General features: G+C 51.0%; 7 protein-coding genes and 2 long non-coding RNA genes across 18 annotated transcripts in view; 7 read left to right on the top strand and 2 right to left on the bottom strand.

Annotated features, from left to right (window-relative positions):
• The first annotated feature begins 636 nt into the window (after positions 1–636).
• Positions 637–32,676, top strand: PLEKHM2 (pleckstrin homology and RUN domain containing M2). Of its 2 annotated transcripts, XM_084822395.1 has the most exons (20): positions 637–1,091; positions 13,438–13,544; positions 14,169–14,278; positions 14,740–14,839; positions 16,232–16,319; positions 18,295–18,481; positions 20,295–20,354; positions 21,843–22,071; positions 23,623–24,357; positions 25,526–25,595; positions 25,938–26,028; positions 26,723–26,787; positions 27,333–27,421; positions 27,805–27,937; positions 28,487–28,677; positions 28,917–28,982; positions 29,088–29,247; positions 30,063–30,242; positions 30,513–30,629; positions 31,021–32,676. In XM_084822395.1, exons 1-20 carry the CDS (start codon positions 1,029–1,031, stop codon positions 31,156–31,158), a joined length of 2,979 nt encoding a protein of 992 aa, XP_084678521.1. In that variant the 5' UTR covers positions 637–1,028; the 3' UTR covers positions 31,159–32,676. The 2 variants fall into 2 exon arrangements, with proteins under 2 accessions (XP_084678521.1, XP_084678520.1); XM_084822394.1 differs by lacking the exon at positions 20,295–20,354 and having other exon boundaries at positions 944–1,091.
• Positions 32,677–34,644: 1,968 nt separating this feature from the next.
• Positions 34,645–36,671, top strand: LOC146335152 (solute carrier family 25 member 34-like). The gene is given in 4 exon segments (XM_084822293.1): positions 34,645–34,888; positions 34,891–35,096; positions 35,678–35,712; positions 36,389–36,671. Coding segments are annotated over 4 exon segments (672 nt in total). The 5' UTR covers positions 34,645–34,740.
• Positions 36,672–36,842: 171 nt separating this feature from the next.
• Positions 36,843–43,238, top strand: LOC146335151 (uncharacterized). The gene is given in 5 exon segments (XM_084822292.1): positions 36,843–36,875; positions 37,234–38,603; positions 38,605–38,719; positions 39,463–39,597; positions 41,942–43,238. Coding segments are annotated over 5 exon segments (1,854 nt in total). The 3' UTR covers positions 42,143–43,238.
• Positions 43,239–45,764: 2,526 nt separating this feature from the next.
• Positions 45,765–49,796, top strand: TMEM82 (transmembrane protein 82). The gene is made up of 6 exons (XM_084822319.1): positions 45,765–45,941; positions 46,018–46,090; positions 46,673–46,847; positions 47,558–47,966; positions 49,008–49,195; positions 49,485–49,796. Exons 1-6 carry the CDS (start codon positions 45,848–45,850, stop codon positions 49,587–49,589), a joined length of 1,044 nt encoding a protein of 347 aa, XP_084678445.1. The 5' UTR covers positions 45,765–45,847; the 3' UTR covers positions 49,590–49,796.
• An 8,111-nt stretch (positions 49,797–57,907) lies between these two features.
• LOC146335149 (uncharacterized) lies at positions 57,908–69,025 on the bottom strand. The gene is given in 10 exon segments (XM_084822291.1): positions 57,908–58,147; positions 58,150–60,066; positions 60,489–60,605; positions 61,401–61,527; positions 62,565–62,649; positions 63,470–63,948; positions 64,330–64,526; positions 68,398–68,524; positions 68,653–68,711; positions 69,019–69,025. Coding segments are annotated over 10 exon segments (3,270 nt in total). The 3' UTR covers positions 57,908–57,992.
• Positions 69,026–70,574: 1,549 nt separating this feature from the next.
• On the top strand, positions 70,575–80,458 carry FBLIM1 (filamin binding LIM protein 1). Of its 7 annotated transcripts, none has more exons than XM_084822313.1 (9): positions 70,581–70,834; positions 72,218–72,378; positions 74,130–74,379; positions 75,045–75,223; positions 75,910–76,021; positions 76,174–76,343; positions 76,594–76,772; positions 77,085–77,202; positions 78,383–80,458. In XM_084822313.1, the coding sequence occupies exons 3-9, from the start codon at positions 74,139–74,141 to the stop codon at positions 78,491–78,493; spliced, it is 1,110 nt and encodes a 369-aa protein (XP_084678439.1). In that variant the 5' UTR covers positions 70,581–70,834; positions 72,218–72,378; positions 74,130–74,138; the 3' UTR covers positions 78,494–80,458. The 7 variants fall into 7 exon arrangements, with proteins under 7 accessions (XP_084678440.1, XP_084678439.1, XP_084678442.1 ...); XM_084822316.1 differs by having other exon boundaries at positions 70,606–70,834; positions 75,084–75,223; XM_084822314.1 differs by lacking the exon at positions 72,218–72,378 and having other exon boundaries at positions 70,575–70,834.
• Positions 80,459–91,774: 11,316 nt separating this feature from the next.
• Positions 91,775–94,455, top strand: LOC146335147 (uncharacterized). The gene is made up of 3 exons (XR_014786079.1): positions 91,775–91,975; positions 92,105–92,220; positions 94,031–94,455. It is a non-coding gene; the product is annotated as an uncharacterized LOC146335147 (long non-coding RNA).
• A 10,405-nt stretch (positions 94,456–104,860) lies between these two features.
• The window catches only part of SPEN (spen family transcriptional repressor), a 71,411-nt gene continuing 54,375 nt past the window's right edge, over positions 104,861–121,896 (top strand). For 2 of the 3 annotated variants that reach the window (XM_084822296.1, XM_084822294.1), the window contains exon 1: positions 104,861–105,427. In XM_084822296.1, coding sequence (XP_084678422.1) covers positions 105,345–105,427 — 83 coding nt within the window. In that variant the 5' untranslated portion in view covers positions 104,861–105,344. The remainder of the gene's footprint in view (positions 105,428–121,896) is intronic. The other variant, XM_084822295.1, reaches the window with a different exon arrangement.
• LOC146335146 (uncharacterized) overlaps positions 118,914–121,896 on the bottom strand; it is a 10,871-nt gene continuing 7,888 nt past the window's right edge. The window contains exons 2-4 of the long non-coding RNA XR_014786078.1: positions 120,520–120,638; positions 119,670–119,840; positions 118,914–119,241 (exon numbers count right to left, since the gene is read on the bottom strand). This is a non-coding gene — a long non-coding RNA (uncharacterized LOC146335146). The remainder of the gene's footprint in view (positions 119,242–119,669; positions 119,841–120,519; positions 120,639–121,896) is intronic.

The following is a 121,896-nucleotide window of genomic DNA, read 5'->3' as shown; positions in this document are numbered from 1 at the left end:
ACGTTTAGATTTTTTTCTGTCAGTGCAAGGCCAGCTTGGTTGTATCATCCTGTGAAGTATTAAGGAGGATTATTTTACTGCAACACACCTGACTCGGGCATTGATACGTGGTTAAAAAAAAAAAAAGTGCAAGAACGGGTGTGAGTGTGATTGTTATTTTGTATTATTTCATTGTGGGCGTTTATTCCCAGCTTTCTAATAGAGCAACAGCTGCCCCCCCCTCAGCCTAGCCTACTTCACAGGCTTGTTGTGAGGGGGCTGTGGGTGGGTCCCCGTCCCCCGTCCCCCCGCCCTAGTTTACCTCACAGGCTTGTTCCGAGGAATCCATTTGTTTATCTTTTTATGGGGTGCATGGGGTGCCAGCCCGCGCTCCTTGGGCCAGAAGGGCGGGACCGAATTTGTGTTTTGTGTGTGTGTGTTTTAAAGTCATCCAAATAAATAGTTGTCGTTTTTAAATAGACATCTAAATAAATTAGGGGTCGCCACTCGCTCCCATCCCCTTGCCTCTCCCCGTACCAAACCTCAGGCAGCGCGGACTACAACTCCCGGCCTCCTTCGTGCGCCTGAGGGAGCCGACGCGGCTGAGCACCCGGCCCTGAGGCGGCATCGCGGGGAGCCCTCGCCAGCGGGGGGGCCGGCCGGCGTGTCCCCTCGGCGCCTGCGGGGGAGGGGCCGCGGGGCGCGTGAGGAGGCCCGAGGCGCGGGGCCGGGCCGCCGCCGCCGCCGCCCCTTCCTGGGCGCCGCCTGTCACGAGGAGGAGGCCCGTTCGCGCCCGGCGGACTGAAGGACCGAGCCGGCCGCCGCGCGAGATCGGCCGCGCCGCTTCCGCCTCGCCTCGCCTGAGGGGGGCCCCGAGCGGGGGGGGGGAGGCGGGGCAGGGCAGGTCTGTGGGCCGGTCTCCCTCTGCCCGCCCGCGCCAGACCCTCAGGACGGAGGGCGCGCGGGGCAGGCGGGCGCGGCGGCCCCGGCCCCGGGGCAGGAGGGGCGGCGGCCCCGCGGGGGACGAGGCGGGCGCGGCGGCGGCGGCGATGGAGCCCCCCGGGCAGGTCAAGGACCGCATCCTGGAGAACATCTCGCTCTCCGTCAAGAAGGTCAGCGCCCCGGGGGCGGGCGCCTGGCGGAGGGCCCGCGCGGGGCTTCGCCTCCGGGGCAGGAGCGGGGCGGGGCGGGGCGGGGCGGGGGGGCGGCAGGCGGGCGGACGCGGTGGCGCCCCCCGCCCTCAGGCACACGCAGCGAGACCCCCGGCGGGCTTTCCCGGACCCCCTTCTCCACCCCCTCAGCCCTCTGCCCCCCCGCAGTTCACCCCTCCCCCCTCCCCCCCCACTCAGTTCTCTCCCCCCCCCGCCCGCCCCGTTCTCTTGGGATGCCGAGCGCAGTGCTGAGCATGGCACAAATACGTGTTTCCATTCATGTTGCTGCTGCTGTTTTGACACAGGGCTCATCACGCTGTCAGCCGCCTTGTGTCATCGCCACCCGCCACCCCTCGTGGCTGACAAGGGCAGCACCAGGGTGGGCTGGACCCAGATTTAGAGCAGGCCTCCTGAGATCAGTGGGGCTGAAGTTAGTCATAGGCGTTGATCTCAGAGGGTTTGCTCCAAGCATGACCAAGATTTAGTCCAGCCCCAGATTACGACTAAGGGCGCCGTCCTATGCACGTTTAGACAGAAAAAGGCCTGCAACTCCCAGCATTCAGAATGCTGGGAGTTGTAGGACTTATTTCTGTCTAAATATGCATAGGATTGCACCCTAATACTATTATCCGTGCTGGGCTGCTCTCTTAGGAAGCGAATCCCGTTAAACTTAGCAGGGCTTACTTCTGAGCAGATACGTGTAGGAACCTGTATTACTATTTCCCCACTCCCCACCCCAGTATTGTCTCTAACCATAAAAATATGCAAGACCAGTACCTGTACTCCCACCCCCCCGCTCCCCACAAGTGTGTGAGGTTTGGGGGAGTAGCAAGTAGGAGCACCCAGTCACTCTCCCCACCCCTCAGTTTCCTTTCTCCGGTTTGGGATGCTTCCTAAATAAACAAGAAAATAATAGCTAATTAGCAAATGGGAAAGGTTATTCTCTTCTTCATCCCTGCCAAAATTGTTTCCCTGTCACCCCCAAAATTGCCCCATGGCCTTCCCTAGGTTGTCTTGTCTGCCATTCTCATCCTGTCTCCTCTGTTCCCTCTTCCCTCTTCCCTTTCCACACCCATCTTCATACATTTTCCTTACTGATTTATTTGTGTGTGTGTGTGTGTGTGTGTTTGTCCGTCCTCACCACCACAAGCACAACACAGTAATACAGCTATTATTCCCCTCTTTCACACATGCTTTTTAAGGGTTTCCTTTAGGTTTATTTGTTGCCTTCTAGCATATTGCCCCCGTGCACACCCCAAAATACACCACAAGCGTGCTTCCTCCATCGCATTGGTAATAGGACTTCCCAGTCCCACAAATGTGGATAGCCAGGCCTTCCTTCCCTCCACCTGATTTCTTTCCTCTTAACAGGCACCCAGAGGATCAGACACCCCCTCCTATTGATGTCCTACCATCTACACCAGGGGTGTTGAACCTTTTTCAGCTCGAGGGCCAAATTCAATTTTGGAGAAGCTCTCAGGGGCCACATTCCATAGGTGGGTGGGGCCAAAGGCAAAAGGGGTGGGACGAAAATACTGACAATCACAGCCATATTGTAGCTTAAGGGCACAATCCTATGCATGTTTAGAGAGAAAAAGAGGCCTGGCTGGGGCATGCTGGGAGTTGTAGGCCTTTGTTCTGTCTAAATATGCATAGGATTGTACCTTAAAGTTCTTTGGTACCCAGGTGGGCTAGATTTGGCCCATGGCCCTGAGGTTCAACACCCCTGACCTACAACATCCCCCCATATAACCAGCACAGTATTTGTATGGCTACCACTGAACATCACTGCTCCCCAGTGACACCTCATCAGTGGACCCTCATGATATGACAGCCATATCCTTCCACACTATTTTTTCTCAACACTTCAGTCTTTTTTGTTGTGGCACCGGCAGGCCTCTGGATGAGGCCAGCATCCCTTTAGTGGTTACACACTGCTTCCCCCACCTGGTACCTAGTGGTCACACAGCCTGCCTTTGTCCCCACAACAACCCAGCTGCAATACTCTCTTTCTCATCACAGCTGGGCCAGTTTGCTCTTTGGGAACATAATCTGCAGTAAGTAATTCATAGTGTATCTATTTATTCATGTAGCAATTTTAGTGTGCAAAACACTAATGTCCTTGCCAACTGATGTTTCTCAAGAGGTCACCGTTGTTTCCATTTTACTAACTGCTAACCAAGGCTGAGAGGAGATGTGATTTGTCTGAAGCTACAAAATCACTCTGTAGCAGACCTTTCCCCTGCTTGAACACCTGGACACTTTGTGGAACTAACCCCCCCTCCCCCATACTAGCATTCTTAAACAAGCAGATTACCTCAGTGGGAGGCAGTTTGGTCTGTGCTGCTCATCTAGTGCTTGGGAAGATAGTCCATTGATTGATAAGTAGGAGGGTTGCCAGTGCATAATTCTCATAATTATTCCCAGAACTGCATTGGTCAACTTACCAGTCATTCTTCCCTCAATTACTTTCCTGCTTTGTGTTCTCTAACATCTTCCCTACCCTTGACTTTCTTCCCCCAGGCCCACCATGCCATATCTGCAGCCAGATGACATATTATGAAGTAGGTACCTCTTGGATAATGTATTCTGAATGTAGAACTGGGATTTTCTGCTTTGTAGATCTGTCTGCCACCCTTCGTCATGACTTGTCTCAGATATAGAGAACCTGGGACTGCCCTTGGCTACCTCGTGTTACTGGACTGGGTTGTTATCGTGGCTGCTGTAATCTATGATTCACGGCTTCTTGCTTTGAACAGATCCAGCCGTTTGGTTTGTTTATAGCCCATAGTGCTCAAGCCAGAAATTCTTGCAGCAATTCACATATTATTAACATAAAGTAGCCACAATTCTTTGCTATAATTGTTTTAGTCAAATAACAATGTACAAAGCAGAATCACTCCAAACTACACAAATTAGAAACATTCAGATTGCTGAAGAAAAGTGTGTGGGGTCTAATATTCAGGACAATATTGTCCTGAAACCTATCATTTCAGGATGCCACAGACATCCACCTTTTTTGCTTAAATGTGTTCCGTGTAGTCCTACCTTCCCAGATCTGAGAACAGTATGTTCGTTTTGACATCATCATAATGTCTCAGTTTCTATTAAAAACCAGCCTAACACAGACAGGACAATGGGTTTGTTCCCAAAGTGCACAAAATGGACATCCTAGCCTGCTGAACACCAGTAGATTAGTCATCATTTCTGCATTATCCTTTTTGACCGCTGTATGTAGATATGGGTCAACATAACAGGTAAACACAGTTTAAAAGCAGCAGCAGCAATAATACACCCTTGATAAAAGCAGGCACATTTCTTCAACCTTGCTTTCTTCTTGGCTCTTCTTCCCCCTCTCTTCACCTTCCCCACCTCCCTCTTCCTTAGTGCTTTGCATCCTCCACCCATCCTTCAGATCCTTGCTTTGCATAGGCCCGCCTGTTCCTAGGCTGTGTGTAAAGTTTTGACTCCCAGCCAAACCAGCTTCCACTTCTTGGCTGTGCCAATCATCAGCATTCCATGGCTGACCCTTCCCCCTCAACAAATGAAATATTTCACAAACTCTAGCCTATACAGAGGAAATGCAAAAATCCTGTAAGCTCCCACCCCATTTCTAGAGGAAACAGGCAGAGACCCTTATGTTTTCAGGAATTCTTATCTGACAGTTTTTTCCCATAAAATGGAACTTCCTAGCATTATCACTGTGTGATCTTAAGATGCAGCATGGCTTTGCATTTTGAGATACCAAATGCTACAAGACTCATCCTGAGAGGAAAATGTTACTGCAACTCCTTAATCCTTAATGGGTGCAACTGGATTGCATTATGCAAAAATATGAAATGAAGAAGATGTGCCACACTTGCCGGTGAGAGTTGTGCTTTGCCTTGTTATCTTTACGATCACATGCATACTGTTTATTTGTTTATTTGAAATATTTGTATCCTGCCCTATATCATTAAGATCTCAGGACAGCGTACAGATAAAATCATTTTAAACAATATAAAACAAATAATTGAAACAGCTAAAAACATATTAAACCATTAAACAAACTAATACCTATTAAAATCTGAAACAATAAAACAGGTAAAACAATGTGCTACTTTAGGGAATGCATTTAGCCCTCAAAGGCTTTGGTAAAAAGCCATGTTTTTACTTGGCGCCAAAGTGAGACCAATGTCTGCGCCAGTCAGGCCTCCAAGGGGAGGGCATTCCACAACCGGGCTGCCACAGCAGAGAAGGCCCTCTCCCATATCCCACCATAGTGTATGTCTCGCACTGGTGGGACACAGAGGAGGGCCCTTCCAACAGATCTCAGTCCTCGGGTAGGCATATATAGGGAGAGGCACTCCCTCAAATAGCGAGGTCCAAAACCATTTAGGGCTTTAAATGTCATCACCAAAACCTTGAATTCTGACCAAAAGCGTATTGGCAGCCAGTGCAATCCCTTTAAAACTGGTGTTATATTATTATTATAAGATATTCCAGTCAGCAGTCTAACTGCTGCCTTTTGCACTAGCTGCAACTTCTGAGTCGTCTTCAAGGGCAGCCCCACGTAAAGTGCATTGCAGTGGTCTAATTGGGAAGTTACCAGCATATGTACTACTGTGGCTAGGTTGTCCCTATCCAGGAAAGGCCATAGCTGGTGGATCAGCCGAAGCCGGCCCCAATCCATCTGGAAGCACCTTGACAACAATGCCGTGATTACTCGAAGCCAACATGGATTTGTCAAAAACAAGTCCTGCCAGACAAATCTGATCTCATTTTTTGATCAAGTCACCTCCCTTGTAGACCGTGGGAATGCTGTAGACATCATATACCTCGACTTCAGCAAAGCTTTCGACAAAGTGCCCCATGATATCCTGATGAGCAAACTAGCTTGATGTGGGCTAGATGAAACAACGATCCGGTGGATCCACAGTTGGCTACAGAATCGGACTCAAAGAGTGCTTATCAATGGGACCTTCTCAAGCTGGGGAGAGGAAACAAGTGGGGTACCGCAGGGCTCAGTCCTGGGCCCAGTGCTCTTCAACATTTTTATTAATGACTTGGAGGAGGAGGTGCAGGGAATGCTGATCAAATTTGCAGATGACACAAAATTGGGAGGGATAGCTAATACTTTGGAAGACAGAAACAAAATTCAAAGTGATCTGGATAGACTGGAGTGCTGGGCAGAAAACAACAGAATGGCATTTAATAGGGACAAATGCCAAGTTCTGCACCTAGGAAAAAGAAACCAAATGCACAGTTACAAGATGGGGGATACGTGGCTCAACCACACTACGAGCAAGAAGGATCTTGGAATTGTTGTCGATCACAAGCTGAATATGAGCCAACAATGTGATGTGGCTGCAAAAAAGGCAAATGCTATTTTGGGCTGCATTCATAGAAGCATCGCTTCCAAATCCTGGGAAGTACTAGTTCCCCTCTACTCAGCACTGGTTAGGCCTCATCTGGAGTACTGTGTCCAGTTCTGGGCACCACACTTTAAGAAGGATGCAGACAAACTGGAGAGGGTTCAGAGGAGGGCAACAAAGATGATCAGGGGACTGGAAACAAAGCCCTATGAAGAGAGACTGAAAGAACTGGGCATGTTTAGCCTTGAGAAGAGAAGACTGAGGGGAGATATGATAGCGCTCTTCAAGTACTTGAAAGGTTGTCACAGAGAAGAAGGCCAGGATCTCTTCTTGATCATCCCAGAGTGCAGGACACGGAATAATGGGCTCAAGTTACAGGAAGCCAGATTCCGGCTGAACATCAGGAAAAACTTCCTGAGTGTCAGAGCAATACGACAATGGAACCAATTACCTGAGGAGGTGGTGGGCTCCTCCACACTGGAGGCCTTCAAGACGAGGTTGGACAGCCATCTGTCAGGGATGCTCTGACTTGGATTCCTGCATTGAGCAGGGGGTTGGACTCGATGGCCTTATAGGCCACTTCCAACCCTACTATTCTATGATTCTATGATTCTATAAGTACTCTGGGCCACAGAGTCCACCTGGGGCTCCAGTGACAGGGATGGATCTAGGAGTACTCCCAAGCTATGCACCTGCTCCTTCGTGGGGAGCGCAGCCCTGTCCAGGACAGGTCGCTTACCCACTTCCCAGACTCTGGAACCACCAATCTATAGAGCTTCTATCTTGTCAGGATTTAGCTTCAGTTTACTGGCCCTCATCCAGCACATTATAGCCTCCAGGAACTTGTCTAGCACCTTCACCACCTCAGCCGACTCCAATGACAAGGAGAAATAGAGCTGAGTATCATCACTGTACTGGTGACACCCCACCCCAAAACTCCTAATGACCTCTCCCAATGGCTTCATATAGATATTGAACAGCATGGGGGATAGAATAGAACCCTGTGGCACCCCACAGCTTAATAGCTATGGGGTAGAACAGGAGTCCCCCAATACCACTCTGGAATCTGCCCTGCAGATAGCAGAATCACTGTGGCACAGTGTCCCCAACTAGCATCCTGCAGAGTCGATCCAGTAAGACACCATGATCAATGGTGTCAAAAGCTGCCGAGAGATCCAGGAAGATCAACAGGGTAGCACTTCCCCTGTCTTTCACCCACAGTAGGTTGTCAGTCAGAGCAACTAAGGCTGTTTCAGTGCTATACCATGGCCTGAAACCAGACTGAAATGGGTCCAGTTTCTTCCAGAAACATCTGAAGCTGCCTGGCCACCACACATTCAAGCATCTTGCCTCAAAAGAGAATATTAACAATGGGGTGATAGTTTTCACATACCTCTGAGTCAGGAGATGGATGTTGAAGTCCCCCAGAACCACTGTCCTAGTGTTCTCCAGCACCACCTCCAAGACCATCTCAGCAAGTTCAGGCAGGGAGACTGCTGGGTAGTGGGGTGGGCGGTACACCAGCAGCATATCTGTTCTGTCTCTTTGGCCCAACACAAGGTATAGACCCTCAAAACTGGTGCTAGGATGGATGTGTTTCCTCATGAGGGAGATGGGATCCTTAGGGATGACAGCAACTCCTCCCCCCTGGCCCTCCAATCTAGGTTGATGCTGCACTGAGTACCCAGGTGAACAAAGCTGAGACAGATTCACTCCACCCAGCTCATCCATGCAGGTCTCAGTAATGCACACCAGGTCAGCCCCTTCATCCACAATCAAGTCATGGATAGTAGTTGTTTTATTATGGACTGACCTACGTTCTTGTGGGTTTCCCCAAAGTATCCTGGGAATTGTAGTTTCATAGAAACGGTCTTAGAATTGTGTCACTCGGGGCCATTGCTGCCAGACAGTATAAGACTATCTCACAAATGTGTTCATTTAAGTTTTCAGTCATATTCCCAGGGCGCTTTAAATAAACTGCCTTGAAGCTAGTTTAACAGTTCAGTGTAAGATGTACATTAGTGGGCCAAGGAGCATGATGTGGGGTTCAAAAAGCCTTACAAATTGATAACACATAAATTGCTTATTTACATTTTTGTATATAGTCCATCAACAGTGGTGATGGTGGTTAACAATACAAATGTTAAAACCATAACACATTTAAAACAATTTTTAAAAACTCTAATAACGTAAAAGTAATAAAACCAAGCACAATACAAGACCAAAATAAATAAAACCACCAGCAGCAAACATTGAAGCAGCAGAGCTAAAAGCACAAAAAGATCTGAAAATTAAACTCCCTGGGGGAATGGAGAGGTCTTCCTTCACCTGGCGCTTGAAAAGATGATAATGTGGGCACTGGGTGAGTCTGTCTGTGCAAACCCCCTGTTCTCTGCTCAGATGCCAAATCCATAATTGCAAATGACTCGTGATTACATTGCACTTGCTTATTCTGTTCCCAAAGTCCAGTTTTTATCCACCCGGCACGCACCCCCCAAAAGGGCTCTGTATTGGTTGGATGGGTATGGGGCAGAGGTGAGGAGATGAAAAGGAAAAGGTAGCAAAGTTGATTGACTGATTGATTTGATTTGATTTGTGCCCACCTTTCTACCAAAACTGGCACTCAAAGTGGCTAAAATTAATAAATGAGTCAGAATCCACGGCTGAGGCTGAGTTGAAGATGGCTTAGCTTCCATGCCGTGACCATTCTGCTCAGCCCATGTTGCGGCTTCTAAGCCTTCTTCATTTACCAACTTTTTGCCAACTTGATAAAGCAGATTTTGTACAGGTACCAAATTGCATGGCCTGTACCAGGTGCTGTGTTTAGGCATCAATTAGCAGGTGCATGAAAGGCCCATGATGCAGCCTGCGTATGAATAGCAAGACAGATGCTGAGCACTGTGGGAGCCCTGGGCCTAGAAATCCTCCCCTGTGCAGGAGGGGAGGCCATTGCTGGGGGATCGGGAAGTGGGCTCTGGTCATTCCTTGCTTGCCTCCAGCCTGGCATACTGCCAGAAAAGGAGCATCCAGAGAGCAGGAAGAGGGTTTGATCAGTGAGCCACAGGCCTGTCTACCAGCACAAAAAAGAAAACCAGCAAAATGAAACAGGGAAAAACCCTTTTCCAGCTTCTGTGAGATCATCAGAGTTTTTTTCAGCTGCAACATAGGAAGCCTGCAAACGTCCCTTCTCTCCCTCTCAAGGAGCTTCGTATCTGCACAAAAGCAATTTGCGGAAGACCACCATCACCATCATGCCAGTTGCCAAATGGAGTCGCTTTCCTCGGTGGTGGGCTCAGTGACAAGGCCTCAGGCACCATCAGCCTGCCTGTGTGTCCTGCAGGGGTTTCCAAAGGATCCCTCCCCTGGCGGCTGGGAATATGTGATCTCCATGTCCCCCCCCTTGAGAAGCATTTGTGCCTCTCTTGAAGCAGTCCTAGGCTCAGCCCTGGCCTTGGGCTGCTCTGCTCTTGAGCTGCCTTTCTGGCCTGGCCCATGTTCTGATCCTGCCTAGCAAGCTTACTTGGCGAGTGCCAGCTTGAAGGAGACTGCTGCCCAGCACTGGCCTGGTGTTGAGGAATCCACCGCACAGCTGACTGGATTTTGCCAATAAAGGGGTCAGGTCCACACCATACTGGGCGGGGGCTGCAATAGCCGCTGAAAATGGGCAGCTGCCTTATACAGAGTCAGACCGTTGGTCCCTCTAGCCCAGTAGTTTCCACTTTGACTGTCAGCAGCATGCCAGGGTCTCAGGCAGAGAGAGGTCTTTTGCTCTTACATGATACCCTCTAACCGGAGATGCTGGGGTTAGAACTAGGGCAGCCTTCGTCAACCTGGTGCCCTCCAGATATGTTGGGCTACAACTCCAAGCATGGCTTAGCCAGCAAGCTGGGAGTTGTAATCCAACACATCTGGAGGGCATCAGGTTGGGGAAGGTTGGACGGGGGCCTTCTGCATGCAAAGCATGTGTTCTGCCATTAAGCCACAGTCTCTCTGCACAGGGTCTACCTAACATGAGCCCTGTCCTCCTGGTCTAGGCAGTTGTGTGACCCAGCAGAGACCAGGTAAGTGTCATTAAGAAGACGCCTCCGTGCCCCACACTCCAGGTGCAGTTTTAATAACAAACCCAGGATCTCTGCTAGCCTTGCATGGGAGAATTTTCCACCAGCAATAAGGATCAGTCAGGCTCTGAGATGAATAAAACCTGCCTCAACCAGGAGCCTGTTTACGATGCTGTTGTCCCACAGTTGATGAACTCAGGCGATCACATGGATGCTTCTTGGACATGGGCACTGTATGTTTTGCCCATCAAAAGGTTTTATATATAGCCCCATGACTCAAGCCAGCATTCCCAAAGGTGCAGATTGTGCCCCATCGTCTTCTGCATCTGTTTTTCTTAGGGCGGTGGCAGCACCAGAATCGATCAGTCAGTCAAGGTGCCCCCCACATGGAACAGCTGCCCAGGCAGCATTGAAACAAGTGGACATATTTATCGGGGAGGGAGAACCTTGGCCTTCCTGCTTGTTGGGATTGCTCAGCCCCGCAAGCGCATGCGCGCACCCCGTCAAATGCCCTGGGAAGCTTTTGAATGGATGGTCATGTGACCAGTTCTGCTGATGAGAATGTGGCGTGGTGCCCCACAATGCTGTTGGCCATCCACATCCCTTTGGCAGTTGGACACTTGGTATTCCAGTCTCCCCTCTTCCAGGCAGTAGCATCTCACCTGGGATACTTTGCCATTTCAGGCTCTGAAAATGCAGGATGGGGAAGGAATTCCCGAAGTCAGTTGGGAAAGGTGGCAGACAAATGTAACAACCTTGTTCAGGTTCCTCTCCTGCCATCTCCCAAGGTCTCTGGGGAGATTATGATATGCCTGGCTCTCTTCTTGTCCTCTGAGTCACCCAGCAAGTAGGAGAGATCTGCCCTGCGACCTCCTGAGAGCTTCCTAGCTGAGGAGAGATTTGATCTTGGATCTCCCAGCCTCTGTGCCATGTTGGGAACTAATTGTTGCAGTGCTGTGTGTTGCAGCAACGTCCCAATAATTGTATTGGATTTGTTTATGATCCTGGTGTGGTGATGTTGGTGTCTCCAAATACTCTCCTCCCCGCTGCCCCTGTTGTCACCATCAGAGCTGGTTAGGTCTCGTCCCCCAGCCTTGCTTCTGTTGCACTGGCTGCCTGTAACAAAGAGCAGGGAGCAAAGCATCCAAGACCCCCACCCCCCTTGAAATTCTGCAAGTGGGCATCGGGAGCAGCTTTTCCATGGCACTCCCACAGTACCAGCAGTGGGTGGCTGAAGCCTTGAGTGGGTGCACTTGAGGGCACCTCCCTTGGCTCATGATGCACATGGAGTTGCAAAATGAGCGCTTGGGCTTAGTGTTGTGCCTCTTCTGCCCCAGGAGCCTCATCCAGCTGAGACAGCGCATTGTGCATTGCTTGGGTGCCCCTCCCTCTTTCCCTAGCCAAAACTCTCTGAGGGTGTGGCTGGGAATCCTGCCCTGGCGAGGAGCATTCAAACACAGTGCTGGAGGTGGGGGCAAGTGGCCCATCCCCAGCTGTCACCAAAAGGGTTTCTGAAGAACCACCTTGACCTGAGGTGATGGGAGAAGAAGCAGAGACAGCTTCTTCTGGACTCTGGGTTGGCTTTACTGTTGGTTGTATAATTTTCACTGTTGTCTAGTAGAACTGCCTTCTACCAGGTCAGACTCTTGGTCCATGTAGCCCTGTGTCACCTGCTTTGACTGGCAGCAGCTGTCCAGGCTTTGCATGCAGAAGGTCCCAGGTTCAATCCATGGCTGCATCTCCAGGTAGGGCTAGGAAAGAATCCTGTCTGAAACCTTGGAGAGCTGCTCCTTGTCAGTGCTGACAGTACTGGGGCTATAAATAAGTAAATGCCTTGCCTCTGCTCACTCCATTACTGGACCCCTGGGGTGACTTGGAAAGGCACCTTTCACATGCAGAGAATATCTGAATCACAAACTGAAAATTAAAACAAGGCTGCAGTCTTAAGTTCACTTGCTTCTGTGAAAGCGAACTCCATCAGGATCGATAGGACTTACTTCAGATAGAATACAGTTAGGATGAGAGCATTTATGTGAAACATACTGTTATTTCTCTTTCAGAAAAATAACAAAGCATGTGGGACAGAGCTCCCACTCCTCCTGAAATGTGCTTTGCCCTTTCTGTTCTCTTTTCCCACACACACCTTTCTTCACTGTGGCACTTCTGAATCCAAACTCACCTGCAGGTGCTTGCTGAAACTGGATACCATGATTGCCCACCATATTAGAACATCTGCAGTTGCTTGAGGAAGATAGAAATCGATTTTAAAACAAAAAGAATCAATATCCAAAAGCAGGGTTAAGGCAGGCATGCCATGCCATAGATCAAGGAATCCATCACTGTGACTGCTCTGTTTTCCCAAATCCTAACAAACGGAAACCATCCTCAGGGGTTGCTTTTATCTGATTGGTTGCATTCCAGTATCCTGCTTTTTTTTTTTAACCAGAGTGGTGCTTAGGAGAAGCCACTCAAATCAAGCATTTTTGCAGAAACATCAGTTCCGACAGAAGAAGGATGGGAGATGAGGGGGAAGGGCAGATATTCCAAGTGCCTGAGCAAAACAAACAGGGACTTGACTTGCTCTTGAGCAGTCCCTATAGAAGTGCCACACCTTGTTCAATGTTACCAGAGCCTGCCTTCATCTTTTCAAGCTTGTAGAAATCTGACTGTGTAAAAGAGAGCAGCGAGTCTTAGGAGTTCCATTCTCCATGCCAGTTCCAGAGTGAATGCAGGGCAAATTCTCCTGAATGAGTGCTTAGGAACCCTTCAGAAGTTCCTTAGTGCCTCATTGTTTCTCCCAGAATCTCTCTGGAGTGTGGCTGTGTGAATCTCGTAGGCAGAGGGCTCCCTTGGTGGCTCATTCACAGATGTTCTTTTCTCTCTCTCCCTGCTCAGTTGCAGAGTTATTTTGCTGCCTGCGAGGATGAGACTCCAGCCATCCGCAACCATGACACAGTTTTGCAGCGGCTGTGCGAACACCTCGACCATGCGCTGCTTTACGGGTAAGGGGTGCTCAGCCCTTCAACAGCTCTCCACTTGAGTGCTGAAACTGAAGAAATACTCTACTGCTCAGTGGTCTTCAGAGAATAAGCTACTGCAGAAATCGGGGGGGCTCTTGTGGTCATAGGCAGGTCACACGCTCAACCTCCGCCTCCCATTCCCCTCTCTAAGATGTTGCAGAGGCAAAACACTCTGTGAATTAGGAGGCTGTTCTGTTTGAGTTGCGCTTGGGAAGTGTTAGACTCCCACTTCAAGGGTGGGGAGGGGGCAGGGTAGTTGCAAGGCTTTGTCCAGCAGGGGTGCTGAACCCCGAGGGCCAAATTCCGTTTCAGAGAAGCTCTCGGGGTCTGCATTTGAGTGGTGGGTGGGGCCAAAGGCAAAAGGGGTAGGGCCAAAATACCAGCTAAAAACTCTTCCTGCCAGCAGCTCAGCCTTCAGAGAGAGAGAGGCATTTCAGCCTTTTAGAATGTGGGAAACGCTGCACAAAAGCCAGTTGAAGTCTGGGAAAGGAAGTTCAGATGTTTTCTCTGACTTCTGCAGGAGCGTCATTACTGAACAACTCTGAGGCAAAGGTCTCGATGCCGTCACTATCCTCCATCACCATATTCCTCTTCCTCTTTCCACAGCCTCCAAGATCTCCCCTCGGGCTACTGGGTCTTGGTGGTTCATTTCACCCGCCGAGAAGCCATTGAGCAGATAGAGGTCCTGGAGCACGTGGCCACTAACCTGGGGCGCAGTAAGTGTGGACTGTGGCACAGTGGCCAGCCGTGTTCCAGTTGAGGATTAACTATTTATTTACAACCTGGGAGTCTGTCTTTTACACGGCATGATTTTGGATGTTCTCCAGTTTTGTCTGACTTTGAGACCCTGGAGAGCCAGTCAGAGTAGCCAGTCCTGGGCCAGGTGGACACAAGGTCGGACCTGGTCCGAGGCTGCTTCCTCTGCACCATCCAGTGACCTGGGACTGGGGAGAATGGCTTTGGCAGGTCAGACGGTTTGGCTTCTAAGCAGGCAAGACCCTAAGCACCTCTTGGTAGCAATTGAGCACCGATTCAGGCTGATGTGGGCCCAGAGAAGCCAAGGCTTCTCTTCAGTCAGTCATTCTTGGTGTTTAGCAAGATGATGTTGAGGAACTGGGAGGGGGGTTGGCTTTGGATTTTGCCCCTGTAAAAAACCCTTCCTTGCTGCCCCTTGCAGGCCGAGCATGGCTGTACCTGGCGCTCAATGAGAACTCCCTGGAGAGCTACCTGCGCCTCTTCCAGGAGAACCTGAGTCTGCTGCACAAGTATTATGTCAAGTGAGTCCATCAGGGCCCGGTGGGATTGAATGGACCATGACAGACTGCCATGTGTGGCTTTTCACATGTTTTCTTCCTTTTCTTTAAAGTTCCTAGTCCTGAAGGGTGAGGGAGATGAACTCTTAACAGGTGTCCACAGTGCCTAAACATTCTGAGATTTGGGGGGGGGGGGGGCAGTTTCCTGTCACTAGGGAAACAGTCTGCTTTCCACAGCACTCCCTTCCATTGCAAGGGGCCTATTCATGTCAATCCCACTACTCCTTCTGATGGTCCCATGAGATTCCTGGTTCTTTTCCGTTGTGCTACAGCACGGTTTCACTACGAGGAGAGAGCATCCAGCTGGGCAAAAGCTTCCGTTGTCATCAGTGAGGTGGGGTGGAAAATTTTCCAGTGTTGAAACCTTGGTTTTGTTGCTTTTTTTTTTTCACTGACGTGTTTCCACTTCTAAAAAAAAGACACTGTTTCAACAAATTAATAATATAATGAACGGAAATGACAGCAGTCAAATTGGGACATCTCATAGTTGCATTTATCTTTTTCAAGTGGGCATTTGTAGGATGTGCACATAAAGAATTTGTGCTAAAACGTTTATGTTGACAGTTTGTAGTGCCTTCATTTTTGTTCCTAAAATTTAGACAGTATAAGGGAAGCATATGCTATTGAGTTTTACATTTTAAAAGTATTTACAAATATTCCAGTTAAATGATTTCTTCAGTGAATCATTTGTTTGAACACCCCAATTAAAACTCACAAAGTGTGCCTTATTGGTCTTTTATGCCTTAGTCAAATATTTCAGTTCAACTACTTTTGATTCCTGGAAAAGGATTTTGCAATATTTATATGGCACCATGACATTAGCATGGCTAACTTCTTTAGGATTGTTTATCAATTAAAAGTCACATAAACGTGCTCGTTCAGATCCCAATCGAGTGAGGGCATCAAAATATCTTCTGATTCAAATTTTTCAGCAAACCCCACATCACTGGCTACCGTGGCTGCTTCTGGTGTTGCAGGAAGTTAGAGTCCTGTCAGTCAGATCTGAATTGATTATTTTAGTGCAACCTTCCCCAACCAGGTGCCCTCCAGATGTGTTGGACTACAGCTCCCATAATCCCCCAGCTGGCATAGTATATGAGAGTTGTAGTCCAATACATCTGGAGGGCACCAGGTTGGGGAAGGTTGTTCTAGCATTTCAACTCGAAGCTATTTCCATCCTGTTTGCAGAATGTAGCTTTTTGGACTGCAGAATTTTGCAAAACAAATGTTCCTTCCTGTCATGGCCTTTGGGGTCTGATGCCCTTGAGGGAATCCCCCTGAGGGGCTTTGGGACCCAATCCAGGTCAAAACAGAGTCTCCGAGGTTTTGAGTGACCAGATTCTCCTCTGTCCACAGGAACGCTCTTGTTTGCAGCCATGACCACTTGACTCTCTTCCTCACACTGGTCTCTGGCCTGGAGTTTATCCGTTTTGACTTGGATCTGGTGAGCAAATGTTCTCCTGTTTTGAGAGGGAGAGGGGAGAGAAGCCGTACAACCTTCTGATGCAGCACTGCTCCAGACTTCCCAATCCTCCTCATCCCCTTTCACTGTTGCAGACAACACAAAGCCCATCATGTGCAAAATGCACTTGCAGGTGTGTGTGTGCGTGTGTGCGTGCCCACACAGAGGCACGCAAAGACCAGCCAAGATTTCCGTTATTCCTTTTGGGTTGTAGAGTGTGTCAGTGTCACAAGAGAAGCTTAAATAACCCCCCCCCCCCTTAACTTCCTGCCCTTGTAAATTGAGTGGAGAAGCCACATTGATTTTTAAAAATGGCTCTTGCTTTTTTCCATTGCATTAGCAGCATTTAAGGAGTGATGTGCTTGAGACTAAAAGCAAGAAGACTTTGTGGTGAGAAATGCGCTGGAGTGATGGGCAGGAGACCAAAGAGGACATTGTCATTTTGCTGGCTGTTCAAACCCCTCCTACCGCTGTTTCCACCCACCCAGAACGTTCTTCTGATTTAGACGGGACGTTGGAGCTCTTATTTAAGAAAGAGCAATAAGTAGCATTTTGAAATGGGCTTTTTGGGTGTATTCAGTGCTTTGGTTGCAAGCTCTTTAAAGGGCAGATTCCCATCAGTTTAATTTGCCTTCTTTGGAAGAGGGCAGGCTGTAAATCTAACTGTATCAGTGGGGTGGGGCCCCTGGGTATATTGGTTTACAGAATTATATATGAAACCTTCCATTTATTCAAAGCATTTTTATCCCGCTCTTCAGCCAAAAAGTCTGCCAAAATGGCTTACAAAAATCAGAAGTAAGACAGTCTAACAGTCTAAAAGACAGGCTGATGGTTTAAAAGACATGACACGAAAGGAAAGGGAATTGGGAAGGAGGTGGAACATAGCAACCCTAGGCACTGTTGCAGAGTTCATCAGGTCATGGAGCTGGATCGACACACAGTGGAAGGACGGCGGCTTCCTCTCCCTCTGAGGGCCTCGGTAGTGGCTGTCCGTAGCTGGAGGCAGGGAGTTGGGTCCATGCACAACTGAGGGGTGCCCAGCTGCAACTTCCTGTCCCTCTGTTGGCAGTAGATTCAGGGCAGACAGAAGAAGCCCTTCTTTATACAGTGCCTCATAGATGTAACTTAAGGAATTCGCTGCCACTAGAGGCGGCGATGCTGGTGGCTTAAAAGGGAACTGGACAAAGGTGTGACATCCCCCTTTCCAGTGGGTCTTCAGTGGACCCTTCTGGTTTCCAGGAAGGCAGACATTGGGTCGGGGGATGCTGGGAAGCAGCCCAGCAGCAGAGGGCAGGGGCCTTAAAGCCCTGCCTGCCGCTGGGCTCCCTGGGGCACCTGGTTGGCCACTGTGGCAAGGAAACGGTGCTGGTCTGGAAGGACCCAGCAGGGAGACTCTTCAGCAGTATTTAGGATGGATTGCTGAGAGTCTCAGGAATCCAGATCCTTCTCTTCTCTCCCCCCTCCTCTGCCAAATTTGCAGAGATGTTGTGGTTTTGTTTTTAGTTTATTACATTTCTATACCACCCATTAGCTGAATCTGTCTGGGCGGTTCACAGAACAAAACTTAAAACTGTACAATACAATAGCAGAATAAAACGTAATATAAAACATAAGACGTAGCATCGTCCCTGACGCAGAGTCTGCCAGGGTGGCGGGTGGGGTGGCTCCTTCCTCATCAAGCCACCCACCTGCTGCTGTCCCTTAGTAAGCCTCCTTCCGCGCGGAGGCTGCCAGGACTGCTGCCATCGCTGTGTTCTGTGCAGCGCTCAGGGGCGCTGGCATGCGCAGAGACACCAGGCGAACGTGGCATCTGGCACTCAGGCCCTGGCAGCATCTCAGACAGAAGCAGCTCCCTGCTCCACCCTCATGGGAGGCAAGGCAGGAGGTGGGCTCCAGTCCGTTCCCCACAGCCAGCAGTAATTCTCCATGTTGCCCTGTCTCTGCCTGGCCCTTTCAGGATGCTCCGTACCTGGACCTGGCGCCATACATGCCAGACTACTACAAGCCTCAGTACCTGCTGGACTTTGAGGACCGCCTACCCAGCTCAGTGCACGGCTCGGACAGCCTCTCACTCAACTCCTTCAACTCTGTCACCTCGACCAACCTGGAATGGGACGACAGCGCCATCGCACCATCCAGCGAGGGTAAGAGGCATGGGAGGGAGGGGGGCGGAGCAGCCGAAGGGTGCGGGAGGGGGTGAGGGGCCACTGCGTGCACTCTTTCAGCCCTCCTGACCTGTTGCAAGGAGCCCTGGGAAATGTAGTCTTGGGTGGGAAATCCCACTCACTCCCCGAATGACAGTCTTGGGGGAAGCCATGAAGACTCAACCTGCTTAGGTTCATAGCAGCAGCACTGCTTCCTGTCAGGAAGGGGGTTCTGCGAGCAAAGGGTGTTGTCACTCAATCTCCTGGCACTGGATCCTTGGGCCTGCTTTGTAGGGAGTCTGAGTGGGTGGCTTCAATTGCCCTATCCCCAAGGTGAGATCTCTGGCCAGATGTCTCCTTGGCCTGCAAGTGTTCCTCTTTGGACAGAAGTGAATTCAAAACCTCTCCCAATCACAGCAGTGACTTTGGCGATTGCTGCAGCTACAGGTAAATGGAAAGAGACAGACACTAGTTATGAGGGGATTGGAAAAAAGACAGAGCTGGACTTAGGGCAGCCTGTGTTCATGTCAGTGTGTGGTGCTATTGCTCAGTCTATCTAAAATTATTTATAGACTGCCTTTAAGTGGAACCCTCTCAAGGCACAGCATACAAGATAAAAATCCATAAAAGCAAAGATTAACAATTCAGATCAATAAAAATAAAACCAATAAAACCATTGGCCCAGACTTAAAGGAATGCCAGCAATAACAGGTGGGTCTTCAGAGCTTTCCTGAAGACCTACAAAGAAGGGGCCTGATGAACCTCTGATGGAAGCTGGTTCCAGAGGTGCAGGGCCACTGCTAGCAAGGGCCCCCCTCCCTTGGTGGCAGGCAGGTGAACAGGGCCTCTGTTGCTGACCTCAGAGTGTGGGCAGACTGGCACAGGAGAAGGCAGAACCAGAGCCCCTGCTTCACCTGCAGGAGGCCCCGGGTTCTATCCCTGGCAGTGTCTCCCGTTCAAAAGGGTCTCTGGTGGCCGGTGATGGGTGAGACCCTGGGGAGCCTCTGTCTGTTGGAGGAGGTGCTGCTGGCCTGGCGGGGCTAAGAGCGGAGCCTGCTCTCAGGCAGCTGGTGTCCTCTGCTGCTCCAGTGATGCAAGTGGGAAACAACTCGAGAGCGTTCTCTGTGTGCCCCTCCCCTCCATGTGGCATCGTGGTCTTGCAAATCTAGTATTCCTTCCTGGTGATGGGAGGGAATAAAAGCTCCCTTCAAACACAGCTCTGCCAGCTGCTGCCCATCACTTCCTCTCCCACAAGCCTAGCGAAGGGCACAAGGGAGGGAAGTACCTGCAGGCTCAGAGCTCTGGAGAGCCACAAACCCGCCTGGCTGTGCCTGAAATCCAGGGAGCTCCGAAGGGTGACTGCGCCTTTAAAGCCCTAATCATCCCACATGGATTTACACCAGTGGAGCCAGTCTCTGCGAGTGTCTAATCTACCATAGCTTCTGAGGGGGGCAGCCTTGCTCAGGCCGTGTCTACACCTTCCATAAAAGGAGGTGGTGGTGCTAGAATGGACTGCCCCACGTCAGCTTCAGGGAATCACATACATAATGCTCTCCTGCTTTTAAACAATCCAAGCTAAAAAAACCCACTGTAAATAGAAACCATGCACAGGCTGAGCTGGAATACCCCTCCCTGATGGGATTTGTTTGTTTTTTACTTCCTGGAAGTTTTGTACCTGAGGCGCACGCACGCACACCCTGGCAGCCTGGCGTGGGACAGTCCATTCTGCTCCATGTCTCTGCACACCCGCCAGTTTCCCCCCTTACTTGCAGCCTAGGTTTCTAATTCTCCTCTTTGTCCCTCATTTTTATAGATTATGATTTTGGAGATGTCTTTCCCGCAGTGCCGTCCATGCCCACCACAGCCTGGGAAGGTGGGACGAGCTTCCCCGTTTCCCCTGTAGTCGCGCTGTATGTGCCGCTTTTGTTTCCACACCAGAGCTTGCTGCATGCTCCGCGATGTGTCCCTAACACCGTTTGGCGCCCATGGGAACAAAGAGCCATGCCAAAAGGCTCTCGGAAGGGTGCAAGGTCTCTCCCTCTGGCGGCTTATGGCAAGGTTAACCAGGGTACGGGTGGGTGTTCCAGCATTCCAGGATGTGGTGGCTCTTGGCTCCATAGAGGCCGCGGCCCCTTCCCATAGTTGCTGGTCTCCCTCTGTCTACCTGAATTCTCTCTCTGGGCATCTAGTGCTCTCACTCCTCTTTGGCTTTGCCTCTCCCAGCATGAGACACTCGTCTTTCTGGTTTTCAAATTAACAAGACTTCCAAACAGTTCTGTGCCGGAGCCAGGGATCGCCCTTCTCTGCCCAGGGTGACTAACCACTTTCTCTATCCTGACAGTGCATGGAAAAGATCGGAATGAAACTGCCTTCCTTTCTGATTTGATGGCCACATACCCTTTTCCCCTACAGCCTCTCTTCCCAAGTAGGCTTGGAATAGTGGCAGAAGCACCAGCCAAAAGGTCTCTCCCCTTGCTCTTTCCTTCCCTGGGCCCCTGTGCTGCCTCCCGCTCAGTGCCTCCCTCTATGCAGCCCAGAGGACAGGTATGAGCAGCAGATGATCCAGCTGCCCTTCCCTTTTTTTTAAAGTAAGCCCCTAGTCCTTATGCCTGCAAAGGGAAGTTGGAGAACAGGATAGCGAAAACTGCTAATGAGACAGGTACAAAGAGTATTTATTTAACTTATGACCTGCCTCAGGGCAAGCAACAGCCTAATGAAAGGTACCCCACCCCCAAAAAGGGGATTTAAATTTGTTAGGATTTATACCTCTTGCAGTTCATTCTTGAGACTGCTGCTTTTCATGTTGGAAGGAAACCACCCTTGTAACAAGAATATTGTAGAGTTGGTAGAGCATGCCTGCCAGTCCTACTTGGGCACTGCCCTAGGTCCTTAAAAAAATGGACCACAACTCCTTTTTTCTTTCATGGAGTTTGGGCCAAGCCCAAGGCAGCTCAGCGCTTAGTGGTATATCTTCATTATAAAGTTTGAAACAGCCCAAACCAGTTTGAAACTGATTTGTGATTCCCAACCAAGTAACTACTTAAGCAACAGACCTGTGGAGTCACCAGAAGTTGCTAAGTAAGAAATCTCAGTGCTCTCACTGGACTGGGGTGCTCAAGAAGCAATGATAAGTGAAATCTGGTTTCAAACCTCTTTACATTTGTAATGTAAAAGAGTCCGAGATCTTTATCCATTTCCTTCCTGCCTTGAATGTCCCAGAATGCTCTGAGGCAAGCTGCAGGAGGTGCCAAGAGCAACACTCGGGCCTGCCGGATAGCTCTTCCTAGCCCCTGCTTTTGGCCTTAGGACCTTGTCATGGTTATGTGGGGGAGTCACCAACTGTTCTTCCTTTCTCTCCCAGATGGAGATCTCACGGACACCCTCAGCTGCCCGCGTTCTGTGACCTCCGAGCTGAACAGCCGGGCTTCAGCCAAGAGCCCGACGCAGCGTTACAACCCTTTCAATGAGAAGGCGGAAGCGCCATCCTCTGCCGAGACCACCCCAGCGCACTCCGCCTCGCAAGAGAAGGCTGACGTCACGGCTGAGGGCACGGACCATTCAGAGAGCTGCACCGAGCTGGAGGTCATCAGGTCCGTCTTGTAGGGTGGGCAGGCTGGAAGCCAGTGCATCTCCCTCTGTACTCTTAAGCCAGGTCATTGAGCCATCTGTCCCAGCAGTGCCAGCAGCTGTCTGAGCCCTTTCCCAGCCCTCCTGATGGAGAGGCCAGCGATTAGCCTGTGCCCCACCACCGAACAATGGGCCCCTCTCCTTAAAGTTCTGGGTCTCCAGCGTGCTGCCCATGGGCCCCAGTGTGCCCCTGGACTCCTCTCTCGGTGCCTGCCAGGCTCCCTGCCCTTCCTGATTTTATTTGTATTTCTTAAGAGTTTCTGTAATTATTTTTAACTGGGAGGCAGGCATGCTGCAAAGCAAAGGGCCACCCTCCAGCACCATCATTTTTTGGTTCCAAAGAGTGTTTTTGCATTATGGAGCTCAGATCCTGACTGTGCCTTAGGAAAGTTACTTTTTTTTTTTTAGCTTCACCGGCTTGCCTTCTGGGAAATGAGTGTTTTGTGACCAATCATGGCCAGCACAGCAGCCATTTCGTGAATGGACAAGCCCCGCCCACCCTGGACAAGCCCACCGCGCTCCCTCAAAATTCCAAATGTGCCCACTTACCCAAAGAGGCCAGGGACCCCTGTATATAATTCATTACTGTTCATTCTGCTCCGTCTGATCCACCGTCGGGCGGTTGCTCCCTCCAGCTCCGTGATGACTGCCTGGCAGTGGCTCTGTCAGCCTTCTCTGGTTCTGGCCTGCGGTCACTTTATTGAATTGGGACGCATGAAGCACGCATATCCCTCCTTTCAACAAAGTAGCCTCAAAGCAGCTTACAGCATGTGGTCAACCACTTCCAAAGGGGGAGCAGCCACGTCCATCTGTGGCACCAAGAATAACAGCCAGGCTTTGTGGCACCGTCCCGTGTGTATTTCCCCAGAGCAGCCCACCCTGCTGAGCCTTGACGCAAGGGCACAGACTGGGCAGCTGGAGGTGCTGGGTTTGCAGGAATGAGGGGATGTGGTGCAGACAGACCGGCTCCTAAGAGGAACGGTTGAAAGAGCGGAGCATGTTTAGCCTGGGGAAGGGAAGACTAGGGGGCCATGATCACAGTCTTCCGAATATCTGGAAGGGTATCAGGCAGAAGGTGGAGCAGGTTCTCTGCTGCTCCTGGCCCGGACTAGAGCCAGTGTGTGCAAAGGGCAGGGAAGCAGATTTCATGTACATGTTAGGAGACGCGTCCAGGCTGTGAAACAGCGGTCCCTCTTGCCTTGGGAGGCGGTGGGCTCTCCTTCGTTGGAGGCGCAGAAGCAGAGGTGTGGAAGCCTCTGGCCAGGGATGCTATGGCCGCGCCCTGCACTGCAGGTCCAGCACTGAGCAGGGGGTTGAACCAGGTGACCTACCAGGTCCTTCCCAGCTCTTACGATTCTACGAAAAGCTGCCGCTGATAAGCCCAGAGAGGTCTGCGTCCTTCCCTGTCGGAGCAGGCATACTGCTGCCCGCATTCTCCAGAGTACCATTGCCCCCTGATGTGCCATGGCCTGATACTGTCCCAAGCCCAATGCTGCTCCTTCTCCTCTTTGCAGGCTAGCTAAAAAGAAGAAGACCGGCAAGAAGAAGAAGGCCAGGTCAGAGGAGGCAGCTGTTGCCGCTCCTTCTGCTGCAGCCCAGGCAGGACCTCCCGACGCAGGCAAGGAGAGCAGGCCAGGTGATGGAGCCGGGCGGGAGGCCAGCCCAGCAGCCAGCGCTGAGGCCCCTGTGGTCTCCCAGCTGGGGCTGCGGATCCCCGAGCTGAAGGACACCTCTATGGAGCGGATGGGGCAGTCGCTGAGCAAAGTGATCAATTCGCTGGACAGGCAGCTGGATGCCAGTGGGTGGAGCTGCCCCACTGAGCCCCCGGACCAGTCCTTTCGGACTGACTCACCAGGGGAGGCCCCATCGGAGGGGCCATCCTCTGGCGGCTTTAGTGCGGGGATTTCGGCCCCCATGGACTTCTACTGTTTTACCGTTGAGAGTCCAAACACTCCTGCACCAGGTGGTGGCCACCATGACCCTGCAGGGGATGGCCAACCGCCACATGTTCCTGGTGGCTCTGAGGTTGCTCGACAAGAGGAGGAAGGAGGAGAAAGAGAAGGAGCAGCAGTTGAGCCAACAGTAGCAGTGGACTTGCAGGAGGAGGCAGAGGTGGAGACTGCCAGTGTGGAGGCCCTCTGCAGGCTAAAGGGGGACCGGGCAAGCCCTTCCCCCAGCAGCGCTGAGGACTCTGGGGTGGAAGAGGGGCAGGGGAGCCCTTCCGAGGCAGCCCACCCCTCAGAGTTCAGGTAAGCGGCAAGATGGGGGGGACCCTGAGCACCGGAAGGTCCAGGGCCTCCATAGAGAGGGCACCCTGTCCTCCAGCGAAAGAAGGTTGTAGCCTTTCTGTCCCAGGGCAGGGTAGGGTGGAAAGGAAAACACTCCACAAACTCCTTGGCAAGCAGCTGTTACGTTGGTAGTTCACAAGTTCCTGTGCTCAAGAACAAAATGTTGGGTGGCTGCTTTTTCTGTTCAGTCTCTCCTGAGAATAGGGAAATGGTCTGAGGTGATCTCCTGGCTTTCTTTTCTCTCTCTGGTAATTTTGTCACTGCAGGGGGCTGGTTTGTGTGGCAACTTTTCTGCTTCGATGCCTGCCCAATGTGGACTTCCAAAGCACCATTGAGGCTTTTCAGGGCTATTGCATTTTTAATTAAGCGCTTCTCTGTTGCAGCCTCTGGCTCCTAATTGCTTTTTGTTCACTGAGAAATTGCCCCTTAACTACCCCTTAGTTCCTATTCCCCACACATGCAAAGGGACCTTAATTACTGACTTCCTCTCACTGTGTTTTCCTTTTCTTCTTATTAAATTACATTATATCACTATTTTAAACATTAAGAAGAAACAAATTAACTAAAGCTCTCCCTTTCCCCCCTCTGTAGGGAGCAGGAACTGAGTGAGGGACAATGAATCAGTAATGCCCCAATTGTAAGGAGCAGGAAGTACTTAGAGCAGCTTTGATATCCTCCAGATGTGTTAGAGCACAACTCCCATCATCCCCCAATGGTTGGAGAGATCATTGGGAGTTACAGTCTAACACATCTGGAGGGCACCAGGTCAGGGAAGGCTGTCTTAGAGGCAGAAGCTGCAAAAAAGAGGTTTCTAATTACAGTTGCAGGAGACATTTGCTGAATGGGCCTTGCTTCTGAGCCAGCATTATGGGATATTCTATCCTTCCTGGAACACAGCCACTTCCAAGGCCCACACTCCCTTTCAGCACAAATACAAAAGGACATCATTAGATCTTGGCCTTTCTGGGTAGTGTAGCACTACATGGATTGCTGTTTGGAAGCAACCTTAGACGGCCGAAGCCTCCCCTACCCCTTGGATATTTATGGGGGAAGCAGGGTAGGGCCTCTCCCAGCCACGTTATTCTGGATGTAGTGCGCACTCTCTCTCTCTTTCTTTTTCCCTGCACAGAGTAGACAACAACCACTTGTTGCTCCTGATGATCCATGTCTTCCGGGAGAACGAAGAGCAGCTGTTCCGGGTATGTCTGGGCATTCCCTGTGAGACGCATCCTTCCCTCCCTCCCTCCCGTCAGTTTGTGGGGGTGGGGAGAGCGGGGAGATAGCCACTTCCAGTTCGCTGCTTGGCTTAAGAGGAGAAACAGAGGGGTGGGAGGGAGGGAATGAAAGCAAGTTTCATCCCTCGCCAAGCCAGATTTGGGGTAGAGCCATCACCCTTCCCACAGTTCTAGTGGATCCAAGGGTGGGAGGACCTGGAAACGGGCCGTGAGCCACGCTGCCCTGGAAGAGGTGTAGCCAGTGGGGGCACTGCCAGCTTGCCTGCGGCTGGGCCTTACTCAGGGCGCCTCTCTCTTTCTGAGCAGATGATCCGGATGAGCACTGGGCATATGGAGGGGAACCTCCAGCTGGTCTTCGTGCTGCTGACGGATTGCTACGTGTACCTCATCCGCAAAGGTATTTGCAGGAGCCCCCCTCCCTCTCTCTTTCCCCACCCCTGAAGCACAACCCCGAGTTTGCTGGGCCAAAGTGTTTCCAGTTTGGCACTTTCAAATGGAGTCATTCTGTGCCGTTTCAATACGATATTTGGGCAAGGGGAGGGAGGGATAGAGCAGACTTTGGACTGAAGGAGGGTTTTTTTGAAGGCTGCCTTGTGATTGCCTCTGATGCAGCTGCTAAGGTCAGAAAAGTCCTAGGATGCAGCCACACAGCTCCTCGCACCCGGTCCCCGTACATGCCTTGGAGTACCCCTCTGTCTGTCTTCTGGGCCATAAAAGGGACTCCCAGGGTTTGGTGGCCTGGAGCTGCTGCTCCCATTTAAATTTACCCTCGGGGTGATTGACTGGACAGGCCTTGCTGATGACAGCCATGTTTGAAAGCGGGGATACTGCCTTACATGGATGGAATTGGGCCTCTGCTCTGTCTTGTCTGCTCTGACAGCAGTGGTTCTCCAGGGTCTCAGTTAGAGATACTTCCGGACCCATACCTGTGACTCTGAAGTGGAGGTGGGTGGGGTTTAACCTGGGACCCTCCATACACAGAGCACTGAGCTACAGGTTGCCAGAGCAGGTTGCCTAGAGACCCTCTTAGAGGGGTGTTACTTTCCCCAGCAGCACCATGGCTTGGCTCACACACACACCCTTTTTGTCAGGAGCCGCCGAGAAGCCGTACATGGTGGAAGAGGCTGTTTCCTACAATGAATTGGACTACATCTCGGTGAGTGAGGAGCAGGGGGCTGCTCAAGGAGATGTGCCCTTGTCGGGCTGAGACAGGGTGTGCTTCTTCTGGGGCCATTGGGACCACCCAGGATAAAAGCAGACAGGCTGACTGCTGCCCATGGGGTGGAGGACACCATGCAGTCCTCCAGAGAAAGGATCTTTGTGTCCAGGATGCAACCAGACCGCTCTGAATTCAGGGGCAAGGGCTGCCGTTCCCAGAGGTGTGTTGGTCTCCCAGTGGGGTGAACTATTGGCCTCTCCCTGAAGCACTTCCTATGTGTGAATGTGTGTGCACAACCTCTCTCTCTCGGCAATCTGGTATCTGGCTCCAATAGGGCCTCTGGCAAGGGAAGGCTACCCTGGGGATCGCCCCGTGTCCCCCCCAGACTTGTGTCAACATCCAGGGTGCCAGTCCCTCTCCAGGGCCTGCAGTAGCTCTCTCCTCTCAGACTAGCAGCTTCTAGCAGGCCAAACAGATTCCCTGGCCAAGCCTTCTCCAAGGCGCCGAGGCCTCCTCACCCAGAGTGCTTTGCTCCCCGGCAGGTGGGTCTGGATCAGCAGGCGGTGACCTTGGTCTGCACCAACCGCCGGAAGCAGTTTCTCCTGGACACGGCTGACGCCACCCTGACCGAGTGAGTGAGCTGCCATGCGGGCACGGGTGTGCTCTCCCCTCTCGTAAGGCGGCTTAACACGCCAACGGTGTGCCTGCCTCGAAGGATTTCTCTGTTACTGACTCGCTGCTGGGATGGCTTCAGAGCCACAGCCTTCCAGGCCTGACGATAGTAAGGCTGTGTTTCGACATTGCACAGAAAAGAGCTTTGTGCAAGGCGGGAATGCAATTCCAGGGCCTGGGTCCGGCTTCCGTTTTGTCCTTGCTGGCCTGATCTCGCTTCCAGGAATTAGACAGAGTCTGCCCCAGCCCTCAAGGCATGTTCTGTCCCAGGCCGGCTGTAGGTGCCACTCACCTGGGGTGCGGCTGTGCCCCTGACTCCTTTCCCCTCTCCCCACCCCCCAGGTTTTTCCTGGTATCTCTCAAGTCGGCGATGATCAAGGGGTGCCGAGAGCCGCCCTACCCCAGCATCCTGACGGACGCCACCATGGAGAAGCTTGCGCTGGCCAAATTTGTGGCCCAGGAGTCCAAGCGGGAGGTGAGGAGGGCACTCTGGGTCACTCTCTGGCCTGCCTGCGCAGTTTAATGCTGGGTCGTCTGACCTGTAGGGGGCCTTTCTGGCACCAGGTCTGGGGGCTTAAATCAAGGAATTGTATAAAAGAAGTAAATTTATAGTGGTTTATAAACATGTGCATAAACAAATACATCACAATTAGTTATGCACACCAAATTGCATGTATGAACGATATGTTTGATATGATGCATATGCATTGGAAATACTTCCTCTGTAATTTGGTGTGCATAATCAGTTGTGACTTCATTGTTTATACACATGTTTATAAACCAAAATAAATTTACTTCTTTTATACAATATGCTGAATAAGTGCTGCTCTGTGAGGTCCCTTGCACCATGTGTGTTTCTGTTGAGCTGTAATGGGGGCTCCCGCCCTTTCTGTTTTGTAGTGGGGGCTTAACTCGCCAGCTTCCCCTCCCTCCCCCTTCCCAGTACTTTGTCCACACACACACACACACACCCTGACTATAAGGTCATTAACGCTGCGGGTGGTGCGCTGTGGTTCCGTTGCAGGCCTCCGAAGTGGTTGTGCACTTCTATGGCCTCGTTCACTGGGAAGACCCCATGGACGAGACCCTGGGGCCCGCCCCGTCTCACTACACGCTGGCCGAGAACTCCATCACGAAGGAAGGCATGCTGAACTACAAGGCCGGTACCAATTACCTGGGCAAGGAGAACTGGAGGTCCTGCTTTGTGGTGCTCAGGTGAGAGCCTGGACTGGGGACTGGGGGTGGGGAATGAGGCAGGATGGGACAGAGGTGAGGGCAGTTGGGTGGGTTCTGTGCTCTAGGCAGCAACAGCATCATGACTACAGTGGGCCAGCATTTTTGGTCCCAGGGATAGGGCAGGATATATAAGCCCTGGTAGAGATCCTGTCCCTGAAAGGGGGGCGGGGGCTGGCATTATGACCCCTCTCCCAGTTGCATTTTTTCCCCCTCTGCAGCAATGGCATCTTGTACCAGTACCCGGACCGCACTGATGTCACCCCTCTGCTCTCTGTGAACATGGGGTAAGTGGCGGCTGGGTCTACAGCACCAAAGCCCTTGAACGCCCCGACCCCCCATTCTTGTCCCTGCATCCCATTTGCAACACCCCAACTCTCTGCTCCTTGCAGCGGGGAGCAGTGCGGTGGGTGCCGGAGGTCGAACTCGACAGACCGGCCCCACTCCTTCCAGGTGATCCTGGCCGACCGGCCTTCCCTGGAGCTGAGCGCGGAAAACGAAGAGGAGATGGCCGACTGGATGCAGTACTTGTGCCAGGCTGTCTCCAAAGGGGTAAGTGGACAGCTGCTCAGGGGAATAAGGCCTGAAGAGGGGGCCTTGGGGATGGTGGCTGCCGCAGGCAGGCTGAAGGCTGCTTCACAGCCTGGGCCTGTGGATTTTGCGGCCCGAGAAAGACAGTGCTGTTGGGCCTCTGTCAGCATGAGATCTGTGCAGCAGAGGGACAGTACCTCAGGCCCAGGGACCAATGCTGGCTCACTGGGGTTCCCCGGGAGGCTCTGCCCCCTTCCTCTGGCTCTTCCCCCTTTCCACCAATCGTTTGGTGGTTTCTCGGCTTTTGTGCAATTTTTTCCCGGTTCTAAAATGCTAGGATGGCTCTGCTAAGGCTTTGTTGCAGGCAGTAAGAGCATCCAGCTACAATATGTTGGTATTTGGGGGGCCACCCCTTTTGCCTGTGGCCCCACCCACCTGAGAACTTCTCCAGGAAGGAATTTGGCCCTTGGGCTGAAAGAGACTCTGCACACCTGCTATGTAGTATCTGGCGCTGCAGGAATGCTTAAAGTACGTGAGGCTAGGGGACCGTGGCTCTCTCCAAGCCTACAAAGCAGATGGGGAACATGTGGCCCACCAGGCATCACTGGGCCTGCAACGCCCATCATCTCCAGTTGGCTGGCTGGCTGGTGCTGGTGGGAGTTGCGCTTCAACACCTGGAAGGCCGCACACACCCCGCCCCTGTAATTCAAGCTGCATGGGCGTCCGGGTTGAGGGGGTTGGCCTGCACAGCGCTGCAGTTGGGCACGCCTTCTCCGAGACCCACGGCGGAGGCTCAAGGGACTCCTGGCCTTTTCTCTCTCCCCACGCCACCCCAGGTCATCCCCCAGGGCGTGGCTCCTGCCCCCTGCCTCCCCTGCTGCCTGGTGCTGACGGAGCAGAAAGTCTTCACCTGTCACGAGGACTGCCAGACCAGCTTCTTCCGCTCGCTGGCCACCGCTGAGCTGGGGGATGTGGCTTCAGTCTCCATGGAGGCTGGCCGGGAATACTGTATTGTGGTGAGCATGAGAAGGGCGGCTGCCAGCTGTGGAGCGCGTCCAGGGTTCTCTCCGGGCGTAGTGGCAGTGTGTGGAACATGCAAGCTGCCTTCTACCGAGTCTGACCTTTGGTCCATCTAGCCCGGTACTGTCAACAATGGCCTGCAGCGATGGCTCTCCAGGGATTTTTCCAGCCCTGTCAGGAGAAGCTGCTGGGGACTGAACCTGGGACCGTCTGCAGAGTCCGTGCTCTGGCACTGAGCTTATTTCTGTCTGCCTCTCTGTCTCTAGGAGTTTGCCCAGGATCGCAAGCAATACCTGCCCCCTTGGGTCCTCTATTTTAGTTGTACTGCAGAACTGGAGCGGTTCCTTTCAGCACTGGACACTGTGTGGAAAAGCACCTACCAGGTAACCTGGTCCTGTTGCAGGCCAGCCTGGCTGCTGGCTCTGCTAGTTCTGTTGGTTTGCCTGCTGGTCCCTGTGGAGGATGGCTGTGTGTTGTCTGCTGCTGTTCAGTGCCCTGCACACTGAGGCCACCTTGTGTGTCTGCTTTGGCCACGGGGTTGCCCCACAGTCACGGTGAATTCCACCCACCACTGCTGTTGGGCCACCACACAGACCAGATGGTTGTGGGCTCCATAGTTGGCTGACGGAGACTTCCTGGACTCCTCTTCTCCTCTTCCTCCTGCTCATGGGCCCGTCAGGCAGAGGGAAACCCTCCAGCCCCCTCCTCCCTGTTTCTGGCCCTGGTGACCCAGCTGGCCCTCCCCTAACCTCTTCCTCCCTCTTCTGTTGGCAGTTCAACCTGTCACACAAGCTGATTGAGGACGGCTCTGTCAGGAAGAAATGCGAGGATGCCCTGAGCTTGATCCACAGTGCGTGGCAGCGCAGCGACAGCCTCTGCCGTGGCCGGGCTTCCCGGGAGCCCTGGTGTTAGCCTCCCAGCGGGCAGAGAGGGACATAATTCCATGGGAGGGGAAGAAGCCACACTTTGCCTTCCGACAAGCAGCCCGAAGCGGGGCTGGGTCAGCTCTTGCTTCTGGAAGGACGTGCTGCCCGGGGGCCATCTCGTGGAGAGCGGGCTGCGAGGGGAAGGCTCAGCCGGAAGCACTCCATGAACCACTGTTTGCGTCCTGGTCTGATGGCGGCTCAGGCAGCACCTGCTCCAGGCATCCCACCTCTTCGCACCGAGCCAGAAGCCAGCGGGCCTGTTTGCGACTGCAACAGGATGGCTGAGCACTGTGCTCCTCGCACCACGCCTCGCCTCGCCCCTTGCTGTGGCTCAGCAGGAGCACGCGGCACAAGACCTGCCGGTGGCGGCCGCCTGGGCGGCAGGACTCATGGACCGCCCCTCGGTCTGCCGTGGCACCAAGGCCTTTGCTTCACAGGCAAGCGGGTGGGCCTTGCAGCGCTTGGTGACTTCTCTTCCCGGAATGCGACTCTCTTATTAATGGGGGCTGGGAGGCACGGGTGAGGGGCACACTCTGGCAGGCGGGGGCACTGGGGCCTCCAGAGTGCCAAGGAGATGCCCGGAAGCTGTGCCTGCTGGGGGTTCATCCTTTAGACTGGTGAGACTGGAACGCTGTGGGAGCCTGCATGCATTTGTCGCTCAAAGCAATCGCTGACCTTGCACTGCTTTGCCCCGCCTGGAGGTGTGCAGACTGCCCTCGCCCGCCCCCGGCGGTTCTCCTTCCTCTGCCCTGACCTTGGTGGGCTGATGTGGATGGGGCAGTGTCATCCTCCAACGTGTAGGGAAGTTGGGGCTGCCCAGAGAGCTTGTTTTCCCCTGCTTGGCCAGGGGGTGGCAGCCTGTCCCCAGGCATGAGATTCCCAAGCGACAAAGCTTGCCTGGGTCTCTTGGGGAAGTGGGTCGTGTGGCTCTATGCAGTGGCGCGGAGTCCAGGGAGGGGTCCTGTGGTCCCTCAGCCCTGCGCCCGGTTCACAAGCCAGCCCGTGTCTTCCCATGCCTCCTGCGAAGCTGTCCAAACCGGGGCTGAAGTGGTGGACATGAGCCCCGCGTGTGGCAGAGCCTGTGCAGATCCTGTCCTCTCCCACACCCCTCATGCCCGTTCTGCAGGAGGCTGGAGGCGAGTCCCACTCCTTCAGGCTGGTGACGTGGGGAGCTTGAAGTCATTGCAAGGGAATGGGGGTGGAGGTGGTGGAATGTAGTCGATCGAAGCCTTTCTTTGCAAGAGCAAATCTGCAGGAACGCATCGGTTATCTCAGTTGTGATATATCCTCTATAGACAGCCAGGGTTGGGGTTTTATTTGCCTGGGCTTTTTAAAGCTGTTTCATATTTTTACAATCCTTAATTTTAACAAATTAGGGGCTTGCTCATGTACTATGTGCTCACGCTGGGGCCTTTTTCCTCAGGAGGAGGCCTCTGTGGAAGAATGTACCTGTACATACATCTCTATCCCACCCGTAATAAACGGTCCTTGGTAATTCAGCGTGACTCTGCCTGCTGGTCTGGAGACATACAGGGGCCAAAAGTGTCCTCCGCCCGTGGCCCAGAATCCCCTCGGCTCAGCCCCAGTGCTTTGAAGCCTTTCCTGCCACGGAGACCTATGATAGTGGGGAGACGGCACGCAGCCTGGTCACTGGGCACAGCTTGCGGAAGTTGCTTACAAAGCTTTGGGCGCAAGAAAGAGGAACTGGCCGGCTCTTTTTGCCTCTTGGTCACTGTTCTCCAAATAGACTCGGCAAGTCCATATGCCTGCTTAACCTTTGCCTTTGTCCCGTGCCTGCGCCCTCCTGCTTGTTGACTGTGCTTTCACATATAAGGAGTTGAGCTCAGGTGTTGTTTGGCATCAAGGCCCAAAGTTCGCTTAAGGACTGGGGCAGGATTCTGCCAGGGAGAGGCACAAAGTCCATCAGCTGGTTTGCCAAACCACCGGTGCTGCCCAAGCTGTAGACTAGAGAGGAGGCTGTGGGGGCCAAGGCCGTTCAGCCTGTTGGTTTCCTCTGCATTATCCCTACAATATGGTGCTCCTGTTTTAACCTGTGCTGTCCTGGGAGGAGGTCTGAAGAACTTCTGAAGAACCCAAAGCAGGAGTGGGCCTGATTACTGTGTTGCACAGAGAGCCCTCCCTCAGGACTGCACGAGAGAGGAGGAGCAGTCCAGGAGGGTCTTCATGCAGCCCAGGTGGGGGGGGGGTCCAACGCAAGGGAATAGGGGCAGGCAGGTGGGTGGCCTGGCTGCATCTCCTGGGGAGGGGCTCATTCTCAGACGGCCTACTTTCTTGGAGCCAAGGCTAGGTGACTCCTTGCGGGTCCTCGCAGCACATCTTACATAAGCCTGCGCTGCAGTTTGTAACATAATCCCGCCTGAGGGGCTATTTCAAGCCGTGGACAGAGAGGTGTCTGTTTATAAACAGCCTGGCCACGCTTGAAGCACGGGAGCGGCCATCCTGCGGAGGGAGCAGTCTTCTGCCCAGGCTCGTGCTCAGGACGTGTCCACTAGCTGCTTCCTTCCAAGGGCCTGGTCGCAGAAGCTGTGCCTTGGGTGTCCGGGCCAGAACCTCAGAGTGCTGCTTCCAGAGTCACTGCTCAGGGCTTTCTAGCAAGGCCAGGACCTGACAAACCAGCCCCATCCTTTCATGGCATCCGCAGTGGACTCAGATCAGTCCTGCTTCTTCCTTCTGCCCTCACAAATGTGTGGGATATGCCACCCAGCAGTGCTTGCCATTGTGTGCATCTATCAGCCTTCCCAAGCTGCTGTCCTCTGGATGTGTTGGACTACAGCTCCCATCATTTCTGGCTGGAATTGATGGGAGTTGCAGTCCTATCCATGCTGAAGTAGACACATGAACATTTGTGGCTTGTGTAGACAGGCAGAACTGATAATCCGTGCAGGAAATCCATCCCATGCTTTAGCCTTTTCAGGGGAGAAAGGTGTGGCTTTCCTGTCCTAGTTATAGAAACAAAAGGACCCTAAGAAGAGGTTTTGTGAACCGCCCAGAGAGCTTCAGCTATTGGGCAGTATAGAAATAAATAAATAAATAAATAAATAAATAAATAAATAAGAAGAGGTGGATTCACCTCTGCAAGTTCAAGGGCAAGGCGGTCCTCGGTCGGTCAGCAGAGAGGGGGCAGGTGCTGAATACAGAAACGGGCCGGGCTTTCCTTTGTAATGTGTAATGCGGCCAGAATCCTGGACTGGGTGGCCTTTCCCCCACATTTGCCCCTGGGCTCCCTCCCATGGCCGGCCCCCTTCCCTGGCATACAGGCGAATAAAAGGAAGCGCCCGCCTGGTTTCACCCAGAGGCGGAGATCGGGAGGAGGGAGAGATACCGGGAAGAGGAGGAGCCGGCGTCTCCGCAGGCATCCTGGCTGCAAGACGAGAGTGGCCCAGCCGTCCCCTCCTGGTGCCGCCTGTGCTGGTGCCGCGAGTCCTGTGGCTCCACAAGGCTTCCCGTGAGGCGGGCATTGGCACCTTGCGAGCTGATTTGGCCGCCCTCCGGAGCTGTGTGTGTGCTTTGCTTGGCTGCCACAGACTGGGCTGGTGGAGGCCAAGCCATGGAGCCCTCCCACGGGCATGCCACCGTGGTCTCAGTCTCGCCACCTGTGGATTTCGTCCTGGGTGCCACGGCATGCTGCATGGCCTGCGTGTTCACCAACCCGCTCGAGGTGGTCAAGACGCGGCTGCAGCTACAAGGGGAGCTCTGTGAGCTGTGAGCCAGGCCGACGGGCTCCGGGGCCTGCAGAAGGGGCTCACGGCTGGACTGCTCTACCAGGGGTTGATGAATGGCGTGCGCTTCTGCTTCTACTCCCACACGGAAGATGTCGGCCTGACCCAGCAGCCAGACGGGACCATCATGGCCAGAGCACTGGCTGGGGCCGTGGGTGCCTTCGTGGGCAGCCCAGCCTATCTGGTTAGTTTCCTTAGGATAGGTTGATGCTGGTCTGTCTGGTGCTGCCAGGGAGGGGGACGGGGGCACACGCCATTGAGAGCAGAACGTTTGGTCCCCTTGATGGCACCCCCGCCTCCACCAGGTCCACTATTGTTCTCACTTTGTAGAACTGAAAACTGAGGCAGATGGAAGCCTGCTCAAGCAAGCCCACTGTCTGTTACGCAATTCTGTCTGTCTGGCGACATAACAGCCTTTCCCTTCATGTTGTCCCCATTTTACAGAGGCAGCAGCTGAGGCTGAAGGGGGGCAAATTGCCCCTGGCTGTGCACTGAGTGAGTTTATGTCAGCAGTGGGATTACAGGCTAGGTCTCCTTCATCCAAGACACTTGCGGTGGCCTTCCCCTGCTGTGTCACTCCGATATAGCCGCCTTCCCATTGGCGGCCTGCAGAACAACTCCACCCGACTGACTGGGATCCAGTGCAACGTGTTTGTCAGTGGAACGCCAGGACTACGGGGACCCAGGTTCAAACCCCTATTCAGCCACGATGCCTGTTGGGTAGCAGTGGGCCTGTCTCTCTCTCTCTCCCCCTTGCCTTTACAGGGTGATTGTAAGAATAAACTGGGCGGGAGAACCAGGTATGCTGCCTTAATCTCCTTGGAGCAAAGGGGGACAAAAATGAATAATAATAGAAGGCTGGGTAGCTCCTTCCATCAAGGGCACTGGCTCCGCCCCAGAGACAGCTGCTGTTTGTTTGGGTCTGCCTGTCTGTTCAAGTCAGGCAGGCAACCGTGCGCAGGTCTGCAGATGCTCTGCAGCAATACAGGCATAGTGCTTGCTGTGGGTGCAGAATCCGGCACGCTGGGAAGCCGTTGTTTGCTTTGTAATGTTGCCAAGTTTCGGGTCCTTCAGACCCTGACGACAGGTTTCGAAGTGTATTAGGGCAATGTGTGGTGAAGGCAGTCGGGCATGTGGGGATGCGAGCGAGGTTCCGAGGGGCAGAAGCTGGCCAGGCTTCCCTGCCTCCTGCTTGCCTGGAAGTGGGATCAATTATGCAAACTTAGGCACTCTTGCTCATTGAGATGCAGGACACAGAATCCAGTTGGGAGGCGGAACTTCTCTTTTAATAGCACAGGTGAAATGCACAGCCTCCTACGAGCCAGTGCCCTCTGCTGTGTTCTGCCAGAGGGAGCATAGGCATAGCACATGCTTAACCAGTGCAGGTGCCCAGTTCTTCATCCCAGAGCTGTCCGGGTGACCCATGATCCGTGACTGCCCAAATTCAATTCTTTCTCCACCCTGCCGCAATCCAAGGTGCACCAAGATCCCAAATAATGGCACACAGGATGCGGAGTGTGGTAACCCCAATACCCTCTGTGATGTTGCCAGCAGATCCAGGGGCTTCTCCCTCCTCCAGTGGAGCCTTAAGAACATCAGAAGAGCCCTGATACTGCCTCAGACCAAAGCCCTGTTGTGTCCAGCATTCGGCTCCCACTGTGGCCCATCAGCCCACAAGGAGCACACGAGTGCAGTAGCACCCTCCCACTCGTGTTCCCCAGCGAACGGTATACAGCAGTGCCTCTGGCACTGGAGGTAACATGCAGCCATCCGGACTAGTAGCCATTGATAGCCCTCTCCTCCATGAATTTGTCTAATCCCCAAATTGGTGGCCATCGCTACATCGTGGGGCAGCCAATTCCACACTTTAACTCTGCACTGCGTGAAGTCCTTCCTTTTACCTGTCCTGAATCTTCCACCATTCCGCTTCATGCGGTTTGGGTTTCCAGTATTTGGGTTTCTAGTATTGTGGGAGAGGGAGAAAAACGTCTCCCTCTCCACTTTCTCCACACCAGGCGTAACTTTGTACACCTCCTTTGTACACGTGGCTCACTAGCAGCCCTAAAACTCCGCTGTTCCTGACCCAAAGTTGCACAGAATGAGGAGGGACCAAACAACAGATGCCGGGGGCAATGTGGAGGTGTGGGCTGCTATCTCAGTGCTGGCGGCGGAGGGGAAGACATGGCCCCAGCTGGGGCAGAATCACAGAGCTGGAGGGGGCCCTGGAGGTCTCCTCCTCTCAGAGCTGCCCTCCGGCCTGCCGCCCGACAGGCCACGCCCCCTCCCCCCCCCCCGGACTCCCTTCTCCAAGAGCCCGCTAGGGCCGCGTCCGGAGAGCAGGTCCCGGGCTCAGGCCGGGCAGGGCTTCCTCGGCCAGAACAAATCCCCGGAAAGGGGCCTCCAGGATCCACGCCGCTGCCTGGGGCTACCTTCTGCGGGGCAGCCCAAGCCGCCGCCGGCACCAAGTCCGGAAGGGCGGCCCCGAGGGCGAGGCCCATTCTGGGCCTTGCCAGCGAACCACGGGCCGCTCCAGCCAGCACAGTCGGGCAGGGCCCCATCCCGGGGGGGCAGGCGGGGCTCTCCAGCCCGGCACCCGGCGCTCGCCGGGCGTGGGAGCCAGCGAGGAGGGCCAAGGGCCGAAGCCCGGCGGAGGACGGGAGCGGGCGCCGGGCGGGGAGGGCCGCCTGCCTTCCCCGCGGGCTTCCCCGCAGCAACGGGAGGCAGGGCGGAGCGGGGCGGGGCGGCGCTCCGCCTCGGCCGCGAGCCCGGCTCCCCCCAGGGCTGGGTTCGGAGGGGCGCCCGGAGCGGCGAGCGCGCCCTCTCCGGCGCGCTGCGACGCCCCGCCGCCCTTGGGCCGCCGCAGGTCAAGACGCGCCTCCGGGCCCAGGCGGCGGCCGCCGGCGCTGCGGGGCACCAGCACGACCCCCGGGGCGCGGGCGGGCGGGGAAGGCGCTCCCGCACCCGCCGCTCTCGGCTCGGGCGGCCGCGCCCCCCCGTGGGATCGTTCGGCGGCGCCCCGCGCCCCCTCCCCGCAAGGTCGACACGCCCCCGGAGGCCTCGGCCCGGGCGGGCGGCGCGCGAAGCCGGACTGGCCGGCACCGCTGGCCGCCCGGGAGTGCCGCGGCCCACAGCCTCTCCGGGACGGGGCCGGCCCTGGCAGGCAGCCCGAGGGCGGCCCGGGCCCTCCGCTCGCTGCCTCCCGAGGGAAGGGCTGCGAGGAGAGCATCCGCGCGGAGGGGCGGCGTGGGCCCGGAGGCGCCTGCCGAGGCGCAGCCGGCGGGGCCCGGAGCCCGGCGCGGCGGGGCCCCGGCCTGCGCGCCAGCCAGCCGCGCCGGCCGCCCTTCTCGCCTGCGGGCCTGGGCCTGGCCCCGCGCGGCCGCAGCTCCGCGCGCAGCCTTGGCCCTCGGGGCGGCCGCGCGGGGCAGCGGCCGCGCTCTCCGGAGGGCCGCGAGGCGCCCTCCGCTCTCGGCGCTGCCCGGGCTGCGCGCTGCACTGGCGGCCCGCCTGCTCGGGCGGAGGGGCCCCGCCGGCGCCGCCCGCGGAGCCTCGCGCCCATTCCGCTCGAGGGCGGAGGGCGTCTCGCAGCTGCCGCAGTTGCGGACGGCGGCGGCCCGGCCCGGGCGGCCCGGCCCGGCTCGCCCGCCCGCCCTCCGCAGGGCGTCTCCGGCGCCTTTGAGACCATCTCCAAGAAGCGGGCTGCCGGGGCTGTGGCGAGGGGCGAGCGGGGCCGTGCCCCGCGCCATGGTGGGCTCGGCCGTCCAGCTGGCCGCCTCCGCCTCGGCCAAGGAGTGGGTCCGGGAGCGCCAGGTGAGCGTTCGCGTGGGGAGGGCAGCCCGTGAACCGCGCGCCTCTCGGCCGCTCCCCGCAAGAGAGCAGCGCGAGCGAGCGGCGCTCCCAGCTCAGGCCGGCTGGCGGACAGGCCTGCGGGTCGGCCTTGCACTGGCCCCTCTCACCCCAGCCCCACCCCTGCCCACGAAGAGCATTGCCCGTCTGCGTTTTTGCCTTCCTGCCGGCCCACACATAGTGCTAACCCACGGTATGGGTTGTTTAGTTCCAGGTGGTTGTGATGTATAAACACAGCCGCACTAACAAACCATGGTTTGTTAACCACAAACAACCCAGAGAGAGAACCCATGGTTGTTGAATCATTGAAATCTTGGGTGGTTGTTACGTGTGAACCCAGAACTGTGGGTTGTTCATCGGTTGTTTCACCAGGCTACAGAGATGGCAGGCAAGAGCAGTAAACCCCCCCCAACCAGCCACTCTCTGTGCCAGCACTGCAGCGCCTCAAAGGCATTTGGGATCCAGGGAAGGAGCAGGCAAAGGCTGAGGGCAACTAACAATCCAGAGACTGAACAAACGTGGTTTGTTTCTTTCAGTCATCTGCCAGACAAACTCTGAGTAGGGCAACAAACCCTGGGCTAAATAAACCATGGGTTAGTATTGTATCCTTCGTGGCGTGCTGTCGCTGGATTCGAAATTGTTGAAAAGCAGGGGCAGCTGCCGGTGTGTTGTTGTCTCTCAACTGTTGCACTCTGCTTCCCACACAGTGGTTCAAGGAGGGCAGCTGGATGGTGGCCCTGACTGGTGGCATGATCAGCAGCGTGGCCGTGGCTGTGGCCATGACGCCCTTCGACGTGGTGAGCACCAGACTCTACAACCAGCCAGTCGATGAGATGGGCCTGGTAAGACTCGCACACCGTGGACGGTCACAGTCTACTGCAGGGGGCCCCAGAGGCTCATGGGAGGCCTGGCAGCACAATCATAGAATCATAGAATAGTAGGGTTGGAAGGGGCCTACAAGGCCATCGAGTCCAACCCCCTGCTCAATGCAGGAATCCAAGTCAGAGCATCCCTGACAGGTGGCTGTCCAGCCTCGTCTTGAACGCCTCCAGTGTGGGAGAGCCCACCGCCTCCCTGGGGAATTGGTTCCATTGTTGTATTGCTCTAACAATCAGGAAGTCTTTCCTGATGTTCAGCTGGGATCTGGCTTCCTATCACTTGAGCCCATGATTCTGTATCCAGCACTCTGGGATGATCAAGAAGAGATGCTGGCCTTCCTCTCTGTGACAACCATTCAAGTCCTTCAAGAGCACTGTCATATCTCCCCTCCATCTTCTCAAGGCTAAACATGCCCAGTTCTTTCCGTCTCTCTTCATAGGGCTTTGTTTCCAGTCCCCTGATCATCTTTGTTGCCCTCCTCCGAACCCTCTCCAGCTTGTCTGCATCCTTCTGAAAGTGTGGTGCCCAGAACTGGACATAGTACTCCAGATGAGGCCTAACCAGTGCTGAGTAGAGGGGAACTAGTACTTCCCGGGATTTGGAAGCGATGCTTCTATGAATGCAGCCCAAAAGAGCATTGGCCTTTTTTGCAGCCACATCACATTGTTGGCTCATATTCAGCTTGCGATCGACAACAATTCCAAGAACTTTCTCGCTTGTAGTGTGGTTGAGCCACGTATCCCCCATCTTGTAACTGTGCATTTGGTTTCTTTTTCCTAGGTTAAAAAGAAACTTTCTTTTTCAGCCCATCCCGCCCTTCCTGAGGGGGACAGTAGCGCTGGCCTGCCTCACAGGGTTTTTGCTTGGATGTCAGAAATCACATACATGGCTGTGTGAGTCCTGGGCTGGGGGAGAGAAAGCTGTATATAAATACCTAGTGTTAATTTATTAACAAGACTTACTTAATTAGCTAAACCAAACAGTATGTGGAAACACGACACCCACTGAACTGTTTTACCCATGAGGGAACACCTTGGAGACCTCTTTCTCTTTCTCTCTCACTCTCTGTGCAGTGTTCAACCTTGCTCAAGTTTACTATGCTTGCAGGAGCCCTGCCATGTGTGTGTGTGGGCATCCTGCCCCCACACTGCCTCAGAAATTAGCCCCATTGAGTACAGCAGGACAGCTCCTGCCCTTCCCGGTGAAGGTGAGGGGACACACCCTTGGGGAAGGGATGAGCAGCCCTTTCTTGACCCACATGGGACCCAGCATCTGTCTACATCCTCTGCATAGAGTGCACCAGGCTTCCCCAACCTGGGGCCCTTCCAGATGTGCTGGACTGCAACTTCCATAGCCATGCGGGCTGCGAACGATGGAAGTTACAATCCGGCACATCCAGGGGGCCCAAGAGTGAGGAAAGCCGGACTGCCCCAAGGCCACCACAGTGAATCCTCTCCCCGCGCACCCCACCCACACTTCGTGGGGCTGAGCTTGCCTACCACAAGTGAAGGTTGCTGGGAGAGCGAGAGGAATGGTGTTGCAAAGAGGCAGTGGCTCTTTTAGGATTCAGACACAATGAACACACTAATGGGCAAAGGCCAGAGATTTTTATTAATCAAAGACAAGCTACAAAGGAAAATTGCTGTGCTTACGCCTTTTCAGTCACCGGGACCCCTCTCAGAACAGCAACGGACAGACCCCAGTATCAGCCTGGAACGCAGCTCCAGCCCTAGATCTTGGTCTGCATTCCAGGGACTCATATACCTGTCTGCTCACATTAATCACACCTGGGTTTTGGTTGTGCTCCAGTAACATTGAGAATGTTCTACCTTCCTGCAAAGTGAGAGGATTCACTCTAGCGAGTGGCAAGCAGACCGCATGGGTACCTATGGGACCATCCCAGATACTCCTGTACCAGGCGGCCAACCTTTCAATCTCGCCAAGGACTATCTGGAGGGGAGCAACACCCTCCCAAGCCATACCATCTCGGACAGATAGCCAGCTCTGAGAAATAGTCAGAGAAGTACTTTTCTAATCCGCTCAATAACTAATGTTCTCTGGGTGGATTACAACCAGTTAAAACACTAAAATAGCATTTTAAAAGACAGATTAAAAATACAGAATACAATACAAATATTTCAAAGAACACTAAATGGCACAGCAATCAATAAAACAGCCAGTGTGGTGTAGTGGTGAGAGTGTTGGACTGGGAGTCGGGAGATCCGGGTTCTTGTCCTCACTCAGCCATGGAAACTCACTGGGTGACTTTGGGCCAGTCACTGACTCTCAGCCTCATCTACCTCACAGGGCTGTTGTGAGGATAAAATGGAGGAGGAGCGGGATCATGCCTTCGACTCCTTGGAGAAAAGTCAGGACAGACGTATAGTAAATAAAGGGGACAAGAAGAACCGACAGCAGAGTACATGGACTACCAGAGCCTGGAGAAAGTCAGCAGAGGCTGGACTTCCAAGCATCTCGCTTTGCGTGTGCGCCAGCCCCTTGTTTTGAATGGGCCTGTTAATGAGCAACAAGCCACAGCGCGCACCAGTCGCTGTGCGGCATGGGCTGAGGGGGACAGCCCGCCAGAGGCAGCGCTGGCGGTGGAGAGGGGTCTCCGGCTGATGCCTCGCTGTGCCTGGCCTTGTGCAGGTGCTGACACACACCTGTGCAAAGCTCAGTGGGGCACTGGGAATGGGAATCCCAGCCACAGGTGGGACAGGAGCGTGCAACCCAGTCTCACTTGCTGCTTTGCATACCATGCGGCAGCATCAGACAGTCGCTGGCCACCCAGGGCTCCTGGCGGGTTCAGTTTGCGTTGTCCAGAAGTGGGGCGGCTGGCCCTTCGATCCTCCCAGAGGACGCAAGAGGGTTTCTGCTCAGGCCAGGGGCAATGTGCCTTGTGTAAAGGGTGGATCACTCCCATCAGCACAGCCAGGGGTGAGGGGAGTTGTAGTCCAATATTTGGAGGACCTGGCATTCCCCCAATCTGGTGCAGAAAATTGGTGGGGATAAATAGATAGATGGTGCCCCCGAGAGTCAGCCCCATTTGCACATCACCCCCAGCTGTGAAGCCACCCCAGACAAGATCAGGCTTCTGATGGCCTCGCCTCTTTCACAGCCATTGTAGAATATCTGTTTCAGGACTAACTAAACTCACCAAGAAGCGGAAACCCCTGGGTGTCCTGTGGCAGCTTAAAGTCCGACATCATTTATTGAGGCAGGAGGCTTTTGTGGGCCAGAGTTCGCTCTTGTCAGCTGCACAAAGTGTTATCCGCAGTTGGCACAGAGTTATCATACAGTAATATGGGGTGGAGAAAGGAGATAAACAGTGGAGCTAAACAGGCCGAGAAATGCAAGCAGTCCAGTCTGCAACAATTCTATGTAGCTTAACTATATAAGATGAGCCCTGCTGAAAATCCCCTTAATTTTTTCCTCTTCCCTCCCCACCCCTTTTTCCTTGTCTGTTGTGTTTTCTTTAGACTGTAAGCCTGCCGGCAGGAATGGTCTTGTTTACTGATTGATCATAAGCTACTAGAGAGCCTTTTTGGCTGATGAGCAGGATAAAAATACTATAAATAAATAAGTTTCGTTGTTTATTTGTTCAGTCGCTTCCAACTCTTCCTGACTTCATGGACCCGCCCGCGCCAGAGCTTCCTGTCGGCCGTCGCCACCCCCAGCTCCCCCAAGGTCAAAGCCGTCACCTCCAGAATATCATCCATCCACCTTGCCCTTGGTCGGCCCCTCTTCCTTTGGCCCTCCACTTTCCCTAGCATCAGTCAACATTTTTACACATTTACCAACCATTGTATAGATTGTCACAGACTGGTCCTCTTGCATCTTGAGGCCATTGGTAACTTTTTTCTCCCCCCCCCCCCCACACACACCCCTCTTTGCCAGCTGAGGCTAATAATACTTCATGCATCTGACAAAGTGGTCTCCAACCCATTCAGTCTTCTGTCCCCCAAAGTCTGTGAGTCTTTAAAAGTAGCACCAGACCCTTCGTTGATTTTGTCACAACAGACTAATAGGGCTACTGCACCTCTAGAAACAGTTTCAAAAAAATGAGCAAGCTTTCCAGCATGCCAAAACTTCTTCACCAGGCTTTGGGCAGCTCCAAAGTTTGCTTGCTTCGTTCGACTTGTTGAGTCTTAATAAACACGTTTTATTAATAAACACGTTATTTCTCCTGGGTCTACGTAGGGGTTAGCCGCTTTCGCTCTGCTTCACGTGAGGACCCCCGCTGCCATCTAGCAGCCGTCCATGGCCATGCTCCAGCCAGGAGGCTGCGCCTGGGTGTGACCAAATAAGAGCTGCTGAAGCACCCCCCAAGTTAACCTTTGGGCTGCAATGCTGTTGGCGGTGGAGGGGGAGCCCAAAGCCTGCTATCAGTTCTTCCATCTGAGCAGCCGTGGTATCATGAGTGTCCACAGAGGGGGCGAGGGGAAGACAGCCCCCCTCGCAGCCCAGCAGCGCTCCCCACAGCCGTGGGTGTATGCTGGGGCCTCTGAAGGAGGGGCACTCCTCACAGATGAGGGCTATGTGAGCCATACACGGGAACTAGAGTGAGGTGGCTGGCCTCAGGGTGCCCTTCCTTGGAAGCCAAGTCCTGTGGATGTTGATGGAATCCTCTCCGACGAAATACCACTAGGGTGGGAGCTTTAATGGGAAACCACCATTTCTCTTCCAGAAAGGAAACATGGGGCCCAGCGTTTGGAGGGCCCCTGGGCAAGACCCCCTCCACGGGCCCCTCCCTCCGTGAGCCCCCCTTCTTGTCGCCATCGTTGCCAGCTGCACTTGCTCCCCCTCCTCACTGCTCGGCAGGCAGAGTCTGGGAGCAGGAGGGCCGCAGCACCAGCTGCTCTTGTCTCCTCACCGCCGCTGTTGCTCAGGCCAGAGCGGGAGGCAGGGGACAAGCGGGTAGCAATGGGAAAGGAGGAGCCAGGCCAGGGGGCTCTTGGCGGCGGGCCCCCGCTGGGGTGTGGGCCCTGGGCAGGTGCCCAGCCATGCCTACCCGCGACACTGGCTTTGCATGGGAGACAAAGCTCCCCCCCCCCCCAGTCCACTGAGCATCTTCTGTGCCCCATTTGTTTTTCTGGTGCATCACTGAGTATCGGACAATACCTGTTCCCACTTCTTATCGATTTGCTATCGTTGGTTTATGCAACTTTCATTTTGTAGGTTGCCCGGAGCACACTGATGGAAAGGCAGGGCGTAAAAGAAGCAAAAAAGGCGCTTGTGCGCATTTGTATTCTAGGCAGGCGTCGAGGAGAGCCCAGAACGCAGTGAGAGGTGTTGGGAGTGTCTCCCCGTGAATGCTTAAAAAGCCCTTTGGGTGGCCTTGCCCTATAGACTGGAGGACCAAGGTGATCCCAGTAGGTTCTGGGACCAGGTAGATCTGGAAGGGAAAGTATGTTGTGACCGATAGCGATGCCAGCCTTCGATCAGAAAGCACGCAGCCTGCTGCAGTCTAAAAGGGCTGCCCAGTAGGCAAGGGGCCAGTTAAATGGATGGGCAGGCCATTCTGGGTGGACAGAAGCAGCTCCCTTCTTCACACAACACGTAACTTAACAGACTGCAACTCCCATCAGCCCCAGCCAATAGGGAATACCATCCTCCTGTCCATTACTCTTGAAGAAGAGAAGCTCGGGGCCAGTGTAGGACTTGGCTACACCGGTTTGTTTGGCCTTATCCTCTGTGGGTTTTTTTAAAATCATTTTAGCTGTGTTCTTGTTGCCTTTGTATCCTGTTGGTGTTACATTTTTAATCGCTCCTGGAGAGCTGTATTTCATGAGGCGCTGTGCCAATAAAAATCAGCCCAACTGCTGAGAAGAGAGAAAGGCACTCTGCACACGCTCAAGGGTGCTCGCCTGCGCACGTTTCTCTTTCGCGCCAGCGCGAACCTGGGCTTGAGCTCGAAATCTCGCCCGCTCTCGCCTCCAGGCTGCGGCGCCCATCATACCCAGCGGGCCTGGCCTGCCCCAAGCCCATCCGCCGCGTTTCACTTCCGGCCTCCTGGGGCCGACGCAGGAAAGGCCGTCCCGCTCACCTGCCGCCGCCTGCGCGGAGCCCAGGGAGCGGCTGCAGGGAGGGCTGCGCCAAGCGCCCTTTGCCCTCCGCCGCCGCCCTCCCCAGACCTAGGAGAGGCAGAAGCCGGCGAAGGCTCCGCGCAGCCGCCCGGGCCGCCCCTCGCCTCTCCGCGGCCCTTCGGGCGAGATGCTCTCCGGCCTCGGCGCCTACCTGGGCTCGTGGCTGCCCAGCCCGCCCGGCCTGGGCTGGGGCTCCAGCCTCGCGGACTCCCTCCTGCAGGGTGAGCCGCGCCGCCGCCGCCCGCGCCCCCCGCGCGCCCGCGCCCCCTCGGCCTGACCCTCGCCGCTTCCTTGCAGGGCTGGTGGGCGCCTGCGCCGTCTCCGTCCTGTGCAGCCTGATGAAGGTCTACCTCTACGTCCAGTGCCTGAAGTGAGCGCGCGCCGGGCTCCGCGGCGCCCCGCGAGCAGGGCCCGCGCCGCCTCGCGTGCCGCCGCCCAGCCGGGCCTTCCGGAGGCGGCGCCCACGCGGGGCCAGCAGCGGAGGGCCGCCGAGCGCGCCGCCGGCGCCGCGACGGTGCTCGGGCCGCGCCGCGCCGCGCCCCGCCGCGTGGCGGGCGCCGCGGTGCCCTCGGGCGCTCCTGCGCCGCACCCGCGGCGGGGCGCTGCTGAGCCGGAGGCGCTCCCCGTGCCGGGGGCGGCGGGCAGGGGCCGCGCGGCGGGGCGGGGCGGGCGCCCCCTTCCGGGCAGCCCTGCGCCGGCCTCGCCGGGCCGGGCACATCTGGACGGGAGGCCGGCTCCCCAGCCCCGCCCAGGCGGAGGCCCGGGCGGCCCCGGCGCCTTCGGCGAGGCGCGCCGCCGGCTGGGCTGGGCGGCTGGGCCCGGGCTTGGCCTGCCCCGCCCCCGCCCCTCGCCGGGAGGGGAGGCCAGGAGCCCGGGGAGCCCCAAGCGCCCCTCGCTGGCCCCCGGCCCGCTCCTTCCCGGCTGCCCCGCCGAGACCGTCCTTTTCCCTCAGCGACCCGGAGCGGCAGAAGGAGAAGGAGGCCATCCGGCAGCAGTGGCCCCTGCTTGACGCGCTGCATCTCTTCGTGCTGAGCGGGGCCTTCTCGGTCGTCGGGCCCCGGGTGGCTGCCCTGGTGGCGCTGGAGTTCTCCCTCCGGGCCGTGTCCGCCGCCCTCTCCCTCGACCAGGTGTGCCGCCGGCGACTTTGCTCCCGGGGGGCCGCCGCGCTGGGTGTGAGGGGAGCCCGGCCCGGGCAGCCGGGCTCGTTTTAAAGGCCTCCGCTTCGCATCCCGGAAGCCTCCAGGCGCGCTTGGCTCTCGCTCTGGCCGCGCTGAGGGAGGAGCGCGAAGCGAGGGGGGGACCCCTTCGAAGAGGCAGGCCCCCGCGCTCGCCCTGGACTCGTGCAGATGTGACCAGCACAGCACAGGCTCTCGTGGCCCCTTGAAGGCTAGCAGATGCGTTCTGGCGGAGCAGGGGGGCGGAGAGCGGCTTGGACGGGCCTGTGCGCGGCTTCCGTGGCCGCGATCTTTGCGTGCCCGTGTGGAGTGTATTTCTGGCCACGAGGAGGGTGGGTGAGCGTGGGAGGAGGAAGGCAACTGCTCCTGAGAGGCGTGCCTAATGCCACCAGAGCAGCGGTGCAGACCCTTCACCCCGTGGGCCCAGTCTTCACCCCAAGTCCTCCCCTGCTCCTGGGGGCTGCCGAGGGCCCGGGGAGAGGAGCCCTTGTAGCTGTCTCCAGTCTGCGATGAGAGATACCTGCAGGGCTTCCCCTGCGTGCCGCTGGAGGGGGAGTGGCACCTGGGGGATCCCCCGGCCCAGCCAGGGAACGGCGCGCAGCCGCCTTTGCCCGCTCCAGGAGTAGTTCACGCCAACGCAGCCCAACTCTCTGCTTCCGCAGGGGTCGCACAACAGCCAGCTCTTCCTGTTGTGCCAGTATTCGCTGGGCTGCGGCATCTCCTGCAGCCTCAGCTACCTCCAGGAGGGGGCGCCCCACCGCACGTGGAACCTGCTCCTCAGCGTGGGCCTGGCCGCCCTCCTGACCCGCTACGTCTGGCGCTTGGCCCGCCACGTCTTCACGATGTACGAGTTGCACTGCAGAGAGCGCTACTGTGGGGCCTGCCTCTTTCTGCTCACCACCTGGCACGGCATTCCCCGGCTGCTGGGGAACGCCCTCAAGGTCACCTTTGTGGTGGCCGACTTGGCCGCTGTGGCTCTGATCAACCGGGACTTCCTCACCACCTCCGAGGCCATCCGATTCTGGACCCCGCTTACCATCTGCTACACGCTCCTGGTCATCTACATGCAGGGTGAGTCCTCGCTCCCTCCTGCTCAGGGTGAGACCTTTGGGTGCTCCACTTCCCTCCCAAAAGGAAGCCATGCTGTTTGCAAAAAGTTTCACTTACTTTATTAATGTCTTTATTTAGCATAATTTTAAATAAATGTTAAGCTTCTGATCCTTTCCTCACCTTGAGCAGCTGGAATGTCTGTGAGCATTCTGTGGTGTCACAGGAAGTTCTACTAATGTCTGGGAAGGGAAAGGAGGCCCCAGGTTCAATTCCTGGCATTTCTAGTTAGACGGCTCACAGGTGGCAAGTGGCATGCAAGACTCCTCTCTGCTGCCCTGGAGAGATGCTGCCAGTCAGACAGTCATAGAATCATAGAATAGTAGGGTTGGAAGGGGCCTACAAGGCCATCGAGTCCAACCCCCTGCTCAATGCAGGAATCCAAGTCAGAGCATCCCCGACAAATGGCTGTCCAGCCTCGTCTTGAAGGCCTCCAGTGTGGGAGAGCCCACCACCTCCCCAGGTAATTGGTTCCATTGTCGTATTGCTCTGACACTCACTCAGTCCTGGGGCAGATGGTTCAAGGGTCTGACCCGGTGTGGAGCAGCTTCTTCCTGTTGTTCAGTTGGGCTTCTTTACTAGTAAAGCTGATGACCTGGATGCAGAGCACCCCCCTGGCATGCAGAAGGAGGCTGCCTTGGATGGGTGCTGATGATTTGCGTGCTTGCTTATTTATTTAAAGAATTTTTATCGTGCTCCTCAGTGGCTTATGTACAGCAGACAAATCTAACAAAGAAAGAAAAATGAACAAAAACAGTCTCTTCCCTCAGGCTTATAATCTAAAAAGACACAACACCAAAGGAAAAAGGGCTGAGGAGGGAAGAGGAAAACAAGTGAGCAGTCTTCCGGCAGGACGGCTGGTGCATCGGCCCTGCTGCCCCCTCACCTTCCTTCGCAGGAGCTTGCAGGCTTCTCTGGAAGGACGCAGCCCCCTGTAGTTGGCCGGTGTCAAGATCCTATATTTTTTCTTGACCCTGACTTTTGTTTTGGGTGATTGAACGGCAGAAGAGCAGCGACAGAACCCCGTGGCGCAGATGGCCTGCCAGACAGTCTTTGTCAGGATGGGCGGGCTGCTGATCCTGCTGATGACAGTGGGCCGGTGGATGGACATCGTGAACATCCTCATCTCGCTGGTCGGAGAGATCTGGTGCCTGGCGCGGGCCGGCATTCTGCTGGATATCTGCAGGAAGCAGGTGAGGCGGGCCGTCGAAGGGAGGGCGTTCGGCGGCGGGGGAGGAGGACTCCGGGGCGCCTCGAGGGTTGCTGGCGGTGGGGAGGCCATGTATCGTAGGTCCACCATCTTGCTGGAGAGGGGCCCCGGGACTTTCCCACACCAAGGAACCCCTGTGGCCTCGTCCCCCGCCCCCCGGGACTGCTTCTAACCATGGAGGATCCCCTCACAGGTCTCATGCGAATCGATGTCACTGATCTCGTGTCTGGACTCTTAATATTTCTCTTTTGGTTTCTCTGGTGTCCCTTCAGGATTACTCCCAAAGATTCTCCCGCTCGGCTTCTGCCTCCCGGCAGCCCCCAGGTTTACGTGAAGAACGCCCTCCCAAATCCCAGCTGGCAGCCACAGCGTCCTGAAGCAGAGAGGCCCAACAGAGGAAGCTGGGGGTGCTGCCCGTGACTGTAGGCTGGGGGTGGGGAGCTGACAGTCCCTGGCCTAGATTTGGCCTGATTTCTCGCGGCTCGCAGCGTCGGCCCGCTCTGGGCCATCTAAGTGCAGGTTTATACACTGGAGATATCTGTCATGTTGGTCAGTTCACTAAATGGCGGCTCGCTTTCTAGTTATTTCCTTGCATTTTTTCCTATTGAGCTGTCTCCGCTCCTTAAAAACCCTTCTGAGCCAGCACGCTCTGGGTTCTCCAGGCAGGCAGGGCGCCCAAGCATGCCTGTCCTGTGCCGCACAGGCCCTCCCGCCAGATGGCTCGCGCCAAGCGATCTATCCGTTGGTGCGTCGGCGGCCCCGACGGAAAAGCCTCCCTGCTCTGGCTTGGATCGAGAAGGCCCAGGTTCAGTGCCCTGCTCAGCTGTGACGCTTGCCGGGCGACCGTGGAGCCAGCCACTCCTGGTGGACGTCGCTTGCCTGCCTGCCTGGTAGGGTGGCCAGGAGCCCTCTTTCACAGAGGGTCGTCCTCTGGTTGAAGGCGTCCTCCATTTGTGGGGCATCCAGCCACATCTGGTCCAGAGATAAAGAACCCCAAGGCAGGAGAGCAGCAAGCTCAGTGGGCACGGAGGGTCCATTTCAGTTACAGTCTTGTCTTGCATCTAAGCCTGTGCAAATGGCAGGCACATTCAGTGTCCTCTTTTTTTGGCAAGTGGCCATCTTTATGCCATTTCAAAAATGTTCTTCACGCTGCTCCTGGCTGAGATGGGGAATTAGACCAGTGCCCGTCGGTGCACCTCCGATGGCTGAACAGGGTCTCCGTGTTCAAAGGCAGCAAAAGGCCACTGAATCGCAGCTGCCTTCAAAACTATTCCTTTCCCAGGCACATCTGGCTCATTGGCACTGGGTGGAACCCAGTGCTGGGGGGGCATGTAGCTCAGGGGTAGAGAGCCCCATGCTTTGCATGCAGAAGGTTCCAGGTTCGATTCCTGGCATCTCCGGGTAGGGCTGGAAAAACCCCTGCCTGAAATCCTGGAGAGCCACTGCTGCCAGTCAGTGCCAACGGTACTGGGCCAGCTGGGCCCAGGGTCTGACTCCAGAAGACAGCTTCTGATGTTCCTGTGTTGGCGGCCCTCTGGCCTGATCCAGCAGGGCTCTTCTTCGGCCCTAAATGCCTGCGCTGTTGACTGCCCAAGGCTTAGCTGGCAGCAGAGGCATTGCTAGGCCCTGAAAACACCTGGCACCCCTGGGACACATGTCTGCAGGAAAATTGCATGAACAGATTTATATCTATATATGCACATTTTGAAATCATGACTAGGATTTATTTAGGTTTCACTGGAGGCAAAGCCAGCCAATGAATTTCTCCTCCAAATCATCTCAAATGAAATACTTTTTTCCATTTATTTGCAGCCTATCCCAGATCATCCCAAACCAATGGGACAAAGTGTTTTCTCTCAGGTGAATTGCCATGCAGGGAAGATTTCTTTGTGTGGGGGAGGGGGCTGCAACAAGTGGGACGGGGGGAGTTAACCCTTCTCTCCCCTGCCGCAAACCCCCTTGACCCCCCCCCCCCCGGGGCATGACAATTAAGCAGAGGAAAAATAACTTCCACTGGCACGAATGGACCCTTGGGGCCCTGGGAAATTGATGGGGAGGGGGCAGGACTAGCAGTGTTAGCTCTTTTGGCCTCCCCACCAACCCATCCCAGTTTGCAAATGGGGAAGATAGTGCTGGCCTCCCAAGGCCAGCTCCAAGAGAGCGCAGAGGTGAAGAGGCCTGAACACGCCGCAATGCAGGCACAGCACACTGGCCCCTCCTCGCCTGGCTCTTTCTGGGCCCCTCCTTGACCTCCCTGTCCCCACTGCTGCTCCCACTCCACCCTCTCCTCCTCCAAGCCCCCTTCCCTGCCCACCCTTTTGCATCCACATCTGTGGAATGCACAGAAATCATTGTAAGCCCCTGTCCAACTTCCAGGGCAGCTTTGCCTTGCAATCTGCTGCAGAGACCCCCCTGGCTCTGCGCGCAGGAAGGGCGGGCCAGATGGCTCAGCTGCACATGGCCTGCATGAGGGGGGGTCTCCCTCTCTTCCCCCTCCCCAGGGTGCTCCCATCTCTTCTCCTGCCAACTGCCTCCTCACTGGAGCTCACCCAATCTCCCCCCCCCCCCCAGGAGAAGTCCCAACTGGGAGAGGAGTCTGGACACTAGATTCACTTAATAGCCCAGGCCTGGCAAACACCTCCTCTTGTGAGGCAATAGGCTGCCATGGGCAGCCATTATTGGCAAGTTGCTTCCTGCTACAGCACCGCCTAGATGGGGGCAAACCTCCCCCAGCTGAGGAGGAGGTGATCTAAAGAACAACAGAGTGCAGTTTGAGACAGGCAGAGAACTGGTTTGCAGGTAACCACAATGTAGCGTACGGGTTGCCATTGAATCATGGGGTGTTACTGTTGAATCGCAGGTTGCCCTTACGCGCACACCATGCGCTATGGTTTAACTATGGCTTGCTAACCATGAACAACCCAGAGTCCACAACCCATGGTTTCTCTTCCTGGGTTGTTTGTGGTTAACAAGCCATAGTTAAACCATAGTGTAAAGTTTGTATGTAACAACCTACAGTTCAACAGTCCATACTCTGGGTTATCATGTGTGAGCCAGGTCAGAGGCGGGGGGTGGGAAGGAGGTTTGAGCTTTGGCTAGCAGCAATTTGTACTGCTGCAATGGACTTTGGCTCTGTAAATTTGTTGTTGTTCAGTCGTGTCCGACTCTTCGTGACCCCATGGACCACAGCACGCCAGGCCTTCCTGTCCTGCGCTCTCTCCCAGAGCCTGCTCAAGTCCATATTCATTGCATCAGTGATGCTATCTAGCCATCTCATCCTCTGCCGTCCCCTTCTCCTTTTGCCCTCAGTCTTTCCCAGCATCAGGGTCTTTTCCAGAGAGTTTTCTCTTCGCATTAGGTGGCCAAAATATTTGAGCTTCAGCTTCAGGATCTGTCCTTCCAAGGAGCAGTCAGGGTTGATTTCCTTTACGATGGACTGATTTGTCCTCCTTGCAGTCCAGGGGACTCGTAAGAGTCTTCTCCAGCACCACAGTTCGAAAGCATCAGTTCTTCGGCGCTCAGCCTTCCTTATAGTCCAGCTCGCACAGCCATACATTACTACTGGGAAAACCATAGCTTTGATTAGACGGACCTTTGTCGGCAAGGTGATGTCTCTGCTTCTTACTATGCTGTCTATGTTTGCCATAGCTTTCCTCCCAAGGAGCAAGCGTCTTTTAATTTCATGGCTACAGTCACTGTCTGCGGTGATCTTGGAGCCCAAGAAAGTAAAATCTGTCACTGCTTCCATTTCTTCCCCTTCCATATGCCAGGAAGTGATGGGGCCAGATGCCATGATCTTCGTTTTTTTAACGTTGAGTTTCAAACCAGCTTTTGCACTCTCCTCTTTCACCCTCAACAAGAGGCTCTTTAGATCCTCTTCGCTTTCTGCCATTAGGGTGGTATCATCTGCATATCGGAGGTTGTTGATAATTCTCCCAGCAATCTTAATTCCGACCTGTGATTCATCCAACCCGGCATTTCTCATGATGTACTCTGCATATAAGTTAAATAAGCAGGGTGACAATATGCAGCCTTGTCGTACTCCTTTCCCAATTTTGAACCACTCGGTTGTTCCATGTCTGGTACTTACTGTTGCTTCTTGACCCTCGTACAGGTTTCTCAGGAGACAGGTAAGGTGGTCTGGTACTCCCATCTCTTTAAGAATTTGCCACAGTTTGTTGTGATCCACACAATCAAAGGCTTTAGCGTAGTCAATGAAGCAGAAATAGACCTTTTTCTGGAATTCTCTTGCTTTCTCCATGATCCAGCAAATGTTGGCAATTTGATCTCTAGTTCCTCTGCCTCTTCGAAACCCAGCTTATACTTCCGGTAGTTCTCGGTTCGCATACTGCTGAAGCCTAGCTTGTATGATTTTGAGCATCACCTTGCTGGCATGTGAAATGAGCGCAATTGTGCGGTAGTTTGAACACTCTTTGGCGTTGCCCTTCTTTGGAATTGGAATGTAAACTGACCTTTTCCAGTCTTGTGGCCACTGTTGAGTGTTCCAGATTTGTTGGCATATTGAATGCAGCACTTTAACAGCATCATCTTTTAGGATTTTAAATAGCTCAGCTGGAATACTGTCAACTCCGCTAGCTTTGTTGTTTCTAATGCTTCCTAAGGCCCACTTGTCTTCACTCTCGAGGATGTCCGGCTCAAGTTCAGTGATGGCTATCAGGGACATTCAGATCTTTCCTGTATAGTTCTTCTGTGTATTCTTGCCACCTCTTCTTTATCTCATCTGCTTCTGTTAGGTCCCTGCCTTCTTTGTCCTTTATCATGCCCGTCTTTGCACAAAACGTTCCCTTGAGATCTCCAATTTTCTTGAAGAGATCTCTAGTCTTTCCCATTCTGTTGTTTTCCTCGATTTCTTTGCATTGTTCATTTAAGAAGGCCTTCTTGTCTCTCCTTGCTATTCTCTGGAACTCTGCATTCAGTTGGGTATATCTTCCCCTTTCTCCCTTGCTTTTCGCTTCCCTTCTTTCCTCAGCTACTTGTAAAGCCTCGTCAGACAGCCACTTGGCTTTCTTGCATTTCTTTTTCGTTGGGATGGATTTCGTTGCTGCCTCCTGAACAATGTTACAGACCTCCGTCCATAGTTCCTCAGGCACTCTATCAGGTCTAATCCCTTAAATCTATTCCTCACCTCCACTGTATATTCATAAGGGATATGATTTAGGTCATACCTGAATGGTTTAGTGGTTTTCCCTACGTTCTTCAATTTAAGCCGAAATTTTGCAAGAAGCAGCTCATGATCTGAGCCACAGTCAGCTCCAGGTCTTGTTTTTACTGACTCTACGGAGCTTCTCCATCTTTGGCGGCAAAGGACATAATCAGTCTGATTTCGATATTGACCATCTGGTGATGTCCATGTGTAGAGTCATCTCTTGTGCTGTTGGAAAAGAGTGTTGATCAGCGTGTTCTCTTGGCAAAACTCTATTAGCCTTTGTCCTGCTTCATTTTGTACACCAAGGCCATGCCTGCCTGTTATCCCGGTGATTTCTTGACTTCCTACTTTAGCATTCCAATCCCCTATGATGAAGAGGACATCTTTTTTTGGTGTTAGTTCTAGAAGGTGTTGTAGGGCTTCATAGAACCGATCAACCTCAGCTTTTTCGGCATCAGTGGTTGGGGCATAGACTTGAATTACTGTGATGTTGAATGGTTTGCCTTGGATTTGTGCTGAGATCATTCTATCGTTTTTAAGATTGTACCCCAGTACTGCTTTTCCCACTCTTTTGTTGACTATGAGTGCTACGCCATTTCTTCTAAGGGATTCTTGCCCACAATAGTAGATATGATGGTCACCTGAATTAAATTCGCCTATGCCTGTCCATTTTAGTTCGTTGATTCCCAAGATGTCGATGTTCAATCTTGCCATCTCATGTTTGACCACCTCCAGCTTACCTTGATTCATTGATCCGACATTCCAGGTTCCCAAACAATATTGTTCTTTACAACATCGGATTTTCTTTTCACCACCAGACGCATCCACAGCTGAGTGTCCTTTCGGGTTTGGCCCAGCCGCTTCACTCTTTCTGGCGCTACTTGGAAATACCCTCTGCTCTTCCCCAGTAGTATATTGGACACCTTCCGACCTGAGGGGCTCATCTTCCGGCGTCATATCTTTTAGCCTTGTGATACGTTCCATGGGGTTTTCTTGGCAAAAATACTGGAGTGGGTTGCCATTTCCTTCTCCAGTGGACCACATTTTGTCAGAACTCTCTGCCATGACCTGTCCGTCTTGGGTGGCCCTGCACGGCATAGCTTATGGCTTCACTGAGTTACGCAAGCCCCTTCCTGGATCACTGCCTTGTTGTGGCGAAGGGGCTTGCGTAACTCAGTGAAACCATAAGCCATAAATAAACCATTCCAAACGCCAAAAAGCCTCCAGTGCCTCCTTCCAAAGTGGCCAAACCCAGGTCAGTGCTGCACGCCTGGAACCTCTTCCTGCTCAGGGGAGTGGGGTGTGCACAAGAATATGAGAACTCAGGTAGGCACCATTGGATCCCCCCCCCCCGCGCTTTTTTCATTGCACCACTTTGAAATAATCATGTAACCCACCCACCCAAATCTGGGTACTGGAAAAAGATCTGAGTCGTCATATTTTCAAAAGAGTTTGTTAATAAAACTGTCACAGAGCCAAGAGGTAATTTTTCCTGGGGCCGTGTATGATTTCTCTTAGCTGTATTACTAGCCACCTTTGTGTCAAATCTAAACCAGCATGCTGCTGGTTTCAATGAAGGCATCACAGGATCTTACCGATATATTCAGGCAGGCACTGAAGGCAAGTTCATTTTATTTAAGCAAATACTTGTCAACACAAACCACCATGCTAAAACTGAGCTGCAAAATTTGGCTGTATTTTCCTCTGGTAAAAGAGTTTTTAATGCTGCATTTTATTGTCTTGCCTGCCTTTTAATGACTCTTATTTTTTTGTTCTGTGAGCTGCTCAGGGACCATATCTTGATGGGCAGCCATACAAATTTAGTAAATAGAAATGTTTACAGCAGAAACCTAGAAATTCTCCCGATACCTCTGTGGGTCATGCAGCCCAAGACTGGCGCCTTACTTAGGAATTACGTCTGAGTTAGCACACCTAGGACTGGCTGTTAAGACATGTTTAAGACCACTGAAAGCCCTTTATACCCATCGTCTAAATAGCACGTCCCTTATACTGCGTTTTATTTTCTCTGTTGTCTTTTGTATTTTATTCTGTGAGCTACTCAGGGACTGCCACGGGCAGCAATGTGACATTCAGAAAAACATGGATCAGAGGTCGTCCACCACGTTTTGGGGACCTCCCAGGGTGGTCAAAATATAATAATGAACTGAAATGTGATGTCATTCCTAATGCAGCAGTGTGCGCGTCAGCGGGGGCTGCGGGGGGGGGGGAAGAATGGGACGCGGCAACCATGGGACTGCAGATGGGCCTGTGCCCACGTGTGGCCGTGGCCCAGCTACGTTTAAAGAGAAATGAGTAAAAACCGACTGCCGCGGAGGTAGCTTGTCCTGGCAGGCCCGACAAGGTTTCACTTCTCCATCCCCTCAACCAATTTGTTTTTATCCCCCTTTTTTTTCCTAGCGTCTACTCTTTTTTTATGGCTCTAGCGTCGGTTCTCAGACCCAAAGGGGGTCTTGAACTGCTGCCTGGGGGGATGTCTGGTGAGGACCCAACCGCTAGGCCACCACAGAGACCTGGCTGAGAGGGAGCTGCGAAGGGAGCAGCTGTACAGCTCCTCGAACCAGTGGCTCGGGTGAACCCCTCTGACCCCTCAGGATGTCCCTGGGTCAGACATGCATGCTGGTGCAAGTAACCAGGAGAGGGACCTGCTCTGCACCGGCCGCATCCCACCCCCAGCTGAGAAGGGTTCGTGCCAGGCATGTATCAGGCACACATTTTTACTGGGGTTATGGTCGGGGAGGCACATAGAACTTTCCCCCTCAACTCCTGTCCTTTCCCCCATCAGTTTCTCAAATCTCAGTACGTTGCCCACACCTGGCTCTTCCAGACCCCAGAAAGCCTTAAAGTCCTATCACACAAACCCCAATATTATCTGGTGCACATGCACCACAGTGATGGTTTGGAGGAGGGGAAAAGTAAGGCACATCTTTGCAATTACAAAGTAATATTATAAAGGAAATCAGAGTTCACAGGACCGTTAAACATGAATTATTTCTACCGCTGCCACAAAGTAAATACATGCACGCCCACCAGATTCCTTGGACTTTTCTACAACTGCCTGGGGGGAGGGGTCATGCTAAGGAAGGTTCTCAAAAAAGCAACATGGTTCCAGCAATCCTTTGGTTTCATGCCATCTCCCAGCAGAGACTAGGAAGAGACAAGGAAACACACCAGCTGCCGGCCATGAGACTCCTCCTGAACCTGGCAGGTCCTTTCCCTGGTTTTGAAAACGTCTCCAGTTAGCCGTCACCATTGCCAGAGGGGCTGCCAGGTCTGTTGGTTTTGGTGCAGCTGACTAAGGCTGCAATCCTATGCGCAGTTACCTGGGAGAAAGTCCCGTTGAACACAGTGGGACTTGCTTCTGAGTAAACAGACACAGGATTGCATAGCAGGAGTTGTCTGCATCCCTGTATCTCAAGGGGATGCCTTCCCCCATATTAACCTGTATCTCAAGGGGACGCCTTCCCCCATATTAACCTGCCCAGGATTCTCATTATGTACAGCAGTTTAGCTAGAGACTGATGCCTTGTATTGTTTCTCTACTTGTAGTTCCCTGCTGTTTGGTAAGGTTTTCAGTGCTCACTTAAATTCTTTCCTAAGTGACTGACTGTGCACTCCGGTTGAAGCTCTTTCCACACTCTTGAGCATTGTAAAGTTTCTCTCCTGTATGGATTATTTGATATCTAGTAAGGCGTCCCCTATTAATGGAGCTCTTCCCACACTCCAAGCATTTATATGGTTTCCTCGAATGTGAATTCCTTGATGTCTAGTAAGGTTTGAACGTTGGCTGAAGCGCTTCCCGCACTGTGGGCATCGATATGGTTTTTCCCCTGTGTGGATTCTTTGATGTGAAGTAAGGCTTGAGCTCTGACTGAAACTCTTCCCACACTCCAAACATGCGTACGGTTTCTCTCCTGTGTGGATTATTTGATGTCTAGTAAGGTGTCCACTATTAATGAAGCTCTTTCCACACTCCAAACATTTATACAGTTTCTCCCCTGTGTGGAGTCCTTCATGTTTAGTAAGGCTGGTGCTCCAACTGAAGCTCTTTCCACACTCCCGGCATTTATATGGTTTTTCCCCCGTGTGAATTCTCTGATGAGAGGTTAGGCAGGTACTACGACTGAAGCTCTTTCCACACTCTGAGCATTTATAAGGTTTCTCCCCTGTGTGGAATCGCTCATGAAAAGTAAGGCTCGAGCGCTCGCTAAAACTCTTTCCACACTCTAAGCAATGATATGGCTTCTCCCCTGTGTGAATTCTTTGATGTGTAGTGAGGTTCGAGCTCTGACTAAACCTCCTCCCACATTCCAGGCATTTATATGGTTTTTCCCCTGTGTGGGTTATTTTATGTATAGTAAGGTGTATCCTCTGAGTGAAGCCCTTTCCACACTCTAAGCATGTAAATGGTTTTTCCCCTGTATGGATTATATGATGTGAAGTGAGGCTTGAGCTCTGGCTGAAGCTCTTCCCACACTCCAAGCATTTAAAGGGTTTTTCCCCTGTGTGAAGCCCGCAATGTTTAGTAAGATGTATCCTCTGGGTGAAGCTCTTTCCACACTCCAAGCACTGAAATGGTTTTTTTCCCACGTGCATCCTTTCATGGGAGTTAAGGTGTGCATTTGACCTGAAGCTCTTTCCACACGCCAAACATTTATAGGGTTTCTCACCACTGTGAGTTCTCTGATGCGAAGTAAGGTTTGAATGCTGACTGAAGCTCTTTCCACACTCGAAGCACTGAAATGGTTTTTCCCCTGTGTGGATTCTTTGATGTGAAGTCAGGTTGGCACGATGACTGAAGCTCTTTCCACACGCCAAGCATTTATATGGTTTCTCTCCCGTGTGGATTCTTTGATGTGAAGTCAAGTTGGCACTATTAATGAAACTCTTCCCACACTCCACGCATTTATAAAGTTTTTCTCCTGTGTGGAGTCTCTGATGGAAAGTAAAGCTTGACTGCTCATTAAAGCTCTTTTCACACTCCAGGCACTGAAATGGTTTCTCCCCTGTGTGGATTGTTTGATGTCTAATGAAGTGTGCAGTATGCTGAAAGCTCTCACTGCTGTCTGGGCATCTGTGTGGCCTTTCCCTTGCGTGAATTCTTTGACTTGATTTATGACTGAAGGCCTTTACACGTACAGAGCATGTATTCATCCTCTTCCCGTGGCTTTTTTCTTGTTCGATTGGGATGACACAGACATCCTCACTCTGAGAAGTAAGAGCATCAATCCTCTGGTTCCCTCTGTGGTTTCCCTCCTGCATATTTGATCCTTCCCAGTCCAAAGCTCTTTCACTCGTGTGGGCTCGCTGATGCGATACAAGGTATGAAACCTGACTGAAGCTCATGCCACACTCCCTGCATATCTGTGGCTTCTCCCCTGTGTTGATTCTACAATGTGAAGCAACGCCAGGTTTCCAGTGGGATCTTTCCCCGCACAAAGCAAACTCATCCTTTCCTTCTGCCATGGGACGGTCACGCTCAAATGGGCCTTCTTGAGAGTCACCATGCTGGCAAATGGCTTGATCTCTCCAGACCTCCTCTTGGTTGCACTTCTGCCTCCTGGACCCCTCTTGATCCCCAGCGGTCTCTACCTCCAGTTCCTGCTCAGTTGACTCCAGTGACACAACGCTGGGCTCCCGCACATCTTCTGCGTCCTTCCCATCACCTCCTGGATAAGAAGCACAGAGTGTCAGGATGAGGCATGCAAGTGAGAAATGGGGCCTCCAGTCAATCAGCCGCTGTGGAGAACTAACACAGATTTGGCTGCTTGCCCCACTCCAATCCAGTTTCTGCCCTGCTGCAGGGATGGAAAGAGTTCTGGTAGCCTCGGGGGCCATTCTTGATGAGGGGAATGCCTCCAGGCTGGTGCCCTTAGAGTGCCGAGCAGCTCCTGCTTGCTTTGGCCCACAATGACAGTGTATCTTATTATGAGGCAAGGAGATATGTCGGCAGGTGTCAAAGCGGACAGGAACTCTCAGCCGGATGGGTTGAGCCTGTCCTGGATGATACAAAACACAAACCAGAGAATCTGCCGGCCAGCCAGGGAGCCTTCCCCACAAATCCCAGGCAGCAAAGGGTGCTACCACATACCTGAACGGGAAACTGCTGATCTCTTTCCTTCCTCGGGATCTTGGACAAAGAGATCTTCTTCCCCTTCCTCCATCCAGGAGATGAGGGCAGGTTTGGAAATGAAAGCAGGATTGGGAACTAGTTTGGAGGACACAAACAGATGCATTACTTCCAGCTGCAAAATATTCAGGCGAGATGGAACAAGAAGGAACAAGATATTACAATCAGCTCCAAGCAACTGACTTTGGCTGCTTCCCTGACCACTGTGCTTCTCAGAACAGTATCCCCTCAAGAATCCTATGCATGTCTACTCAGAATTAAGCCACATTAAGTTCAATGGGGCTGACTCCCAAAGGCATATAGCAAATGTTCTGCATTGACTGCAGCCAGCTCTGAGTGCAGGGCTAACCAAGAAGCAGGGCAACGAAGCCAACCGATATTGAGGCACACAGGTTTCGGACCAGTGGGCTTTCGGCTAAGCAGGAGTGGTCAAGGTGGCTGGCGAAGGTCAAAGCACAGGCCAGCAGTCAGATACGTGGGGTCAGGAGAAGGCAAGCGCAGCTGAGACCGCAGGCAGAGGTCAATACACAGTTTGGCATCAGATACGTTGCACAGTCCAGAAGCAGAGTCAAGCAGGAGTCAAGGGTCCGGAGCACGGAGCATCAGTGACAGGGCAAGGTAGACAGCCCTGGGCTTGGTAAACAATCCAGATGTGTTGGACCGCAACTCTCATAATTCCCAGCCAGCATGGCCAGTCCGGCACATCTGGAGGGCACCAGGTTGGGAAAGGCTGCTATATGCATTTGGGAATAAGCCCCCTTGAACTCTGTCTGACTTCATTCTGAGCAGACCTGTACAGGATTGCACCGTGGCAGTGCTCAATTGCCATTCATGCCTGCAGCAACATCAGACAAGGGGAAACGGGTTTCTTACCCACAGTGGTCACGTTGACATAGTTCTCCAGGATGACTTCCTTGTACAGCAGCCTTTGGCCTGGATCCAGGAGAGCCCACTCCTCCTTGGTGAAATACACAGCCACCTCCTCAAAGGCCACCAGACCCTCAAACAAGAAGAAACATTCCTGACAAATAATCCCCCCACCCCACAGACACTTCACACAGCCTGAAAGGAGAATTCAAGGTGGACAACCTGGGTACTTTCCTGCAGCTTCATTTAATCTCTGGTTAACAAGCAAAACCAAAGCAATTATTCTTTTATTTGCTGCATTTCTCTACTGCCCCATAGCCGAAGCTCTTTGGGCAGCTCACTGAACAAGACTTGATTAAAACCATAAAATGCAGCAGTGCAATAAACCGTAACATAAAAACATTCAAAGGTTTAAAACAGAATAGAACTAGACTAAAAACCAAAGTAAAAGGCGGCACCAGTGCAAGGGCCCAAAAGCACGCCAAGGGCACACTCCCGGGCACGTTCAGCCAGAAGAGTCCTACAACCCCCAGCATGGCTGGCTGGAGAATGCCGGGAGTTGTGGGGCTTTTCTGGCTAAATGTGCATAGGGGTGCGCCCTTACACGATTTTGTGGCTTGTTTTAATAAGCCAGAAGACTTAAAATAGAAAGTCCTCCCCAGCCTCTCTGCAGAGGGCGTTGCAGGATTGGACGGCCGGCCACCGGTGAAAAGGACTTTGCTTCCTGCTTCTTCCCAAGCAGGCCGGGGGGGGGGGGGGTGTTAGCAAATGGTCTCCAGGAGCTGCAGAACCAGAAGGCTTTGGAGGGATGCGGGGCAGGGAGGCCCCCCCCCACCACTCAGTCTTCGCTTCAAATCCTGCTTGGCATCATTCTCATGAGATGGCCAAAGGAGCCCGGCGGTGGTCCCGTCTGTGACGTTTTGCAGCATTTTGCAGCACCGGAAACAACAGGAAAGAAAAGCCCCAGAACCAAGGAGCGGGGCGGCGACTGGTGCCCTCCAGATGTTTCTCGGATGCGTCCTGCAAGCCCCAGCCAGCATGGCCAGCGGTTGGGGGGTGATGGGAGTGGCAGTAGCCCCAGAACATCTGGAGGGCCCCTGGGGTGCTTTGCCTATTCCTGGCCAAGCTGCGCTGCCCTGAGGACCTGGATGGGCTCCCGCCCCCGCTTACCTCCATCGTTTGGGGCTGGGCAGATGTCAGCCCTGCGGGATCGACTTGGTCTTCTGCTAGAGCCCTCAGACCCACCAGCCAGAGCCTGGTGCAAAAAAGAGGCACAGCGCTGAGCCTGCGAGGGCGGTCCGGGGAGCCTGGAAGCGCCCACGCTTCCGCTGCAGTTCTGACTAGCCGGAACACAAGTATTGCCCAGAGGTGCATTTTGAACTTAGGAGTTAAAGAATTCTGAGGCTGGGGATTGTTTGGAGCGCCAGAACGGCCCCCCTTCCGCCCAGAAAAGGCACTCCTGGCGACCCCCTCCTTTGAAGGATTTGCCATTCCAGTGGTGCCACCGAGGGCGCGGGGGGGGGATTTTGTGGCCACTACTGTTAATACGATTGAGAAGCAAGAAACCCCCCAGTGGGCCCAGATCCACCTTCTGCCGGCCCTGCGGAGGTCATGACCTCGCTCAGCCTTCCTCGAGATGTAGGCGACTCCGACCCCCAGCATTCCCAGGCTGGGGGATGCTGGGGGTCGCAGTCCCGCGCATCAGGAGGGCGGCGATGCGGGGAAGGCGGCTCTGCCTGCAGCAGGGCTGGCGCATCTGCCGGGGGGCCGCACGCCCATCCGCCATGGGCAGCGCGGGGCGCTGCAGCCCGCGACGCGGGGGGCACACGCCGCGGCCCGCGAGGCCCCCTTCTTATCTCCTGGACCCCCCGCGCCTGGCGCGCCCGGGAGCGGCCGCGAGCGGGAAGCGCCGCCTCGGTGGCGCGCCAGGGGCGCAGGGGGCGGCCGCGCGCCCCGCCAGCTGCCTCCTCGGCGCCGAGGGCCCCTCCCGCAGCGGCGCGCGGCAGCCCGCGAGGGGGCTCCGCGGCCGCGCCCCGAGGGCCCGCGCCCGCCCGCAGCTCCTCCCGCGTCCTCACCGCCTCCGGGTGGTGCGCAGCCGCGGGCCCCCGCGCCCGCCGCGCCGCTCGCGCTCGGCCGGCAGCCGCGGGAGGAGCGCCGCCGAGGGGGAGGAGCGCGCCGCAGCCCCGCCCTCTTCGGCCGCGCCGGGGCCGCGTTCGACGGGGCGGAGCGCCGCCGCTGCCCCGTCGGCGAGCCGGGCCCTCCGGGCGGCCGAGCCTCGCGCGGAAGCGCGGCGCAGCATGCCCGTGCAGCGCCATCCGGCGCCGCGCTGGCGGAGGCGGCGCGTGCGCCACGGCAGCCCGCGCGAGCGGCTCCGGGCCCGAGCGGGCTCCGCCTTGCCGGGCTCGTCTCCTTCGCGCCCTCGGAGCCCTCCGCGCGTAGGGAAGGGCCGCGGGCGGGCGGGCGGGCGGGCGGGGCGGGGCGGGGCGGGGGTCTCGGCTGCCCCGGGGCCCCTCTGCAGCCGCGCCCTGCAGGCTCCCGGCTTCGGGCAGCCCCGCTACCCCGGGGGCTGAGGGGCGTGGCGCAGGCGCCCGGGCGGGGCTCTGGCCCGCAGCAGCCCCCGCGGGAGGCCGCTGCCCTGCGCCGCGCCTCTTCCGCAGCGTGCCGCCGTGCGCCGCTCCCAGCGCAGCGCAGCGCAGCGGCCCCGCGGGCTTCAGGTCGGCCCGCTTCCGGCCGCGCGAGAGGCGCGGGTGTGCAGCCGGGCCGAGACGAGGCCCGCGAGACGAGGCCCGCCAGGTGCCGGGCAAAACTCCCCCCTCAGGCCCTGGGCAGCAGAGCAGGAGCCTCTCGCGCAGCCTCGGCCGATTGCTTGACGTGGTGGTGGGTGCTACTTGTTCGGTGTCATTTCGTGGCCGGTTTTATACTTTACGTAATGTACCTTCATGGTTTTAATTTTTGTGACCTGCCCAGAGACCTTCAGCTGTGGGGTGGCACAGAATGTGCGGAACGAAAGGAAGCCGCCCTGGGCAACCTCTGAGCCCCGAAGGCCCTGCTTGGGGCGGAGGAACAGCTTCTCCACATGAGGGAGGTTACCAGCACAGACGCACGGGGCCTTTGCACACGCTACGAGGGAGCCTGCAAATAAGCCCACCAAGTGCCGGCCCAGGAAAAGAGCCCCCTCTCTGAAGCATGGGAATGGCCGTCCTGGGCGAGGCAGCAGCGCTGGGTGGATTCAGGCCCAAACAGACACCACCCTTGTGCATGCAAAGGTGTAGCCAGACGGGCTGGGAACCAGGCTTTGATTCTCCCTTGCCGTGAGCCGGGGAAGCAGCGCTCATCTCTTCCCCAGTATTTGTGTCTCAGGCCCCCGAGCCCTTCCCTTGTCGCCCTGGGATGCGGCTATTTGCAGAGGGCCTCTCCAGGGATGTCTCTCCTCCTGCTGAGCTGCCCTCCCTGGCTGATTAGCGGTGCTTGTGGGGATTGGATGCTCCCCCCAACCCACCGCAACACCCCCCTCCCCACGCTAAGCCCTAGCTGAGTCAGACATCCGCAGCCACCACTCTGACTAACTGTCGAGTGCTGACACAGCGCAGCTGCTTCCGCAAGAGTGGTTGACAACAATTCAAGTCCAGACCAGGAAACCCAAACCCACTCACCCACCCCTCCTGAAACAGGGAGAGAGGAGGCGGCCTTGGGGGGCCAGCGCCCTCAGCCTCGCTCCATTTGTCTCCAGAAAAGTGCCACGTGGAGACCTCCAAGAGGATGCAAGCAGACTGATCCAAAGCAGGGGTCTCGGGCGGCATTCACGCAGCTGGCTGAACTGTTTCCATTGTCTGTTGCAGAAAAGACAATACTGACGGCTGGATCCAGATTTTGACGTGTGAAACTGTAGTGGCAGAAGCAGGCTTTCCTGCTCCCTTCTCCCCATGGCAGCCCCTCAAAGCACCCCCCTGAAAGTGCTACACAGAGGGTTGGGGAACTGTGCTGAACGGGGTGAGCTGTGGGGGAATCCCCCCCAAATGGGACAGAGGCACCTTCTGTGCAAGGCACATCCTGGATTCAACCTGGAGTCTTGCAGCACCATAAAAGCAAATTATTCCAGTATAAGGGGATGAAGTGGGCTGTAAGCCTGCCAAGCTTTCTGCCATAATAAAAGTGTTAGGGCACAATCGTATGGATGTTTAGACTGAAAAAAGTCTTACGCTTCCCAGCATTCCCCAGCCAGCTGGAGAACACTGGGAGGGGTGGGACTTTTTTCAGTCTAAACTAGGGATGGTGGAGAATTCCACCACGGATTTCAGTGAGGCTGAATGCACTGGCATTCCCCGAAACCCGTGGCGGAACGGCCTCCCACCCCCGCCATCTTGCGGAATAGCCCCGGAACGAAACTTACCTGGGGCTCCAGCGGCGGCATCTCCTGCAGCAGCTGGTCTTTCGACCGGCTGCTGCAGCCGCCATTTGCGTCCTGCGAGGCTGCTGTGATAGGCTACATACTTACGTAGCCTATCACAGCAAAGAGCAGGGATGCAAACGGCGTAGTGGCCGCCGTTTGAGTCCCTGCTCTTTGCCGTGATAGGCTACGTAAATACTTACGTAGCCTATCATGGCAGCCTCGCAGGACACAAATGGCAGCTGCCATTTGCATCCGCAGCAGCCCGTCCATGGCCAGAACTCCGGCTGTGGATGGCCCTGGCAGGCGGCTCTACGGAGCCGGCCAGGGAGGATTCTGGGGGGAGGGACGGAGCGCCTCCCCCCCCCCACCGCGAATCACATCTGCGAAAAGGTAAGTGACTTTCGTACATCCCTAGTCTAAACATGCATAGGATTGTGCCCTTAGTCTTTTAAGGTGCCACAAGGCTCACTCTTGTTGAGGTTTAAAGTGGCTTAACAATACCTGCATTTCCCTCTTCCTAGGAAAGATTTGTTTGGTGGGGCAAAGGGAAGCAAGGTCCCTCCAAACAGAGAATGCTCAGGTTGTTGTTGTTGTTGTTCAGTCATGTCTGACTCTTCGTGACCCCATGGACCATAGCACGCCAGGCCTTCCTGTCCTGCGCTCTCTCCCGGAGCATGCTCAAGTTCATATTCATTGCATCAGTGATGCTATCTAGCCATCTCATCCTCTGCCGTCCCCTTCTCCTTTTGCCTTCAGTCTTTCCCAGCATCAGGGTCTTTTCCAGGGAGTTTTCGCATTAGGTGGCCAAAATATTGGAACTTCAGCTTCAGTATCTGTCCTTCCAATGAGCAGTCAGGGTTGATTTCCTTTAGGATGGACTGATTTGACCTCCTTGCAGTCCAGGGGACTCGTAAGAGTCTTCTCCAGCACCACAGTTCGAAAGCATCAATTCTTCGGCGCTCAGCCTTCCTTACAGTCCAGCTCGCACAGCCATACATTACTACTGGGAAAACCATAGCTTTGATTAGATGGACCTTTGTCAGCAAGGTGATGTCTCTGCTTCTTACTATGCTGTCTAGGTTTGCCATAGCTTTCCTCCCAAGGAGCAAGCGTCTTTTAATTTCATGGCTGCAGTCACCGTCTGCGGTGATCTTGGAGCCCAAGAAAGTAAAATCTGTCACTGCTTCCATTTCTTCCCCTTCTATATGCCAGGAAGTGATAGGGCCAGATGCCATGATCTTCGTTTTTTTAACGTTGAGTTTCAAACCAGCTTTTGCACTCTCCTCTTTCACCCTCAACAAGAGGCTCCTTAGATCCTCTTCGCTTTCTACCATTAGGGTGGTATCGTCTGCATATCGGAGGTTGTTGATAATTCTCCCAGCAATCTTAATTCCGACCTCTGATTCATCCAACCCGGCGTTTCTCATGATGTACTCTGCATATAAGTTAAATAAGCAGGGTGACAATATGCAGCCTTGTCATACTCCTTTCCCAATTTTGAACCACTTGGTTGTTCCATCTTTGGTTCTTACTGTTGCTTCTTGACCCTCGTACAGGTTTCTCAGGAGACAGGTAAGGTGGTCTGGTACTCCCATCACTTTAAGAATTTGCCAGAGTTTGTTGTGATCCACACAATCAAAGGCTTTAGCATAGTCAATGAAGCAGAAATAGACGTTTTTCTGGAATTCTCTTGCTTTCTCCATGATGCAGCGAATGTTGGCGATTTGATCTCTAGTTCCTCTGCCTCTTCTAAACCCAGCTTGTACTTCCGGTAGTTCTCGGTTCGCATACTGCTGAAGCCTAGCTTGTAGGATTTTGAGCATAACCTTGCTGGCATGTGAAATGAGCACAATTGTATAGTAGTTTGAACACTCTTTGGCGTTGCCCTTCTTTGGAATTGGAATATAAACTGACCTTTTCCAGTCTTGTGGCCACTGTTGAGTGTTCCAGATTTGTTGGCATATTGAATGCAGCACTTTAACAGCATCATCTGTTAGGATTTTAAATCGCTCAGCTGGAATACTGTCATATCCGCTAGCTTTGTTGTTACTAATGCTTCCTAAGTCCCACTTGACTTCACTCTCTAGGATGTCCGGCTCAAGTTCAGTGACCGCACTATCAAATCACAAACCCTGGGATCCTTGGGAAAAGCCACCGTCGTTTTTAAACTGATAGTAAAATCATATGTGTTTGTTGTTTAGCGAGACACGTGTGGAGGGAGCTGGCCAGGGTGGAGGGGGTGAGGAAATCATCCTTCCCCATTCTGATGCTCTCCAATAGCATTGAACTACAACTGCCATCATCCGCAGCCTGCATGGAAAGCTGAACTACAACATAACAGGTAGAATTACGTGTTTAAGGTCTTCGTATTGCTTTTTAGAGAGCGATCTCTCTGTACCTTTCCCGTTATATCTTTCAAAATAAAAGGGTTAGAGATCTACCTTTCTTCCCTCATGAAAGATGACTATTTAAGGAGGGCACCTGGGCTATTCCTGAGGGGTCTCCATCCACCCACCCCTTATGATGTCCCTGAGTATAGACTTGCCTGCGTCTGCCTGGCAAGGCTCCCAAAATGTAGCTAATCCATGACCACTTGTTCTGTTAAGACCTCACACCTCAGTGGCGAGACCTCCAGGAGCAGGGAGAGCCCGTTATCTGGAGTTTGGGTTGCCTTGGAGTGAGGCTGCTGGAAGGTCACGGCGTTTTTGTGATAGATGTTTGATTTACACGTATACCCAGGCTGAGCGTAAGGAGAGGCTCACTGCATTAACACTCCCAATAGATATGGCTCGTCTCTGGCAGGGTGCTTGCACTCTAAGGAAGACTCCAGAGCCCAGCCAAGCACTCTGACTCGCAGCCAGATCTTGCCTGCGTCTCTCCCAGAACGGAAGTTTCTTCACACACACTTGGCTTGGATGACCTCATCTCTGTGGGGCAGGGAAGAGGGGAGAAGCTAAGGCCACATTCCCCAGAGGCCCCCTTCCAGAAGAGCCATCTGTGGAGAGGCAGCTCCTTCGCAAAAGCAGGACACTGCAGCCCTGTTGGTTCATTCACTCTCTCCTGGCCACTCAAGGCTGTCAAGGGTTCCCAGAGGACATCCAGACTAACCCCTCTCCCAAGTGCAGGATAATTCTTGCTGTTGCTCTGAGCTTAGAAGAATGGCGCACAAGGGAGAGGAGCCAAAGAGCAGGCAGAGCGGGGGATCATCTCAGAGCTCCCCAACACCACCATCACCTGACATCGCACTAAATTTCGGGGTGGGGAGCCCCAGGCTGGGGGGGCCAAACCCCAGAAGGCCCTGGCCCTGCCCCTTTCCCCCAGCCACAGAGTGTTTGGTGGTTTCCCAGTTTTTGTGCAGTTTCCCCCTTTCTAAAAGCTTGAAATCCCTCTTCTAAGGCTTCATTACTGGCAGGAAGAGATTTCAGCTCCAATAGGCTGGTATTTTGCCCCCCCCCTTGCCTTCAGCTGGACCCCCCACTAGAATGCAGCCCCCAGAGCTTCTACAAAATGGGATTGGGCACTTCCGTCAAAAGAGCTCCCCCCTCGCCCTGCTAAATGGAACAAAAGTGAATGGATGGGGAGTGAATGGCTCCTGGGATTGCAATTGGGCTGCTCAGAGAATCCAACCAGCCAGTGATAACCCCGTTTCCACTGGATCGGGGCTGGGTGCTGAACCCCTTCATCACAGCTGCCAAGAGCGTGGAAAGCCTGGCACTGTCAAAATCACAGGCCGAGACAAAGGCCTTTGTTCTGGGTGGCTTGGGGCTGGCTTGTGATGGTGCGTATTTGCACAGATTCCCCGGCGGCATTTCCAGCGCCTGGCCGCTGAGTCAGAACGCTCAGTCACAGTGTCTGCACTCTACTTGAAGGGTTATGGAGCACACCTGAACCCTTCCTGTCCTCGCAGGGTCACCCGGGTGCAAGCACAGTATGTCTTCAAAACTTCCTGGAGAAGTCCTGGGGTGGGTGCAGGGGGGGATGCCTCCGTGCGGAGGCAAAGAAGGTTCAGGGCCAGGGTGGAGGTCTGCACCCTTCCTGGGGAAGGCAATTCCGAGATTCCAGTCTAGCGGCCCGTTCCTCAGGCGGCTTCAGGGGCAGCAATATCAGAACCCCAATGGGGTCATCCCATGAAGTTGGCAGGTGGGAGGTTCAGGACAGATCAAAGGAAGGGCTTCTTCACGGTGCATGGTTAACCTCTGGAATTGGCTACCCCAAGATGCAGGAGTGGCCACCACTTGGGAGAGCTTTAAAAGGGGATGGGCAAATTCATGGAGGGGAAAGCTATCAGTAGCTACTAGTCCTGGTGCCTCTCTACTCCCTCCAGTATCTGTGCACTATGCCTACATGCTCCAGTTGCTGGGGAACATGGGCGAGGGCGCTGCTGTGCTCATGTCCTGCTTCTGGGTTTCTGTGGAGGCTGGGCTGCATGGGCCTCGCTCTGAGCCGGCCTCAGGGCTCTTCTGATGCCCCCGACTTCTTTGAGCCTTTCAAAGAGGGGCCGACGCTGGTGGCCAGCGCAGCAGCCTCCAGTGGCAGAGAGTTCCGCCGGCCGAGGGGATGGCTCCCCGAAGGTGCCGCGAGCACGGGCCTTCTCCCACCCCGGGCCCCCCGGGTGGGGGGGCTACGCGCTTCCTGCTGGCCGGGGGCGCTGGGAGCGGCAGCCCCAGCCCCCTGGCGGGGCCCCCCCGACCAAGGCCGCGCTGGATGGCTTCCGCGCCGCGTCCCGAGAGGCTGGGCCGCCGCCCCTGGCGGGGAGGATCCAGGCCGGCTCCGGCGGGGCGGGCGTGCGGGGGCCTGCGCGGGGCGGGGCGGGGATCCCCTGCCGGGCCAGCCAGCGGAGCGCGGCGCGGGCGTCGCAGGCAGCGCGCTCCGGCTTCAGCGCAGCCTCGGCGCCGGAGGGCGCGCGGGCGAAGAGGCGGAGGCGCGCGCGGGCGCCTGCTCAGCTGCGCGGCGGCGGCGGCGGCGGCGGCGGCTCCTTTGTCCGGCCTGGGCGGCGGGAAGTTCGAACAGGCGGGGGAGCGCAGCCCTCGCCGGGCGGCCGGGGCCCCAGGTGAGCGGGCGCGGCGGGGGCGGGCAGCTGAGGCGGCCGCCGGAGGGAGGCAGAGCGCGCCTGCCGGCGCCCCGGCGGTGGGGCGCCGTCGACCCTCTGCCCGGGCGGGTCCTCGCGGCCGCAGCCTGCCGCGCCCTGGGGCCGCGCGGGCGGGGGTCGCACGGAGCGCCGGCTCGCCCCCGAACGTCTCTTTCGACGCGGGCGCCCCAGCCAGCTCCCACCCCGTTGCCCTGCAAGATCCCGTCCTCCGCCGCGTGCTGATGTGAGCCCGAGCGAAACCTCTCCCTCTTCCCGGCTGTGCTAGGAGGGCGGCTTCAGTGTGTGATTTAGGTCGCAATCCTAGGCACGTTTAGACGGGGGGGGGGGCTACAGCCCCCAGAATTCCCCAGCCAGCGTGGGGATGGTGGGAGTTGTAGGCCGTTTTTCCCCGTCTAAACATGCCTAGGGTCGCGCCCTCACAGACTTTCTGCATTAAGAAAAAAGATGGGGAAACCGGCAGGGAGCCAAGGCTGGGCTGCGAGTAGAAGCTGGCAACCCCTGGATTGCCGTGGCTGAGGCAGGGCGAACGTGGTGGGATGAAAGCCTTGCCTGGCAGCACGCTGAGGCGGCAATCCTGTGCCCCTTTGCCTGGAAGTAGATTCCACTGGACGCAGTGGTATTTACTTCCAAGAAAACCTGCTCTGGATTGCACTGCCAGGCTGAGAACAGACATTTCTGTTTGCTGATCGGGAAGCTGCTGACTTCCCGTTTGGAGCCCCCTGAGAATGGGGCAACTCTGGCTAGCTGGCTCTGCCCCCCAGGGTGCCAAAACCCTGAGCGCAGTCAGGCAAAACTGGAACAGCCTCTTCCTCAGATGTCTGTGACCCACAGTGTGCTTTCAGTGACAGAAGAAGACATCAAGGAGACATCAGGAAATTTGCCACCTTGCTGTTCCCAGGGAATGAGGGTCCAGGAATGTGATGAGCGCATCACTGGACACGGGGGTGGGGGGGGAGGGGGTGGCAGCGCCAGCACAGGGGTTCAAAACAGAAGCCAAAGAAACTGAGAGGATGGAGAAAGACCCCTCCAAGATGTCTGGGTTAATCTGCCTGGGGTCACCCAGGATGCTCAAAGACCAAAAGCCTGGCCTGGCCTTCCAGTTTAATTAAGAGTTCACAACCCCTGTGGTTCCTTGGACAGGGAGAGGTGACTTATTTAATCCAATGAACAGCCTGTTTATTTATTTTACTTATAATACTTTTATACTGCTTAATGGAGTAAAATCCCTAAGTAGCTCACATTAAAAGTACAATTGAAAATACAATGTAGCAAGATAAAATAGTAAACAATTACAAACATTTTAATAAGACCAGTAAAACAGGGCAGTAATATAACTCTTCACAGGTCAGGGAAAGCCTGCATGACCAGATATGTTTTCAAGAGGCGTTTGAAACTTGGCACCATTTCCACCTCAAACTGAGAGAGTGTTCCAAAGAGAGGGTGCCACCACTGAGAAGGCTTTTGTGCCATTACCTGGTGACATTCCACAGGTTGCGGAATTACCGGTAAGGTCTCCTCCGAAGATCTCAGGGGTTGATTTGGCATATATGGGGAAGGCAGTCGGCTAGGTACCCTGGTTCTAAGTTGTTTATGGCACCAGCCATACACAGAGTTTGCACAATCCAGCAACATAAGCAGGGGAAGAGAGGAGCACGTCGCTAGCTATGCACAAGCAAGGCACAATTTTAAAAATGGCTCACCACACCCCAGGCCTCAAGCGTGCCTCCCTGTCTGAAGAGCCACTCCTTTCTCACAGGGGCAAGGAGCAAAGAGATTCCAGTGCAGACACCTGAGGATCTGATTGGTGCGCTACCTGGCTCCCTTGATAAGGAGGAGGAAGGTGAGCCTGCCAGAGGTTAGGCTGCCCTTTGCTCCTTCCTTATAGCTTCCGCCTCACTCCTTGTGGGATGAGGCAAAGACATAGCTTGGGGCCGCTCCAGCATTGGGGTGTGGAAATTGCTGCCGGCTGCACTTGACACCTCTTGTCAAAACCTCCCCTGGTTTGTTGGTTCTTGTTCTGCAGAGAAACAGGTATTCTTTCCTTCCAGGAATGAAGGCTTTTGGAAGAGAAGGGGTGGGTGAGTGCACACAGGGTGGTAATGAGGGGTTTTGCACGGGCGACTGAAAGGAGGACAGCTTCTCATTTTGCATCAAGCATTCCATGGCACTAATTGCTTTTTTCAAAAAATGGCAGTGTTCTTTCCAAACTTGGCTTTTTTGCGGTGGGGCGGCTTGTTACTAGGGTCTGGTTCGGCAGTTGTGGGGCCTGGTGTTTTGAGACTCTTGGCTTTTGTGTTTCAAAAGGGCCAGGCTCTGGCCCTTGGAGCTGTGCAGATTAAAGGTGCCACTCTGTGGGCCGTGCCTGGTGACACTGAGAGGTGGCAGGGAGAGCAAAAGGAGAGGCGGGAGCACTTCGCCCCTTGCCACAAGTAACAGAAGGCAATCGTGCAAATACCCGTAAATCTGCTGCAATCCTGCACAGAATTCAGCTTGAATTCAGCCTCGTTTGGACAAACTTCACACAAAACTTTGCTTTCTTCTACCATAGTTTAGTATTTATTTCCTTATTTGCAGCACTTTAGCCCCCCTTTCAGCCAAAAAGAGTGGCTGACAAAGGTGAATAATGAACCAGTCCCTGCCCTCAGGGTTGCGATCTAAAAGATAGGATGGAAAAGGGTTTGGGAGGGAGGAGGGGGAAAAAACTCGGGCACCAGTTTGTGGTTTCAAAGCTCTTCTGGGTGTCCTCTTGGGCAGGGATCGGTGAAACAAGCCGCCTGCAGCGACCCCTTCTTCAGCCCATGTCCAGGAACGGGGCTGGGCTGGTTTCCCTCTTGCTGGGATGTTCCTCCTGGGAGGCGGGCAGCGCAGCCTTGGTTCTCTGGCCAAAGGATAAAGGCCAGAGTCTGCAGTCCCAGGGAATAACGCAGAGAACCCCACGGTCCTGACGGCTGTTCGCATTTTACAGATGGAAAAATGATGCCATTGATAATCCTGCACCAAAGTTGGTGTGGAACCCGTGGCTTCCCCAGATCCAATTCTGCCCCCTCCCACTGCTTTCCCCCATGGCGTTTCTCGTCTCTTAATCAAGCTTCCAAAGTGTCAAATGGTGCAGGAAACAGGAGACTCTTGCAGGCGGCGCTTGCAGAAGCTCAGAATCTGGGCACAGGAATGTGCAGGTCCTCGGTGGATTAAGCCGGGCCCCCTGCAGTCTGTCTCCATGTGGCCTCTTCCTCCCCTCCTCTCCCTGCTCCTCCAGGTGACGACGATGCTGTCGGACAAAGTGGAGAAGCGGATCGCCTCGTCCGTCTTCATCACCCTCACCCCCCCCAAGAGGGACAGTTATGTCGAGAGTGAAACAAGGCTGCAGAAGGCTCCCCTTCGCCCCAGCAACCACCTCCCCGAGGAGGCGCTGAAGCCGACGGCCCTCACCCCCTCCCAGACATCCGCTGGGGCCATGAAAGGAAGCAGGGGGAGCTACCCAGGAGCCGCTGGCGTGCCCAGCAGAGGTGAGCAAAGCAGGGAAGTACAACATCCCCGTCTGATCGGGGCACAATAGGGGTCAAGTGCAGGCAGGAGGCCAACTGGAAGAAACTCTGGCTCAGGGCTTTGATTTTAGCAGGAGCTCACTCCAAGGCTCAGCCCTAAACCCATCTCCAGTGCTAGAGGTGTGAATGAATGATTAAGAAAGGCCATTCCGAGCATCTGCAGAGTGCATCCGACTTGCCAGCAGCAGCAGCCTTAACTATGCCCAGAGTGTAGTGCATTTTCCATTCTGGAGATCAGCCCCATTAGAGCAGGGATGGGCAGAAGATCAATCTCCAGATGTTTTGGACCTCAGCTCCCAGCATTCCTTACCATTGGCCACATGCAGGCAGGGGCTTCTGGGAGTTGAAATCCAAAACACCTGGAGAACTACTTTCTGCCCACCCCTGCTCTAGAGCATAGGAAGTAGTAATAAGGAATGAAGTGCCTCCTGAGCTTGTACAGAGTATAATTTCCTATCTGCTCAAAACATCTGGGATTAGATAGGAGGGATTGAGGCTTCCAGGCCTCTTGTGGCATATCATCCAGGCAGGCTTGAGTCCCAGGAGCTCTTAGAGATGTACCATTTAAAAAATAGGCAACCGAGTTTCTAGTCCTTAAGACAGATGCTGTTCCTTGTCTGTTTCAGGTTGCTCTAACTTGCCACCTCCTCCCACCATCCTGCCAGGTAATGCTGGGGACACTGACCTAGATAGTCTCTTTCCTCCTCTTCCTCCACCGCCACCACCGTATTCAAATCCCTTCTCTGTGGAGACTCTTGGTCCTGATTTCCAGAAGCAAACAGCAGTTTTGCCCAGATCCCTGCAGGTAATTTTCCATCTTTTTAAAGGGCCTTCCAGACCAGACAGTTAAGAGTGCAATAAATGTGTGGTTGCTACTGAACTTGCTTGAACACTAGCTGTTTTCTGTAGAACCAATGTACTGTTTTAGCTTTGTTATTACAGTGAAGCCAAGTGAGGGCTATTTCCACACCAGAGCCCTTTAGCACTGCTGAGGGATTGAGATGGGGTATTTTAGCAATTCGTTGGAAGTATAATTAAAATGGAGGGTTCACACAAATACTTATCCAGCAATGCTTTACCCATCCACAAGATCTTCCTCTACTTACATGTAAGTCCCATTTAGCAAATGCTCCCAGCACTATTAAAGGTTTCCTATTCTGCTATTTAAAATATAATGAAAATAAAAACAATTTAAAAGAAACCAGTAATTAAAGCTCTCCATCGCCAGTGCCATGGGAACAGAAACTGTCATTGGGGCAATAAGAGAGGCTATTTGACACAAATTCCCCACCCACTAACAACAGGAAACAATAAAATGGGAAGAAACTCCCAGGAGGAAGCTTTTAACTAAAGGCACAAGAGCCCTTAAAGGATTCAGTCATCCTTCATATATTCATATATCTCCTGGTGGAGCCTCCTATGAAGCCAGCCTCGAAGTCCACCCAGAAATATGTGCTGTTTTTAAAGTGCTAATTTCGTCCTGTTTTCCAGACTTCTTCGACATTTCCAGCAGAAATGAAACAATCTAAAATGCTGCCCTCGACCCTCGGTTGGACTGATGAGTGGCAGACAGAAAGGAAGGTGGAAAATATTGTTTCCACGGGTGAGAATAAACGACGTACCAAATTGAGGTGGTGGGGGGATCGGATCCTTTTGCGCTTTCCTTGTATTCTGACTTCCAAGGATGCCCACCTGAAAGTGGAGCCTGGGAAAGGGACCCACCAGCTCCAAACCCACAGTGATTCCTTCTTCCAGATATCTGCGCTTTTTGCCACAAGGCCATCTCCCCACGGGCTCCTGCCCTCGAGGCCATGAACAAACAGTACCACGCCGGCTGTTTTACGTGCCGGACATGTCACTGTGCCTTGGTGGGGCAGCGCTACTACCAGAAGGAGGGACGGCCCCTCTGCGTCACCTGCTACCAGGTAAATTTCTCCATCTTTGGGCATCTCACTTTGTGGCTCATAGCACGGATCCTGAGTAGTGAGCTGTAGTCTGAGGTCCCTTTTGGTCCCAATTCTTTCCCTTCAGATTGGAGGCAGGGGCATTGAGAACGGAGGCCCTGTGCATGGAGCACATCAGAAACACCGTAAACTAGAACTGTGAAGATGGGTCTGAAAAAGTCACATCTAACTTCTTGTCTCTCCTTCCTTCTGGATGCTCCCCTGCCCACAGAACACCCTGGAGAAGTGTGCCACGTGCCAGGCCTTGATCCTGACCCAAATTGTGCGGGCCATGGGCAAGGGATACCACCCAGAGTGCTTCACCTGTGTGGCATGTGGCCGAGCCATCGGGGATGAGACCTTTGCAGTGGGCGACAACGACGAGGTGCATTGCCTGGATGACTTCTACAGGTACAGCACTCGCGACTGTGAACTTCTTGGGAGGCAGATGGATTTTATCTTCTGCTCCCCACGCTTGTAAGATGCCATATGGGGTGCTTTGCATAAATGAAGCATGGAGGAACACAATTCAGCTGCATTAAAAGCACGTTGAAAACCCCTTTCTTTAAAAAAGGAAGAATTTGAGGGAAAAGGGAAGAAAATCTACCCCAATTGTGGATCTCCCTAAAAAGCACCCAGGGTATTGTAAGAGTCATTGGGCTAAGGTACGATTCACCTCATGACTAGTGGCAGTTACACGTTGTCCATCTGTCTCTTTTCCAGGAGGTTTGCTTCAGTGTGCGGTGCCTGTGAAAAACCCATTATTCCAAGCAAGGGCAAGGACTCCTACAAGATTGAATGCATGGGGAGAAACTTCCACGAAGATTGCTATCAGTGTGAAGTAAGTCTGAGCTAAAGTTTGGTGCTGCGCTTTTGAAGCTGTGCGATGAAGTGTGTAGGAGGGAGACTGAACCTGGGGAGGGGGGGTGATCTAGCTTAAAACTGAGTACCAGGGGCCAGTTTTTAATGTGAAATATGCATGTCTTTTAAAGGTTTTGAAGGATACCTAAAAAATAAACCAGTAGGAACATAGATGCAGAATTAATACTGAGATCACTTCCACCTCTCTCTCACATGCTATTCAGCCTCGCATCCTGTTATTTATTAAGGGCAGATAATTTTTCCAGGTTTGTGGGGGGAGTTTTGCCTATTTGATCAGCATGGAACATTAAAAAAAGGTTTTGCTGCAAACCTCTAAGGTCCCCTTGCTCACCACTTGGCACTCAGATTTTACATACAGACACCCACCCACCACACCTATTAAGGAGAGTGATGGTCCAAGATACAGTTCTATCAAATGAACACGAAAGAGAAATGAGAAAATATAGGGGGGTTTCTCAGGAATAAGGTACTGAATGTATAAACAAAACAAATGTGCTGGAGTGAAGCGGAGTTTGAAGGACTAAGAAGGAAATACATAATGTACATGTCCTTAAATGCACATTACTTGAATTTAAAAAGTACTTTATTTAAAAAGTAATTAATCTGTGTGTGAGTTCTTGGAATGTTTAGGGCGAGTGACCACTCAATGGACATCAAACTGTCTTACTTGCCTGTCTCATCCTTCCTGTCTCTTAGGAAGAGCAGAAATCAGGGATTTAAAATCTCAGGCTGGGGGCCAGATCCTGCCCACTTGTTGTCTCAGTCCCCACCGCCTTCTCCTTGCCCCACCCCTTTGCCTGACTACCAGTTGTTTGGTGGTTTTTGTGCAGCTTTTGTGCAGTCCTCCCCCCCCCCTTCTCAAAGGTCAAAATGCCTCTCTGAAGGCTGAGTTCCTAACAGGACAAGCTTTCAGTGCCAGTGTGCTGGGTGTTTAGGTATCTGGGCCCTGCCCTTCTGTCTTAGGCCCTGCCCATCATGGGAAGGTGGTCCCCGGTGGCTTCTCTGAAATGGAGGTCAGCCATTGGGCTGAAAGAGGTTTGACGGCCCTGGCCCAGAGGAGGGTGCGGGAACACCCCGCCCTTTGCAGCGCCTTCTGGGGTAGCACCACAGCCTAACTCTCGGCTTCCTCTGTGCTACAGCGATGCCAGGTCTTGCTGTCCCCAGAACCCACGGAGGAGGGATGCTACCCTCTGGACAGCCATCTCCTCTGCAAGTCCTGCCACATCCGACAGACCAAAGAATTGTCCTGAAGAACAAGATGCGACTATCTTTCTGGAGGCTGCAGCGCTGAGCAGAGGAGACAGGATGGTGTATTTTAGCATTCCGACATCCCATCTTACCCTTCTCCTGTTCTCGTCTTCCCTCTGAGCCTTTTTTTTAATTGTCTTTCTTTGTGGGGGTTTAATCCTGGGACTGAGTGAAATGCACTGCTTGGCAAAAGGACTTTTGATGGGACAGAGCCAAAGAAATTTCCCCCATCTCATGACTCTTCTGCGGCTTGCAGGACATTCCTCGCCAGTCAAGGCTAACAGCCTGCACTGCATATCCTGGGAAGAGACTGGGCCAGGTGGAGGCCTGCTGGAGTTCTTTTCACCACTAGAGGGCATGTGTGAGTTGTGGGCCAATTGGCATCTGCAGGCCGGATTCACCCTGTGGGCCGCCAGCTGCTTCCCACAGATGGAATGTGAACATTTGCTCCCCCCTGCCCCCCCCCAGGGCCAAAGAGACAGATGTAATGCATGGAACTCTTTCAGAAGGCCGCACTATTGGGGTGTGGACTTCAGTTGCAGGGAAGTGGATACATCCAAGTCTCCTTACTTGGGATTTCTTCCCTACTTTTTGCTGCATGAGTTCCGACGTGTTCATACAGCAAAACCCCAAAGCTGTCAGGAGCAAGAGGAATGTATCCCCACCCTGAATCCCATCTTCTTGGAGCAGTATAAATGGCAGCCCAACTTTGCAAGCTTTTCTCTACATGCTCCCTACTCCTCAGGACTTTATCTGATGTTCTGTGGTGGGTTGAGAAATCAGCTCATCTTAATTCACTGTGAGAATTTTAGTCTGAGGGTAACATGCCCTCTCTCAGAGAGGGTGGGGTGTCACTGCAGGGGGGGGGGAGTGCAGTAAATTGCTGAGAGGTATCTAAGTGAGGCTTTTTATGGGGTCTCTGAATGAAATGTTCCACATTCCCAGTTGGCCTCCTCCATGCTCTGTACAAGAGATAAGAATGCAGGAAGGAGGAGAGGACTGGAAAAAAATTCCGCTGGAATGTGACTACAAATGCATTACCCTTAATCTGTGGCAGGACTAAATTCCAGAACCTGATCTCAACAGCAGGGCTCAAACTTGTGAAGTAATAATGAGGGCGAGGCTGCTTTTGAGCAAGTACAGAGTGCGCCACAAACTAAGGACTACAAGCAGCCCTATGCAACTGGGGCAGGGGTAGAATGGCGTTCAGGACACAGAGAATGTCAGAACGGAGCCTTGGCATCTATTGTTGATTTTTTTTTAATTTGGAAATTAAACATTACATGTATATCTCCTATGTTATATATCTTTGAGAATCTGCCCCTGAATAAGAGCAAATTGTGACTCAAAAGCTTGTACCAGTATTTAGAGTCCTGCTGGACCACCATAACTTCTATCTGTGCTCCATAAAGATTTAAGTCAGTTTTGGAGGGCAGAAAGTCTTCCATCAATACATACCATGCCCACCGGGGGGCAGCACAAGGTAACATTATTTGCATTTACTCTAAGGACTCTTAATTTTCCTCTCCTAACTGCTTTGCTCCTTGATCTTTGCTACTCACTATGCAAACTGTGAGGGTACTAGGCCCTATTCATTTGAAGCTGCCATCTATTAAAAAAAAAAATCTAGTACTGCTTTTCTGTCTTCATTTAAAAACAAACTGATTATCTCACCAATCAGCTCTTTAAAAGTACTGAAACATGGGCAGGGGGGGCAAATTTAAGGTACAGGATGATTTTGTTTGCATGTAGTTGTGCCTCTGTCATCTTTCTCTGCTATTTGTTGGACTAACCCCCTCCATCATAGATTTACACGGATTTTTGCATGGCTTTCCCCTCTGGAAACAATATTAGGACAAAGCATTTTGTATCAACACTAAAGTGAAGCCCTCCAAAATATAGCCAACTGACCCAGCAACAACTGTACTGCCTTTAAGTGAACCTGATTAAAATCTGACTTGAAATGTAACAGGCTCCTTTTGTTTTGTCTCTCGGTGGTCCCAGGTATTACAGGCAATGTATTACAGGTCATATAATGCTGTCGTGCAACTAACTGCTTAAATCGGTTATAAACATGCATGTGACTAGTTCGCGGCAGGAATGCTGACTAGCTTCAGTGTGGGACAATTGTGCAAAGGAATGGGCAAAAGGCCTGGCTGCTAGATTGTCCGTGTCTGCTGGGGTCCCAATTCAGCAGGAAAAAGCGACCACTGGGGTAAGAAGATATTGGGGCAGCAGCGAGAGCTAATTATGGCAAACGGGTGGGAAAGGTAGAAGTTCCAGAGCCAAAGGCATCAGTGGGTTGGTGGAACCCCATCCAGTGCCCGTTGCGGTCTTCCCAGAGCCTCGTTTTGCATGAAAAACAACATACAGATATAAGAAATGAGGTTGCCAGAACATGAATGCAGAAGGCTCATAATGCCCCTAGCATCCCAGTTAATATTTCTTTTATTGCTTTATTACAGGGGTGCCAAACCTCTTTTGGCCCATTCCATCTGGAGAAGCTCTCGGGGGCTGCATTCCAGTGGTGGGCAGGGCTGAAGGCAAAGTGGGCAGAGCCAAAGTATAAAAAATACCAGCATTTCCACCTTTTAGAACTGGTGGGGCGATGCATAAAAGCCAGGAAATAGCCTCAAAGGTGCCGAAGGGGAACTTCTTTATTTGAGCCCAACTCGTTTCAGAGATTAAAACTGCTGCGTTGGGGCAATCTTATAAAATGCAAATGCTGAAAACAAGCTAAGCCAGTTTACAAAGGTGGTATCCTTCATACACCATCAAGACCTCGGGGGGGTCCTCAGATGGTCATGCCCCCTATATAAGGTCGCATATAGCCATCAGGACTTGTAGCCATTGAAAGCTTTCATCTTCCATGAATTTGTCCAATCCCCTTTTAAAGCCATCCAAATAACAGTTCACAACCCCATTAATAAAAAGGAAAGAAAAAAACCAGATTCAACACTTGTTGTTCAGTCGTTAAATCGTGTCAGATTCTTCGTGACCCCATGGACCATAGCACGCCAGGCCTTCCCGTCCTCTGCTCTCTCCCGGAGTGTGCTCAAGTTCATATTCATTGCATCAGTGATGCTATCTAGCCATCTCATCCTCTGCTGTCCCCTTCTCCTTCTGCCTTCAATCTTTCCCAGCATCAGGGTCTTTTCCAGTGACTTTTCTCTTCGCATTAGGTGGCCAAAATATTTGAGCTTCAGCTTCAGTATCTGTCCTTCCAATGAGCACTCAGGGTTGATTTCTTTTAGGACTGACTGATTTGGCCTCCTTGCAGTCCAGGGTCTTCTCCAGCACCACAGTTTGAAAGCATCAGTTCTTCGGTGCTCAGCCTTCCTTATAGTCCAGCTCTCACAGCCATACATTACTACTAGGAAAATCATAGCTTTGATTATACAGACCTTTGCCGGCAAGGTGATATCTCTGCTTCTTACTATGCTGTCTAGGTATGCCATAGCTTTCCTCCCAAGGAGCAAGCGTCTTTTAATTTCATGGCTACAGTCACCGTCTGTGGTGATCTTGGAGCCCAATATAAAATCTGTCACTGCTTCCATTTCTTCCCCTTCCATATGCCAGGAAGTGATGGGGTCAGATGCCATGATCTTAGTTTTTTTAATGTTGAGTTTCAAACCAGCTTTTGCCCTCTCCACTTTCACCCTCAACAAGAGGCTCTTTAGATCCTCTTCGCTTTCTGCCATTAGGGTGGTATCGTCTGTGTATCTGAGGTTGTTGATAATTCTCCCGGCAATCTTAATTCCGACCTGTGGTTCACCCAACCCTGCATTTCTCATGATGTACTCTGCATATAAGTTAAATAAGCAGGGCGACAATATGCAGCCTTGTCGTACTCTTTCCCAATTTTGAACCAATTGTTTGTTCCATGTCTGGTTCTTACTGTTGCTTCTTGGCCCTCATACAGGAGACAGATAAGGTGGTCTGGTGCTCCCATCTCTTTCAGAATTTGCCAGAGTTTGTTGTGATCCACACAATCAAAGGCTTTAGCGTAGTCGATGAAGCAGAAATAGAAGTTTTTCTGGAATTCTCTTGCTTTCTCCATGATCCAGCGAATGTTGGTGATTTGATCTCTAGTTCCTCTGCCTCTTCGAAACCCAGCTTGTACTTCCGGTAGTTCTCGGTTCACATACTGCTGAAGCCTAGCTTACAGGATTTTGAGCATCACCTTGCTGGCATGTGAAATGAGCGCAATTGTACAGTAGTTTGAACACTCTTTGGCATTGCCCTTCTTTGGAATTGGGATGTAAACTGACCTTTTCCAGTCTTGTGGCCACTGTTGAGTGTTCCAAATTTGTTGGCATATTGAGTGCAGCACTTTAACAGCATCATCTGGATTCATTGAGCAGGGGGTTGGACTCGATGGCCTTGTAGGCCCCTTCCAACCCTACTATTCTATGATCTTTTAGGATTTTAAATAGCTCAGCTGGAATACTGTCATCTCCGCTAGCTTTGTTGTTACTAATGCTTCCTAAGGCCCACTTGACTTCACTCTCGAGGATTTCCGGCTCAAGTTCAGTGACCGCACTATCATGGCTATTAGGGACATAAGATCTTTCCTGTATAGTTCTTCTGTGTATTCTTTCCACCTCTTCTTAATCTCATCTGCTTCTGTTAGGTCCCTGCCTTTTTTGTCCTTTATCATGCCCGTCTTTGCACAAAATGTTCCCTTGAGATCTCCGATTTTCTTGAAGAGATCTCTAGTCTTTCCCATTCTGTTGTTTTCCTTGATTTCTTTGCATTGTTCATTTAAGAAGGCCTTCTTGTCTCTCCTTGCTATTCTTTGGAACTCTGCATTCAGTTGGATATATCTTCCCCTTTCTCCCTTGCTTTTCGCTTCCCTTCTCTCCTCAGCTACTCGTAAAGCCTCCTCAGACAGCCACTTGGCTTTCTTGCATTTCTTTTTCTTTGGGAAAATTGAGTTGCTGCCTCCTGAACAATGTTACGGACCTCCGTCCATAGTTCCTCAGGCACTCTGTCTATCAGGTCTAATCCCTGAAATCTATTCCTCACCTCCACTGTATATTCATAAGGGATATGATTTAGGTCATACCTGAATGGTTTAGTGGTTTCCCCTACGTTCTTCAATTTAAGCCAAAATTTTGCAACAAGAAGCTCATGATCTGAGCCACAGTCAGCTCCAGGTCTTGTTTTTACTGACCGTATAGAGCTTCTCCATCTTTGGCTGCAAAGTACATAATCGGATTTCGATACTGACCATCTGGCGATGTCCATGTGTAGAGTCGCCTCTTGTGCTGTTGGAAAAGAGTGTTTGCTATGATCAGTGTGTTCTCTTGGCAAAACTCTATTAGCCTTTGTCCTGCTTCATTTTGTACACCAAGGCAGTCCATGTATCTAAATAAGCATTCAGATAAAATTGACAATTGTGGGATATACATTCAAATGCAGCGACAGCAGTAAGATCTTCAGACCACTGAACGATAGGTGGTGGGTGTTTTATCCTCCCAGGCTTGAAGTACAAGTCTCTTTGCAGCTCAAAGTCCGCTTTTGCTGTCTATCTTGTAAAACCCCTCTTCACAGGAATATAATTTAAAACTGTATAAAGAGATACAATTATCTCAGCCTTTTTGAAGAGCAACATGAGCCTTGACTTCTAACCAGGAGGAAGCCACCACTGGGCACACCTGCACCATTATGCCTCAACAAGGCATTATCTGTATTGCATTGCCACCATTTCCAAGTGTCCTGTTTCCAACACACACAAAAGCTGCAAGGACCAACACCACAAATGACCCAAGGAGCTATTAAAAATGCTTTCAAAAATACACACATGGGTGCATGCTCTCCATCCCAGCTTTGAGATTGTACAACCGGTCTCTTTCATTCCCTAATCCCCTATCTCTTCACTTCAAGGTTAATGATTTGCATTTTTACTTTTTGCTCTTGGCAAGTAATTCTTGGTTCCCTTGATAGAATAATTCAAGAAAATGAACTAAAACCACCATGGAATCTAACCAAGGTGTTTTGCCAGCACAGTTAGAGAGGTGTCTTTTGCCACTTAATTGGCGCCCCTAAAAAATATAGCTGTCCCTGGCAAGCACCTTCAGGTTGTCATGTAATTGTGCAGGAAAGAGTAGACACGTGACCAATGCAGAATGCCATTTTGTGCTTTTCTTTTGCCAGTTTGGGAGACATCGGTAGAGTGGCCAGGTGTCCTGCTTTACAGAGGACAGTCCTCTATTTGAGGGCATTCTCTGAAGGGCTGTCCTGTCCAGATCTGCCGTAAAGATACATAACAACGAGAAGTCATAAGAACGGAGTGTATGGGCCTGGAAGTTGCCCACCAACGGTTCCCACCTGGACAGCAGAGTGCACAGGTTACAGTCTTCCCCACTCTGGTGAGATGTATTTCTATTTAAATTATAGTAATTATTTCTAAATTTGCATCTATAAATTAGCATATGCAATTTTTGTTCAACCTGGTGTCCTCCTTTTTGTCACAATGTGTAACTGGCCACCCTAGACGTAGTGCAGGCATGTGAGAATTGGATGCGACCTAAATCCCTTTCCAAATGCCTTTTGCACTTGTCAGACGTTTTGTACATGTGAAACATAAGTGCCCGTTTCCTTAGCATTGCAGGTTATGTGGCCCTTGAAAGAACATGCGCAGCGGATTCCTATGCATGTTTACACAAAAGAAAGCCCCACTATCTTCAGTGGGGTTACTCCAAAGCAAAGCAAATTTTATTTGCACTGAGCCAATGGCCATTCCAATTTGTTCATACAAATATACATAATCAAACATAAAACAACAGTAATACTGTCCAATATCCATAAAAATCTCTTTTTGAAAAAATTACTAAGCAAATAAAACATTAGTTAAAACTAACATTATACAATTTAAATCTCAAGATGCCTCGCTGCTCTCACTTTGATAGCAATTACTAGAAATTTTGCCGTTTTTGCTGTAACCAACCTATCGTGGTCCTCAAGAAGGAGGTTCACGTAATAATCAGCTGGGTGCCCTGGATAGGGCAGTAATAAGGGGTAATTAACTCTTCACAGACGTTTCTCTACAAAGAGCAAAATAACAGCACATGGGCTACGGTTTCGATACTTCCATCTTCGCAAACACATACCCAGTTTTGAAATGGGATTCTCCTATAGAGGCCTTCAAGAACCGCAGAGGGAAGCACGCTAAAACATGCACATGAAGAAGCTTGTCTGTGTTTTGGGTATAATAGCTGCTGTAAGTATGGCAATGGCTTGCCAGTAAAACTATTGAGGCCTATCTAAGGTAAGGGCTCTGTTTCCTCATTGCAGCCAAACTGTTTTGTTGTAACATGTCCACTAAACGCTGTTTCAATATTACTTTAGCTTTGGACAGATCTGAACTTAGTAATGGTTGAGGTGAAAAACCAGCTTGAAACCATAGCAGCTTTCACCCAACTGCTGTTATGAGAGTCATTTTGTATTAAAGAGAGCAAGCCCGTTGAAGTTAAATGCAGCCGCAACCAGTAAATAGATGTCCTCATGCACGCCTGTGTGTAAATAGAAATGACACCAGCTTCTAGCCGCAAAGCAGCATTAGGCACACATTTTGGAACTGCAAAAATTGGTCTAAGAAATTTGGACCACACTACTTCCAATGGCTTTGAATTGGCATTGGCCCAAATTTGAATCCCAAAGAGCAGTTGAGCTATAGGCTTGGCTTTGAAAACTTCAAGTGCTGCTGGAATAAAATTGTGCCCCTTAATTCTATAAACATGCAGTAACATTCTAGTGCTTCTCATAGCTTTTTCTGTCACATAATCACGCTGAGCTGACCATGATCTGGAACCTCGAAATACTATTCCCAGGTATTTAAATGCTTTGACTTGCTCTATAGGGTGCCTGTCCAAATACCATTTATGTGGTTTATAATGTCTGGAGAAAACAATTACCTTAGATTTATCATAATGAACTATGAGATAATTTTTTTGGCAGTACTCAGAAAATACTAACTGCCTCCTTATGCCCACTTTGGTCTGTGATGAAATTACTGCGTACAGTAAAATTGATATTTTCTTTGTGGCTAAATTAGGCGCAAGTGGGGTTACTCCCTTGTCAGTGTGAATAGGACTGCCCCCTCAGAGACTGACAGCTGGTTGGGGTCCAGCAGAAAACAGTTGCTACCTGCTCCTGACTTTACGGAGGAAGAGTGGGCAACTTGTGGCCCTCCAGATGTTTTGACCTAGAACTCCCATTAGCCCTAGCCCGCATAGCCAATGGTGAGGCACGATGGGTGTTCTAGGCCAAAGAACTGGAGGGACAGAAATTTCCCATATATTATAGTGTTATACTTTGTCCACATTTGTGTGTGTGTGTGTGTGTGTGTGTGTGTGAGAGAGAGAGAGAGAGAGAGAGAGAGAAGGCAAAATTGTGTGTCTGAACAAATTCCACTCAGTCTTGCCTTTGAGGACGTGAAGGTGGGAGGAGGACTTCTAGAAGTGGCAAAAAAATAGAAATAAGGATGCTGAAGGGGGAACAAATAAACCCATTCAGTTGTTTTAAAAAATACATATATAATGCATACCATTGTATTTTGCCAGCCTCATGTAGAAAACAGAAATTGCCCCTGAAGGGACTATTCCAACCATCAGCAACTATATTTCCAACTCCATATTTACTAATTTACCGTACAAACATACTATGGTGTCCTGTTCTCATTTTACTCACTGAGGTGGGGAAGGGCCAGATTGTCTATGCAGACATGGAAAGTTATTTTGTTTTGTTAAAAGGGGCCTACCCTACACAGATTATGTCTTGAACGGGGACCTGAGGCCCAGTCACGATCTCTGAGTCGGTCAAGCTGTAACTGGGTTGAAGTGCTTTAGACGGCAGGACCCCATGGCGGGGGGGTTGCCTCATGAGAAATTAATGCCTGTGTATAGGACAGTAGCGCGTCAGGGTGAAGATTAAACTAGACCCGGTCTCCCTCACAAACTAATTTTCTAAGGAATTTTCTATTCTTGTTTTGTATGGAGGAACATTCAATTATAGGAGCCGCCAACCTGCAGTCTGACACACACAGACAACCTCAGTGGCATCGGGGCTTGACCGACTGGCAGAGGGCTTCAGCTGTTGGGCGGTATAAAACGTAATAAATAAATGTTTGTTTTTATTAACGTGACTGCCCCATTCACATACAAAGTAAGGTGGTGGTGATGGTAGTTTTAGGGTTGTTGCTTTAATGAAAAAGGTGTGCATGGCTGCGGGAAGCTGAATCATCACTTTATCTCCCCACATTGCACACTTTTCTCGCAGCCTGGCTCCTTTTCAGTATGAGAGCAGAACTGAGGAAAAAGTGCCTGAAGTGACAACAGCACTGAAGGTGGGGAATGGTGCACCTCCTCACCCACACACTTCTTGTGTAAAAAGTGAATGAACGGAGGTAGAGAAATGACTAGGCAAACATAGCTGCCCCCGTTACGTTTAGTTTGGCCCTGAAAACTAGGCCCGAGAGAGGCTTGGGCACACCCATGCTGGGCGGTTATGGCCAAATCGCCCTCCCTCCCTCTCAGCCCCTGTTCCTTTTCAGCAAAGGCAGGAAGAGCAGCTACTGATCTCATGGATTTGTTGTGAGGGCACAACACACACATCCATCTCCATCCGAGCAAGCATTTTGAGGCCCAGGATATCCAGAGTGTTCTTTCAGAGGGGAAAGGCAGGCTTATAAATAAACAAATAAATGCTGCAGTATAGTGGAACTGGTTTGTAAATGCACATTTATTTATTTGTTAACTTTATATACCACCCAACTGGCTAGTGCCTTCAGGGCGGTTTACAATCATGTGCTGCTTTGTGAGGGCTCTGTATTCAAGGCAGCAAACGTGTGTTCAAAGCCATTTCTACCACATTTTAAAAATTACACCACTTTGACCTCAATGCCAGTTCCTTTATTTATTTATTGCATTTCTATCCTGCCCTTTTTCCTCTTGCAAAGAACCCGAGGCGGCTTACATTCTCCTCCTCCTCTCAATCTTATCCGCACAACAACCCTGTGAGCTAGGCTGGGCTGAGCGTCTGTGACTGGCCCAAAGTCACCCAGTGAGCTTCCATGGCCGAGAGGGGGCTAGAACCCAGATCTCCCGGCTCCCAGTCCAACACTCTCACCACTACACCATTATATTATGAGTTTTTAAAAATGTATTTGACTATTAACCGCCCTGATAGTTTGTAAAAAAGGAAGGATAGAAATCCATAAATAATTAATTCTTAGTTATCCATTAGTAAAGAATAAATGATATAAAATATATAATAGACTCTCTGGCAAGGGCGTTGTTGAGGTATTTCCACAGTAGATAGAAAGCACACGCATATATACACAGAGTCCAAGGCACCCAAATTATTAGGAACGTCTAAAAATTGGCTATCTCTTTCCCTTTTAAACACAGCACATGAAACCTGCCTCAGAAGAGCAGTCAGCTCCCCACACAGAGAAAGTCCAGGCACGGATACGATATAAAATGGCCTGGAGATGTTCATTTTTCGCCACTGAAGCAGCCTTAAGAAGGGGAATTAGTCACAGTAGCCAAGAACCCAAGTCTGAATCATGTAATGTGGGACTTGCCCCTTCATGCAGTGTTGCTGGTTGTAAATTATTATAATTATTTTTGTCCCACTGCTGCGATATTGTTTTTGGTTTTGCTCTTGTTTTCTTACCTAGTGATTTTGTTTAATGATGGTATGTTGCCTTTGTTTTAAATTTTGTTTGTAAGCCACCTTGAAATTAAAAATTAAATAAATAATTAAAATAAAAAATTAAAATAATGATGCTTTAACAACCCTTGTATTTGGGGATGGGTTTATTTCCAGAGGCAGCCAGGAGCCTTTCTACATTCATAGAAAGTCTCTTTATTAACCCAATTATGTAAGCACATACGTTTTAAAAAGTGTTTTGTTTCTAGTGCGCATCCTCCAGAACGATTAATGCCACATCTTACCTGTTTAACAGTGCAATCCTATGCAAGTCTACTCAAATGTAAGGCCTTACTTCCGAGAAGACACGCAGAGGATTGCACTGTAACATTCTTGAACCTATTGTAAAGTGATTAATAAATGACTGATAAATAATTATATAATTTTTAAAAACATATTATGTTGTAACTGATATCCTGCCTTTCTAGTTTGGCATAGTCATTAAGGCTGCAATTCTATACCTACTTACCTGGGAGTAAGCCACATATAACTCTATGGGACTTACTTCTGAGTAGACATGAATAGGATTGTAATGCAAAAGAGTGAGCTGTGGGAACCGGGAAGGCCCCAATCTGAATCATACCTTACCCATGAATGCCTTGGGTGACCTTAGGGAAACTTTACTCACCATAAAGTTGCATCTGCAACACTGGAATAATGTTCAATTTTGTTGCTTAGTTTTAATTGTAAACTGCTTTGATTTTATCATTGATTAAGAAAGGCGGGGTATTAGCAGCAGCAGCATCTCCCTTGCAAGGTAGTTGTAATATTTGAAGTAGGGTTGCCAACTGACCATGAAAACCCAGTCTAGTCTAGCATGCTCCTGTGGCTTTAATGTCAGCTTCACCGACAGCAGTATAGGCAACTTGGTGCCTTCCAGATGTTTTGGAATACAACTATCAGCCCCAATCAGCATGCCCAATGGTCAGGGGTGGGTGGGAGTTGTAGACCAAAAACTTCAGGAGGGCACTGTGATTTACAGAAACCAGCCAGGAAAATGTTTTTCTGGCATGGACAGCATCATCACCAGCAGATCGAACTGCTGTTGTAGGCATAGGAGCAGGAGCTGGTGAAGAATTTGGCATCCTGCAGGCCCCTTCCAACCCTACTATTGTACGATTCCATGATCCTTAGCATGTTTTGAACACTCAGAAAGCAGCACCGTGTAAATGCTGTGTGTTGTTGTTGGCATTATCAGTGCTGCCTAAAACTGGAATCCGGGTGGCTTACATATGAACAAGACGATGGATAAAACAACACGCCGCTACATGAACACGACAAGTTCACGCAGCGTTTCAGAGACCTTTGCATCCGCGAGGTGGGCAGCAGCGCCCCCATTTCCTCCTCGGAGGCCGCTCGGGGGTACTGCAGCCACGCGCAGGAAGCATGGGCTCTTGCTCTCGCCACAAAATGGCCGCCCAGCGAGGCAGAAGCCACAAAATGGCGCCCGCGGAAGGGACAAAGAAGGGCTGGGCGGGGGGGAGAAGGGAGAACAACCCAAACTGTATTTTCTAAAAGAGCCACACAAAAAAACCCAGGGAGAAAACGCGTCGCCCTGTTCCGATTCTAAATAATAATCGTGTCACTGCCTCAGTTTGCATCAGCGAGGCTGAAATACAGCTTTTTTTAAACTTCCCACGGCCGCTGAGGACGGCCAGAGTTGTTCTTTTTCCAGTACAAATAAACCTCTATGCACATCATTCTTATAACGAACGCCCCCTCAACAATACCTAATGCGATCCCACAACTGGAGGTGGGGGCCTTCCACGTCGTTCTATGCCTTCTTGAAAAGGTCTGTTCCTTTTAAATCAGCGCCTAGGTGCCTGTGACGCCCCTTCGCTTCTTCCCTTTATCTTATAACTTTCGATTTTGCCCCCCTTCCCCCGTCCCGGTATGCACCTCCTTGCTGCACGCGCGCACGCCGCGCGCCCGAACCCCCGCGCGGGCCGGCGCCGCGTCTTCCGCAAAGCCCCCTTCTGGCGGCCGCTCAGCCCCTTCCCGCTCGCGCAAGTCCCACCCGAATGCGTTCACGGGAAGCCCAGCAGTCCCGCTGCGACGCTGGGCGCCTTCCTTGCTGCGCCCCTTCTTTCATTCCGCCATCTCCGGCGAGCGCTTTATTTCTTCATTTAACCCCCGTCTGCAACTCTTCCCATTCAGTTTCCAGATACACGTTTGCTACAGCAGCACAGGAACAGCCAATCCCTCCAGGCTGGTTTCGGGCTGGGGCTGCATTTGTTTCCTGCAAAACGAGCTTTAAAAAAACCTGGAATGATAGATCTGATTCATCCTAAACACACACACCGCGGCTTACGTCTCTGCTGACCAATTCTGATCTTTATACAAAAATATCTTTGTCTAGTTACCACAAGATCTTCCCAGGACTCATTAAGCCACACCTAAAGTGATCAGATTGTTATTTTGTATAAAGCCCCTTGCCGCGAAGGTATTTTGGCCCATGAAGTCCCTCCCCCAAACAGCACGCCATCGATTTCCCTTTTCTGGCACAATTTTGCTAAAAACACAACACAGTGCGTCTGCAGAGAATAAAACCCCGTAGCTGCCCTTTATTTAGGCCTGTATAAATACACTACAGATCAGCGCCCGCCGCTCGCCCAAGCGCCCCGCGAATCCGCCGCCAAAGCGCGCGCGCCTCCCCTCACGGCAAAGGTCTTGCTTCGAGAGCATCGCTTTGGCGTCGCTCCGGCTCGCGCGGCCGCACTTGCTCGCGTGCAGGTGACCTTTGTATTGCTCCATTCGCATTTAACTAGGTATGTCCTGAAACAGAAGGCGAAGGTGGGGGCACCACGTGCCTCAGAAAACCAAACCAGACCATCCACCAGGCGACCACCAAGCCTTTCTTAAATCCAGGCATATTTTGGTCTTTACTTATTTTTCAGGTTGAGTCCACTGAGGTGCAGATTTGTCCTTGAGGTATCAAGGGAAGAGCCTGAGATTTTATTCTGAAAATTAGAGAGAGAGAACGCCGCCTCCCTGGAGTTGCAAAAGCAATGAGGTAGATTCCATTACCAGCCAAACCCTCAAAAAGAATAATTCAGTGTGCAGACCATTTTTTTTTTTAAGTGGCGGGGTATTACTATTTTGTTCCCCCACGTCCCGAGAGGATCCTTTTAATTCCAAAGTCGCGCTCGCTTTGGGCTGCTTGTTTGTTTTGTTTTTGCGTTGTTATTTAACGTGGAGGAGGAGGAGGACGAGCCAGACCGGCGGCGCGGGAGCTGCTGAGCCCGTAAAAAGAGCCGAGCGCGAGAGACGCGGCTCCTCGCTCGCGCGCTTCCCTCGCCTTCCTCCTCGCTGAGCGCAGGGCGGCGGCCCCTCCCCTCCCCTCCCCTCCCCAGATTGGCTGCCCGCCCGCCCGCTTCCAGAAGTTTCCGAAGCAGGCCGCGCTGCTGGCGAGCGTGGCTGCTCCTTGGCCGTCGTCCCCGCGCCCGCCTTCGCGAGCGCCCTGCCCGCCGTGGCCGGCCCGCGGGAGGGGATAGAAGGGGGGGGAGGCGCTACGGGGCGGGGGAGCCGTGGCTCACCCGCTGCGGAAGCCCCTTTGCCGCGCTGTGAGGGAGGCGGGGCGGGAGGCGTGCGGGGGGGAGCGCGAGCGAGCGAGGGGCTTCTCCGCGTGGCCCTTCTCGGAGGCGCCGCAGCGTCTCAGCAGCCCGGAACGAGACGCGGGAGGGAGAATCCCCCATTTTCTCCAGCCCGCCCGGGCAGCGAGCGGCTGTTTCCATGCCTCCCCCCCCCGCGCCTCCTTCGACTGGACACGCGTCATTGGTGGGTGTGTGTGTGGGTGTGTGTATATTTTAAAGACCCCTCGACTCTCCAAGCTGTGCAACACACAGGGCCAGATTTCTTCAGAGGACGAAGCGCCGATTTATTAGGGTGCTTGGTCAGGGCTGGGTTTGCAGTGGGGCTCAGATGCACCAGAAATATACTTCGGGGAGGCATGACATAGAACAGGAAAAATGCATTTTAGGAGCAGTCTGACAAACTGCCCCTCCTGTTAGGTTTCTGAAATAATGTTATGTTTCACATTAAAGCGCCCTTCCTAAACACGTTTCTTTTGAAGTCTTATGATTTTTATGGAGGTAGATTTTAAGAAAACATGATAATGGGATATTTATTTATTTATTAAATTTCTTAATCACCCATCTGGCTGGGCACCCGGCCACTCTGGGCGATTTACAACAGTACAATTTAAAACAGTAAAATTATACGTTAAAATATTATTCAAGAATACCTAACCCACCCCAAATGCCTGTCTGAGTAACCAAGTTTTCAGTGTGGCGGAAATTACAGCCCTACTTTAAATTCCAGTTTACGATTCAGTTCTACTTTGTGTGTGAAAAGTGCCTTCAAGTAATAACAGGCCTAGCTATGGATTCTCCCCCCCCCCTCCATGGGGCTCAGACCCCCATCTGGTTTTAGTGGTTAGTTTGTACTTGTGGAATATATGAAGTTAGAAAAGAGGAAAAAGCCCCCAAGAAGGTGCAGAGTGCCTTTCCCTCATGAATAAATAAATGGACAGGGTCTCTACACATTAGTGATTTAAGGAAAGGGGGCAGATGCAGACTTCAGACCCTGACATCTCCCCCACTCCATGCGAAATAAATTAATCCCTGGCACAGGTATTAATGGCCAGGCTGCCAGCTATTCAACTGGCATCTGTAGCTGTGTCCCAAGAAGGATGGCTTGACATTCAGACATACATGAGCATGTTGTAGTGTGGAAGTAATAAATAAAAATGTTTGCTTGTTATTCATATAAATAAATAAATAGCAGTTGATAGTGTTTATCTCCATGTCTACTGATTTCTGCAGATGAAGTGGCTGCTAAAGGATGTGTTTTTAATGGGAAACTGTTATTTGAGGTACAGAAGGAGTGGCAATCCAACCACCCCTCAGCCACCGCCGCGCCCTCTGAAACAGCCTGTTTGTCTTAAAATCTACTAAGAACTCCCAGTCAAGTGAGGCCAATGTTTTTCAGTTTCTACTCTTGGTGAGTGGTGGTGGTGAAGACCCTGAAAATATGCCCCTGGTGATAGCTTGGCACAAAGAGGTGTAAGGCCTCGAGGGGCTGGCGTTAATGGGAAGGTGAAATTCCTGCTCCAAGAGAAAGGCCCCAGAGCTTTGAGTCAAATTGATTGCAATACATTTTCCCTTGTTTATTTAAAGTGTGTATTCTGCTTCCTGTAAAGGTCGAAGCATCTAACGGTGTCATAAAATAAAAACCCTAATTAATGCTGAACAGCTTCAGTCACTTTGGATTTGGAAGTTCTTAACCACAATACTGCCTTTGGAAGCATGGCCTTAAAATTCTTCAAATATGTTGATGAGAGTGGGGAAAGAAATTCAAGGTGTTGTTAGTCTTAGCCTTTAAAGCCTTTAATGGCTTGGGATCAGGATATCTGAAAGATTGCCCACTCCCACATGTGCCTACTGACCCTTCAGAGGACCTGCTCCGGGCGCCTCTACCAACTGGAGTAAGGGGTTGGCTACCATAGAATCATAGAATAGTAGAGTTGGAAGGGGCCTACAAGGCCTTCGAGTCCAACCCCCTGCTCAATGCAGGAATCCAAGTCAGAGCATCCCTGACAGATGGCTGTCCAGCCTCGTCCTGAACACCTCCAGTATGGGAGAGCCCACCGCCTCCCTAGGTCATGGGTTCCATTGTTGTATTGCTCTAATAGTCAGGAAGTTTTTCCTGATGTTCAGCCTGAATCTGGCTTCCTGTCACTTGAGCCCATGATTCCGTGTCCTGCACTCTGGGATGATCAAGAAGAGATCCTGACCTTCCTCTCTGTGACAACCTTTCAAGTTCTTGAAGAGCGCTATCATATCTCCCCTCAGTCTTCTCAAGGCTAAACATGCCCAGTTCTTTCAGTCTCTCCTCATAGGGCTTTGTTTCCAGTCCCCTGATCATCTTCGTTGCCCTCCTCTGAACCCTCTCCAGCTTGTCTGTGTTCTTCTGAAAGTGTGGTGCCCAGAACTGGACACAGTACTCCAGATGAGGCCTAACCAGTGCTGAGTAGAGGGGAACTAGTACTTCCTGGGATTTGGAAGCTATGCTTCTATTAATGCAGCCCAAAAGAGCATTTGCCCTTTTTGCAGCCACATCACATTGTTACCAGAAAAAGGGCCTTCTCAGCAGTGGTATCCCCATTGTGGAATGCCTTTCTTGGAGAAGCTCGCCTCAACTTTCCCCTTTACAGTCATTTCAGCACCAGGTGAAGACTTCTTTTAATTTCTTCCAGGGCTTTAAACAACCTGTGGCTGCATTCACACATCATGCTAACACATGGTGGGTAGCAAGTTCCGCTGGGTAGGTGGTTATGCAAACAACCTAAGGTGCTCCCATCAGACAATGAGGCAACAATCTACATGAGTAGTTTATTCCACACACCCCTCTCCCATCCTCCTCCTGTAGTCCTCCTGCCCAGCCAGGCAGGTATCCCAGCCTCCTCTGCTGTGGGAGTAGAGACTGCTTGAGAGAAGCAGAGCAGCAGCAGCAGTGTTTTTGGCCATTCTTGCCGAGCAGCTCTGTAGGCAGTCTCTGTAACCCAGGCTGGCGTGATAGACAACACCCTAACCCACCATAGGTAAAATAACCCTTACTGCAGACTGTAGGTGGGTTCATGCGTAACGCTAACCCATCATGGGTTGTGTTCGGGAGTGAACCATGGTGGGTTAGTGTGTCATGGGGGGGTGCTCCCCCCATGATTGGTAAATTAGCCACCCCAGGTACCCACCCTCTGCAGTGGGAGTAAGGGGCCCTGAGGTGGCTTACCTTGTTGTCTGTCAGGCGCAATCCAATTCCCACTGTGGTGGCCCCTGGGATACGTGGGTGCAGCAGCGGAAGGACAATGCAGAAACCATGCTGTGGGGGTGGGTAAGGGAATCACACTGCCCTGTGTGGTTCCACAGTTGTATGTGGGGTGCATGCATCGTGGTTCCCTTCTCCCTGAAGCTTCATTCCCTACCCACATTCCCCCAGTGATCATGTGAACACGCCCTGTGGGTTCTCAGGGTGGTTTATTTGGAGGAAATAACCTATTGTTGGGGGGGGACATCCTACAGACAGCATGCTAACGCATCATGGGTTGTTCTGGAAAATAAACCATCATGGGTGTTGTATGAACCTAGCCTGTGATTTTAACAACTATGGAATTTTCTTTTCTGAACCACTATTTGTGCACTGTGTACTTTTTAGTTACCTGCTTCTAGTCTTCTCTCTGCTGGAAATGTTTATGCTTCAGATGATTACTTGCATTTTTATATACGGTATCCTCTTCATTTTATAATGCTCAGAGAACAGTGCTCTTCCGTGGCCTTGTATAAGTATAGTTAGTAAACAAACAATGAAGGGGTTGACTTATTTAAAACTGGTTTCAATTTATGTAAGTCTTTGGTGTGGTCCCTGGTATCTCTAGTGAAGACCTGCTGCCTGAAACCTTGGTAGAAGGCAGTTTTCTGCGTTCCTATAAGATCCTGGATTCTGGCTAAGAGGTCACAGGAACTTAGGAAGCTGCCTTTATCCTGAGTCTGACCCTTGGTCCATCTAGCCCAGTATTGTCAAAACAGGCTGACAGCAGCTCTCCAGGGTTTCGGGCAGGAGTTTTCCCAGCCCTACCTGGAGGCGGTGCTGGGGACCGAACCTGGGACCTTCTGCATGCAAAATGGGGGCTCTGCCACTGAGCCACCGCCCAGGGTTGGATCAGATCATGGAATATGGAAGGGGAGATTGGCAGCTGTCAGTTATAGAATTGCAACGCTTTCCCGCCCATTGTAGGACTTTTTTTGTCTAAAAATGCATAGGATTGCATCCTAAATAACTAAGGGGTCTTGTGAACCCCAAGTACTCAGTCGCAGAAGAGCAAACCCACAGAAACTCTGGCTGCTTTGCTGCTCTTGGCTTCTTTCAATCAGCCTATGCCAAGTGTAGATAATTCTGCAATTTATGAAAGCTAAAATTATAACATCTGGAATCAACATTCTATCTTTCTCTCCCCCACCCCCTGTAAAGCCCTCTTTTTGCACTGATTTACCCAAGTGGTCTTGGTCAAAAGAGAAGGAAAGCCATTTGTAGCTCAGGGAAACTCTAACTGGCATGATGATATTGGGGGCTTGGGAGCTAGAAGGAATAGCCCCTTGTCCATTGTTCTCAAAATGCATGAAATGTGCCATAAAGAGGGTGCAGATCGGAGGGAATAATTTAAAATGCTCTTCCCTCTTATACTTCTTGGATTATAAATTATAGTGAATTTTTTCAGGAAACGACTGTTGCTGTAGCAGAGTATGAAGTAGTAACACTGCAAAAAAAAAAAAGGAAAATGGTTCTTAAAAGTCTGGTTTGCACAGGGAGGCATCACAATGCCCGAACAAAAATAACCAACACTAAAGGCCTTTTCCAGAGCAGATGATGGGAACAAAGACAAATGTGGAATTAAAACTCCATGGCTACTCATCATGGGGACTATCTGCTACCTCCAGGATCCAGTTCCTGGGGAACACGAGCAGGAGGGTGCTTTTGCGCTCATGTCCACATTTTTGGCACAAGGCCTTTGAGGTGTAAAAAAAAAAAAAAGGTTTAAACATTGAAACAATAAAAGGATTCGAAACTCAATATAAACCTCCAAAAGAGTAAAACCAGCTATCAACACCTTATTAAAAAAAAAAAAGACTGAGTGGAACAAAAATGTTTTTACCAAAAATTGAGCAACATTCTTAATTCCATCTGCTCCCTGATGCACCTGTACTGAACACGAAGGGAAAAAGGAAGCGTTACAAGGTTAACATGAAGCGGTTCCTAGATGTAGCAGCACATTTTAAGTCCACTTTCCGTGAGATCTGCAGTGACAACATGAGCAGTTGGAAAACAGAATAGAGGTTTATGCAAAAAATCAGTTTTCACAAATGCAAGAATTCTTGCAAGACTTGCTCTCCCTTTTTTTCCTCTGGAAGATAATTGCCATAGAAAAAGCAGGCAGAAAATCACCATGACACCTGAGAAACTAATTGAATTCTGTGGTGCAAAATTTCTTAAGCAATGGCCTGGTTCCCTGGATACAGAAGGGGTGAGGGAAACATCTTGAAAAGTTTGTCCTGAGTTTCCCACTGCTCAGGAGAACAGGATACCGTGTTTCCTTACGACGCTCTATTGCCAACAGTTACTGCAACCAACTTGGCAGGCGATGGGAAGGGGAAGAAAGGCAGAGGCTGGGAGAGCTGCTTGAAGAGGTTTGGTAGGCCCAGCAAGGACTGCAAGCCCAGCACCAGGACTGAATAAGCATTTCATTGCTCCTGAATGCCTTCTGGTGCATTTAATACACCCCTGTGCTTGCAACAATTAAACTGCCAGGGAGCAGGTTTTGTATCCGTGCTAGGAGGCATCTCTCTGCCACCTGGGGTGCCTCTGCTAATTGCACCCCCAGGCAATAGATGGCTGGGAACGCGATTTCTCTGCCCTGGTTCAGCAGGGAACGGAGTGGGTTCCCATCTGGCTTGGAACGCAGCAGTGATGTGGTACTGCAGCTCCATTAATGCTGACCTTTGGGATGTCAGCCGTGGTAATTAACTTTTCTTGCACCAGCATTGTTATGCGCTGAGAAGTGCTGCCTTTGTGACACGCTTCTTGTGCTGTTATATCTCTTGTAGCTGTCAGGGCTTAGTTTCTAAACCAAGAGGTGCTGCGGTTCACATCTAGCACCAAGCTAAGCCTCTAACCTGGAAGCCTATTTCTCCAGTCCCACGTGGGTAGGATCAATCTGTGGTTGCTCAGTAGTAACGGAAACACACTGCACGTGTTCAGAGGCGGTTTATTATTATCATTGTAGTAATAAGGCAATGTTCTATGCAGCTGTTCATTTGATAAATCATTCACTGTAAATAGTATGTTTATTATTTAATCTTGATTTATTTTTTTCTGCTCGTCTTTAAAAATGGTAGTTGTTAGTGGTTCATTTATTCAGAATAAAGCCCTAAGAAGAAGAAGAAGAAAAATACAAATTGTAAGCATGTATACATAAAATTTCAGAGAGGTAGCCATGTTATTGTAACTTTTTAAAGCAGTTTTCAATTGTTTTGAAATTTTGTATGTTAAAGATTTTATATTATGCTTTTATTATTTTGTATTTGTGGTTTGTAATTTTTCTGAACCACTCAGACAACTTTGGCTGTGTGGCAGTATAGAAATGAAATGAATGCATGAGTGTTAATCTGTTGCAGCAGAAACACCGAAGAGCCGTGTGGTACGTTAAAGAGTAACACATTTATTATTCTGGTAAGCTTTCATGGAGCAGAGGCAGGGGAACCCCCACCCACCCAAAATGGTATTTGCAGCATTAGGGGAATGTAATGAATACTTGGACAGAGAGGGAATAGACCAGGCATAATTACCCCTGATAAGGAATGTATACCCCAGTGGCTCAAACATAATGAGCTTAAAAAAAATAAATTAAATATTAAGAGCCTTGAATTACCCTTGAATTTGGGTACCTAAATTGATCGGGAACTTTAACCTAATTCTCAAGGTACTGCTAATTGCAAATTGCTGGAGTGAACACCAGGAAATGGATTTCCCCTGTGTCCCACCTGTTGGTACATGTATTATCTGTACAGGGGAGAAAAACACCATAGGAAGGGAAGATCCCTAGTGGATGAGAGATAACTCAGGTAAGTCTGTGTTGAAATGCCAGAGCATATTCATGTGTGTCAATGTCCGCACACCTGTTGTGGGAGCTGAGCATAATGTGTTCAGAGGGAGCTGCTATGGAAGGTCCATTCCATAGTTTGACTCTGCACTGTGTGAAGAAGTCCTTCCTTTTATCTGTCCTGAATCTCCCACCCATCAGCTTCATGGGAGGACCTCACTGCGTTCTATTATTATGGGAGAGGGAGAAAAATGTCTCCAGATCCACATTCTCCACACCATGCATCATTTTGTTCGCCTCTATTATGTCTCCCTGTACTTGCCTTTTCTCTCATCTAAACAATCCCAGACATTGTAACCTCTCCTCATGGGGGAGCTGTTCCAGTCCCATGATCAGTTTTGGTTGCTCAAATGTAGTGGTTCTCTAGTGGTGTCCAAAACTGTCTGACTGTGGAGTACCAAGTTCCATGTGGATCTTTTCTGCCAAAGAATCCCTGTGTGTTTGCAAAGGATTCTGGGAAACGGCCAGGATGCACACTCAGGTCATGTAGAAAAGCAGTGGTTGGGCATGTGGAGCTTCTTTGTTGCCTGCATGAATTGAGGGCACAATCGTTAATTAATTAATTAATTACTCAATTAACAAAGCAATCCTTTGCATGTTGACTTGGGAGTTGCACTGTGTCTAACTCCCAAGGAAATGTGGCTAGGATTTTATTATTTATTTATTTATTTATTTCTATACCGCTCAATAGCCGAAGCTCTCTGGGCGGTTCACAAAAATTAAAACCAAACGACACACAGTAAAACAATTTAAAATATATAGAACATTAAAACCACAACATAACAATACAACCACAATAAAACCTAGCAGCAATTTAAAATACAGATTTAAAACAGCAAAGCTAAAAGTCTAGAAAGCTAAAATGCCTAAATGCCTGGGAAAATAAAAAGGTCTTCTTCACCTGGCGCTGAAACGAATACAATGTAGGTGCCAGGCGAACCTCACTAGGGAGCTCATTCCACAGCCGGGGTGCCACAGCAGAAAAAGCCCTCCTCCTAGTAGCCACCCGCCTCACTTCCTTTGGCAGGGGCTCACGGAGAAGGGCCGCTGAGGATGATCTTAAGGTCTGGGCAGGCACATATGGGAGGAGGCGATCCTTCAGATAACCTGGCCCCAAGTCTTTAAGGGCTTTAAATGTTAATACCAGCACTTTCAATTTTGCCCGGAAATGGACTGGCAGCCATTGCAGCTGAAAAAGTACTGGCGTAATATGAGCTCGCTGGCCAGTCCCTGTTAACAATCTTGCTGCCCTATTTTGGACCAGCTGAAGTTTCCGGACCGTTTTCAAAGGCAGCCCCACGTATAACGCATTGCAGTAATCCAGACGAGAAGTTAACAGAGCATGGATAACTGTAGCTAGGCTCTCTCTGTCCAGATAAGGGCGTAGTTGGTATACCAGCCTAAGCTAATAAAAAGTGCTCCGTGCCACTGAGTTCACCTGTGCCTCAAGTGACAGTTCTGGATCCAAGAGCACCCCCAAACTACGAATGTGATCCTTTAGGGGGAGTGCAACCCCCTCCAGAACAGGTTGAATATCACCTAGCCAGGCAGATGAACCACCTGTTAACAGTACCTCCGTCTTGTCTGGATTGAGTCTCAGTTTATTGGCCCTCATCCAGTCCATTACCATGCCCAGGCCCTGATTCAGAACAGCCACTGCCTCACCTGGGTTTGATGAGAAAGAGAGGTAGAGCTGGGTGTCATCCGCATATTGATGGCACCTCAGCCCACACCTCGGGATAACCTGCCCTAACGGTTTCATGTAGATGTTGAACAGCATAGGGGATAAAATAGAGGCCTGTGGAACCCCATGGCACAATTGCCATGGCACAGAGCAATAATCCCCCAGCACCACCTTCTGGAATCGGCCAGCCAAGTAGGAGCGGAACTGCTGCAGTGCAGTGCCTCCAACTCCCAACCCAGACAACCTATCCAGAAGGATACCATGGTCGATGGTATCGAAAGCCACTGAGAGGTCCAGGAGAATCAACAGGGTCGCACTCCCCCTGTCCCTCTCCCGGCAGAGGTCGTCCCACAGGGCGACCAAGGCAGTTTCCATTCCAAAACCAGACCTGAAGCCCAATTGAAATGGATCTAGATAATCTGTTTCATTCAACAGTGCCTGGAGCTGTCCTGCAACCACCCGCTCAAGCACCTTGCCCAGGAAGGGGATGTTGGCCACCGACCTATAACTGTTAACATCCTCCGGGTCCAGGTTAGGCTTTTTCAGGAGTGGTCTAATTACTGCCTCTTTTAAAGCAGTAGGTACCACTCCCTCTCTCAAGGAGGAATTTACAACCTCCTGGACCCAGCTGGACTGCAGGATTGCAGTCTAAGGCTGCATTTCTATATCCACTTACCTGGAAATAAGCTTTATTGGATGCAGTGGGACTTACTTCTGAGTGGACATGTATACATTCAGTAAACATTGTTTACCATTTTATTACCATATATTTTTAATTATATGAATGGAATGGTTGTAAACTGCTTTGGGAGGGCTCCAGTTCTGAAAGGTGGCCTAGCTAGAAATATTTTAAATAAATAAATATAGGTTTCTGCTGTTAATCTGCATAAAGTGACATATGAGAAAAATAGCTCTAAGAAAGAAAAAGGAAACAATCTTTATTTCATGATGAAACAGGGCAGCACCTTAAAAGAAGCAATCTCTGTTCATCTTAAAAGCCCTTTTCCAAGATGGTACTTGGTATCTGCAGTTTTTATAAGTATATTTTTAAAAATCTGCTGATTAAATACATAGTCCACTATTCCAGTTGATCAAAATGTGTCATAATTATGAATCTCACTGATGAATTGAATTCAACCCTGCATGCCTAGTTACATTATTTTTTCCCACCAGGAGGAGGATAAGAACAGTATAATAATTTAACTCTCTGGGAAAAACAAGATAACCAGTGTGGTTAGAGTGTTGGCCTTGGAAGACCTGGGTTCAAATCCCCACATGGGGCTGACTGGGTGACCTTGGGCCAGTCACTTTCTCTCAGCCTAACATACCTCACAGGGTTTTTGTGAGGATAAAGAGGAATAGCTCCATCCATGTATATACCACCCTGAGATCCTTGTAAGAAGGTTGGGATATAGCGGTAGTAAATTCCTCACAATTCTCCTGCTTCAAATTAGGGTTTGAAAACAAAGTCATAAATGTATACCTGCATATTCTTTCCTGTTTACCCCTGCCTGTGTTTCCTCCCGCCCCTTCCTTGGGGTTTTATTAGATTGTAAGCCCCTTGGGGCAGAGACACATCCTCTCATCACACTGATGGAGCTATATAAAGGTTATGTTTTGTTGCCTCCTTTTTATTGCTGCTTTTAATATTATGTGGCAATTATGTAAAAATGCCTATGGTTGTGGGCCATCTTTGGGCCCAAACACCAGGGCATGTATGTGTTTATAAATAAAATATTGAAACTGTCTTGGGTCACCATTAATTGGTTGGCAATCTAATGATCACACAGCTTGGGTGGGAACTTGCACCACAAAATGGGGGGGGAGAGGCCCACTACACCTTGCCGACAAAGGTCCGTCTAATCAAAGCTATGGTTTTCCCAGTAGTAATGTATGGCTGTGAGAGCTGGACTCTAAGGAAGGCTGAGCGCCGAAGAATTGATGCTTTCGAACTGTGGTGCTGGAGAAGACTCTTACGAGTCCCCTGGACTGCAAGGAGGTCAAATCAGTCCATCCTAAAGGAAATCAACCCTGAGTGCTCATTGGAAGGACAGATACTGAAGCTGAAGCTCCAATATTTTGGCCACCTAATGCGAAGAGAAAACTCCCTGGAAAAGACCCTGATGCTGGGAAAGACTGAAGGCAAAAGGAGAAGGGGACGGCAGAGGATGAGATGGCTAGATAGCATCACTGATGCAATGAATATGGACTTGAGCACGCTCCGGGAGAGAGCGCAGGACAGGAAGGCCTGGCGTGCTATGGTCCATGGGGTCACGAAGAGTCGGACACGACTGAACGACTGAACAACAAGGCCCACTACAGACTAGCAGAATATGGACTATGGATAATAGAATCATAGTAGGGTTGGAAGGGGCCTACAAGGCCATCGAGTCCAACCCCCTGCTCAGTGCAGGAATCCAATGCAGGATGGGCCACGATATTATATATGGTGATGTTTACAACAGTATCTGGCACACTTTTAGAGAAGGGAGGGAGGGGGCAGTCGATTTATTCTGAGCTGAAACTTGTGATTTTTCAAATTGTTATCCAATTTGGGCTGTTTTTATCTTGAGAGGGTTCCACCTTTAAAGGCGCCCCCCCCAATAATTTTAAAATAAATATTTTTCGTTCGTTTTTGGGACAGCCATTTTCAGTGAGGTACAACTGTGAATGTTATTCCTTAAAAAACGTACAACTTATTTGAATTACTGACATGGTAGGGATTGTTCCGGGATATATATAGTATCTATTTATCTATCTAGATATTCGTCGTGTGTGTGTCTCTCGCGCATCATTTATCAATGACACTGACGGACAGAAGTGCCCTTCCCCGCCTCTGCCATCTTGCTACTAACTGAGGCGCTGAGATGGAAAGGTGGCGGAATCGCCTCAGCCGCGGAGCGCATGCGCGGCAGAGGGGAGGCCAGCGTCGTGCGCCTGCGCGCTTACCTCCGAGAGGCGTATTGGGGACAGCGGGATTCTCTCACCCCTCCCCCACCCTCCAATCCTTCCCCGCTTCCATCAGCTCGTGCATCCTCCACCAACGTTCGACTACGCATGCGCCTACTTGTTTCCTTTTCTTTCTCTCTCTCTCCTTCCCCGCTCCTCCCTTTTCTGATGCCGCCACACGCGCGCGCCCATCCTTGGCCCCGCCACCCAATCACGAGCGAGGTCTTGGTGCGCGAGGACGGCGGGCCGGCCACGGGTTGGCTGAGTCGAGGCGGCTGCGAGTGCGCATGCGCGCGCGGGAGAGCCAGCGGGCGAGCGCCCGCCAGCCAGAGAGAGCGAGACGCCGCTGCTGCTGCTCCTGCGCCGCGGCTGAGAAGACATTGGGAAGAATCGCCGCGGAGCCCGAGGAGGAGGGAGGAGGAGCGGCGGCGGCACCGGCACCACTGAGGAGAAGCAGTCCCCGCCGCCGCCGAGGCAGCCGCCGGGCAGCGAGGGCGGCCAGCGGGCCCGGTGGGATGGTGTCCCCCACCGGCGCCGCGGAGGGAGGAGGCGGCGGCGAAGGAGAAGGAGCAGCGGCGGCGGCGAACGGAGGCCGGGCGCGCCGGAGAAGAGCGGCAGCAAGAGGCGGCGGCACCGGCGGCGGCTCCCGCTCGCGGCGCTGAGCCGAGCCGAGGCGGCCGGGCGGCGGCGGCGGCGGCGGCCGGAGCAAGAGGAGCAGCAACAGCAGCAGCAGCAGCCGCCGCCAAGGCCGGAGCCCCCCTCGCCCTTCCCCGCCCCCTCGCCCAGCAGCAGCATGGTCCGGGAGACCAGACACCTCTGGGTGGGCAACTTGCCGGAGAACGTCCGCGAGGAGAAGATCATCGAGCACTTCAAGCGGTGAGTGAGAGGGAAGGGGGAGGCAGGCAGGCCCCCACGGGCCCCCTCACGAGCCCCTCTCATATCTCCTACCTACTTCTCCCTTTCAGGCCTGAATTTACGCCCCACCAGGTCTCCATGGGGGAACGTGAGGGGAGGAGAATATGTGTAGATTGTAAGGGGGCTCCCAAGGCAGAGAGGGGAGGAGACTCTCTTCCCCCATCCAGATCTAAAGTGACAGAGGAAGAAGAGGAGGATAACTCATTCTCTTCCCTCCCGAATATATACTGGCGGGACGAGAGAGGGGTAACTTGTATCCTATCAAATCTCCAAGCAGTGGGGGTGGCGGCGTCGTGTCCCAGGGTGGTAAAGGGAGGGGAGAAAAGGAGAGTTAGGGCTCTTCTGGTCTAAAGTGGGAAGAAGTGGGGGGTGTAAAACGAGTGTAGGTAGGGAAGGGGCATTGGGGAGAGGTGATGGGTGGGGGAGAGGGGAAAGAAAAATACTCTGTTTAGTACACTTGTTTCTAAAAATGTCATATCCTGCTTAGCTATAAATAGACTCATCGCGGCTTGCTGTAGGCCTACCTTCCCAAGAGGTAGACAGGGATAGATTGAGGGGAGGGGGGAGCTAAGAGATCTCTAGGCTTCAACAGTGAGTCAAGATGAAATGCAAATGGGAGCCCATTGTGCTTTCCTTGTATAGGTAGAGGAGGAGATACATTGTCCAGAAGAAGAAGGAAAAGGAAACCCCAAGATCTGAAAGCTGTGGAAGGGGGTTGGGGGAGGTTAGACAGGGAGATCAGCCTCCAGATTAAAGTGGAAGGGAATTCCAAACTGAGAATGTGAGGGTGGGGGGAATTGGGGTGAGCGAGTCCTGAGCCTTAATAAGGGCTGGGGTAGTTGCACTGGAGGAGGAGGAAGAAGGGAGTAGTGATTCCACTACATAATGAAAGGTTATTGTTTTGGGAAGGAGTAAACAAACAAGAGCTGGGTAGCTGAATCCACAATTTCAGATCAGGGAGAGGTGGTTCGCAAACTGGGGGAAGGTGTGCCCTCCCCAGGGACAAGGCAACTGTGTGGAACTTTCAGGATGTGAGATGAGAAGCAGGAAGGTGACCCCCCCACACACACACACACACTTAAGGTGCAACTTCAAAGAGGGAGGGGAAACCTTTTCCTCTTGGAATTGTGTAAAATCAGAGAAGGTGGGGAGGGTGAATGTGTGCGAATAAGAGCTTGAGGGTGCTGGGTGGGACAGACATGGATGAAAAGCAGATGCAGTGGGGAGGGGACCAGTTACCCCAAAGGGTGCTGTGTGTGTGTAGAAGGGGAGAACTGAAGAGTGGGCCTGGAATTGAGGTGGGTCTGAAGGAGGCCCTTTCAGAAGCCAGGCCAAAGGAGGCCCATGTTCCTGGGAAAACCTGTGTCCAAGTATTATAACAGCTCATGCTCACTCCTGTGGACCTGGTGGAATGGGAAATACCGTGGATCCAAGAGAGAAGAAAGTTGAGGGATGCTGCTGTTGGAAAAGGAATGATGCATATGAAGTGATTAAGGATCACCTCCTGCACTTGGAGTTTTAGAAATATGGAAGGTACTTCAGAAAAGAAAAGGCAGACTTTCAGGGCTAAAGATCATTCAAGAATGGGAGAGTCAGGTGAAGAGCAAGGAAAGGACACTGCAAATGCCGGCAGCTGCATGGATTGGATTTTTCTAAGGGCATGCTGTAATGAAAATAGCTTTTACCCGGAGAGACGTGCTAAGTTTTTCTTTCCACATTTTCTAACCAGCCTGCTGCTGGAATCAAGGATTTGGGTTTTTTTAAGTGTATCCTAACCATAGAATGGATGAAATCTTGACTTTTTGTGTGTGAGCAAGTGACTTTCTGACCCATTTCTTTTTATTTTTTTGCTTGCTTCGTTCTTCCTTAAAACAAAGTAAGGGATTTATGAAGGAAATAGTTGGGACTTGGAAATTCAAGCACAACTTTGAGTAAATACAAGCTGAAATCCTCCTTGAATCCAACTGTCTTTGGTTCTTTTGCTATGGAACCGTTTTCTGAAACTGCTAATTTTGAAGCCTAGATTGGTATTGTTATTTGCATTTATAATCTTTTTCTTGCTTCTTTAGAGCCAGTGAAGCCAAAAAAAAAAAAATCATAATTGTATGTTTCAACTAGTAAGAAATCTTAACTATGGCATTTTTCTCTTTGACTTAATAATCATTAGCCTTATAGCACCAACCTTTGTGTGTGTCTGTGTGGTGGTGATAAAGTCTGGATGATAAATGGTTGTAGGAATGGGCATCATGTTATGGAGTCATTTGTACTATTGCGATAGAAGCCTGTTATAGCATTATGGAAGAAAACTAATATGCAGAATTCTAGATGAGGGTTTTGGTCAGCTAAAATTCCTTCTAGTTTGAGACTGTAAAAAGGCTTGTAACTTTCCTTGTAATTTTCTTGCTACTGTTTAGAGTAGGAAAATTATGGAGCGTACCTAATGAGTCACCATGGGAAAAATAGACTTGGTTGCTACCTCATGGGGGGGAACAAGTGTGGCTGGTGAAGCAGGGAAGGAAGGCAGAGGAACTGCCCTGCTTCGTTAAATGGAGGCTGTTGGGTCCTTGCATGTTAGTTGATGTTCAGTATGGGTTTTATGTCAAAATTTTTGTGCCAAGAATACTTCATTTGTAATTTTATCTTAGGAAGGATGCTTCCCACTACCTTCCCCTCCTTAATATTGTGAGTTGTGGCTGGGGTTGGGGGAGGAAGCAGCTTGATTCAAGTTTGGTAATGTTACCTTGGATAATAGGCATTCATTTCTTTCTTCAGCCTCTTAATATTTTGTAGGGGGCAAAAACAGCATGTTTTAATGTGTCAGGAGTTCCTGTGTGCAAAATGAACCATGTGTGGGAGAAGAGGTTCCTTTTTCTTTCCTCATGGTTTCCCTCTGCCTTGCCCATTTCTATGTTGGTTTCAGTGCCTGAGAGAGGAAAACATGCACGCATGCAAACAGAGCGTTGCAGCATTGCTGTGATCAGCAGCATGGAGCCTGCTTGTCCCTTGGCAGCTCTACCTGTTCTTAAAGACATTTTTATGCTTTTTTAAAAAGTGCTCCTTTATAGTCCCATGGCTAGGAAGGGAAGGAAGAAATGTTTGGGGAGAGATTCCTTTTCCAAGTGGTGTATGGTGCAGTGGTTTGGCTGGTGTGAATTCCTTTCTAAAATGGCGGCCAGGGCCCAGTTTATGTAGGAATGAGCAAAGCTCATCACAGGAAGGTGGGGGAGCTTTGTAAAGCAGGCAGCCGTAGGAGAGAGTGCGGCGTAACAAGAGACTTCATCCAGCTTCCTTGTTACAGCTGCCTTCGCTGCAGAGCTTCCTCTGATGTGCGATGGGAAAAAGGCTTACTTAGAAAAGAGCAGTTCTTGTGGTGGTGCGTGCGTGCACAAGGGACAGCCCCTTTAAAACAGTCTCTTCAGGTTTTGCAAAGGGCTAAGTACAGTCTCTTTCTCAAATCTGTTAAGAGTGACCAGGTACCAAATGGTATGAAATACAGAGTGGGAGAGGAAAGCTTAAATGTTCACCCCAAATAGGCTAATATCTATGTACAAGGAAGGTGCAATTGCTGCAATGGGGTGGGGGAATCCAGCTACACAGATTTGGGTAGCTGTTAGGTAAACCTGAAGGAGTTGCCTTGTCTTCCATTTTTAGAAATAGTCAGTTTCCTTGTGCTGGAAATACTAATGATCAGAGTGGGAAATGATATGTACAAAATAAAAAGACTTCTTTGTTATGCTGATCATTTTAGTTGCATTTTAGGGTGGCAATAGAATAGGTTCTGGGATTGTTTGTTGTTGGGTTTTATGGGCTTGTGCACCAAGATTGTTGAAGGATTCCTCAAGTGAGACTCAAACCTGGTTTCCCAGTGTGTCTCCTTCACCCTATTTTCACAGAGCATTTTTAATGCTGGACAAAGTTGCCATGGTGCGGTTGCTTAGTGATAGATCAGGAAAATGGAAGGATCTGAATTAATTGGCTCTCTTTCTTTCATCTTTCTGAATGTGGCATCATTTTAAATATAGATCTTGAAATTTGTTTCTCGTGTGGGTGTGTGGGTTTTTAGATTTAAATGGCAGATTGATTTGGCTGTCCTGTTTAGGATTTGTTTCCAGTAGTGCGGGGTTGGGGGGACACCCATAAATATTCAACTGCATATTCCAGAGTTGATGGTATGGCCAAATACTCAAAAACATTTCCCATCTGCTTGTACCCACTTGGGTTACCAAGTCTTCCACTATTAAATATCTGTTGAATTGAGCTCCAGTTGGCAGGAGACCATTGTAAGTACTGTATGCTCACAATAGAGAAACCCTTCCTTTGTATGTCCCTAGGTTGGGTGGGGGAAGGGACAAGTTGCACAACAATTGCATTGCTATCTTTGCATCGCGTTGCATAGCTGTGCTGTGCATATTCATGTGAAAGGCTACTTCCTGCAGTTGCTTGTACAGTGTAAGGTTTAATTGTTGGAAAAGACCCGCTAGTTTGGAGGTAGGGGGGAATCCTTTTCAGATTTAGCTAGTCTCGCTGCACAAAGTTCCCACCCATCCCCCAGTCTGCAAATAGGACAAAGAATATGCAGAGGGCCTGAGCAAGCAGTAATTACCGTCCTGTAGCTACAGAAGTAAAAGAGCTACCTCTGACTTGCTGGTATATTGCAGGACATAAATGGCGGGCATAGCCAAATAATAGCCTCTGAATTAACACAGCCATGTTAATTTTAGTCCTTCCAATTGATGCTGGTGAAAGTTCTTATTTCAGTAGAAGAGAATACATTGGAACAAGAAGTTCATTGCTTCTACGTTTCTGGGTTCTAAATAAAATACATTTAGAAATGATTTGTTTTAAAGAGGAAAAACAAGTGGTTCAGAACGAGGAGAGTGGTTCCGAACGGGGACACACACACAGTCTTGCAAAGGATGTTGAGAGAGGATCGGCAGAATGAAGTAAATTTTATTTGCTTTCCTAATACCTTTATTAGGACCAGTTAAAATCCCACAAAGTCATGAGCAAACCTCTTGAATTCTCTACTCGAGCTTGGATGTTAAACACAACAAAAAGAACATGATCACCCACAATTCTTATTTGGCTTTGTAGTTCTGTGTCTCTGGTAATTTGGGCTATCCCTGTATAAAACATAAGTAGAATGTTTCTCCAGTATTTTTTGTCAGTTCTTAAATGAATGTGATCCTTTTTGGAAAGCTGCCCTGAAGTGAAAGTAGTGTCAAAAATATTATTTCATTACTATTTATACAGTGCTACATATGTACACAGCAACTTACGGAGTTTAAGAATGGAAAAAAAAATACGTCCATGCCCCCAAGGAGCTTACAGTTTAAAACTGCTTTCCCCAACCGGGCACCCTGCAGATGTTTTGGACTACAACTGTTGCCCCTGCCAGCAATAGGGGTTGGACTCGATGGTCTTATAGGCCTCATCCAACCCTAGTATTCTATGATTCTATGACAGTGGTCATGAGTGCTGGGAATTGCAGTCCAAAGCATCTGGAGGGCACCAGATTGGGGAAGGCTGTTATAAAATGTGACTGTTGGTAAGGGAGGATAGAGGGAGGATGATATGCAGTTTCAAAATGCAATTCTTTTTCTTAGTCTCAAGTTGCTGCAAACTGATCATATATATCCTTAAAAATTGTGGTTCCTTTTTCCTTTCAAATCCATATAATATAATAATATTTGGGGGTGAGTGTTTAAAAGTGGAGGCCAGACTCACTTTATAGTATATGCCAACCCTTCTCTTTCTGTGTGCATATTTTTGACAGGTTTCTGTGAATTACGCTCAAGAATTGTGATACCCCAATGGTACCCTTCCTTTGGATCCTGCTAGAAATCTGAAGAATTGATTAATTGTGACTGAAAGTATTTCACAATTATAATTGTACGCAAATTATTGTAATAATTGAAATACTGAAGTGCTTTCCCACTGCTGAAACAGATGCACAGCAGCTTGCAAGAGAAGGTGGATATATATAGTAACATTTGTCCTCTGCACAAATACCACATGTCCACGTTTCCCTTTTGATTAACTTAAGGAGGAAAATAAGAGCTTTTGCCTCTCGACAGTTTCCATTTTAAGTAGAAAGGATAAATCAGTGTATAACTTTAATCATCAGTATTTTAGTAATACACTACACAGTAAAGACAGGCATAGCAAACAAATGCAGTGAGTTCTTTTCAAGGGGTCCTGCTGTTCCAAGTTCTGAAGATGTGTGAAAAGTGAACTTGAGGTTTTTCTTGCATCATAATAATACTCTTCTTGTTTGTGTGGGGGCTTTATCTTGAGGGAGACATACCAGTTACATGGCTGTTCATATCCATTAAAAAATGACCTTTATGTCAATTTCCAGTTGTGTTTCTGGCATCTTCCATTTCACGTTTGCACAGCACATAAGTCATAACCCCCCTTCCTTTTGCTAATGGATAAGCAGTGCAAGCTCAATCCAGAAAAGTAGATTCAAGCTGTGGGTGTTGTGGCTCTCCCGTCTCCAACATTAACAAGTATGTGCAGCTGGAAACTAGTCAGGCATTCTCTTTGATAACAGTACTGCCTTTGCAGGGTTAATGGAAGTTTTAAGCACACTTTCAAAGCTGGAAGGAACGAGGGGAGGGTGAGTGGGTCTGAGTCTTATACATGGCTGTTTAAGTAAACTGCTCACTTTAAAAAGATGCAGTTGTGTTTTTGTGTGCACAGGCACGCACTGTTTTGCAACTGACTTGAGAGAGGAGGATTTGGTGCAGAGAGGGGATGAGTCATTGGGAAGGATGTAGCAGAGAAAGTAGACTTTCGCGAGATGAACAGCAATCCCCACGAGACAAAATAGCTGCACTTGATAGTGCGGAGTGCACTATGCAGAGTTTGGTTTGTTGCTTTATCGCAGCTCTTTGTTTTAAATTCCACCCACTCCCTTAATGTTGTTTCATCCCTTGAAAGCGAGAGGTTTCTAGCTTGTAGCTCCTGGATCTACTGCTGACAGAACTGTTCCAGCCTATCCTACTTTGTGTTGTGTGGGATTCTTCAATCTCCAGGCTTGTTAAACAGCTGAGGCTGCTGGGTGAGGCTTGGTGGCTTTCCTGAGGAAAGTTTTTGAATGCTTCCTTCCCAGACAAGGAATGAGCACAGGATTGAGAGACCTGATCTTGCGTTCATCAGAGATTCAAAACCATCCAGAAATCCATGGCTGAGTGAGCCTCACACCTGTAAAGTGGTGGTAGTCATGACCTACATCTTGAATTTCCATTGCGGAGGAACAGTCACACAACACAGAGCTCTTTGTGCTCTGATAGCTTTCTATAAATAACATTTCAAAGAAAAGAAAAACCACAAGGCAGTCAACCCTTTAGAAAGTTTAACTTGGTGAAACTTCTTATAAGATATTTTCCTTCGTCTTCACACTTAGCTATGTTTTGTGGAGAAGATCTTTGGCTACAGTTCCAAAGCCTGCTTCTAAATTGTCAAATTGGTATTCCTTCCCAAACCATTTTGATGTCATAAAATGCTACTTGGTCAGACATTCCACAAAGTGATTTGGGTTCTGTTTTGCAAGTAAAAGCTAATTGAGAAAGGTATGCCCTGAAGCACATTACCTTCCCAAAGTAAACCTTGCAGTCTTGATCCCAAACATGATTATTTGGAAGCACGCCGCACTGAATTAAATTGGACTTGCTTCCTAGTAATTGTGCTAGGATTCCAGCCTTAGATAGGACAGGTACTCTACAAAATTTTAATTAATCTGACTTTGCTCCCAGAGTCCTAGCTGACTTGTGTGAAACTGGACATGTCTGATAAGGAGGTAATTAAAGGAGCTGAGAAATAAGTTTTAGTGGACAATCATAATCTCCAACATTAGCTGTCACTTTTACATGTTGGGTGTAAAATTTCTAGGAAGCCTGAAATTCTTCCAGGGAGGAGAAATATAATGCAGAGGTATTCATAACATCTGTAGTATGCTGTAATGCTTAGACAAAGATATTATTTATATAAGCTGCTGCATTGGGGAAGACTGCGCTAATGGGTTCCTTGTCTAAAAGTCTAACGTCTGTGGAGGTACAGAAGTGTCTTCCTCGTCTTCTTAGTTTCTAAGCTTTTGGTGTGGGAGGTGACTAGTAGTCATGCTCTCACTCAGACTGACTAAAACTTGATGAAATGAGTTCTTGGCTGCTAATTACATTTGCCAACCACGTGTCAGCTTCAGTATTAAAGCAGAATAGACTAAGAAAATGAACATAATCGAGTATGTGTGCTTGAGAGACATACTGGCACTGGTATAGGCCAGTCAGCCATTGCCCATGGCACCCAGGCTTAGCTGTGTGTCCGTGTCCCTCCATAGTCTCTGGTCAAACTGGTTTTGCATGTTGTTTTGGTGCCTTAAGCTGTACCCTGAAAGTAGTCTCTTGAAGTGTGACTAACACTGCTTAAATAGACGCATGAACACTCGGGTGTGGCTGTTCTGGACATCTGCTGGATAGTGCCCATGATGGATAAGACCCTAGCACCCCCCCCAACGCATATGCAGACATACCCAGAGCATTTTGGAACTCTTCATTTAAAAAAATCACCTCTTTTCTTTGGCACATTCAAGGCCGGGCACACCATTTTACTTACAGTTGTTGGTTTGTATTTTGCTATACATTGCCTTGGGTACTTTTCATTTTAAGTAAATATGTGGCCATGCAGCCCTTAAAAATGTGTAACTGTGCTGTTCAAGAATCCCCTCCCCGCTTTTTGTATTTAAAGTTCCCCTTAGATGTGAAGTTAACAAGATGCGAAGCTCCTTGTGATTTGGTGTAACCAGTTTCTCATATATGCACACACACCATCCTACCCTTCACCCCTTTGCTTATATGGAGCATGGGGGAGTGATTGCAGCTGAATTCCTCCATAATTGCTGCCCTAGTACTAGGTCTGAGCAACTTCACTAGCTTAATAACAGTACAGAGGTAAGGGGGAGCCTCTTCAGTTAGTCTACAGAAATACACAATATGCAGCCTTAACTGTAACTGCTTGTGCTAAAGCTTATAGAAAGGAAGACATTTTAAAAAAAGAAAAAGTGGAGGTTATCAAACACTTGAAAATTAAAGCTAGAAACAATGCAGAATATATGGGCGCAAGTAATCTCACTTGTGAAACACTTCCCAAAGTAATGGAAGCTCCTATGAATTCATGGTATTGACTGTGTGATTGGTTGTCCATTCTTGGGGTGCGTGGTTTACAGTGTATTGTGGTGCCCTGGGACTTTCGTTATGCTCTGTAGGCAACAGCACTGAGCAACTGTGGTGAACATTGTTTTCACCATCATTCTGCAGAAACACACTTCTTGAATTAAAGCAAAAGAGTGTACCCAGCTACAAAATTACATCCAGCAAGTGAGAACTCTCCCTTTTGGCTAACCTCCTTCATGATTGGGAATTCCCTTTGCCTTTGGGAGCAGGACTAATCTTCAGGGAGCTGTGGCCAAGTTGGCCTTTAAGGCACTGAGCCACATCAATATGACTGTAAGTTGTGGCTTAAGAAGTAAGGGGATTGATCTGGTTTGAGCATGGCAGCTGTCGTCTTTGGCTGCCTTTAGTGTACCCCCCTCCTTGATTTTCAAAACCCTTCCAAAACCCATATCTTCCCATTAGAGTGGGAAAGACCCGAGGGCATTACTTTGTTCTTATTGTTCAGGGGGTCCAGGCTTTGAGAGAGGTTCCTTCTAAAAATAACCTTATAAACACACATTCCTATATGCAGGTACCCTACTTCTTTGCTTGAGGATTCAAGTAGAACTTTGTTTGTCCAGATCCAGATGTGTTTCCCTGCTCTGCCAGTGCATATCTTCTCATGCAGTCCCAACAGGTGCCCTGGCACACTTTGAAAAGAACACTCTTCCTCCATCACAGGAAGTCTTTGTCAAAGCAGTTGCTAGTTCCATACCTTGCATTTAGTCTTGTACTGCTCATTCTGCATAATTATGCTTCTGTATGGTTTCCACACAGACACAAAGACAGTTCTTGTAGTGCAAGCCAAAATTTTAAATCTTCAAAGTGCTGGTAAGAGTTGTTTGCCTAGTCCTTGTCTTGCCCTGAACTAGTGCACTGGAGCATACATTAAAAACTTCAGCTCAGTCCAGCCATAGTGCTGAATCTTACTTTACTTCTTGATACTTGGGTGCATACACCTGAGTACAAAATCTGTGTGTTCCATGTGAAGTACATACATGCATCACAACCCTCCCCGCACAAAAAAATGAGTTCTGAAGTGAGCATGGGAAGCTGCCTTATACGGAATCAGACCACTGGTCCATCTAGCTCTGTATTTTCTAAACTGACTGGCTTCAGATGACACAATAACCCACACTCATGGGTTGAGTGAGGACTGTTCTTTGAACCATGGGTTGTTGTTGAAACTTGGGTTATCGTGTTGTCTGAACCCAGCTACAATAACAAACCGTGGTTTGTTAATCACAAATAACCCATGGGTTGTTGTTGGGTTGTGAACTTTGGGTTGTTCGTGATTAACAAACCATGGTTTGTTGTAGCTGGGTTCAGACAACACAATAACCCATGGTTCAGCAACAACCCACACTCAACCCTTGAGTGTGGATTATCATGTTGTCTGAACCCTGAAACCTGTTCAGGGTTTCAGGCAGGATTCTTTCCCAGCCCTACCTGGAGATGCTGGGGATTAAACCTGAGACCTTCTGCATGCAAAGCATGTGCTCTACTGCTGACCTATGACCATGGTGGACAGCTGCTTTGCATGCAGAAGGTCCCTGGTTCAATCCCTGCTATCTCCAGTTAAGGCTAAGAAAGAATACTGCCTGAAGCCCTGGAGAGTCTCCGCTGCCAATCTTTGTTGACCATATTGGGCTAGGTAGACCAGTGGTCTGCCTCCATATAAGGCAGCTTCCTATGAAAGTGCCTCTCCCTCCTCCAGGGGAGAGAGGTGGAGAAAGTGTAGGCAGGAACCATGTGCACTTGGGTGTCCCTTCCTGGAGGTGCTCTGTGTGCTTTTGGGCAGTGGTGTCCAACATGCCATCCTTGCCTGAGGGGAAGGTGGGGGCATGTGGATCGCCTTCGTCTCAGGAAAGCAGGAGTGGGAGAAGGTGCTTGCCATGCTCCCCAGAAGTGGCACTACGTTCACCACGGCAGGCGTGTTTATGAAAACCTGATGTCATGTTTTTGCTGATGCTTGAGCTTGAGATGAAGATCTAGCTCCCATAAAGCAAACTGTTTTAGCCTGGCATGCCAGGAGAATGCCTCATGGTTCTGGATTTATCTTCCTGGGGTGTGAGCTGCATATGCATTGGGATTTTTCTTTCTTTGTGTGAACTGCTTGCCTGACATTAGCTGAGTTAAGTTCAGAACTTACTTCTAGGTTCCCATTACACGAGGAGGAAAGTGCTGGCGATTTTTTAATGTAGCTGTTTCTGGTATGTCTAGCCACATACAAGTAGATTAAGGAAAAGTAACAGCCAGAATAGGATTATTTCTCTGTTTTATGCCTATCACTAAGTCCAATTATCTATATGTGTTGCAGGTCTTGAGCTATAATTTAATTAGGATTTTTTCTCTCCCAAATATGTGTGTTGTTAACCATTACCTGCCTGAGCTCCTGGGAAAGGGCAGGGTAGAAATTTACACTGCCTTTAGACTTGTTTGGTTGGGCTGTGTTCTCATAAACAAAGGTGAGCATTGTGGGCACATAGAATCACAAGAGTCAGAAGGGACCTTGGAGATCATTTAGTTCAACCACCCCCTTAATGCAGGATTTACAATGCAGGACTCATGAGGACAAGGCTGTCAATGGCTACTGGTCCTGACAGCTGTATGCTACCTCCAGAGTAGGTATCAGAGTATCAGAGGCAGTATGCCTATGTATAACACTTGCTGGGGAACAGTGCTGTTGCGCTTCTCCCCTCCTTGCAGACGTCCAAGAGGCATCTGGTTGGCCATTGTAGGAACAGAGGGCTGGACTAGAAAGGCCTTTGGTTTGATCCATCACAGCTGCTCTTACATTCAGTGCAACAACAGCTTCCCTGACTTGATCATCTGTGGTGGTTAGGAAGTGGCTATGGACTATGTGCAGCCGCATGCTCTCCTCCACCCCCAGCTGCAGATCTGTGCAGAAATAATGTTTGTCTAAAGAAGAGTTACTTGTAAAACAGTCAGTGGCAGGTTTTCATACTGTTCCCCCCACACACACACTATATTTGTGCATCTATGTTTTGCAGCAGTTGTGAATATAGTTTCATCCTAATCAGCATTGTTAATTAAACTATTTTGTGCCTTGGGCCATTGGAGTCTGTTGCCAGCAAATTAGCAGCAGCAGTTCAGTTCTGCTTTCAATAGATGGAAAGACCAGCTTTTCAAACAGCAAGCTTAGTCTCACTGCCACACTTTAAAGAGAACTGAATTGACCAGTAGCGGCTGCATAAAAAGTGTGTGTGTTTGTGTGTGAGAGAGAGAGAGAGATAGAGAACGATCTTGGTTATAGATACAGAGTTGGACTAGTAGAGCAGTTAAAAAATGTTAACAAAGGGGGATTCACTGATGGAATATTAGCTTTTGAACTAGCTACCTCCCAGTCTGTCTCAGTTAGCATAAAAAGTCTTGAGGAATGATCCTGCACAGGTTCTCTTCCCCCCCTTTATATAAAGCAGTTGTATCTTTTCTGATGGCCTCTGCAGACTTCTGCCTCCCCATGTTTCTCAATTCCCTCAGCATCATAATCATTTATAGTCAGTCTTCTTGATGATACTTAACAAACTTAAAATGTTAATATGTAGATTGTTAGCTTTGGTTGTTATGGAGCATGATGATAGATTCTGGCAGACAGCTTCCTGGGGTCTCTCCATTTCCCCAGTTCAGCCTCACCTTGTCTTGTCTCCTGGTGACATGTTAGCCTGAGGGTGGTGATGAAGTAGTTGGCTTAATTGAGCCAGGGAAAATCCCATGCCCCCCCCCCCCCAGTCCATTGTTAAGGAAGAAATGTGTATGGAGGGGAAGACACACAGCTGTGCTGTGAGGCTCCTTGTACTGGTAGTGGCCTGGTCCAGGTGAATAAAGGGATCATATTTAAATCATGAACAGTCCTGGAAAACCGGATTATCATGGCTTTGTGGAACTTGGAGATGATGGCTGAGCAATTTAACAAGGGGGCACCAGGTTCTGGTTTTAATCTGCTGTCTTCAAAGAGGTGGCTTTTTGCATCCTTAAAGGAACAGATTGACCACTCTCACCATGGCACTTAACAGCCAGACCACTAAAGAGCCGGGTTTCTGTCCTCTCTGTAATAAAGAGGATTGTTCTTGCAGAAGTAGCTTCTTGGATGCCACTGGAAAGCAAAGCCTGTCGTGAAACCTGCTTGTCAAAATGTGCAAGTTACTTATTGATTAGTATGAATTATGCAGGCTGGAAAAGGCTGCTTTAACACAGACACACAGACACACATGCATGAGCGCAAAAAGCTTTGTTTTTTGTTAGGCTTTTTAGAGCTGGCATTCAACAAATCCCCCCACCCCCCCGCGCTGGTTTTTGTCCTGTTTGCTAGCGATTGGGAAATAACAGCCTTCTTGGAAAGGCTGACGTCAGTATAGACTCCAGAGATAGGGAATGAACATTTCACAAGGGCCGCTCTTTCGGCATCAGCAAGGTCATGATGGCTCCTGTCCTTTTGTCTCCCCTTGTCAGCCTGCTGGTGTCTGGACAAAGGTTGCCCTATGCCAGCGTTTCTCTGTGGCTCTTCGTAAATGCCATGTTGCTGTACCTGCAAACGCCGCCCTGAAAAATATAGTCTTTCCCATTGCACATCATCCGGCAGCCCTTCTGAAAGTGCTCCCTTTCTTGTTGTGCATTGTTCTGCTGCAGTAACCGATCCCGTGATGCAGCATTGCAGATTTTTCCTCTCCCCTCCCTCCTGGATCAGATAGCATGAAGCAATGCAGCTCCCCTCCCAGCAGCAACTGCCAACACGGGAGCAGTTTGGAGAATAGCCAACGGGTGGGGCTGGGCTGGATCACCAGGCTGATGAATCTTTACGGTGGGTGACTAATGGGCGTGCACAATTAAAAGGCTCAGGCAGTGCTAGAGCACTGATCATGGACGTCTTCCTGCTAGTACAGCCGCTTTGAATGTCTTACTGTTTATTTGTGGGGGTGGTTTGTCCCCCCTCCCCTGTCCTCTCCTTGAAAAGCAGGTGTCACACTTACCCTATTGCTCATCTCAGGAGAGAGTCCTCTGCGCCAAATGGGTGCATGTCCTTGGGCTTCTAGGTGTGGGCAAGCAAGCATTGTGCCATGTGCGTTGGAGCTGAATAATTTAGGGCAGTCTTGTGGTGGAAATCTGGTAACAGCTTCTCCAGCTCTGTCATGCTTTTAAAACTGTTCATGGAGAAATCTTGGCTGCTTAGACTTCCTTCTCCCCATCTATCCCACACATTAAGTTTTGTCTGCACCTCTCCCTATTCCAGCCTTTCCCAACCTGGTGCTCTCCAAATGTGCTGAACTACAACTCCCACCATCCCCAGCCAGCATGGGCATTGCTCAACTCCTTAGAAACACAGAAAGCTGCCTTACGCTAGTTTGGGCCCTTCATCCATCCAACCCAGTGCTGTGTATTCTGACTGCGAAGGCTCTCCAGGGCCTCTGATTCAGAGGTCTTTCCTATCACCTGCTCCTGGAGACACCAGGGGTCGAACCTGGGACCTCCTGCATGCAAAGTACTCCCTCTCTGATTGAGCTCCCCATTCCTTGGAATGGTTATGCTGACTTGTCTAGTGTCTGAGGGGAGACTCCTCACTGGAGTCCTGCTGCATGTTAAGAATTTTAGAAATCAGATGGTGGCTTGATGCATTAAAAACAAAAACAAACACACTTTACTCCTTGCACCATGCTACCTTTCTTACAGCCCTTGAGTTTTGGGCAAAGTTGGGGTGCAGAACTCGAAGGAATAATGCTCAAATGCCGCAGTGGGCTTGTGTTTCTACTCAAGAGCAATGAAGCTCCCTGTGGGTTAAGTTTAACAAATATGGGTTTTCTGTTTTGTCCATGGCACCCTTACCTTTCCTGATGGTGCTTGCCACATCCAGCACTATCCTCTTCCTGTGGATTGGTTGGTGGAGGTGCCACTTCTCACACATCCATGTTGACGAGCCCTGTGGATTTCATTGGTGCTTAAACCTGGAGACCACAGAGCATTGTAAGAAATGTATAAATATAAATCCAAACCAGTGTAAACTTCAACCTTACTGGCATGTCATCATAAGCGGTGTACTTTTCTTGACAATTTGATCTTGCTCTTACTGTCATAGGGCTGAAGAAAACCCAAGTGCCTGGGAGTTTAACCCTTCTAGCACTGACCAGGCAGTGCTTTGCCTAAATATTCCAATGCCGGCTCCTAAAAACATGAATCCAGTGTGGAGGAAGATGTATTTCTCCAGCCCTAGCAAGTGCATAAAGGGTAATGAGAGATGCATAAAGGTTGTCAAACTTAGTGGTACGGGCTCTCTAGTGAGAGAGATCAGTTTATCATTCAGGTTAGCTTATTTTGTGTATGTCTTTGGTTTTAAAAAAGGAACATTCATAGGACTATGTAATTGTTATAGAATTAACTGTAACTATCAAATTAGTTGGAAGCGCCGAAGGGCTTGATTGGTAGTTTTTTGTGTTGTTTGAATGTCCAAAACATTTTGCCCGTTCACAGCTTTGTCCTGTGAAAATGCTACAAGATTTGTAAGTGAAGCAAAAGGGGTTGCAAAATTCCTGTTTGATGGTAATAAGCTATGCCCATGCCTCAACACCAGAGCTAGAAACATTGCAGGCACATACTTGGTTGCCCATGTATGCCACACCTTTCTGCTGATATCCAGGAATAGGAAATATTTTATTTGGCTGTTCTCCCAAATACTTTTCCAGTCCTGGCTTAAACATTTGCAATTTACTTTATTTAGATTGTAAGCCTGTGGGGCAGGGTTTTATCCTATGTTTTAAAATTATACACAGTGCCTTGTGTTCTTCTAGGCACTTATGAAATAACAAATCCTCAAGTGAGAGCAGGATGCAAATAAATACATTTAATATAGCCATGTTCTTCTCAAGTCTCATTATTTTAACACTGGTTGAATTGAAGTACGTTGGAGCATTGCGGCATGTATAGGAACACCTTTTTTCCCCAATATAATCTTTTCTCATTTTGATAACATCTTCTTGCATATATTGGTTAAATTTAGCAGTATTCAAAACTGAAGAGCCACATTTTTGTTTTATTTAATCTTTTAAAACTTCAGGGTGTGATGGGGAGGGAGAGAGCAAGGATGCTAGCAGCGTCAGAGGCATATATAGCCCAAGTAGAATTTCTCCCTCAATAGAAACTCAAGCTAGGATCTGAACTGCAGTTATTTGGGTGTAAGATCCACTGAAATAAATTCCAAACAAGCAT

Source organism: Heloderma suspectum, chromosome 15, assembly GCF_057233095.1.
Source record: "Heloderma suspectum isolate Gila_16-S chromosome 15, 16-S_ref, whole genome shotgun sequence".
NCBI lineage: Eukaryota > Metazoa > Chordata > Lepidosauria > Squamata > Helodermatidae > Heloderma > Heloderma suspectum.
The sequence above is the reverse complement of the archived record's forward strand: the minus strand, read 5'-3'. Positions and strand labels throughout refer to the sequence as shown.

Bases quoted from the DNA above. Each gene is read 5' to 3' on its own strand.
- PLEKHM2 (XM_084822395.1), top strand. From the start codon at position 1,029: ATGGAGCCCCCCGGGCAGGTCAAGGACCGCATCCTGGAGAACATCTCG. The intron at 14,279-14,739 runs GTAAGTGTGGAC...TGCCCCTTGCAG, and splicing joins GGCCACTAACCTGGGGCGCA to GCCGAGCATGGCTGTACCTG. The intron at 20,355-21,842 runs GTGGGACGAGCT...TTTCTCTCCCAG, and splicing joins GCCCACCACAGCCTGGGAAG to ATGGAGATCTCACGGACACC.
- TMEM82 (XM_084822319.1), top strand. From the start codon at position 45,848: ATGCTCTCCGGCCTCGGCGCCTACCTGGGCTCGTGGCTGCCCAGCCCG. The intron at 46,091-46,672 runs GTGAGCGCGCGC...CTTTTCCCTCAG, and splicing joins CTCTACGTCCAGTGCCTGAA to CGACCCGGAGCGGCAGAAGG. The intron at 46,848-47,557 runs GTGTGCCGCCGG...CTGCTTCCGCAG, and splicing joins CCGCCCTCTCCCTCGACCAG to GGGTCGCACAACAGCCAGCT.
- FBLIM1 (XM_084822311.1), top strand. From the start codon at position 74,091: ATGTGGCCTCTTCCTCCCCTCCTCTCCCTGCTCCTCCAGGTGACGACG. The intron at 74,380-75,044 runs GTGAGCAAAGCA...TGTCTGTTTCAG, and splicing joins CGCTGGCGTGCCCAGCAGAG to GTTGCTCTAACTTGCCACCT. The intron at 76,022-76,173 runs GTGAGAATAAAC...TCCTTCTTCCAG, and splicing joins GGAAAATATTGTTTCCACGG to ATATCTGCGCTTTTTGCCAC.